Source organism: Labrus bergylta, chromosome 21 (assembly GCF_963930695.1).
Source record: "Labrus bergylta chromosome 21, fLabBer1.1, whole genome shotgun sequence".
Lineage (NCBI taxonomy): Eukaryota > Metazoa > Chordata > Actinopteri > Labriformes > Labridae > Labrus > Labrus bergylta.
Window position 1 is genome coordinate 21,127,271 of NC_089215.1, and position 106,070 is coordinate 21,233,340.

Genomic DNA, 106,070 nt, shown 5'->3' on the forward strand with positions numbered 1-106,070 from the left:
CTTCATGCTGAAGTTGCTCCATCTAACCTGGTAACTGCTTCAGAAAGTATTTAGCTCATATTTTAGACATGTACAGTATATTATTCTTTTTTTAACAGGTTAAACAAACATGATATGACTTCTTGGATGAGGGAGTGTTTGGGTTTATGTTACTTATTGCAGAGACATGCTAGCTGTTTGCCCGCCTTCCTATATTCATGCTAAGCTGACCTAACCTGACCAGCTGCTAGCTCTAGCTACATGCTGTTTTTTATTGTTTCCTTTTGTGTATAGTGGTATCTATCATTCTATCAGATGCTTAGTGACAAAGCAACCAATCAAATTCCCCCAAATGTCTAACAATTCCTTTAAATTTTAAGCCAATTAATCATGCCAAAATTGTTTTGAGTTAAGTTATGTGTTTGTGTGTGACAACATAGAAACCTCTATGTTGTCTCTGAGTTGCTGTCCCCCCAGTGTTTGCTAAATGCCGTGACAAGCTGTTCTGGCCCACATCAAAAGCATCATCCCTACCACCTGAGACCATCACCTACAGGGCAAACAGATTAACAGTGGATGCTATCAACGTCACCCTCCTTACTGATCCTGATCACCTGGAAAGACCAGATACAAATGTCAGGGTGCTTCTCTTGTACTTCAGTTTATTCTTCTTTATCACATTGTTTAACATCATTATTTCAAACTTTTTGAAACTGGACTTGAGGGGAGACAGCTTACACCCCCCACCATGAACCTGAACGCTGGTGTTGCTCAGGGCAATGTGCTGAGCCCTCTCCTATTTGGCCTCAATCATTAATAACTGTCTACTTGTACATACAACAAACACTGTGATGAAGTTCACAGATGACATAAAATACATTTTCCGATCTCTTACAATGCCGCTTTAGCTAACATTTGCCAGCTGCGCCAGGAATAAATTGGGAGCCAGGTCCAGTCCTGAGGATGTTGTGCATAGAGTTATAAGATTGGCTAGTAACTGAGAACTGGTTCTTTCTGGTTTGAGGTACAATGAAGCATTCTGGTTACATCAACAATATTTATACAGAAAGATCATCTTGGGCTAAAATTGAAGATTATGAACTTGGGCAGTTTTTTTAACATAAGAAACGTTAAAGATAAACTTCATCATCTCGTCATCTATAAACTATGCAATACAGATCAAGGCAGCAATTTTTAACAAATTTGCAAAAAAGTAGGCATTTATGATGAGAATATGTCTATACTACATTGTGGGTAATAAAACAAAACACAACTGCAACAAGCCTCTAAATCTTATTTTGTTACTTTGCCATACGTTTCAGGATTTTCCCAAATTTCGTACCCCAATGATTATTCCAACAAAGACAATGACCCTACACAACCTACCTAGCACTTCGTCAACCCAGCCCCAGGTGATATAGGACAGTATGGTATGCTTGTTCATTTATCTGCAGATTTGTGAATTCCTTTAATTTTTATCCACAATATATTTTCATACATTTGATATGTTTTTCTTTATTAATGTTTTTCATATGGGGTGACATTGTAAATTAAATGTGTCATGTCTTGCACTTTGCTAATGACGATTTCTTGACTTTCTTGAAACTAATTAATATTTTATACTAACTTGTAGAAATGTATTGGGAAATCAAGACTATTGGGGGCTGTTCTATGTGGCCAATTAGCACTCTGATATGACCAATCTTTTTGAAAAGCGAAGTTGCTACTCCTTCAAGGCATCTTCAACTCTGAACATGTTTTTTTTCTATTCTTGTTCTGGAAAAGCTTGAATACTCCCTCAGAACAGATTTCCCTTAATGCCTTTTCTCAGTTTGACATCCTTATGTCGTGCAGTTTTCTCCTCTGTGTTTTACAGCCTCCCTGATGTGCAGCGACAGGCCTGTTTATCCTTCATTAATCTCTCTGCTCTGCCTTTACCCCCCACTTAGTGCTGACGTTTATCCTATTAATGTGTTGTTTGCTGGAGAAATCCCCCAACAACATAATCCAGAGTCAGGGGTACTAATGTGTGTGTGTGTGTGTGTGTGTGTGGGGGGGGGGGGACCCAAGGGGAGTGGGTGTGTATGCATGGTTGATGCTGCACTGCATGGTCGCCATGGAGTTGGTGATAAAACCATCACAGAAAGGACGGTTAAAGACTTCAAGTAGTGTGTGTGTGTGTGTGTGTGTGTGTGTGTGTGTGTGTGTGTGTGTGTGTGTGTGTGTGTGTGTGTGTGTGTGTGTGTGTGTGTGTGTGTGTGTGTGTGTGTGTGCGTGTGTGTGTGTGTGTGTGTGTGTGTTTTAGATTATAAATATGTTGACACTACAGGCTTCAGGCTAAAATTGTAAAATTATAAAATGCTGCCCTCTGCTGTTTATTTTCTAAACTGCAGTATGACTTTTGGCATGTAGCCTTGAAGAAGCAACAGTTTTAATAAGAATCTGGCAACAGTAGAATCAGATCTTGTTCTTTAGTAAATGTGATACTGAGTTTTGCAAATAGCCATACTTAATACTAAAATTAACAGACGTTTGTTTAATAATTGACCCATTTAAAAGTGAAACCATATTTTCAGCTAAATGAACTAAATAACTTAGTTTACTTAGTCTTGGGAGGGAGCAGAGGTCTTGTTGTGATCATCCAATAAAGAGCTGATTTCAAGAAAGGTGACCAGGAGAGGTGTTCGGAACGTAGCGACCCCAGTCCTAATCGTCACTAAATATGATGAACATCCTGAACTTGTACAGAACTAAAGGTTGAGCTCATCCAGAGATGATCATTTAAACGTGCTGATTGGTTCCTGTCTTCAGACGGGCTCCCATAAACACTTCAAAAAGTCACAATGAAATCATTAAGGTTCATGATAGAAAAAAACAACAACACCCGGACATGCAAACACTCAACGTTATAATAATAAGCTATGCACCTGTATATATGCTAAATAAACATTATCAAATAACCATTATACACGGGCGGCAGTAGCTCAGTCTGTAGGGACTTGGGTTGGGAACCAGTGGGTTGCTGGTTCAAGTCCTGGTGTGGACCAAAATATGGAAGTTGATCTGGTAGCTGGAGAGGTGCCAGATCACCTCCTGAGCACTGCTGAGGTGCCCTTGAGCAAGACATCTCTCCATTAGTGCATGTCAATAGGATCCTGTTTGTGCATGTGTATGTTGCATGGTTAACAGATTGTAAAAACAGAATTTCCCCTTGCAGGGATCAATAAAGTAATCTAAAGTCACTCCTTGACTCTTTTCCCGTGGTTACAAAATAATATAGATCATTAACATAGTGCTACACTGTTGGTCTAAGTAGGGCTGATTTCATTATGCAACAAAAGTACTTTTACTTCTCAACTGGTTGTAACAAACTCCACTTACCTGAGCAGGCCTGTTCCAGTTATCACCATAAATAACTATATACCATAATAATAATAATACCATATATAACCGGTAGGTGGCGGTGTTGGACCGTCCTGCTATGACCGGATATGACTTGCGGGGATCTCTGGACTCCAAACCCAAACCGAGGGCGTTTTTCTATCTTGACTCCAGAGTTTATTTCCTGGGTGTTGCCTGCCTGGATCACAACTTTGGAGTTTCACTTAGAGTTGCTGTGTGGGTGAAACATCGGGAATTTTTTTTCTCTGAAAAGAGCAGATTTGGACTTATTGAACGACTTCGAGCTCCTCGAAATAAGTTTACATTTTACTTTTGCACACGACAAAGGGCCGGTTTTATTTTAGCCACGTTAGCCGGCTAGCTTAGCTCCCTGAGTTTGAGCTGCAGTCAGTCAGTCGGCTGAGTTGTTAGTCCGATGCAGGCCATTAAGTGTGTGGTGGTGGGGGACGGGTGAGTGAAACAACTATTTAACCTCCTAATATTCTCCATTCTCCAGTTTTACTCCTGTGGTGTAAAAAAGCTAACATAGTTTGTTTTGGTTGACCCAGTTACCAACAGTTGGCTAGCCGCTAACCAGCCTCAGATAACAGCTGTTGTTGTGCTCTTCAGCTGGGTCAGACAGATTTATCCACATGCTCCGCTTAGGTGGGACTCAATGACTCACATTATGTCATTTATTAGACATGTCGACAGATAGGCAGCTAGCTGAAGAAGTTTATGTGCTGTTCACATTGGAATTTGTTTTGTTTGTCTCTTCTGTATACTTTGAATAGAGTAGAATAGATGTTTATTTCCACCTGCACAGGTACAGGACAGTACAGGTACATTGGAATTCTTGTGTGTTTCTCCCTGAGTCAGCTTCTACAAAAAAGTTAAAATGATATATAAAATAGAATAGCATTATAAGAAAAAAAGAGTAGAAAAGTACTAAATAAAACAAATAAATAAGTTATAGTAACAGCTAAGTAAATTAAAATAAACTGTACAGAAGCTATACACTGTATTAAAACAAAGATATAATACAAACAATAACAAAGGGGAACACTGTACAATGAAATGAAAATATAAACATGTTTTCTTATTGCACTTATTATCTCTTATTGCACCTTTGAGTGTTTAAGTGTCAAATACTAAATTTACACAAAACAACTTTATATTTAATCTTCTATTGTAGGGAATATCAAAATCACAACAATGTCCCACTTGGCAACTTAAAACCAAAGAAAGCAACTTATAGTCGGGCCAGTGTGAATATACTCAAGCAAATGTTTAATATTTTTACTAGATACATTTTTATACAGAATTACCGGTACTTAGAATAAACACAATCATACCTACCAAAAACGTCATTCCTGTCCAGCCTTAAAATGACCAAAATGTTTTAACAGTTTCAACATTTTTATTGTAAAATAGTTCTTCTTTCAAGTCTTTAATGTACAAATTAGATAATAGAGTAAGCTATTGACTAAAGAAAACTAAACTGAACAATACATTTAAAAATAAATAACAAACATGTTATATTTCTGGTATGGCATTATGTTTTAAGATGTGCTTGAACAGCTTACTGTATGAGGTTTCATTTTGACATCTGGGAAGTAGTATATATTGACATTAGTACTGTGGGAGCTGTAACAGATTATATCCAGTTAAGACCATAAACTATTTTTCATGTCAACCATTGACACAGTGTCATTGTTTTTATTGTAGATTGTGGTCACACCCCTAGCACTAACTGTGTCACCGCATAAAGACAGGTCAGTCTGGTCACTGCTCGTCTCTTGAACCGAAGATAAGAACTGGCAAAGTTACATTTGTAGGAAAAGTATTTAACACCAACTATAAACTATGCAATACAGATCAAATCACAAAAGAATAACATACCTTAATTATGTTTTGTTGAGCTTTTAATTTAAAGCTTTGAGACAGCACGCACATTTCCCCTGCCTTAAACATAACGATTGTTTTATATAGTATCTGTCAATAAATAAATTGACGTGTGAGTGTTTGACAGTTTAAGAAGGACCTGGTAAATGCAGAAACCCAGTGTTGACAAAAAAAGGGAAAAATTTCAGGGAAAAAGGCTTAAAGCTTATTTCGATTTAAACAGGTCAAGTCAGGCAACGCGGGTTAAACAGAGCTTGTCGGACCCATGAACCTGTCGAGCAAGACAAGGTTCAAATAACTACAGTTTCACTTTAAAGTGTAACGTTATTGTCAAACTGTAAATCAAGCTTTTCTTATCATTTAATTTTCTCTGTCTTTCTTCCTCTCCTTTTCTCCTCCCAGGGCTGTGGGGAAAACATGCCTCCTCATCAGCTACACAACCAATGCCTTCCCTGGAGAGTACATCCCCACAGTGTAAGACACACACACACACACACACACACACACACACCGCTATCACACAAAGTTAATCAGTTTTGAGACTGCAATCTCAAAATTGAGAAATTTGCCCACATGTCTGCTGTACTTTATCTGGTTACTACATCATACATGACGCTGTTTTCTATCATAGTATGATTCATTTGAAAGCTCATCTTCACCTTGCTCCACACAGCTTTGATAACTACTCTGCCAATGTGATGGTTGACGGGAAACCAGTGAACCTGGGCCTGTGGGATACAGCCGGACAGGAGGACTACGACAGGCTCAGGCCTCTGTCCTACCCACAAACAGTATGTACACCATTCATGAAGACTGGGGACAACTGTGTGTCTCAGACCACTAAGACCAGTATCAGCCAGACAATGTTAGCAAGTACACTGTGTTCACATTGTCAGCATTGATTTGGAGTTATTCACTGGCCTGTAGACGGAGTCTTTACACTCTGCAGAGTAGAGCCCAGTATCCATAGTACCTATACACTGTCTGGAGGACGGCAAGAGGAAGTGAAAGGGAGCTTTTGTTTGCACTCTTTGTCCTCCCAACAAACTGGCCTCTGTACCAGAGACTCACAGGGAACAGAAAATCAGAGTTTGTATTAAACCTACATATTCCAGATTAGTCTAGGTTTTGTTTGTGTACACATTTCTGAACATTTGGGGTCTGTGTGGTGTGTTTTCCTTCAGCATTGTAATGTTTTTCATGAATTTAAAGTTTGATGTGATTATTCTCTTTTGTTTGCTCAATTGTGATTTGTCATTTCCCCCCTCCCCTCAGGATGTGTTCCTGATTTGCTTTTCACTTGTCAGTCCAGCCTCTTTTGAAAACGTCCGTGCCAAGGTGAGAACAACCTGCTTAACTTCTGATGTTCGTTAACATGAGTAAACTGAACTGAAAGTGTTAGAGTCAGAGTGCACTGGATAGACAAACAATTTATTCGATTTTCACAGAGAGCCAAAACTGGGACTTGATTTATGTTTAGGTAATGGAGCTCTCTGTCCCCTGATAAATCACAAACATTATTTTTAGTTGTAGTTACAATATCAGGGTCGTAGGTCAAGATAAAAATGCTAGATATTTAACGGTCAAACCGATGTAACTGAAGGGCTGATGATTGTTCATTCTTGGTAGACTTTTGTGTTTTCTTGTCCTTGAGTTCCTCAAAGGTCACATCATAATGAGTTTGGATAAGAACTCCAAAATCTAGAGAGCAATCTACTATTTTAGAAATCCATCCACATTTAACACCGTCTGCATCCTGATGCCTCTGACACCGCCCCCTTCTCTCTCTCTCTCCCCTCCCTTTTTCTCTGTCTCTCCCGCCCTCTGTTTCTCTCTCCCCTCTTTTTCTCTCTCTCCCCTCTTTTTCTCTCTCTCCCCCCCTCTCTGTTTGTCTCTCTCCCTCTCTGTCTCTCTGTTTCTCTCTCTCCCCCTTCTGTCTCTCTGTTTGTCTCTCTCCCTCTCTGTCTCTCTGTTTCTCTCTCTCTCTGTGTCTCTCTCCCCCCTTTGTTTCTCTCTCTCCCCCCCCCCTCTCTCTCTCTCTTCCCTCTCTCTGTTTCTCTCTCCCCCCTCTCTCTCTGTGTCTCTCTCTGTCTCTCTCCCCCCCCCTCTTTCTCTCTCCCCCCTCTCTCTCACTCTCTCTCTCTCTGTCTCTCCTTCCCCAGTGGTCCCCAGAGGTGCGACACCACTGCCCCAACACTCCCATCATTCTGGTGGGCACCAAGCTGGACCTGAGAGACGATAAGGATACCATCGAAAAACTAAAGGAGAAGAAACTCTCCCCTATTATCTACCCCCAGGGATTGGCCATGGCGAAGGAAATAAGTCAGTTTACAAATAAAACATGGATTGATAGTTCAAGATAATCTTATTGGATTAGGATGTTTTTACTACAAGTATTGTCTTATTTTGAGTCATTTTAGTCAGAAACAGACAAAACACTCTGGGATTTCTCGATAATGAAGGCTGTCCTCGTTGTGTACCTGTGCTTGTGTTCATTCATGAAGTGTACTGTGCCGAAGCACACCCCTTCCAGGCAGGCCAGGGCCGAGGAAGTGTACGGATAGGAGCACTCCGACTAGTCAAACAAACGAGCGAGTGTGCCCTTATAAATTAATTAAAGGCTCTATTTGGTTTGAAACCTTGAGCAGCCTTTTGTAACATCAGTATTTAGTCTTGAGTTTGGATTGCATAGTCATACTCAAGCTTATAATTCTGTTGTTGGACTCTATTTTTATGTCATGCAAACCAAAAAGGAGCTCATTTGCAGACTCTTTCTTTGTTTTCTTTTCCTGCCAGATTCAGTGAAGTATCTGGAGTGCTCAGCTTTGACACAGCGTGGCCTGAAGACAGTGTTTGATGAAGCCATCCGGGCGGTCCTGTGCCCCCCGCCCGTCAAGAAGAGGAAGAGAAAGTGCACATTATTGTAATGAAAGAACCACAGGGAGTAGAAAAACATGGCTGCGGTGAAGTCAGAAGTCGCCTCCTTTTTAAAGGGAAGATGGCTGGGTTCCTCCAATTATCTGTTCACCCCCCGTGTCCTTGCTTTTGTAGAAGCTTTGGTAGATCCGACTTCTGTCTGAAAGAACTTCAGAGATTTAAACAGCACTGATGGTCTTCTGTCTGACCTGCTTACATTTATTAAGTGCTTTCAGATGGACAGGAATGAAGTGACTTTGCGAAGGCCTTGGGGATTGTGAGGGTGGGGGTTGGGGGCGGGGTGGGGTTGATGGGATCAGGGTTTGCATAAGGAACAAGAGGGAGGTTTTAAAAAATAACACTCATCATTGTCCTCTGACATTGTGAAGAAACACTACGTGAAGATGATTTTTACCACATTAGTGTAGACTTAATAACAGAAGAGAAGGATTTCCTGCACTACACTCTCTCTCCCCTACACACTAAAGAGATTCCTGCTGCCTTGATGAAACTTAAAGTTTAGAAAAAAACTGTTTTTTTTAGGTTTTTTTCTTTTAGAAGCTCTTATGTCTCCTTTGTGTCATGGTCAGTCTTTTGTCTCAGCTGTGGTCGACTTAACTGTTTTGTTTACATGCGTCATCTGACTTGGTCTGAGGTGTTGCCAAAACTCAGTCAACTGTCATCACTTTGAAGTCACTCCATGAACACTACGCTTTTTAAATTTCTTTCATAAAATGTTGTTTTTTCATGATCCAAGACACCATCATTTAGAGATAATTTAACCCATTGATGGCTCAAAGTGATTGTAGCAGCTACTGAGAGAAGTAGAAATCACCTAACAAGCAGTTAGATTTTCAACAGGTTATCTTTAGTTTCTAACAGCTTCCTAGTTTGATCCATCATTTTTTTCTTTGTGTTAAAGTGAACACAGTCACTGTTTTTTGGACTGACTGTCAGGTATAAGAAGATGGAGGTCAGCTAGTGTTGGACTTACTCATTAATGGTCACTGTCACGGTTATATCATTGCTAAATCATCACTTGTTCATATTGCTTTCACAGATGGTGACACCACATCATCTGTTTTTATGAAGTCGAGCCAGTGTCTCAGCACTCAAAGGTTGCATCTGATTTCACGTCTTGTACAATAAAACCATGAACACTAACTTTTTCAACACATATGTTAGTTTTTTTTAATGAGCAATGATCAAAGCTGATGTAATTCTAGACTCATCTGATCGACTTTTCTATTGAAAAGTACAAAATGCACACTTGGGTTTAATTTCGAGCTTTCATTTTGTAAAATGCCGATTTTGATAAGAAAAGCAAATAAACTCATATCAAATGCTTTGTTGTATTTTATCTCTACTGTCCAAACGGTGATGTGTCCATTTCCCAACGGCATGTCTGAAAAGAGCTGATAAGTTTATCCTAATGAATGAAGAGAAAACAATAACATCATCTCGCGTAAGAAGACAAATCTAGTAAGAGTTTACATTATTAGCCACACTAGGACGCTTGAAAGGTGATGTCTGTTGATCACTTCCTCAGCTGTAAGTAGGTCCATATGTGACTCAGACACCAAACATGCTAGTACTTTGTGTTTGGTGCATGATTGTAATTCTGAGCATGCTAACACATCATAAGATCAGCTAGTTAAAAAAAAAAAAAATTAGACTTCAGCATGCTAATTTAAGTGTCAATGCAAAGCTTTCAAGCCAACACACCAACTAGAGATAACCAGTGTAACCATTAAGTGATTTCCCCGTACTGTGACAGATGATCACCTGGGGAGCGTGCCTATGTTCCCACATTTCCTCCTTTCTCCCAATTGTGTAGCCAATTACACCCAACCTATTATCCAGTAGCAATGGACTACAGATGGAATGTAGCTTTTAGCTAAATCTGGTGCGCCCATAGACATAAATGTACATAGGTAATTGACAGTGCTTAAATATGATAAGACATAATTTTGAAAATGTCCTAGAAATGTGGGAACATAGGGCTGACCCTATGGACTGACCCCATCACCTGCTAGCATGCTAGCATTCATGTGTCCAGATAAATCGTAAAATGACCACCGTGGTAAGCATCAGTTAAGTAGCATGGGAACTGACAAACTTTTCCTTATTGTTAATGTTTACACAAAAACAGAAAGTGAGAATATGGTAATATTGTCAGCTGAATCATCAGGTCTTAAAGCAGAAGCATTCTTTCTCCAGGAGAAATAAACTGAATCATAAATTTGGGCTTGATCCCGTCTTTTCATATTTTGCCTTAATCTTGATTTTTTTTTCCCCTAATCTTTTGTGTGCTTGATCAAAGTGTGCAGTGTTTTGTACTCTCGATGGTCCAAGCTGAAATACCAACACAATTCATCGTTTGCTGGCTTTTGCATTCCATTGGTCAAACACCAGCTTAGCAGACACCGCATCCTCAACTCCCATTCCTGTTGTTGTGAGAAACAAAACAAGTTACAGTGAATACGCTGAACAAAAAAACGTTCTAAATGAGAAGGACTAATTCTACTTCGGGTAGGTCTTACCGAGGGATTTGAACACGGTGGTCTTCTCTCTGTACGCAGGTTTTGTCCCATTTATAACCTCTCCGATCTCCGCCAACACTTCAGCCTGACGATTACATCAACGATCCAAATTTGTATTCACAAATTCTGCAAAAAGGATCCATAACACAAAAAATGATCACCCTGACCAACTGACCCCAGAGAGGATGATGTCACCAGACTCGGCCATCGCTCCCTCCCTGCTGTCGACGTACACCACGGCCTCCTTCATCAGCACGTCATCCAGCTCCCGCCAGTCTGGCCTGCAGGCTCCCACCGCTGCTCAGCAACAGGGAGAAAAATAGAAGAAAAAAACAACACATTATTAGTAGTATTACTAGAATTTAAAAAAATGATGTTTCTTAATAAATGTGTGAATTCTTTCTTTTCACCTGCTACATGAGCTCCTGGTTTGACCCACTGACCAAACAGCACCGGCTCTGTACATCTTGTGACTGTAACTATGGCGTCTGCTCCCCTCACCGCCTCCTCCACTGAGACACATGCCCTCACTGGACCACTGACACATTTGCAAAACCTCTCTGTCCCTTCCCTCGTGTGGCTCCACACACGCACCTGTGGAAAACATCCAGGGGAAGTATGTCAGCATGTGCAAGGACAAAACATGATAGGTGTATCAAAACAAACTGTATTCTAATGTCTGCAGTAGGGATGTAATGATTAAATCACGATACGATTCTCTGATGATTTATTTTACAAAATTAGACTATTGAGACAAATGATGACTGAAAAAGATTCCTTTAGGGGCTGTTTTTTTTCTCTCAACAAGGGGAGGTGATTGGAGCTTCTCGTTGTGATGTCGATTAAAGGCTTTATATGTGATTTTTCACACTTAACTGTAATATAAATCAAGTATATCCTCTGAAAATAACTCTGTGAGTCATGACTGTCTACAATGGGTGTAACACCCGAGTCCCACTGTCTGTGATGTTTTCAGAGTTTTCAGAGTCCTATCTTCACTTTGTTTACATCGCCAGGACAGCCGGCTGACTCCTCCCCTCACGTATAAAAGTTGTTTAATTGAGGGACTAGAGAAAAGAAGAATAACATACTGTACTCACTGCTTAACTGTGTTTCTAGATCACGCTCATTTCAGGTAAATTTACATGCAGTCTGAAGATACGAGCATAATAAAGATCACTAGCATTAGCATGCTAACACAACAATGCAGCTCGAGTTGTTTTGGTTTCATGCTGGTGCTCAAGGGCGACATCTGCTGGATCAAAAAATCACATAAAGCCTTTAAATGCTGCATCATGTTGGTTGTGCTGTCATCTTCTCACCTCTTTCATTTTCTGTCTTTGGGAAGACAAAATGCTCCCACATCTTAAAAGACGTTGGTGCGTCCTCAATTTCAAAAGGTCGCTCTACAGCCGCTGATGCTCACCAAATTATTGCGATTCATTTTTCAGAGCACCGATGTGAATCTTGACACCGCTGAATCGATTTATCACGATTTTACGATTAATCTGTACATCCCTAGTCTGTAGTGATTTAATTGAATCGGGATTAAACAACGTTGTTTGAACATAGCAAGGCTACAAAGTGATTTGTATCGCTTTAAATAGTTTTCCTGTTGGTTGAGTAGGTTATCTTTTTGGGAAGGACACTTATTTGATCAGAAGTTTTGAAGGAAATGATCAATACCGCCTCCCATGTCTGCTACAGACAGTAGCTGGTTAGCTTAGCTTGACACCTCAAGACAGAGTGGAGAAGCCATTTTGAAAGGTGACAGATCAAAGTCTACTGATGTCTTGTCGTATAACTTTACCAATGATTTCAACATAAAGTCAGTTTGTACAAGGGGCATTTTTTAAATCTTAGTAAATAAAGCAGACATGAAGTACAGTTAGGTAGAGTAGATTTAAGAGAAGCTAGATTTATAGTTTATCACTGAACAGGTTTAGTGGTAATGTCTTATCTATTTTAACAAGCAGAATCAGGCCAACTGTTGAACTCTTATTACTGTTACTGTTTAACTTCTTGAAGTGTCAGCACAACCTTTAATTTGCCAGATACATTAGAAAACCTCTGCAGCCTGCCAAAAACAGGTCTGACTCATTAAGTCCTGTCATGCTTTGCCAACAACACTACACATTCATTACAGGTGACAGTTAATCCACACAGCATTGCATTTTGTGGGCTGGGCACATCTAACTGTAAGACTTAACAGGCAGTTGTTATATTTTATTTATAAAACCTTTATTGGCAAAATGCCACCATATATCACATCTCATAGTCAACACATTCCAGTAATTGGCTGACGCTCAAGGTCCACACTGCTTTTAGCTTCACTGCTGCATTCACATGAAACACTTTACAACAGACTTTCAAACTTCACACACTTTTAGGTTTTGGGTCAGTTTACTCTGCCTTTAAATGTAAATGTATTTAATTGTGTTGTTGCCATTATTTGTATTTATTTTGTTTGTGCACGTGTTCTGTTTTGTTCTCGACATAATTGAAAATTAGGGCATGCCCTCAATGATTTTTGAGATTGAAATAAAGTTTGAATTAATGAATGCATTGTTTGTTGTAGAATTCAATCAAAGAAGTTCAAAAGTGTAATCTATTGAGCTGAACATGTGTGAATTAGGGTCAGGGAAAGGTAAGCTCCTTTGGCTCCAGTAAAGTGTTTTATATAAAGTGCATGCATGAAAATGTTGTTCAATTGTCTCTTTGAACGCTGGGAAAGAAAGCCAAAATATGAAGCTATAGTCTATAGCTTGATCTTAAGTTCATAAAGTAAGATTTTCCTATATCTCTTTTTCTTTTAACACCTTATCAGTCCTTTTCATTAAAAATGGACATCATGTTATTATTATTTATCTGACTTGTGGACATCATTAAATTGTCATGAGTGGCAGGCATCTGATATTTTTTGTCATTTTACCTCTTTAAAGGAAAATATTTCTGTGAAGACACTGTAATGACTCAGAGCTTGATTGCCGGTCCCCAATATGGCCAGAACCTCCGCTTCAGGACGCATCAACAACTGTAAGACAAAAAAAACAAACAAACAGAAGTGGGACAAAGTTAGAAGAACAGAGTAAGATTTGTTAATGAATAGTTTGAGTAGATGTTTAAAAAAAAAACAAAAAAAACTTTAGCAGAGATGGCTGAAGCTGCAGCTGTCCTCATTCTCGTGATGACCTCTCCATTCATGACCTGCAGGTTGGAAGACATGCTGTGATATAAATCTGCCATTTTTCAGTATTTTAATGTGAGTGATTAGTTTTACTCACAGCCTTTACATTCCCATACTCAGGATCCAGCAGCACCACTGTTGCTTGTGTGGAAGGTAAATTTGAATCGTCCCCCCTCTTATAGAAGCACACGAACTTTGTGCTCAGGACACCATCGTTCTCCATGTATGTAGGCATCAAACCCAGGAAGCTGCAAAAGTGACAGCGCGGCAGCAAGCAAAAGCATCGTGTGCTATTTGTTCTGTTGTATCAACTGGAATAACTCGTTCAGTTGTCAAACTTTAGATTGAGATGTAGGCCTACCCGTTATGTTTCTGCAGGGGAATAATGGTGCGCACAGGCTGGATCACCTCCGCGCTGTCCCGCCTGGAGAACTTCCCCAAAGCCTCCTCCAGCCGCGGGATCAGCTCTCTGTAAAGCAGCAGCTCCGCCACCTCATCCTCCCAAATGACAACAGGTGGAGCAGCCATGACTTCTGTTTGATTCAGATGAGTACCGTGTGGCTCCTCAAGAGGGGTGGTACGCCTTTAAATGTTTGTCTAAAGTTCATGTTGGCCGACTGGTGGTCCATGCTGCGTTCAAGAGCAGCAAAAAGGCTCTTTAAACACGTTGGTAAGGGAGCGTTCACAGGAGGGCAGGCTTTAAATCAAATGTTTCTTAGAGAAAAAGAACATAGGCCTACATGCAGAATATAAAGAAAGCATCTACCGAGCCCTGAAGTCCCAAAAAGAAAAAAACTATATATTATATTGCACGCGATAATTACACATGTAATTATCTTGTTTCCACAAGTTACTATGTTTTAAGCGCCACATAAGTAATTTAAGTAACACACATATATATATATATATATATATATACACATACAGTATTTATTGACTTTATAGGATTGGAGGGGCTCAGTATCAAGGTGGTACATCTTTTTTTTTGACCAGAATTTAGAAATGGGCTGGTATTTATTTGGCACAATACTGGAGTATTAAGTAAGTAACTTAATGGAAAATAAAATACATTTGTTATAAAGCAAAATACTATTTTGTGTTCTTCAGGTTCACATATGTATATAGATGAGCGGTGAAAAAGAACACGAGTACCTTTATGCAACTAAATCTTACATCTTGAGGCACTTATGTTTCAAGAAATAGATTTGAGAATACAGAAAATACATTTCTATAGTTAAACCTATATACCTGCAACTTCACTGTTATAAAGAAAATATGTAAGTTTCAATTTGTAAACACTTCAAATATCAGGGCTAGTTTTGAGGCTTTATACAGTTCAACTTGTGTTTGACAGTATGTGATATTCTCCAAGATGTATTTATAATGCTGATAATATAAATCAAAACAATGTTATGAATTCAAAGAACAAAACCCACAGATTAAATAAAAAGGATTTTATTATGAATCAGAACATGCCATGGCAAACTGATACACTGAAGTGGACCAACCGTCCTACAAAGTAAAAAAAAAAAAAAAAAGGTTCACTGTCTTGTCGTACATAACATAAGAGTAAAGAATATTTTTCCATCAGGAAGTAGTCTCCTTTTTTATGAGAATATATCACAGTGCAACAAAAAGTTACACAAGCAGTCTCTCGATGGCCGTCTGGACAGACTGAATCTGTGGTTTGAGCTGAGACCCCTCCTTTATGGTGACTGAGGTAGCAATGACGGGGCGCGACACCCCACAGGCTCGTCCCAGAGCCTGCTTAGAGCGAACGAACACGTACGGCACGTTCTTGTCCTCACAGAGCAGAGGCAGGTGAAGGATGATCTCCAATGGTTCAGCATCAGCAGCCATCACTATGAACTCAGAGATTCCTCTGTTCAGAGTCTTAGTGGCTGGGGGGAAAAAAAGTAGATTGAGGATCAGAACACAAAGACACAACATGCTTCTACCAATCAAAGTTAAACTGTGGCACATTGTGATCTCACATTCTGCATTTGGTTGTGTTTTTTTTCAAAAGGATCATATTAAATAAAGTGGTGCTAAACTTCATCAAACTAGTTGGAGCAGCTTCTGGCGTGCAGACTCTGTCTTCCTTTTGATTTTATATTTCTATGATTTGATTTATATTTTAAGACTTCAGTCAAACAGACAATAAAGTTAAATTTATTATCTTATTAGATAAAAACAGGCAGCACCACCTGAGATATTACAAAAAGCACCAAGAAAAAGTTTGCATTTAAGTGTGAAAAATAATTATAATATTAACTCTTTCAATGACAAATAGTTACAGCTTTTCAATAATTAGATGTATAATCTAAAGTGACTTTATTTAGAAGGATCAGGGTGTTTAAATGCACATTGAAGCCACATGAGAATACCATGTTTATTTGGCTTAACCACGCTGAGACACCACGTTTTCATGCTACACTCATGACGCATTTCAGCCTCAAGTTTTCAAATGGCTACCTTCTGTGAACCGACGATCAAGTCTACATCTCATCACAACATGATTATGTTTTTTCTCACCTTCATTGGCCCCCTTCCTCAACTGTTTGTAGTTGGAGGCTTGCTGCACCAGGTCCAGGATGGTCTTGGTCAGCGTGGCGTCGGCCAGCGGGTAGGCCTTTGGGTTCACTTGAGGTTCAGTCTGATCACAGAAAAAAACAAAAACAAGACAAATTGACACCAATTCAACAATGAGGAAATACAATGAAGTGAGAAGACACGAGGATCTAACTTGTGTGAAGTTAGTTTCCTCTGTAACCTACTTTCTATAGCTAGCTAACAGCTAGCTTGTCTGTTAGCATCTCTCTTAATTCAGAACTCAGTACTCACCATTATGAAGTGTTTTTCTCGTATTCCGGCCCTCTCGGCGAAATGCTTCACGGAGGACTATTTGCTTTTCCTTGGATATGGAAGGGAAACAATACAAAATATTGAGGTTTTGTGTAAGCTATGTTTTTGTTATGCTACGAACTCCTTAAGCACAGTTACATGCAACCAGTCCAAACGTTCACCACACGTGTGAAGTACCGCACATGCGCAATGGAAAAACAGCGAAAAAGGGAGCGAGGACAGGAAATGCTTTTTTTTTTGGATGGTTAGTGGGCGGGGCTTTTCCCCACGACTCCACTTTCCAGAAGCAGCAAAAAGGAAAATCCAGGAAAATTGCTGTTGTATGTTCATCCTCTATAAGAATATAAACATTTTTTGTATGTTTTAAATTTGTCAATAAAGACGGATTAAAAAAAAAAGGAAAATCCAGTCTATGGGAAAATAATAAAATAAAATAAAAACAGTAGAAAAGACATTTATTGTTATTCTTATTTCGTGAAAATATAACTATTGGACATGTTTACTATCTTCACTACTGTGTTATGTTGTAGATGTAGTTCATTTACAATCTTTTATTTTTTATTTATTTTTTATTTTACAGGGACATTGCATATTAATAAACATTTCTGTAAATATGCCAGAGTTAGCCAAAAGGCTAATTTTCATCTGTTGTCCCTGGCCAGATTTTATAAAAGGCTCCCTAAAAAAAAAAAAAAAATTCAAACATTGCTAAAAGCTACAAAAACAAGTATTAGTAAAAGCACGTATCCAATAACCTACTAAAGTAACTGTAACGTTACACGTGCACACAACAAGACAACATGTAACACAATATACAATAAACACGTACAAATTACAAATTACACAAGGCCACATAAAAAACATTGAGTGAGCTATACCTGAAGCTCACCTCAACAGACAACTAACACGCAGGCCACAGTCATTTAAAAAACACAGTCATTTTCAAAAGACACAAGGGGGCAGCAGCGAGCGGAACAGGTTTAGTGCTGGCAGATGTGGTTATCAAATAGCCACTGTTTCAGATTTGAACCAAATGAACGATATGTGTTGCTGTCTCTGATAACAGTTGGGATGTTGTTCCATTCACGTGAGGCTGTAACAGAAAAGGCAGACTGTCTAAAAACATACTTCCTCAGAGGAATAATGCAGTCGCCTCTTGAGACACCCCTCATGAAGTGATGGTGTGTTTGTTCGTATGCTTACAAACTCTCTGAGTGGGGGAGGGGCCAAACCATGTGTGATTTTATAAAGGAGGCATGCAGTTTTGTGTTTAATCATGTTCTCCCAGCTCAGGAGGTTGTATTTTTTGAGGATTGAACAGTGGTGGAATTGCTTTGTTTTTTTTGTCTAAAACTTTTGTTGTTTGTTTATACAAAGACTGTAGTGGTTTTAATGTGGTGTGACTTGACTGAGACTAGCTTGTCAAACAGTGGGTCATATATGAGAAAATCATTGAATGCATGTACATCTTGGCTGCTTCAGTAGACATGGAGTTTCTGATAAATCTGAAGTTGGCAAGGTTAAATTTAATTTGTTTACAGACTTTTTTTTTTTTTACATGTGCTTTGAAGTTCAGGTTGGAGTCAAGTATAATGCCAAGGTATTTGAATTATTTTATAATCTGTAGTTTTTCTCCTGACACAAGTATATCTGGATCGGATATCTGGTTTGAGTCATTTGTTTTAGTGAAGAACATACCAACAGTTTTAGACACGTTAAGTTGGAGACAGCACTGATTAAGCCATGCTGTAATTTTGACCATTGCGGTTGTTAGTTTTGAAGCAACTTCTGCTTTTGTTAAACCATGCACATACAAAACTGTATCGTCAGCATACATTTGAATGTTAACCTCAGGACATACAGATGGCAGGTCATTTACATACAGGCAGAATAAAAGTGGGCCCAGTATAGATCCCTTAATTAAGGGATTAATTGTTGCTATTCTGTGTTTTATATTTGATATGTTGGCTAAGTTTTTAAGTTTTTTTTGTACTCACTTTTTTGTACTTTTCGTTAATTAATCACATTTTAAATTTTGGGGTGTGTTGTGGAGAGATAGCAGCACATTATTTAGATGATTCTTGCATCTTTTTTGCAGAATATATTTCAGGAATAAATGTGTGTACAACAATATTTGTTTTTCATTCACGTAATGAGGTTTTATGAGGCAACAGCCCAACATTAGCCGGACAATTATTTAGAAAACTGTTACTATGAGGTAAAGGGAAGGAAAAAACTCTTAATTAAATGGAAATATAATGGGGTGAAATATTTTCTGTGAGATTATTTAGTTTTTTTCCTCCCGTACAGTTATGGATGTGGCTATTCGTCTCCACGGCAACAGAGGGCGCACGCTCAGCTCTGCGGTACTTTAGCAAAGTCGCATGGCATTCTGGGTAGGGCACTTTCAACGCCAGCCATATTGCTCTATCGTCCTGACCGCAGGAGAGAGGGGAGATGAAGGGGATACGAGGAATCAGTCAACTCTCGGTAAGAACTGCTCTAACTTATCATACATGTGTGTGTTTTGGTGGAAAAGTCAGAAACGCTGCATGTTCGTTTTGTTTTATCTTAGTCTGAATTAAAATGTAGGATAATTTCAGGTGTGATGAAGAAACAGTCAGCTGAAGCCTGTCATGACGTCACGACTAGCTCTTAAATAATAGGCATTAAAGCAGCCGGTAACGTTTCATAATGTAAACCGGTAATTATACGTTAAAACTACTCTTATAAAACCTTATTTACTGATCTGAACTGTAGTTAACAGACACGTTAACTTGGTGTATTTAACATAAAGAAAGAGCAAACAGTTAGCACCCTGCAGAGTGTATTATCGATACCACTGGATGTTGTGTGGATTGTGCTTACAGTGCATTTCTATTTAGAGGTGCACCCCTAATATTGAACTTTGTTAACAATTTCAACCTATATCTAAGAATATCTTGTAAGGTAAAAATTAAAAAGAAATAACTCATGTGGTGGGAAACCATAAATCAATCCACCCTAAAAACATTATTGAACATTTTGTCATATTTGTATTTAAAGGCCTATGTGTATTTGAAAAAGACAAATCTAATTTCATGTTTTATGCTGATTAGATACTGACATCATTTGTCGTTTTTCTTACATTAGCCATGACATTTTTTAGGTGACATGATTTTGTTTAGTTTTTGTTCATTCATAGATACCAGAACTGTTTTTTTCTTTATGAACTACTGAAATTAGGCAAATATATAGTCATAAGTAATAAAGTAATTAGCAGTATTGCTGCAGGAAAAGGTGTCCAGCTACACCTTTCATGTACAAGAAAGACTAAACAGACAGAATGCAACTATTTGAATGCGAAGATGAAAAAAATAAAGTATGTAAAGAACATTTACTGACCCCATTATTTCACAATACTCCTGATGTTTACTCTTCTAATACTGCCCCCACCTCAGTGCACCATCCAGCAACACATTAGTTGTAATGTCCCGTCTTCCCATATTCTCTGTTTTTCCAGACGAGGCTTTACGCGGCCCAGGCGGCCCGTAAGGTGGAAATTGCGGGGGCGGCAGAACCTGTTAAGTTTCAGCCGCAGGATGTACAGGTCAGTGGTTGTTGATTTGTCTTTTTTTTCCACAGAGACGTACCTATGCGGCTGCCAGATCAGGCCAGTCCCTTGCTCAGCCGCTGGCTGGCCTCAAGCTCTCTCCAGGGGCTGCCCACTCGTACCAGGACGTTCATGTATGTGTACAGGGAGTGATGAGGAGGACTGTGCTGGGGTTGGTTTGTCTAGGCAGGATGGTTTTGTGTTTGAATTCCTTCAGAAACTTATTTAAGCCTTAGCTGTTTACCTTGTCTTTATGTATTGGCATCATGTTGAATAATCATAGAGGACCCTTTAAGGTTTTAACTCAGGCTTGATGGCGGATATTTTTCAGACCAGTACTTGATTTAAAAAAAATGACACTTAAGGACATTTTGTGTCCTTCTGCCCAGGTGACCAGACTGCCCAGTGGACTGGTTATCGCCTCCCTTGAGAACTATTCCCCGGCCTCTAAGATCGGAGTATTCGTCAAGGCCGGCTGTCGTTATGAGACCCCTGACAACCAGGGTGTCACCCACCTCCTCCGGCTGGCCTCCAGCCTGGTATGACGCTACATACTTTGTGTACTTAAGTAAAGTAATGTCGAACAACTGTTAATTATTTAGTATTACCAGTAGGTACTTTTTCTGTCACAGCAGTTTGAATATAGTGTTATTGATGTACTGTTTTGAGATATGTTGCTGAGTGAAAAATTCATGGTGTCTCAGCTCGGTGTTAACATAGCTTTTGTACGTTTCTAGACAACTAAAGGAGCTTCGGCTTTCAAGATCTGCCGTGGTGTGGAGGCAGTGGGGGGCAGCCTGAGGTCAGTAACTTTAAAGAAACGTCAGGATTGATTACACGCTCTTCCTTGGTCACAGTCTTTTTATTTGGATATCTGAACATTTGTGTTTCTTTGCAGTGTGACTTCATCCAGAGAGAACATGAGCTACACAGTCGACTGCTTGAGAGATGACATGTGAGTCTTTTTGTAGAAATAAACACCAAACTGTTTGGTCCAAAGAAACGTGTTATCGACCGGGCTGCAGAAGTAGTAGTAGTTTCGCCACTTAATATTGCTTACACCCCCCCCCCCCCCATCGTTTCTCTTCAGTGACACGGTTATGGAGTATTTGATCAACGTGACCACGGCTCCAGAGTTCAGGCCATGGGAGGTGTCAGACCTCACACCCAGGCTGAAGATGGACAAGGCCCAGGCTGCACACAGTGCCCAAACAGGTATGCCTTTATTTACATTGTTGTGTCCATTAAGGGTGTAACAGTAGGTGTATTCATCCAGAACTATCTAGTTTAGACGTCACAGTTCACTGAATGCAGTCGTACGATAAATATGTCTGAGTGGAGAAAAAAAGACAGTGACACATGGCTGTATCCACAACCCAATCCAGGTGGCGCTAATGCTCATAACTATTTGCTAACTGCTAATAAACAACAAATGAAGAAGAAGCTGACACAACAAAACACACAAAGAAGAAGAGGAAAGTAGCAAGATGTCACAGCAGAGCTAGGAGACCTGCCTGCTTTAAATCAGCTGTATGGAAAAAATTTGAGTCGAAGTGCGATGATGAAACTGGAACATGCTGATGAATATTAGACGGCAGCAGCGTACAGATCAACAACAACGGACATGTTTCAGCTGCACCCTGAAGAAGGCGCAAGCCGATACGCTGGTGTTTTCTTTTTTAATTGAATTGAATTAAAGGCCTTCTATATTTTTCAACCATCCTGAGTGCCTTGACCTGGATTATTTATACCAATGTTTTTTGGTCTTTAGTCCTCCTCCCCCTTTTTTTGTTTTTTCCTTCCATGAGCACCGATGGTTTGAGGGATACCAGAAGCACTCCTGTTGTTGTTTTTTGGATATGTTTGAGCGTTGAACGCTGATGAAGCTTTGTGCTGAAACGCGTTCCGTTGTTGATCTGTACTCTGCTGCTCTAACCAGATAATACGTACTTCAAAGGACATGTAGTGGACTGACTCTGTTTTCTTTGTAGTCTTTTTGTGGTCGTACACCTTAAAATTTGATTACAGTTTGAGTGTGCTTCTTTTTTTGCTGTTTTCAAAATAACATTGAGAAACCTAGAAGTAAGCAGAAGTTTACTTTTTGTTGCTTTTTTCTGACTACAGGCAGGTCGTTTCTCTAAATAATGTCACACTTACTTTAATATTGCAGACCTGAACTTTTCATCTTTACTGTAGTATTAAGGGGGGGGGGGGGGTAATACCCAGAATCTATCTTCGAGTCCCTACAGACATAATAAAACGATTGAAGTGAAGAACACAGCACAGGTTTGAGCTCTGACATCATAATATTGCAGTTCATGATCCTTCCTCTCTCCATCTTCTTCAGGTGTGGTTGAAGCTCTTCATGCAGCTGCCTACAAGAATGCTCTCTGTAACTCCCTGTACTGTCCCGATCACATGGTCGGCAACATCCAGTCTGAACATGTAAGGGTTTCTTCTGTGTTTTTTCTTTAAGATTTCTGTTGCTCATGCCCCATTTTAAAGCCTTCTTTTCACTTGTTTATTTTCCTCCAGCTGCACCAGTTTGTTCAGAACAATTTCACAAGCGCAAGAATGGCTCTTGTTGGACTCGGTAAGGGCCTCTTTACCTTTTAGGAACAAACTGATTCTGTTTTAACTTGATGTGTTTATACATAATAGAAATGGAAACTCCTGTAATCCTGGAAAAGTTTTTGATGGTCGTCTTTCCTTCAGGTGTCGACCACACGGTGCTGAAGCAAGTTGGAGAACAGTTCCTCAACATCCGCAGCGGGGCAGGCACCATGGGGGCCAAGGCTCAGTATCGTGGAGGTGAGCTGAGCTGGAGTAGCAAACACTCTGCATGTTTTCTGTGAACAGCTTGCTATTTTTCATGTGCTTAAATACTTCCTACCCAATCAAATAAAACGCCTTGTATTCCCCTCTGTCTCCTCTCCTGCCGCCTCCCTGTAGGTGAGATCCGCCTGTTGAACACCAGCAGCCTGGTGCACTCAGCTGTGGTGAGTCAGTCAGCAGCAGCAGGCAGCAGTGAAGCTCTGGCCTTCAGTGTCCTGCAGCATTTACTGGGAGCTGGTCCGCATGTCAAGAGGGGCTCCTGCGTCTCAAGCAAACTGGTTCAGGGTGTTTCCAAGGCAACTGCTGACCCCTTTGATGTGAGTGATTCTCAAGTTTTAGTTTTAACTTTTAAAAAAAGAGTTCATATGCCAGGGCTAAAAGGCTTTATATGGGATTTTTTGATCCAGCAGATGTCGCCCTTGAGCACCAGCATGAAACCAAAACAACTTGCGCTGCATTGTTGTGTTAGCATGCTAATGCTAGCGATCTTTATTATGCTCGTATCTTCACACTGCATGTAAATTTACCTGAAATGAGCGTGATCTAGAAACACAGTTAAGCAGTGAGTACAGTATGTTATTCTTCTTTTCTCTAGTCCCTCAATTAAACAACTTTTATACGTGAGGGGAGGAGTCATCCGGCTGTCTGGGCGATGTAAACAAACTGAAGATAGGACTCTGAAAACATCACAGACAGTGGGACTCGGGTGTTACACCCATTGTAGACAGTCATGACTCACAGAGTTATTTTCAGAGGATATACTTGATTTCTATTACATTTAAGTGTGAAAAATCGCATATAAAGCCTTTAAACTGCAAAGATAAACATTTCTATTGTCTTTTTTTTTTGTCTTTCACAGGTGAGTGCTTTCAATGCGAGCTACTCTGACTCTGGTCTATTTGGGATCTACACCATTTCCCAGACTGCAGCAGCTGGTGATGTGAGTTTCCAACAACTGTGATGAGTCTTTTTTATTTATCACTGTTCAACAAGAGTGAAGCAGAAAGTAAAACTGAAGATGGTTACATATTTTTGATGCAGTCTCCGTCCTCTCGTGTCTCTGCAGGTGATCAAAGCAGCTCTCGCTCAGGTCAAAGCTGTTGCTGATGGAGCAGTCACAGCTGCCGACCTCACCCGGGCCAAGTAAGACTAGCATCTGTTTAATCTGAACTATGAACTATGCATTGAGGAGTACATTTTATTATAAGTCTTTACTAGGTTAACATGAAACAACATCAAAGTTTGTTGAATTGTAAAGAAAAAACATTTTGTCTTAGCAGCTCCTACAGTTGAAAGGAAATTTGTATATTTAAATGTAGTGAAATGTAACTAAAACGGAATAAGCCGTGAAACCAGTTGTGTGACATTTTAGGAAATAACATTAGAATAGGTAGATACATGTCTGTCAGAAGCAGATTAGTGTAGCTTCGCATTAAGATAGCAAACGAAGGGAAATGGCTAGCCTTGCCGTGTGCAAAGAATAAGTACTAGTCTCACAGAAGCACTATTTAAAACAGTTTTCTGTTGATGTTTGATTATTTAATGTTTTAAGTCAAATGGATGCTTAATGTAGACTGTTTGTTACCTTGAACATAACCAGGCTAGCTGTTTCCTGCTCTATCCACTGTCCTAGCTACAATGGGAGCATGTAAAGCACAAAAATAAAAAAGAGTAAAATTATTTATTTCAATTGGAAAAGTTTACGAAAAGCACCTTTTCTTATTCCTACCAATTTACACGTAGAATTGTATAAGTGTGTAAGGCTGGTGTTGTGTATACAGTTATTTGCCCTCTCAAAATCTGAATCCAGGTTCTCCTTTTTTTTCTTTTTATAATCATACATTCACAGACATTTGTGTATATTGTTCAATTGTGGTTAGACAATAGAGTGATTCCTCTTTTCACATTTTTGTAAATATATACAGAAAAAAATAAAATCTGAATCCAGTTTCTTAATAAAGCAGTTACTGCAGTGGCCACTTGGTGCCATCATTTGCTTTCTCTGTGATGGAGCCCAACCTTTACCATATCTGGTTAATTCTCTTTCTATAATAATTCCCATGACATAATCCAAAGAAACAAAAACAATTAAATGTTCTGACAATTTGTATTTTCCCTCTCATACTAAAAGTTATTTAGAAAGTAGATCAAGTTAAATCTTTTCTCATTAGTTTGCATGATTATGGCTCATGATGCACTTCTCTGCAGGGCTCAGCTGAAGGGACACTTCCTGATGTCTCTGGAGACTTCGGAGGGTCTGCTGGAGGCGATGGGTAGTCAGGCTCTGTCTGAGGGATCGTACTGCTCCCAGGAGGAAATCTCCAAACAAATCGACAATGTTTCCCTGACTGATGTCGCAGACGTAAGACATTTGTTTCTTGTCAATGCTGTGTTACAGTCATATTGGTATCCATGCATTTACTTCAGGTCGATTTGCCTCATTTTTTGTTAAAATGTCATTTCAAATTATTAATAGTTCTCTTGACTTTTTTATTTTCATTCCTAGGCTGCCAAGAAATTTGTGTCCGGCAAGAAGACTATGGCATCCAGTGGAAACCTCGTAAAAACTCCCTTTGTGGATGAGATCTAAGACCCTCCTTGTGACCTCATACTGTACTCTCTGATGGCAAAGCAGAATTTGTTTCCCTGACAGAAAAAAAAAAAAAGCATCACTTTTTTGAAACGCTGTGGCTCTGAGATATATAATGTCATAGCACCGCTGGGTGTTTCTAGGTGTTGTAACAGTGTATTTTCAGGTTATGCTGAAATGTTGTGCTCCTCATCTGTCCACATTAACTGTATAGCTGATGTAAAATACTGAATAAATTCTATCTACCTTACAGAGGGACTTATGTTATGTTCTGTGTATTGTATTCTATAAGTATGTGTAGCAAAACAATTCATACTCGAGAGCTGTTTTCACACGTGCACTTGTGAACATTTCAGACAATCTGCCCCTGAAATCCTCCGTAGTTGCTCTGACATTTCTCTCCCAGCGGGATGAGGAGACAGAGGGGAGGTCTCAGGAGGCATGACATGCAAAACGGACCCGCTAAGATTGCTGATGAGCAACAGTGACATTGTTGCCTTTATATTGATGACACATGTCACGGCCAGCTCACAAACCCGTGACAAAAACTGGAGGAGACAAGAAGCACGATTCAACAAACAAGTTTATAGGTAGCACAGCACGTTAACCAAAAAGGTACGGAGCCTCGAGACATCCTCTCTCCGCAATCTCCTCCTTATGTCTGTAGGGACTCCATGTCTCCCTGTCTCCTCCACGTCTCCCCGTCTTCTTCTCCACGTCTCCTTCTCCATGTCTCCCCGTCTCCTCCACGTCTCCCCGTCTTCTTCTCCACGTCTCCTTCTCCATGTCTCCCCGTCTCCTCCCCGTCTCCTTCTCCACATCTCCCCGTCTCCTTCTCCATGTCTCCTTCTCCACGTCTCCACGTCTCCTTCTCCACGTCTCCTTCTCCATGTCTCCCCGTCTCCTTCACGTCTCCTTCTCCACATCTCCCCGTCTCCTTCTCCATGTCGCCATGTTTCCTTCTCCATATCTCCTTCTCCATGTCTCCCCGTCTCCTTCTCCACATCTCCCTGTCTCCTTCTCCACGTCTCCCCGTCTCCCTGTCTCCACGTCTCCTTCTCCACGTCTCCTTCTCCATGTCTCCCTGTCTCCTTCTCCACATCTCCTTCCGTCTCCTTCTCCATGTCTCCTTCACATCTCCCCGTCTCCTTCTCCATGTCTCCTTCTTAACGTCTCCCCGTCTCCTTCTCCATGTCTCCCCGTCTCCTTCTCCATGTCTCCTTCCCCGCGTCTCCCCGTCTCCTTCCCCGCGTCTCCCCGTCTCCTTCTCCACATCTCCTCGTTTTCCCTCGTTTGGGCTAAACCCAGTGCTTTCCTGAGTAACCTCCCGGGCCGCCAGCATCAGCCAAGGCAAGCCCTCTTTCCACTCACTCCCCATCAGCAGAAAGCCCTCAGCAACAATTTAAGCATCTGATGAAAGCGCTCCAGCACCCCCTGACTCTGTGCACGATAAGCTGAGGACTGCGGGCGCCTAACCTGAAGCTGCTTTAAAATCTGTGCAAACATGTGAGAGGAAAAGTTGGAGCCTTGAACCCTCTGAAAAACCTTTGGAATGCCGAACACAGAAACAAACTGGAAAAGAGCCTTCACAACAGACCTGGTAGTTATTGACCGCAAAGGATAAGCTGCCGGGTATCTGGTCGCCTGACACATAACTGGCCAGAGGGCAGAGGCCGACGCTCGGGCCCAGGTCACAGCGCTGGGAGGGGACCCGTCTGACCAGCGGCTCGTCCTCAGCAGGATGACGATGCTGTTTAGTCAGTACCGGGGCCAGACCTTCCAGTGGCTGCTGGCCAACGACGTCGGCCAATCTGCTGGCTGGCCACGAGAAGGAGCGTGAGGGGGGGGCGGCAGCAGCTCCCTCACCTGCCACAAGGACTCCCTGCTGGAGTACGCCCGTCTCTTTCCTGCTGTGGTGGCGGCCATAGCGGTGAAGAGGAGGACGGGCACGGATACAGAAGGTCAGCAGGGAGAGGGATAGGGTAGAGAGAGGGAGTGAGAGAAAGACAGAGAGCGACATGAGATACAGAGCCAGTTTGGTCTGGTTTGGCTTATGTCATTCTTCAAAACCGGAAGAGTTGAGAAATACTTTTGCAGCAGAGAAAACCTGCTGCGATCCTGGATCCTGCTTAAGAAAACAACAAAAAATACAACACAACAGGAACCAAGAAGACTCATCTAAACTTCAACCAGGAGCTGTGTTCACTTTAAATCCTCCCATGTGGCTTAAAATAACCAGCAAATGTGTCTTTTTGGTCTGCTGCTAAATGCCTCTGTAACAACAGAGGATCTGGACTGAATCAAAGAATCTTATTCTATTCTTTTGGTCTGCTTGCTGCTTCTGAAAAAGTAACATCTGTATCTGATTATATGTCGGTTCAAATCTGCCATTAATGCCATTATTTTGTGTTTATATTATTATTATTTTGAGAAACCGTTTCCTTGCTGTTTTGTGTTCAAAATAGTACCTGCAGTCCCATCACACTGCCACTAGGTGTCGCTGTCTGATCAATCTTCAGGGGGGATTATGGGACGTCCCACTCCGGGATAGTAGCCTAAGAGATAGAAAATCAAAAAGGCAGTTAATACAGAGAAAACAACACACAAAGTGGCCTACTGAATAAGATCATAACCGTAGCCTAGTTTGTTGTACACTAACTAACTAACTAACTAACTAACACAGAACAGACATGGCTCTCTGCTCAGTGGTTTGGGAAAAAGCCGACCCAGCATTTTCAGTGACAGGCTAAATGAATGTGCATAATACACAGCCGAGAAGCGTTTACATCGTAACATTTATCCAGTTAGGCTAAAGCTGTTGTGGTGTTTTGAAAAACTCGACATACACTTTGACTACTGCGGTGAAGCCAGCCGCTCCTCGAGTTTACCTGGTGAAGTGAGCCGCCCCGAAATTTGAAGTGCTCACGTATTCTGATCTTTATGGTAAATGCTCCAGAGCGAGCAGGAGGAACAGACAGAGAGAGCGAGTCCGTTATTAATCTCCTTTTTCAAAATAAAGTGATAAATACAGAAGTCTTACCATAAAACTGACTATGAGATACACGTGTATGAAACGGGAGCAAACAAAATACTGTTCAGGGAAAAGCTTCAGAGGTCGGTGAAATTAGTTTGAGAATAATACTGCGAGTCTGCGGTAACTTCCGTTTTTCAAAATAAGGTGTTTTCCTGGGGGAAAAAACATGTTCTTACATATATATATATATATATATATATATATATATATATATAGTCATTATAGTTCTTTCACTATAATGAGTCTTTTTTTCTGACTTTGATGTCTTGTAAAAAAACATTCTTCCATAAGTAGACAATGATTCTGATATGGTTGGACTTAGTACTTCTTAGACTACATGCACAAGTAATATGAAGTACATTTACTGTGTACTTTTTGAGAAATCCACTGTCAATCAGTCCCCGATCCCACAGACCACGCCCTCTGGCACCTGAAACAAAAGAAAGACGACACAGGGGACCAGGAACCAGCAGGGTCGTCACACATGTCATTAAACAGATATAAACAGTATAAATTAAAGGGCAGAGAAGAACATACCGGGGAGCAGAAAACATAATGAAGCAGTTTCATTATATGCATGAGGATCACTTACACAGGTTGTGTGCTGGTTGCAAGATCTACACGTGATACTGAATATTACCTGCTGCGTTCAAACACAATTTTACAAGTTGGCTGGCAGGAAAAATCCACACATGCTGCGCTCATTAAAAAAACTAATCTGGGAATCTTTCCACAATTAAATACGAAACTAAAAATTAAATGAGAGTATTGAGACAACATGGATGAGTCCAAGATCTGTTCGGAGTCATGAAAAGTTAAAACAGTTGGAGCTCTTAGGCAGCTGAAATTAACTGATGATGATCAAACTTGTCAAAACAGTCAAAATGTGGATGTGAGATCTTTATTTTAAATTGTCTAATGCTTTTTTTAGTTTCATCCCTTTAATTTATAAGTGTTAAGTTCTGTCTTAAATAGTTCTGTCTTGAGACGCGTTCCAGCAACACTTTCACACGATTACACGGCACACCTTGACCTTTCATAATTTGTGATGATGTAAAAAGCGTACAAGCAGCGTCCGCCGCCGGTCACGCAATTTCTCGCGAGAGTTGCCCACTACAGCCATGGAGACGTGAACTGGCTGAATTTTTAGTTTCCATTGCTGAGAGGAAATCATCCGTCTTGCAGGAAACACTCACATTACGTGCAGGAGGGTTGTTGAAGAATTGAAGAGACAGCTTTCTGCTTGTGTGAGGAGATTGAAAGGTTCAGAAAAAGCGCTTTAATGTGAGCATGTGATGCGTTTATCTGAGTGTGCGCTTCCACAGGAAAAGACCCAGCTCCATGCAGACTCAGGAAACAAGTCGACTGCATGCATGAATCCGTCTGCATCGCTCGGGATTTGATTAGCAATTAAAGAAAACCAATAAAACAAGGTAGAAGTTGCACCTGCTTCCTGTTAATGTGACTGGGGGATGCATCCAGAGCGAAGTTACCCATGATCCCGGGCTGCGACCGTCTCCTCCTGGGCTGGAGAGGAGCCAGCAGGTCGCCCCACGTCCGCCGGCTGTTTGTTGGACTTATATCAGGGGATCGTTCCTAATTTTTTACTAACAGAGTGCAAAGTATCACCTTCCAGGGAGAAAAAATGGACACGATGTGCGGACAGAATGTGGAGCCCATCGCCATCACGAAAAGGTCCCAAACGGAACCCAGGCTGGGATGACGATGGAACAGGAGATTTGCGGCTTTAAGGTTACTGAGGTGCTAGATGTCCCGCCTCCCTCCAGGTGAGACAGAGGCACACACACACTCTGTGCTCATCCTGCGCCCAGAGACATGGATAAACTCACGGTGATCTCAGGATGCCTCTTCCTCACTGCAGACATCTTTGCCATCGCCAGCATCGTCAACCCGGACTGGATCAGCACCGGAGACTCAGCTGGTAGGATGTTTATTATCGCTTCTAAAGAAATGGAAACTAAGGTTAGGCTCCGTTTTTAGGTGAAACAGGTCGGATATGCTTTGCAGACAGCAGTAAAAACCAATGGGTGTCAGAGGTCAGTAAAGATGGGATATTGTGAAAGAGTGACTAGACTGAGATTTCAGCTGATTTCAAAGAACTTAAAGGTAACAGTTACACACAAACCATACTAACTTTCCAATGGAGTGTATCCCCTGTGTGTGACTTTTTAACCCCTTAATGAAGCAACAGTACACAAGTTTATAACCCAAGTTTCCTCCGTGGGTGAGTCAGCTTCTTAATGTTAGCCATTCAGCTCAAATTAACATAAATAACTCACAAAGTTTAAACAGATTTTGTCACATAACATGTTTGATTTCAGTTTTTTGTGTTAGGATCTAGTTTTCTGTTTGGTTGAAAGAGGAATGGATCATCTGGGAATGGGGGGACACTTTGTTGAAGCACCAATCAGGGTTTTAATCCTTTCATCAAAATGTGACCATAGTTACCAAAACTACCATCAGTCAAATCTGGTAATACCAGGCCATCTTTTCCCCAGATGAAATATGTTTATTTTTTCTCTTGTGGTACGCAGAATAAGCAAAGCCCTCTTATAACATCACTATTCATAATGGTAAGGCTTTGGATTACAGCAGAACCAGAACCAGCATCTTTTGTAGTCGAGGAATTCTTCTTCCCTGTCAAATCTGAGTTCCTACATTACCCACAATGCATCTTACAAACGTTCAGAGTTTAAAGGTGTTCCATGTAAGAAGCAGCTAATATAGCCATGAACTGCTCCTCGCCATAATCAACGATGACAAGTGGACCTTCTTCTCTGCACCTACCTGTACCTTTTTTTTTTTTTTTCATTTTCAAACTTTTACTCCCAACTCAGACTCAAGTGACATCACTTGAGGCAGTTTATCAGATGTCAAATGGCTCCAACCTGAGGCAACAAAATGCGCTATACAACAACCTGAGGATCATTTCACCAGTTTGATTGTTTCATATTCAGTCGTAGATATGATAATAACGATGGTATAAGACAAGAGATTTCAAATCGTGTTTTTAAGGCATTTCAGATAAATGAGTTATTCACCACCAGGTACAAATGACAGTTGTTAGGTCTGAAATGATGTTCCTGATGTTTTCTCATATGCTTACCTTGTTTGGGTATAAAAATAATGATTTTATCAGCAGTATGATTATTTAACAGTTCAGCCAATAATTACTAGCACTGTATTGAAGCATTGAGCCAATCCTACTGTCTTCTATTAACAGTCAGGCCCCGTTGTTATTGCAAAAGATTCATATTCAGATGCAAAGTCCAAAAGCTAAACATAGACTGCAACTGATGCAACCTGCAAACAAACCTCTTCAGTGTATGCACAGCTGCATAAAGCACATAACCAGCATGCACGCTTTTTGTTACGGGGTCTCGCTTGTTGTAAGAAAAAAAAAAGACTCAGCTACAAGTTTAGTAAGTAACGAGCAGTTCTCTTGACTCGTGATTAAAGTATTTCACACTCTGAATCTGTTTTCACAAATGAACTAAAGTACGTGGTGTTGTGAAATTAATGTGCTTACTTTACTAAAAGCCCATTTTTCCTGTTTAATTATCCAAACAGTAATCACCTGAAGGCAGGAAGTGTTGATGGGAATGAAGATGTGTGACTTTTAATTAGGCCTCCTGGGAGAGTAATGTTTTCTGCCTGGAGGATTAAAACCTCCTCAGGCTCACTCATGATGACGTATTTTATTTTGGCTGTGAGTGCTCAGCGTGTATGTAGTGGTCAAAGGCAGAGAGAGAGAAGCATTGTGGGAAAATGAGTGGTTCATACTTTTCTGTCAAAGTTAGCCTCTACATTAAGTTAACTCTCTAGATGTATTTAAACAGAAGTGGAATAAAGACTTCTCTCTCTCTCTGTGAAGCTGCGTGACATTATGTGAAAATGTTTGTTTGCTTACTGAAGTGTTTTGTGGAGAGATTTGAAGCAGCAGGAGCATCTAGGTTTATGAAGTGTTCACAAAGTAAAAGTTCCCACACACACACACAGTCGCACACACATTTCTCACTAATGTGCACACAAAGTGCAGCGGCAAACATCTTATATCACAGCTGGCAGGCTCACTCAGAGGTAAACAAATGAAACCATTGCCATGTGGTTGCTCGGGTGGGAATCCCCACTCTCTAGTTTTATTTCACCGTTTTTTAAGGATTAAGAATAGTAAGAATGTTGTAAGAACTGCACCTTAACATTCATTTTTTGGGGCGTTTCATGCCTTTGTTGTAGAGCAGAGAGGAGTGGATAGAGGAGGGAATGACATGCGGCAGTGGGTTGGAGTCTGCTTTGAGGACTATAGTCTCTGTGCATGGGGCGTGGGACATAACCGCTAGGCCATCCTGTGCCTAGCATTCAATTCTTTTGGTCATTCTTGTCCCTTAAATCAGTGGTTCCCAAAGGGGGGGTCGCGAGATGCCTTCCAAAAACAAATACAAACTGGAAATGACACATTTTACCCATTATTGTGAAATCACATACAAAAATGTTGTTCACTTAGTTTAAGGCTGCTGTATTTGTTAATAGTTGTTCTAATGTCAGTGTTTGGATCGGCCCAGTAGTGCGTGCTGCTGTGTACAGTGTTAAGCTTTAACCACTTCCAGGGACAGAGGGGGTCCCCGGTCTCTCGTTATTTTAGGGGTCGCGGGATGAAAAGTTTGAGAACCCCTGCCTTAAATCAGTGAGCCACGACCTGTTCTGAGGCCAACAAGCAGCATTATTGTATGAATTTGAAACCACCCCTTGTACAAGATCCCATATTGTGCTCAGCAGACTCACAACGACAAATTTCGACTTTGGACTTAGTCAAAAACTGAAACATATTTTCTCCACCTTCTGTTTGAACTGGACCAGTCCTTTGAGCTTCTCGTTTACCTCCATTCCATTTTCAACAAATAATCCTCGCTTGAGAATAAAGAAATGAACAGCTCCTCTCTTTTTCCAATCATGGAACCCATCAGCCATCGGCAAATCATGACATATGCCTTTGGGAGCGACGGTCAGTGTTTCCAGCGTAGCATATTCTTTGTTGCTTTTCTTTCATAATATCATTCTCAAGTTGCTTCTGCTCTTTTTCATTTTTTTTTTTTTTGCTTTTGTTTTTCAGTTGTTGCTCTATTAATCATATTGAACAAAACACCAAAGCACTCTCTGTAATAATTGGATGAAGCACTCTGGTTGGACATAAGAGTCCAGTATGAAGGGAAATGGATGCACTGCTTACATTGCCCCCCCCCCCCCCCCCCCCCCCGTGGTCTGAGAGGATGTGTTTAGAGGGAACAGGATGTCCGGTGTGTAGGGGGGTGAATGGTCAGCCTGCAGGAGGCTGTGGTTCAGGCCTGATGTTCCCACCAGTCCCCTCCTGGTTTCATTGACCAGAAACCACACCCATGATCAGGAACTGGAGCCGTTTCAAGCCAACGATGAATATTTAAAGGCCTGATTGTATTTTGATGCTTTGACAGATAACGTAGTAGCATTAACAGGAATAGTGTGGGAAGTGTTTTTCAGAATGGTCTGTTGTTGGTTTATTTTGTCCCCTTTTTACATGCTTTACTCATTATACAGTTATATGTGAATCAACAGGCTAAAGAACAAGGTGTTTATTCAAAAGACACTTGTGCATTTTTACTCTCTAATTACAAACATTTCCGGCGCCTCCCTGTGTTTTTCCTGCACTCTGCACTTAATTTTGGCCCATCATGACAATTATGTTAATTCTTCTGTTGCCTGGTTTTTAAATTGTCCTGAATAAATCCATAAAAATGTGTAAAAAGCTCCTATGTCTGCTCGTCGGGGCTCTAACTGCGTGCTGAAGATAATAAGTAAGAAAAAAAAGGAGGGAGACTAAAGAATAAATTAAAGTGTGGGAGGATTTAATTATGCATTTATTTGCTGTGTGTTGTGAGGAGTCTTCTGTGTAGTCAGACTGGATGCAGAGTTTGGCTGACGCAGATTGCTGATTTGTGTGTGTGTGTGTGTGTGTGTGTGTGTGTGGTATGAAAAAGCCCACCTACAGTCAGCTGTATCACCCACCAGGGGTTTGTGCTACAGGAGGAGGACAGATGATTTGCCGCCGGATGTAAGGTCATTGATTTCTTGTTTGTTTTTTTTGTATTGGTTTTTAGTCCTACACTTTGTCTCTCTTTCTGTCTCCGTTGGGCGGTTCATGTAAGAAGCCTGAACCTGTTTGACGTCATACATGAATCTCAGGGGGGGGGGGATGTGGGGAAACAAAAGGACTCCTGGGAGGTCATAATATCTCCCAGTAAGAGTGAATGATGTCATATGTTGCTGGCATAAAAGTTAGTTTGTTGTTTAGTAAAGTCACATAACGGCTGCGCTAATGCCAGCTATAAGCTGACTTTCATATAACCGGCCCAATTTTCAATAGACTGAGATGCGTTATTATCTTCAGGAACGTCCTTTGATTTTGCACTGGCTAACTCATGCCACCAAAGTCCTGCCCGGAAACTGGGTTTCATGATTGATGACCAGCTAACACTTAAGCTCCGATTGGCCCGGTCACGTTGATTCTTCCTGTACAACATCAGGAAGATCAGACCTTACCTGTCAGAACACGCCACACAGCTCCTGGTACAGGCTCTTGTGATATCACACATCAATTGCACTCTACTGGCAGGTCTTCCTACATGCACTATCAAACCTCTGCAAATGATACAAAATGCAGCAGCACAACTGGTCTTCAACCTTCCTAAAAGAGCACATGTCACTCCGCTGTTCATCTCCTTACACTGGCTCCCAGTTACTGCTCGCATCAAATTTAAAACTCTGCTGCTCGCTTACAAAACAGCGACAAAAACGGCTCCTCCTTACTTTAACTCTCTCATCCAGGTCTACACTCCCTCCTGCCCACTATGCTCTGCCAAAGAAAAGGCGTCTGATCCAACCTTCACAACAGGGTCCTAAGACGCTGACTAGACTCTTCTCCTCTGTCGCCCCCCGGTGGTGGAATGAACTTCCAAACTCCATTTGATCTGCAGAGTCCCTCTGCACCTTTAAGAAAAAGCTAAAGACCCAGCTCTTTCATGAAAACATACACACTTAATGATATGATTGATGATGATGATGTTGATGATGACAAATGGTTTTGTTTGATAATGGCAATTCTAGGATGGTTTTGATGCTGATTAGAAAAACCTCAAGAACAGCTGCTGATATTGTGCTTTGCCTGTCAGCACCTGCGTCCGATCGGACTTAAAGCTTTTCGTTAGCATTTTTTGACGTTGTTTCCTCTTTTCTAGATCCTTGTGTTGTACTTACTCTCTGATGTACGTCAGACTCACTTGGATAAAAGTGTCTGCTAAATGAATTATAGAATTGTTGAATTGTAGAATATGACCCATTAGTCAGAAACCTCTCCCATTGATACATTTTGCAATAGGCGTTACAAGCGGATTCCTTAGGATCCCACAGCCAATCAAAGCAGAGAAACCTGTGATGTTGTGTCAGCTAGTTCCATACAGATTTGACATAAACATGTAGAATCTGTTCTTTAAGATCTAGATTTTAAGTAAGGGAAGGGGTTTGGATTTCAGCATATCAGCTGGATTTGTAGTATGAAAGAAAAACAGCCATATGGAGAGCAGAAGCAGCAGAACGCTGTCTGCAGGAGTGGCATACCGGTTCCCATGGAGTTTGAGGAAGAATCATTGTCTTTTAAAAGAGATAATCTGCATTGCAAGTGCAGCTTCCAATCTGTTAAAAATCCAACTTTCTTCTCCTCATGAGGACAGACCTGACAAAGATTGAATTTTACAAATCTGCATCATGATGTGATTTCAATCAGGAGAGACTTAATTGAGAATGAACAATTATTAATTTAACAATTATGTGCAACAATTTAGATTTGAATGTGCAAAGTCTTTGGGATTAGACTCCATCGTGACGACTTCATGTACCCGGAAGGGTAATGAGGCCGACAGCAGGCTAGGATTCCTTTGGAGTCTAGTCTAGTCTAGTGGAGTCTAGTCACTGGTGGTGGTGAAGAGGAATGGAGGCTGTGAAGAGCCTGAATCTGGACTCTGCTGAGCTGGAATGGAGGTGACTGAGGCGGTGGTGGGTTGCAGCGGTTGCCCTGAAATGACAGAATGACTGTGGAGAGAGAGAGCTGTTTTAGCATTTTGCCGCAGCAGAATGATTGTGAGAGAGGTTGTGCTGAATCTGGTTGGTTAATTACTTAAAGAATAAACGCCCATTATCGGCTGATCACCAGAGCAGACTACCTGTGAAAGAATATAACCAGTCTTCCTGTCTGAACTTACGCTGAGCTCCATATTTGGCAAAACTTCAGATCAGTTAATTGCAAGTAATTTGATTTCTTTTCCGGGTTTATGCCTCTGTTTTAGTGAACTCCCTGTGTAACTTTGTATTTCCAGATGAACTAAAACACACACACAGATTACACCTGAGGGGATATAATAATAATACTTCACTTTGCTTTTGATCTGAACACATGGTTCCCTCTGAAGATGCTAACTGGGCTGTAAACAAATGAATGAAAAAGGAAGTTTTGTCTTGTAGGCTTTTTGGGCGAGCAGCTGGTTACACCTAAATGACTGAGAAGTTGTCTATCATTCCAAGAGGCATACATCATTAACAGGTGATGAGGGATCAGTACAAGAATTGAGTTCCAGCAACCAATTTTTTGTAGCTTCCTGTTCAACATATTACAGAGACATTTGGTACGCCATGATTTGGTAGCCAAGACTTTGCATTTGTAAATAACAACAAATCTTACAGTTGAGTTTTCTAATGGATTCTTGTTAGACATTGGACTCTGATCTCACCGCATTACTCATCACTATCACACAGAAATCTTTTTTTATTTTTTTTTACGTTTTATCCCTCTCTGTCTTCACCCAGGCTCTCTGACTGTTGGATTGGTCCGACAGTGCCAGACCATCCACGGCAGAGACCGGATCTGCATCCCCCCGCAGCTGCCCCCGAGTGGATCACCACCCTCTTCTTCATCATCCTGGCATCATCTCCCTCACTGTCACCTGTGGCCTGCTGCTGATGTCGCGCTGGCGCCGCGAGGCTGCCCGATACGCCCGATGGATCGCATTCACAGGGAGTAGGTTCTCACAATATTATTAAATCCTCTTTTTTTTTTTTTGTGGATAAAAATCTCTGAATGTACCCTAATGCAAAGATTGTAGAGTCTTGGACTATTTTAAGCCAATTAGGAATCAGAAAAAAACTTTAAGGGCGAGTCAAAAGAAGTCTTTTGAACACCAAATGTTGCTTTGAAAGAATTGAATAAGTAACATATCTTTGTGTCTTATATTTCAGTGACAACATTGCTTTAATATCACTCTAACCCTCTTTAGCTGTAAAGCAGAAACTTAACCCAGTTTCAGGCTAAATCCATTATCCATTAGTGTACATACCTAGTATTATTCTATTATTGTATTTTTACTTTATTTAACTGATGTACATATGTTTGATTTTTAACTTCTTGTTATTTTTAATAATTATATTCCTGTTTCTTGAGCTGTTTCCCACCTGTTTCCCCCGTGGGGGATCAATAAAGTTTATCTTTGTCTTTATCTTTATCTTTGTCTTTATAGTTCATAAAGAGAGAAGCTACTTGAAAGTCCCCGGTATAAATGGAGCTGACCTCAACTTTAGAATCAAGCATTTCATTTTGGGAAAGCTTTTAGTCTTGTAATAAAGAACAGGAGAAGGGACTGCTCAGAGGCTGCCATAATTGATATGTGAAGGTTTCTATTTTTACAGCAAAGGGACAGAGTTTGTTTAAAAAGAGACGGTTAGAGCAGCAGCTGTGCTTCACTCAGCCCTATATACCAAAAAATATGAAAAAGACAGGAAATTACTGGATATATCTGACCATGATCAGATCATGATTTCTCTCTATTTTCTCTACTTTTTTGAACTGCTTAGCTATTACTTGTAGCTTAGAGAAAAAAAATGAACTGTTTTGTTGTTACTTTTTACTAACCTTGCTGTTTTTTCATCCTTAACTTTTATTGAACCTTTCCGTTCTGTTTAATCGTAGCTTTAAGCTAACATTACTATTCTGATTGTTTATCTGCCACTCTTACTGAACGTCACTGTTCTATTTATCTGTAATGAACAAACGTTACACTTCATACTATCCATAACTCTTTGCTAACATTTCTGGTATAAGTGTTTATCCCTTATTACTTTTAGCTAATGTTACTATTTGAACGGCTTGACTGTTACTTTAAGCTAACAAAACAAATTGGACTGTTTCTCCAACATATTTTAACCGTTTAGCTTTTACTTTAAACTGACACAAGTTTATTGGCTGTTTTTTAAAGGCTTTATATGCAATTTTTCACACTTAAATAAAATCCTATCTTCAGTTTGTTGACATCGCCGGGACAGCCGGCTGACTCCTCCCCTCACAAGTTGTTTAATTGAGGGACTAGAGAAAAGAAGAATAACATACTGTACTCACTGCTTAACTGTGTTTCTAGATCACGCTCATTTCAGGTAAATTTACATGCAGTGTGAAGATACGAGCATAATAAAGATCGCTAGCATTAGCATGCTAACACAACAATGCAGCGCGAGTTGTTTTGGTTTCATGCTGGTGCTCAAGGGCGACATCTGCTGGATCAAAAAATCACATATAAAGCCTTTAACGTTTAATAAAGTATTTTTACTGTTTTTTAAAGTATTTTAACTTCAACCATTGAGCCATTGCTTTTAGGAAACTGCTTTAAACTATGGTCTGTTCGTTTTAGCCTGCTGTTTAATTTACCTGCTGACCTGCTAACTGCTAACACACATTTGTCTGACAATCTTTCCTCGTGCTGAGTTACTGGTCTAGTAATGTTGATGTTGATTCTTCTTACCTTTTTGTTTTCCTCTGTCACAGTGGTCCTGTTTTGTATGGCTGCATTGATTTTCCCAATTGGCTTCTACATCAACGAGGTCGGAGGACAGCCGTATAAACTTCCTAACAACACAGTGGTGGGCTCCTCATATGTACTCTTCGTTCTTTCCATATTCTTCACGATAGTGGGACTACTGTTTGCTGGAAAGGTGTGCTTGCCTGGCTGACACATCCCTCCTCTTTCTGCATCTTAGAAACATCATCGGAGGCTAATGTTTTTTTTTTTTGTTTTTTTTTTAAACGAAAGGACGTTTCTGTGGAAAACTCAAGAAATCACAAAGTGAAGCATCTGTGTTCGTGTTGTGCCTCTCTCCATCTGGATCAGGTTGCTTCAGTTTTAGCTGAAGCAACATTTTTTTGTCTGATGTGCAGAGACTGAGCTGGTGCAAAGAGCTCTGCAACGTCCTTCAGTTTTGTCCATCCTGATGGACAAGTATGAAGTGGTGAACAGACGGGAGAATATTGAAAACCATGATAGAAATGGATTAAAACACCGGGATTTCAAGAGAGGCCTACGGTATTATCCATCACCTTAAAATGTAATGACAGATAACAGATAAGCCTGTCTTCTTTAATCCCGTCTGAGATGCCTGTTACTGAGATAAGACTGATGTCAGGCTGCTGGCTGCACCAAATATTGGCCAGTATTCTCCAATATGATGGAGATTCTTCCCTGAAACATCAACATGGACACTGTAATATATCACATGAAGTTTCACCTTTTTGACACATTCTATTTATTTGTTTAAATGTTCAGTTTTTGTTCTTTTGTAAAGGTATTTTTTATTAAAGGGCCTTTTAGTAATCGCAGAGTTTCCCTGCTATTGAAATGTGTGGTCAATCACTTTGCCTTAAACAGCTCATGACCTTAAAATAACTCTACATCATTGAGTTTCATGGAATCAAACTTGACATCCTGGATGTTACTCTGGTATGTTATGGATAAATGACATTGCAAAAAAAAAAATTGTATGGTGTTGGTTTAGCAAGCTTGTCAATCAAACTGTTCTTCTGACAGTGAGTCAATTCAAACTGGGGTCGCATCCGTTCAGACTCAGAGGGGTGTACTAAGAAGAGGGAGTGTTGGGTAGACATTAGACAAGGTATTATAGGTCTTATAGGTATTTTTATTTCACAAAAGGGGGCTTTAAATTATCCTGATGACTAATTAGCCACAGTAACTCCTCTAATAATAACTTTATTTAATACTTTTCACATTGGGTTCAAAGAACAAAACCAGAATGGAAACACTAAAAAATTCAGATTAAAATATCACTTCATGAAAAAAGTAGCAATAAAAAACAACCAAATCAGTTTGATAAGAAACATTATTATTAAACGTGTTGAACCACAATGTTACTTAATAATACCACAAGATGAAATGATGATGCAGATACAGTACAGTGGCACAGACTGTGCATCATGTTGCAGATTTTTGCAACAAGAACCAACCTTCATTCAGTTAGTGATGTAAAATCTGAACCCCCCCCCCCCCGAATTCTCCTCATTGTTTCCTGTTTGCAGGCAATACAAACACTTAAAATTTCACTAAGCAGATCATCCATGCTCTGAATAATAATGATATGTCTGAATTCTGTGTCCTAATTACAGTCTGTTTTACATCACTGGTATTACTGATCGAAAGCAGTCTGTAGGTGATTGTAAAAAGTCTTACTTAATGAAGTTCTATTTGGTTTGGCTGGTTTGATGTAGGCCTATTCTTCTTTATGGGGCGGTGTTTGATAACTGACTTCCTTGGCTTCACTGTTGAAGTCATCTTAATGTGCAGCCTCTGCAAAGGAAGGACATTAAAGACACTAAATCAAGTGATCATTTCAACAATCCAATGAATTAATTCATGCATCGCCCTGCCTTTCTTTTTTGCAGCAAAGTGGTTGCTAATATATTTCAGTATACGCTGTCATTGGTGTTGATTCTAACAACAATACAGGAGAGCCTTGGTTAAAATATCAGATGATAAATACTGTACTTATCTTATTTGTTAACATACCTTTGTGACACCTTCTGACGAAGACAGCTCAAGTATGTCTAACTGACTTCCTGATCCCCCCCCCTTTAGACCCTCTGTTACAGCTTTGTTATTATCAGTGATGTAGTGAATGTATTGTTCACCTTCTGAAAGTTTTTTCTGTACTAAACACTGTATCATGAAATGACTGAAACTAGTTTGTTTTATACATTTTGGGAGCTGATGCTGACTTTGTTTCTGTGTACATGAAGTGACCGCAAGCCTTTGTCTTTTTCTAATAGCACTGTAATGTTGTTGAATGAGCATGGATGATCTCATGTCATTAAAAATAACTTTTTAGAAGGTTGATTCGCTTGTCTGTTGCATATTAATTTAATTTAACTCTATCATCTGTGACGTTGGTGTGGGCTGGTGCACACAAGGGGTCGAGAACGAGCAGGGAGACGTGATTGGTTCATAAAAATCGCAGACATTGGTCGAAGTTTTTTCAGGCTCACAACTGCTACAGATGACGGATTTTCTTTGTTCCTTTTTCAGAGCACATGAATTATTAATTTTGTCAGGACCTAAAGACAATTTCAAGCAAAATGTTTAAAAGTGTATCTGGAGAAAATTACCAACCCTACCTTTAAGACTATATTCAGATTTTAAGTGAGAGAAAAAAAATAAGATACAGACGAGTTAGCAGTAGTGAAGATGCATCATCACAACACATAAAATAGCAGTTTGTTTGATATTAGAAAACCAACATGAATCCTTCTGTATTTTTGTTTGAAACTTCAGGAGACTGAAAGCTTTTCTGAGTTTAAATTCCTGAAATTTTTCCACAAACTATTTAAAAAAAGGACACAACTCAAGGCTAGAAATAAAGTTTTTTTTTTCATGAAGCACATACTGGAGATATATGAACTTCATCTATTGACCAACATAAATACTGAGTTTCCTGCAGATGCTTTTTCCTATAGCGTGTATCTGCAGTGAGCAGAGCTTGTTTACTGCAGCATCACACACTCACTTCTTATCTACTGTGTGCACAGGATGTTTAGATTGCCATGGGAATGCCTTTGAGGAGTCTTTCACTCTGGTTGACAGTTGCCTGAATCTAGTATTGTGTAGATGGTTACCTCCCACCCAGAAGTCGAGTATTCAAACCGCCTTTTGACCTTCAAAACAAATCTCCCTGTCAAAGAGCTGCTACTTTAAACTGTGCAAATACTTTTCTGTCAGTGTGTCAACTTTGTGCTTTCTTTTTTTTGGGGAAATGTTGCGATATTCAAACAATAAAAAAAGGAGACATCAAAGTAATGAATAGCTTCTTTCTCTCCACTGTGGAAAACTGCCAGATAAAGTTGGACTCCAGAGGAAAACTGATTTAACAAAGGACCCATGTTGACATGCTTAAAAAAAAAAAAATTGAATAATATTTACTAACCAACTTCTATTAGACATCTATAGAATCCCATTTCTGCCAGTTAAAAAAATCTCCTAATTATGACTATTATCTCCTAATTATGACTTTATTATCTCCTAATTTCAACTTTTTATCTCATAATTATGACTTTATTATCTCTCTTTTTATTTTTTTAACTGTCGGAAATGGGCTTCCAGAGACATCAGATCGTATTTGTGGCAAAAAACAACAACAACAACAACAACAACAACAAGAGTAGAATACATTTGTTACACAAAAATAAGCGTTGAGAATAAGACAGACAGCAACAAAGATAAGAGAATTAAAAGAACCTTCTCAGGCCCATTAACACATCATGTTGCATTCACACATCAGGACGATCAGGACTGCTGAAAATGTAAGCATGACAAATATTTTGGCACAGATTCAATACGACAAACTTTACAGGTTATAATTTAAGATGCACAGAGTCAAAATTAGGAGCAACTCCAATTCCCACCACAAGAGGGCGTACTTGGTCAAACCTAACTGTTCAAGTGTTATCATCCGCTTCATTTAAAATAAATCACTAATTCAGTCCAAATGTTAAGAGACATCTTTAGTACAACCTTAGAGATTTGTAATTTTTTCTTCATGTTCACCATTTCCTAAGGCAGAACACCACACAGTTCAGTACTTCAGTCCTCCTCATGTTGGATCCTTGCTGTTGGCTCGCGTCAGGCCACGGTTGGACTGCTGTGCTGCAGCTTGGCCATCCGTGCAGCCGAGAGCAGCAGCACGCCGGCGAGCAGCTCCAGGCTGTAGGAGAGCCAGGCCAGACCTAGAGACCAGCCGAAGGAGGTGTGAATGTGGGCCAGACCTTCCGGACCCACCTGCCTCTCTGTCTCTTCCAGGGCCTGGTGTGAGTAGAAGATGTAGAGACTCACTCCACACAGGGTCAGAAGACCTGAAGGGAATCATTGTAAAGACAAAAATATTACAGGTTGTGTACTGTTTCAAGGTAATCTGTTAATGGGAAGGCCGATTAGACCATTTATGTTGTCCCTTAGACTGTGTAAAGAATGGACAGAACACAATAGTCAAATACATTTTTCTCATGCTCAAGTCATCTTTTTCCTCAGAAGTATCTTTGGAATAACTCATTTGGGTCTATAAAAAGGTATAAAATGCCATAGTTGACTGCTCCATTGAGGAATGCAGCTCCTGCAGTGCTATGTGGATTTGCAGAGGGGAGGAGAATCGGCGAGAGGGTCCTGAAATGGGTCCTGCATTCCAAATTCAAAACTCTGGAGTAAGCTGTCTCCCACCTGCCCCCTCCTCCCTTGAGTCGATGTGCAAGTAGGTATGCCATGATTCTGAAGCTTCAGTGTTTAGCCAGTTCTGCATCGGTCTTGAAACTTTTCTGCCTTCTAACCTATTTCCACTTTTCCAAAAGCATCTCCAATATTTATCATTTCGATTTACTAAATTTCAGGATGTGGAGCTTATTAGAAAGAGATGAGGCTTTTTAGGTCAGGTAGATTTAGTTATATCTGAACCAACACCTGTGGGTTTGCTGTGATAACTGGTCTCATATCCTGCAAACCGAGGGGTGTCCAAAACGGCTTTGTTGATGTGCCGCCTACCTTCTCTGGTCAAAACAAATACAGACCATTCCAGGACCGGAATACAAACTTAGAAGGAGGACATACTGGCTGCTGCACTGTTGTCAGAGAAACCAGCACTACAACATAGCATGATGATAAGGTCATTTTATGATTTAATTCAGTAAATATCTTACATACTGGTCCTTTAATTCTGAAAGATATGAACAAGGAAAGTGTATATGTTGCCACGCTTCTCAAATGAAATGACATACACAGAGGAATTTAACAATTACATGACATTTTAAAGTTAGCTGTTGAAGTAGATGTGATTCTTGAAGACAGACATTTTAATAAGTGATATTTGAACATGTTTCTGCACACCCTGCTGTCAGCCACCCCCGCACAAGTTTGGCCACCTTAGGGACACAAAATCTGACAAAACCCTGTTTATTAAGAATAAAACATTCAGGACTTTAAGGATTTTTCAAAGCAATTACAAAGTAGAAATTAGTATCAGTCAGAGCTCCACAGAAAGCTCATCAACTGAACCAAACAATAACATCAAGCTGTTAGATTCTCAAAGTCTCATATTGAGAGACAGCAATGACATTTGCTGTCTTCTTACACAACAATCCCATCATCAGAGACTAGGCAAAGGCACACACAAACAGACACACTCCCCGCAAGTTCTCACACAGTGTTGCTATTGGAAACCCTTTTAATTCTGGCGGCTTGCTACTGGTTTGAAGGGGATGCAAGTGGAGCGCGGAGGCAACCCAGGGCGGGACTAATAATCGCTTTATTGCAATTACACCCCGAGGTGCTACGAGCTCAGAGAGAGAGAGAGAGATGAGGTAGCTGCATGTGATGCTAATGAAGCGAAGAGAAGCAGAGATGCACAAAGAGAAACACAGACTAACAGCTGCAACTACTACTAATATTACTACTACTACAATGGGTACTGGATTTCAATTTTGCTAATTAAATAAAGAACCTGTTTATTTAAAAAATATATACTTTTTTTTTTACATACTTTATTAATCCCAGAGGGACATTTCTAGATTAAGAGATTTACTTCTCACACACAAAGGCCCAAATAACACACATGCATGCCTTGCTCAATGACACCTCGGCAGTACTCGGGAAGTGACCTGGAACCTCTTCAGCAACCCAGCCAACTTCTATACTTTGGTCACCAACGGAACTTGAACCGGTGACCCTTTAGTTCCCAACCCAAGTCCCTACAGCTATACTGCTGCCACCCCAAATGCAGTTTTTTTTGGAGCGAAAAAAATATCAAAAACTCCCAGCAGCTTCTTGAATGTGTTGCCACTATCAGGTCATAAGAAAGGTATCTTGATAATTTGGTGGTTTAAATCAAAACTCAAGAAAAAATGGATTGGCTTGATACACTGTGATGACTTTTTCTCTCTAGCTTCACCATATTTAATATCAAAATTGTTAATTTTTCTACTTTTGAGTATGATGTCAAAGTATTGTCTAAGTGTATAACTATTGCATAAGATGACAATGAAATTTGGGGGCTGACATTAATGTTCCCCCTAGGAGTCTTTGAGTGTTTCCATTGTTACAGTTTACAGGTCAAACATTTAATTTGTCCATTTGTTCAGAATGATTAAATATATGTTAAACAAATGACATTCCCATGAACCTTGTTTGACGTACTAAACTGTTCAGTAAGTTAACATAGTAGCGAGATGAAAAAGTTAAACATCAGAATGTTAGCATGCAGAAGTTAGCATTTAGCTCAAATCTTCTATTTTTTTAAACCCTTCATAGACCTAAACGTATTTTTAATTATATTTTTTGGCTGTAAAAGGTTTTGAACCCCGTTCATGTCATGCTGTAACTTCATTGGTCAAAACAGATGCTCATGAGCTGCAATGCAAACAGCAAACATAACAGAGACGACTTCTAAGGTAGACAATAACGTCATCAGAAAACGTACTTCCGCTTCCTTTGTTAATCGGTTTTAAACACAGAAGCACTTTTTAAAAGTTCTCATTTCCGATGAAACCAAATCAAACTGTTATTGAAGTAAGCAGGAAGTAATGGAAAGACTCTGCAGGGAGCGCAGAAACACATTCACTCAGACTCTTTTAATGATTGCTCTGGAGAAGTTTCAACATTACAACAAGAAATAAAGCAATTAAGAAAGAATTCTAATGATCAGTTCCAATTAAGCACACACACACACACACGCGCACGCACACACAGCATAAACAGACACCTTGGGTTGTAATGATGTTTTTTTCTCGTCCTCTCACTTCTCTTATGAAGGTACAATTTCCTGTTTGTGTGTGTTTGGGTTTGTTAAAACAATAAACGCTGACTCAACATGCCCTTAGAAAATACCCACTAAACACTAATTAAAAATGCCTGCTCTGGGATCTAATAAAAAAGAGGAAGTTAAACCAAAATTGGCGGACCGACTGGATATAATCATGGAGAAAGTCTCCATGGTTATTGAAAGGGGGGTTTGAAGCCCGTCAATGGCAGACACCATGTAGAAAATACTGACTCAGCATAACTTTCGGTCAACCTAACACCAGCTGGAGCTGAAGTGAGTTTTCAGCCTCTTGACAAACAGCTAGACCAAGCCTTATTATGAATAACTCTTACCCTTAATGAAGTCAAAATCTCCCCCTGTACAGCTGTTTACTGATAAAAGACATGAGCTAATCAGACCAAAATAGTGTTTTTGAACAAAGCTGGAAACGTCTTTCTGCTAATTCAATTTAATTTCGAGTGTGTGTGTGACTTCTGGGGCTTCATCCAAATCTGCATTGCCTTCATTTTTCAACACCAAAGCCGCTTTGTGACAACAACAGACACCAAAAAGAGGGAAGGATGTCTGTGTTGGAGGCTGGGAAGGGCGAGATATTTTAAAAGCCAGGCAGTAAACAAGACAGTTCACAAGACAACTGTCCAATCTAATTTAAGTCTTCAGTCCACTTTACATGTTTCCATGTGATGCTTATTAAGTAAGTGTTTATCCATCACAAGGTCTTCTTTATGGAGGTTATAGTGCCCTGCCATGAGAGCACCCAAAGGATCCAGCAGAAGAGCTCGGCCAGATGTTAAAGCACTATAAACACAAACACTTGTATTTCGCAAATACCAACACAAACACAAGAGCTTTAACAGTAATCTAACTCTCTCAGTAAACTGAGTTGGCATGATTGATTTGATATGTCTGTAACTAGCAGCTTTAGCATTCAGTTTTGATTTACTACTCTTGAGGCTCCGACTCAAAACCCCATGACTAGAAGAAGAAACGACTCGGGTGTGTGACGGACAAGTTTAACTTGAAGCACCGATAACTCTATTAACTTATCTGTTCTTTTTAAATCAGATAAACAGCTTAATGTGTTACATGCACAGTCTGTAACTACATTCCAGATTAAGTCAAGTTTAAGTTTCAGTGGAGGAAAAGGTGAGAGGAAAAGCATTATGACACAAACATATCACGCCTTTGTTTTTAAGATAAATGCACAAAAAAAAGGACTTATCCCAAACTAATTATATGTAAAAATGGACAAATGCATTGATAGATTTTGTCTTGACAAGGGGCAAAGCTTTTACAAAAGTTCCAAAAGGCTTCAATGCTTTGTATTATTTTATATTTCAAGCTCCTGATTTTGCCCTTTACTAGAAAATCTCTCTGATCATGTTTTAGCCTTTTCTGAGTATCTCTAAAAAGTTTGGGAAAAGAGGAGAAAAATAACGGTAACACTTTATAATAACCATCATCTATAAAGGGTAAATAATGGTAAATAGATAGTTAATTAACCATTAGTTAATAGTTATTTACTGTTAACAAACAATTAAATGATAGTTAATAATGTTAGCTAATGATTTGTAATGCTATAATTTGTTGTGTTAACTGTTTATTGATGCACACATTATAACATTTCATACACTTTAGAAAGTGTTTGTTAATGATGACCAAATGATTTATAAACCTTTAAGAGATGTTTTATAAAACATCTATAAACATTACAGAGACACATGGACCAGATATTTGTTCATGGTTTGTAAATATCTTATAAAGTGTCTATTAGCATTATTTGGATGGTTATGGTTTGGATAAAGTTGGAACTGAAGATTATAATCCCTCATTAATACTTTGTAAAGCATCTATAAATATGTTTTAGATAGATAATTAATATTTTATCAATGATTAATAATTGGTTTATAAACCATCTACAATCATTATCCACGCCATTTTTGTGCGCCCCATTAAATGTTTCATAGATGACCTATAGAAGATTAATTGTTTGCACACCAATAACAGTATTGAAAACACTATATTTTACAAACCTTTAAGTTAATGTTGACTAGAAGGAAGACTCAGGGGGAATCGCACCTCGGACCTGCTAAGAGATCACATGATTGTGATAGAGTGGAACGAATGGCTGGGTAACAAACACGATAACGTTTCTTTAGGATGTCTGCTTGATGATATTGCTAAGTGTAGCCCAGGTTTAACTATGACACTTTAATTTTAAAAACATTCCTTTATTTTAAATATTTTTTTAAATAACATATATGTAGTGGAGGTGTAACTCAAGATATAAAGTTATTGAAAGATAGTTAGAAATTATTTTATGCCTAAAGAAGATGATTGAAACAACAAATACTATCATATCTAGCTGTCTGATCAAGTCACTACTAATTAAAAAGGGTTACATTTCTGTTGTTGTCTTCGAGTGATTTGATTAGTTTGTAAATGAGCCAATCGGTGAACTCTATAAGTCAGTGAGCCGACCAATCGGCTATCAGCTAGCCTTCGCTCAGGCTACGCCTTAGTTCCCGCGTTCGCTCTTTTACCGCTGTAACATGATCATGAGCAGCTGCATTTACCCACTTGGTGAGAGGAGAAATAATATTTAATGAAATCGAACTAATTCTAAATGTATATTGCCCATACTGAGGAGAGCTGTGCCTGAATCCACCGTCATCGCTGAGCTAAGGCAGTGAATTCCACTTCAGTGGTGAGTTGTTTATGTAGCCTGTTTGGCTAGCGCTGAAGTCGTTAGTATTTATGCTAATTATCGCTAATGGGTATGGCCATGTTAAAGTGCTAACTGTTCAAAGCTAATGTGAGATTGTGGTATTTAAATGCTAATATGGTCATCAGCCTCAATAAAGCTAGCATGATACAGTCTATTGCCTGTGGAAAAGATAATGATTTTGTCTTTTGGTTTTAAAAGGGAAATGTTACGTTTCCATACTGTTACTGACTATGGTGTTTTGTTAACTGAATGATGACATATCTGTTCAATTTAATTGTGTTTTATGTGTTTATAGTGATTAAAGGGGCCTATTTTCAGTGCATTCTCTCCACTGTTACCAGCGCAGGGAGGGATATTTAAGCACGTAAATGTCCTAATGCCTCAGAGTTACATTACTTGCTTATCGTGTGGTATGACAAACACTGGCACGTAGTCATAAGGGACAAAAAGGGTTTTCTTTTCGTTCGCACTTTATCGTTTTAGTTTGTTATTTTTCACATCTGTCATACCTGTTTATCTATGTATGTATGAACCATATTTTGTGTATTTAATATACAGGTTCAAACTTTCATTCTGGTGTGGAAATTCTCTTTATTGATATTCAAATTCTCTGGCTCTTAACAATCTAGTTTCTTTTGATATTGGTCTACATTCACATTGATGACAACATATAAGATCAAATTCTAATACTGTTTAGACCATTACTGAACCGTAAGAAGGGCTACAGAAGTAAATAGATACAAATCAAATATAGCTGCAAGCGACAATTGTAGGGGTCGAATCATTGAAAGCATCTGGCCCCATACGGTTTGTGTCTCTCTGGCCCCATACATTAAAATAAAGTTGGAATTTTTGAGTTGTTGTGTTAATTGTTTTTGAAATCCCATGACTTTCTGTTTATAAATGTGTTTTACTTGATGTTTTATAAACCACTTAATATTTCATTCATTATAAATATTACAAGCATTTGTTGCGATTTTAAAATAGTCATTCACATTTTGTTTATGAATGGTTTATAAACCATGTAAAAAGCAATCGTTAACGTTTTATAAACATCAATTCCAACTTTATAATAGTCATTCACATTTTGTTTATGAATGGTTTATAAACCATGTAAAAAGCAATTGTTAACGTTTTATAAACATCAATTCCAACTTTATAATAACCATCCAAATAATGTGAATAGATGCTCTACACATTATTTATTAACCATTTACAAAGTATTATAAACATCAGTTCCAACTTTACAATAACCATCCAGATAATAATTGTAGATGGTTTATAAACCAATTATTAATCATTGATAAAATATTAATTATCTATCTAAAACATATTATATAGATAGATTATAGATTATAATCTTCAGTTCCAACTTTATAATAACCATCCAAATAATGCTAATAGACACTTTATAAGATATTTACAAACCATGAACAAATATCTGGTCCATGTGTCTCTGTAATGTTTATAGATGTTTTATAAAACATCTCTTAAAGGTTTATAAATCATTTGGTCATCATTAACAAACACTTTCTAAAGTGTATGAAATGTTATAATGTGTGCATCAGTAAACAGTTAACATAACAAATTATAGCATTACAAATCATTAGCTAACATTATTAACTATCATTTAATTGTTTGTTAACAGTAAATAACTATTAACTAATGGTTAATTATCTATTTACCCTTTATAGATGATGGTTATTATAAAGTGTTACCAAAATAACTTATAACTAAAAAAATAAATGTCTCAGACTATTTATGACGTGATGTATCGGTTTATGAACTGGATCATATGTAAACTGTTTGGAAGTGGTGAACTAAGATGTAGCCAATTTATTTACTTAGTTTTGTTTGTGATAAGACGCCCTATGGGGCTAACAACAAACCACACTCTGACCCAATAAAAGACTTTAAGCACCTTAACAAAGTCAAACCAATGGATTTATTAACAGACAAACTAAACGATAAAACAAAGATCAACTCAAAGCTAGTGTAATGTAAACACAACCACGCAGAGAGGCACAGCAGTCCTAACTCCAAATGCCTCTCTCTACTGAAGCCATCCACAGGAAGTGGAGAAGGAACAAAACAGCATAGGGAACATACACCCGTCACATTTGTATCAGTGTATTGCGCGTTGTGATGAAGGGGCTGTGTTGGTATTGGTTGTATCCATGTACTGTAAATGGTAATGGACGAAGCCTGAGTGACGTCAACCATCTGTTACGGCAGGGAGGAGGCGGTTGCCATGATGGAAATCCTGTGTGTCGTTATTTGGGGAAATGTCTCATGTTAATGGTACTGATGTGATGTTGGCTAAATGACATCCTGGAACAGTTGAGTGATTTTTCAGCTAACATGTGTGAGTAATTCCATGTGAGATGGTTTGTGTTAATGACCAGATATGAAAATGAAATACATTCGTTCATTCATTAATTCAGTCGGAGGAGAAAGGGTGGGGGTGGGGGGGTGGGGACTTTTCAGGAGAGCTCCCAAGTTAACTGGTGATGCTACAAGTGGGACCAGAGGCCTGTTTCAGTAAGCAGGCTTTTTGAAAACACTGAGTCAGTTTAACCCTGAAATGATGGAAACTCTGGGTTTTCCGTTTCAGACAGAGATGTCACTCAAACTTGAGAAAGAGGGGTAACTCCAGCCCGTTCAAGAGTGAGAAGTTACTATAGCTCTGAGTCAGTTACCTGGTGCTGCAGGACGGGAGAACACGTATGTGGTGCGCCGAGTCGTAGAGGTAGTGCTCAAACAAAGTGGCTCGACTAAATATCACATCCTGGTTTATTTTAACAGTCAAACATATCGATCAATGTGAATCTCTGCGTTGATGTAAGTCTGTTTCTTCAGTGGGCTGTTAATCAATTTGTTTGGCACCATACCCAGTGGTAGGGGATTCAGGCATTTAAAGAATATCTGTTTAGAAACAGCCAACAGTTCTTGTTTTGCTTCAGTGGCTTCATAAACAGGCATCAATATTTATTACAGTCTGTTTGACAACAAGCTGTAAGCTCCTTTAATCAGCTTTAAAGTTCACATATTATCCTCCTCTTCAACAAGTCTCAACAATAAGTCTCAGAGCTCCCCAAAACATGTCTGTGAAGTTTCTTGTTCTAAATTCACTCTGATCCTGTATTTGATCATGTCTATAAACCCCTCTATTTCAGCCCTGTTTTAGAACAGGCTGTTTCTGTGTCTGTAGCTTTAAATATGTAAATGAGCTGTGTCTGACCACGCCCCCTCTCTGGAAGGGCTTGGGTGGCGCTTTCTCGCACGATGCCCATTTGTTTCCGGTGAGAAGGCAGACTCAGAGGGCAGAACAAACACCTAGCTGTGGGAGTGTCACCCACCTGGGGGAGGGGTTACTGCCCTTTGTGATGTCACAAAATGAAAATCGTCTAAAAGCCTGTTTGAGGACACATTTTCTGAAAAGTGGAGCAGGTAAAAGTCGGAGAGGACTTTTCACATAGTAGTTTGTCGACGGGCTAAAGACACATTAGTTTTCCAAAAACATGGTACATTGTATTTTGCACAATATGTGACACTAATGTTGTGATATATTTTGAGAGGCATACTTTTATTGTATCACAGTCAGTCCTTGGACTCTTTCTGTAAATTGGTCATATTTTCCATCTGGAATTGTAATCTCTTTGTGCTTTAAGTTCCTGCATCTTTCAGAAGGCCTTATTGTAAACGGCCTTACTCAAATACTGTCAACGTAGGGATGTTATAAAACAGAATGAATAAAGGTTTTAAAAAAAGCAAATCTGGGGTTCAGTTGTTTCCAAAGCAATTTGAATCTAATATTGTGCCTCCCCTCTGACTAATAAAAGCTCTCATAAGCCATCTGACAGAGAACAGGATGACGCTCATCACACACAGACCCACACACCTGTTCGGTCATGCATACATCACCAATATGGCTCCGTTTAACAGCCCATCATTCTTGGTCGGTCACAGGAGGTCAATAACTATTATTAACATTTTTAGTCCTGCGTATGAAATGTTCCTGTCTGCTCAAATATACCACTGCCTTTCTTTACTGCCACTGTCCTGCTGTAAAACTTTTATTTTCAATCAAAGCCACCATCAGCTATCTAGTGTTTTTTACTACTTAGTTTATATGATCAGATAATGACCTTAGTATGAATGGAGAGCATGGCAGTTTATCAACACCGCACTGACTGGTTCCAAATTCAAATCTGTTAATCTCTCTGGATACTCGAATGAGATCTTTTTCAGTTTCTACCCCCCAAAAAAGACAACAACAAAAACCACTAATCAAAAGATTTTAAAATAATGAAGACTAAGAAAATTGCATTGACATTTAAAAAGGAGTATTTTTCAATGCACAGCTAACAATGAGGTGTCCTGTTCCTTTAAAAGCAATTTGAATGAAAAGATTTCAGCAGCAAACTGCTCAATAGTTATAGTTATATATAACGATATCTTTATCTCGTAATAACAAGAAACCAGGCAAAAAAGAAATTCCCCACATGAATGAAATACGCTTCTGTACCTGCACTTGCTGTGACAGTTACAATCTTATCTTCTCCATTGTTCCAATGTATGAGTTTGTGAAATGGCACTGTCCATAATGTGCAGAAGTGAACCTCTCAGATGTTAGCAATAATTGCTACACCTGCTGATCAGAACACGAGTGCCACTGGTCATTGTGGTTTCCTTTAATGGATCATGATAAGTTGCTAATCATAGCGGGTGTATGGAACGTTCTCTAAGTGTTTTCAATTTGTATAACCTCAAAGGGAATGACGCCATCTATGTGCTCACAATAAGGGGGGAAATAGCCTGGCGCCTATACCTGCAGGTGGATGATGTGACAGCCCTTTAATTGAGAAGAAAGTGAACTTGAACTCACTGCAGATGAAGAAGTAGGAGGCTGTGCCAGCGAGGAGCATGGGGCTCCGTGCCAGGGAGCTGACTAGGCCACAGATGCCTCCAAACAGCAGCAGGACCAGGCTGAGGGGGAGGAGCACCACTATGGCTCTGTGCATGTCTGCTAACACACAGACACAGGAAAACAGAGGCAGCATCTGTGGCGTTATGGCTGACAATAAAACTTGATTAGCAGTGTGTGTGTGTGTGTGTGTGGGGTGATGAACACTTACACAGCATGTGCAGCTCAGTCTCAGAGTACCTGGAGTTGTCAGCTGTGAAGGAGTCAATAGAGTCTGCCTGCGTCATCCCACCTGGATGTTAAAATAAAACGTGGACAGAAACACTCTTAATATTACACGGACTTTTTTCCCTGCATCACTGAACAGCTGGATTTGCGGTTTAAATCTATAAAACATAGTAGGAGAAAGGGATGGAAATGTAGTTTACCTTCATTGATGCTCCACAGACCCGAATGTGAGCTCATGTCCTCTAAGTCGCTCGTGTTCACATGATTCATCTCTATAATGTACCAATACTCGGTTCCGAGGGAAGTAGCCAACAAGACGAAACTAAGCAAGCCGCAGATTCCGGCTGAGACCACCAGACATCCAAAGGTTACCTTCATCCTGCATAGGTGTGTGGGTTTAATCCACGCGTAACGGTGACGGATTTAACTCGTGCGTAACGCGGAGGTCTCTAGTGTTGATCCAGTATTTTTACACGATTACGCTCGATAGAAGATGCAGAAAAAACATCTCCACATTTACAATAACGCTGCAGTACTCCAAACGCTTTGCATCAGGAGCAGTGACTCAAACGTGGAGACGAGAGATGGAGTTATCCTTCAGTGAAAGCTGCGCCTGATGTGAAGCGCCAATGCTTCACTCTGGGAGGGACTTGGATTTACGCGGGAGACGCACGCGTTTACGCACGACAGAGGGAAGACAGAGATGTAAGCTGCGTTTGAGCTACATAGAACAGGAATGATAATTATATAAACATCACACACATTGTCCATCGGGTTGATTTATAAGCAGCAAAGTAATAGACATTTGGCTCATATTTCAAAGTCAATGATCTCACGTTCTTTACGAGGATTTGGCATAGATCGGGGTCATATTTGCACCTGTATCTTTTACCTTTTCGTTTTATTTATAGTATATATATATAATATACAGAAAATGTACTGGGTAACTGTCAGTGTGACTGGAAGGTTATCAGAACTCCATGCACCCTCCTCCCTGTTATTCTTCTTCTGTGGTTAATCCTTTTTTGTCATCTTCTCAGCTGTTTTACAGTATATGTTTGTTTCAATCTTTTTTTTGCTATCTGTTAATGTATTCATTGGATTCTAAAGTTCTTTAAATAGTCATTGGAGCTAGCTTTACTAACCAGTGGTCAAATACATCACAATACAACATAGAGCAGAAAGCCACAAACACAATACTACCATAATGACACTCAAATATTAAAGGAGGTAAGCAAACAGATCAAGTTTAATGAATAAGAAGACATCACATAGAAACAGGAAATATAAGATGACAGCATCACAAAGAAGACACATGAAGGACACAAAAAATGTTCAGTCGCTTTCCAGCAACAATCGATCTCTCCCCACAGCCCCCCCTCTCATTCATCAGTGTTTGCTCCCGTCACTCTTCCCCCATGGCCGTCTTGATGATATCCGCCCTTCTCAGCTTGGTGGCCTCCTCAAACTTGGTAAGAGACTCGTTACAGGATTTGTTCTGCGAGTGGAGGAAATTAAATCTTGATGAGAAATAAGGCTCAAGAGTTTTTGTAGACGTTTGTCTTGGGTGTGTAATTAATTTTCTTTTAGAGGCATGCCAGAGAAGAAAAGCTCACAGAAGTCAGTCGACAGTTACTTTGTTATACTCTAATTGTACAAATCAGCTGATAAAATTATAAATCTCGCAAGTCAGTAATTAATCACATTTAATGAAGGAGTTTATGAACGTACAATCATGTACTTGTGCCTCTCCTTCTGTAGTTTGAAGAATTCCTCCACACTCAGTTCCTCTACTTTCTTCTTCAGACTGATGAAGTGGCACGACGATGAATGAGATTTGTGCTCCTTTCTGGTGTCAGAACAAAGACAGTGATTAGGGGAACATGAATATTTTACTTCACAGACTGTGTGAGAATGCACAAACACAGACTGTGAAATAAGTTTACCATTTGTGTATCATTCATTGGAGCACTGTGGCCATTAGGTCATTTCATAGTATATTACATTGTATGATCAAAAATATAGCAAGTCTGTTATATTTTCAACAAGGTTAGAACGCAGTAATTCAAGCAGTGTCATTTCAGTGACGACACATGTAAATCAAATCTTTACAGTATTAAAAGGGTAGAAAATCATCAAATATTAAACAGAGGTAAAAAGTGAATTCTTGTACAAACAAAATAAAAGACATACAATCAGAAAAGTGCTTTACTAAATGAATGTTGGAGGTCAAGAGCTCCTGGTCATTAAGTACAAAACAGTGCTGTAACAAAGATCTGCCCTCAATACTCCTTTAAACTTTTAAATCAAATCTGCAACAAGTGGAAACCCCCGGTGTTGAAAAATAAAGCCAATACAGAAGTGCAACATCCTGCAGTTCGTCGAGTGTCCACTTGAGGCTGGCTGCAGAAGCACCAGAAGATACACACACACACCCAGTTTAAAAAAATGTTTCACTAGAGCCAGAGCGATTAATCAGCCAGCCAATAATATCGGCCGATGTTTGCATATTAGGTGACTGTTGGTATTGGATAATTTTATCCAAATGTTTGCCAATCTAACTAGATTTATTCACCGGTCAAAAAATCCTTTCATTTGAGTGTTGTTGTATTACACTAGCAGTTTTCTTTCACCAGCGGAGTGTACTATATGGATTATAACAAGCAAGGGGTCAACGCAGTAAATGTGTTTATCTATCTATCTATCTCTACAGACATTAAGAAACTAATTGGCTGATCAGTATCAGATTATTATCGGCCCCAAGGGCTGTCTGTTAGGTTTGGCAGCCAAAATTAACATGTTTACTGCCTGGTTCAAGAAATGAAATAGGTCTTCTGATTAGGGGTGGCTGTGTCTCAGCTAGTAGAGTCGACGAGGAAGGTCAAGGGTTCGATCCCCAACTCCTGCAACAACATGGTCTCACTACATAGCAACCTCTACCATCAGTGTGTGAATGTGTAGACATGACATGCGGTGTAAAAGCTGCTTTGAGTAGTCTGAAGACTAGACACACATTTGTTTTGATTTGATGAAGTCTAAGCGTTGCCCACAATAAGGTGTGTACCTCACCTGATTGACAGGTGGGCGCAATGTAACGGTTTGTAAAGAGGCTTAAAACCTGCCTCATTTCCTGCTCTTAGCCTGTTGCCAGGTTGACTGAAAGTTAAGCTGAGACTGCATTTCCAGCATGGAGACAGTCATCGTTAGGACTCCAAAGCCCCCCTGCAGTAACAGATGGGCGACGTCACATCGGTGTCCCGGTGAGTGATTTTACAAGCACCAGAGGAACAATGTGTGAACACGCAGCAGATGATTCATGACTCTTGGCAAGTATGTTGTGAGCCTTTTGTCCAATTACTTTGCTGCATAATATTACATCTGTTTCCTTTCCAAACAATTTCTCAAGGGAATTTAACCAATAGGAAAAATGAAGATGTGAAATCTACTCTGCTTGTATTTGCATTTCTGTCCCACAGGTTGAGTGATGTGGTTCTCTTACTCTGGTTCATCCTCTGGCTCCCAGCCCTCCAGCTCTTTGAGGCAGAAGAAACACATGGCGATGTCTGGGCTGTTCTCTGAAGGAGTGTGGATGAAGCCAGCTTTGGCCATCTGGAGAAACAGATAGATGACAGTAAAAACATACACATTAAAAGTACTCTCTTTCCTTAAATACATTTTGCTACCTGTATTTATGATCAAAATGATAACTTTGAATTACGGTAACCAAAAATTAATTAACAGCTTTATTATTCCATAAATACTTATTAAATACTTTAGATTAGTATTTAGATTAAATACTTTAACACTTCAATGCAAAAAGTCCAAACCCTGATATAGATCAGTTTCAACAGGACAAGATAAGTTTATGGTAAATTCAGGAATAATGATTATCAATTATTGTTATATCAGGTCAATAATATAATCATTTTCAGGAAGAAACCTTTTAATCACCCCATCTGACATTTCTGGACCATGTTCTTTACAGTGAGAGTTATAAGATGTTCAGAACTAAATATGTCAGATGGTGGTGTTCGACTTTTATGAAGAGATTGTCTTGAGTTCTGAAATGTAGGTCTCTTTCTGTAAGGGACTTTTAACACAAAACGACCTACCAGAATATGTCACATTGGGCCTTATGACCCTTTAGAAACGTTTGTTTTAACATTATACACTAATTGTGGATAAAATACTTCAAAACATAGGACAATTGTAGATAAAGAAATTTAGTAAACCAGTTGCCAGTGCAATTATATAATAATATTTAGTTTATATATTTGATCTAAACTAGCAATACCTGGGTTACATTTATGTTCCTGAGTTTCCAGGTATTAAGATAACCTTTAACGTAATTCTCTCACAACCATCCATAACATTAGCTAAACCAGTGGTGTCCAAACTATTTTTCTTGCGGGCCAAAATTGTCATGTTAGAATCGCTCGCGGGCCACAGGTTTTGTTTTTTTAAAATATAGTTTTAAAAATAGTAAGGCTTTGTAGATCAGAATCAAAAGGCTCGCTAAAGAAACCATTTAATAAAAGGAAATCAAATACTTTGATTTCTTCATTCTACTTTATTTGTTTTTTTCTCAGAATCAAGCCTGTAACATGGTTCATGTTTTTGGAAAAGCTTTCTGCATTTAGCTCAGGTCATTAAATGGTTAAACAACAGTCCGCTTGTTTTTTTTTCTAAGTTTACAAAAAAAAATGTGGAACATAGTAAAACCTGTAGATTTAAAAAAACAACAAGAACATACATGTTACTGAACATTTTCTATTTTAGGACTATTGTTCAGCCCTTGTTAACATGAAAAAGAAAAAGAAAATAATGTGCCAATCTTAATTAAGGCCTCGGGCCAAAATCTTCTGATTCTTCATTTTAAGTCACGGGCCGCAAAAAATCCCCTCAAGGGCCGAAAATGGCCCTCGGGCCGCACTTTGGACACTCCTGAGCTAAACCATGACATTAAAAACATAATTATAATTATATATAAAACAAATGATTACCTATGAAATGTTACTTTCACATTTAATGATTCAATGTAGAAGCTTTCAAAGCGACACTAGACTTTACTTATTATGAAATAACAAACAGCTGACTGATTTGACTGTCGGTGTTTTTTCAGCTCGTGAACGCTAACAGGTGAGACCTCGCTAACCGTTTGAAACGTTCACTCACGTTCTCCGGTGTGCAGCTACAGTCTTCGTCGAAAGGCCATCCCGCGAACGTTTTCAGTCTGTTCTCGTAGAAATACATTTTAAAATCCTCCTCGTTTAATTGTTCCATCGTGTTAAGTGTTAAAGTGTGTTGAATGTGAAGAGATCTACTGAACTAACAAGCTGGCTGTTTTCAAATGTTGGACTGTGTTCGCTTGGACTAATTTGATTGGCCATCAAAGATCACGTGCCTCATGTATTTCTTCTTCTACGAAGATTGATAGCTCGAAGACAGAACGCTAGCGCCAACCATTGTCCTACTGGTCAGAAAAGAACTGATGTTAAAACCTGTAAAAAGAAAACACTTTTAAAAAAAACATTATTTCTTTATTTCGAACGATTAAAAATAGATGAAAATGAATAAACAAATGGACAAAAAAAATCTGTATAAAAATAGATAAAATAAAAAGCCAATTTCAATATAATACACATTTGACTCGTTCGAAAAGGGATAGGAAGAAGCCTAGGCTTGTCAAGTCCTAACCCCATTCTTCACCATTAACAAATGCAAAATCCAATAAAATAAACTAAACGGACAATACAAAAAAATACTCCAATCGAGCTATTAAGAAAAACAGAACAAAACCAAAACAAAAAAGAACAAAATGAACAGGCGCCATCAACATCTGTGACATTTACATTCTCCTTCCTCATTTCTGTAAGATATATCTTTTGTACATTATATTCATACTTTGTTTAATCGTTTCGTCAAGACCATTCCACAAAACCACCCCACAAATGGAAATACACATACTTTTTAAAATTGGTCCGAGCATAATGCTGTTTCAAGTTTAGTTTCCCTCTAAAGTTATAACCTCTGTGTCTTTGAACAGTTTTTGTATGTTTACAGGTAGTACGTTAAAACCAAATATGAGAAAACTTTATTTTTAGATAAATGTTTATGCAGGAAGGTAGAAGATATGACTGTCTTCTAATGTCTTTGATGTCTTTTTGGGGGGTGGTAATAGATATTCTGGACCACCCTCCTGCATAGTAGGTGGCGGCAGTGCGCATTAAAAGCTAGTTGCCATCCGCCAATTAAAAAAAGAAGAAGAAGAAGTATAGGCGGTCATTGGTCCAAAATGCGACGCGCGGAACTTGGTGAGGGCGTACCTACTCCTCTGTCAACAACCGGTACATGAATACTTTTGCCAGCCAGTACTTGCCTCAAACTTTAACTTTTGTCACACTCTTCTGAGCTCAGAGTGTAAACTCTATGGACGGGCGCTGTGCTGTCGAGACTTGGGCAGAGTTTGACTGTTCAGGGACTTCATGCACACCGAAGCTGAAGTTTGTTTCAGGGAAAGATGTGTTCCTGTGGACTGGCGGTGATGAAGTCTATATCTTTAGTACTCAGAGGAGCAAACTTACGGTCAGTAACTCTTACAAGTTCAAGCTGTATTTAGTTTTCTATCCATTTTTTCATTGTTAAATGTGTTTACTTTGTATTTGTTTTGCAGGCTATCCTACAGTTCCCTGGTCCTGTGAGTGACCTGGTTGGGAGTCCTGACACTCAGCTTCTCTATGTAGCCTCTCACAGTGGAGTTTATTGTGTATGTTTACAATCTCTACTATCCAGGTATGAACCTTTCCTTTAAACTTTTCACAATAGTCGGTTTATTTAGGTCACAAAAAAAAAATATGTGACCATTTCTTGAGTTCTTTTTTGAATCCTGTCGTTGCCCCTGACTGTGTGGCTTTTCACCTCTGCAGCGCTGATTCAGCCTCCCGCCCAGCTGAGAGTCAAATCTCCTCTGAGTTTCTCGTTGTTCCTGAAGGAGGAGTCTTATCACTGCTTCTCGTAGGCACCGTCCTCGTTACTGTTACTAAGAAAGACAAGTCCTGGGTGTTCACTCTGTATAATTCTACAAAACAATCAGGATCCAGAAGCTGTGAGATGCTCAGTTCATTCAGTCTACCAACAGTCTCTGATGTTTTACACAATGACTCTGAGAGAAGAAAGAGGCCTGTACTGATGTGTGTTCATTCCAGTGATGCGACACAACTCTATTCCTCCTCCACTTCTTCACCAGAGACTCATTTACCTGACAGCCACTTCTTCCTCGACCCCGTCCTCTTCAAACTTCTTTTTGGGATCGATGCTGCTCTCGCCAAGTCACCGGTTATTCTCTGTGGCCTACCGGATGGGGTCCTGTGTTTCCTCCCGCTGCGTCCCCCAGGATCACGGCTCCGAGTCCTGCACAGCCTCGAGCAACCGGTCGTGTTTATTGGAGGATTTTCTGCAGCGGGGAGTTCGGGACGTGCACAGTGTTTGGTGGCAGTGGGTGAACAAGGGAGAGTGGTGCTGATGGAAGTGAACAAAGGGGGACCAGAAGGAGGGGGGAACACGGCTGGTTTCACAGAGGGGTGTGTGTGTGGGCCTGTGATGTGTGGCTGTGTGGATAAAGACTCTCTTTACTATAGCACTGGGTCAGACCTGCTGGTTCTGGATCTGTCAAGGGGATCATGTGGGGGAGAAAGCACCGACGGGTGTGAGGAGACATCCAGTAAAGCAGTGGCCGCCCTCCAGAGCCCCACCAGTTTAAATGTGTGTAGAGTCGTCTCATTGGCTGAGCCTGAACGCAACACTGCAGGTAAGCAGAATCAGGCCAAACATGTATATTAAATTCACAAATTCATTCATTTTATCTTCACTTATATCTCAAGGAATACTCCTTAAGGATCATTTCAATAATGTCACTAGTACTGTAAGCTTTGTTTTGGTTTTATGGAATGAACTTCCAAACTCCATTTGATCTGCAGAGTCCCTCTGCACCTTTAAGAAAAAGCTAAAGACCCAGCTCTTTCATGAATACCTACTAACTTAATGATGGTGGTCTCCATATTATTGATGATGATGATGGTAATGACGATGGTTTTTGTTGGATAACGACGACTTATAAGATGGTTTCTATACTGATTAGAGCTCTCAAGAACTGCCCTCAATGTTGTGCTTTGTCTCTGGTCACTTCCTGTCAGCACCTGTGTGTCCAATCAGACTCAAAGCTGATCGTTTGCTCTTACTGACATTGTTCCCTTTTTTCTAGATCCTTGCTTGTGTTGTACTTACTCTCTGATGTACGTCGCTTTGGATAAAAGCGTCTGCTCAGTGAATTGTAGAATTGTAGAATTTTATCATCTTGGCCTGAGTGATTGAGTCGCCTCAACCGAGAGCATTTTATTAGCTTGTATGACTTTAAAACCAGGGTAAAAGATACTTTGTCTTACTGCTGATCACTGCTAATAAATCGTCTGATGTTAAAGGACTCCCCCGTAAGAACATTTCTGTATCTTATTGGGAATATTAATGAAAGTTAAATCAAATTAAGTAACAATGAAAGAAAGAGAAAACTCTGATACAAAGACATAGATAATAAAAAGTAACAAAAAGAGAGGCGCAAGATTAAAACAGATAATCTAAGAGCTGAATTATTTGTTACCATTATGGTTATAAATTGACTCGTCGGGACAACCATGTTGATTTTTTTTTAATGTGTGGTTTAGTGTTTCAAGTGTGCAAAAACCAAAAGAAGTTTTTTGATGTTTGGTGAGTGTACCCAGAATTGGAGCGCTCACCAATCAGTGGTAAGAGTATGTTAAATAAAGAAGTGATATGTTAAGTAATCAGGAAGAGATTAAACACTGACACAGACCAGTTATAGAGGGTTAGCAGCTCTTTATAATAGTGTAAGAAAATAGACATGGTATGGATCAGTTAGGTGTAATAACGTTGAGTTAAACGGTATATTTTTTTGGGAAACTTTACAGTATTCAGTGAGCGTCTCTTAGCTAACCTGTCTCGTGTTTACCAGGTGAAGTTCAGCTGCATGCTCTGTCTGTCAGAGGTCAGCTCCAGAGGATCACTTTACCTGTGAGGGGAAAGGAGGCAACATCCTCCAATGTGCCCTCCTCCACACAGGCGAGCCGTAGCATCAAGGACCTCCTCTCTGCTATCGGGGATGTTTGTGAAAGGTGCGTATCTAATTCCTCTCTGATTGTTATCATATCACAAATCTGTATATCTGATTAAATGAGAGACACAAAAAGCCCCTACAAAGGTGAAGTGCAGGATAATGTATATTCGGGCGTCAGTTCCACCTCTTATGACGCGTGTGAATGCATTGACTGTACACATACATTTTTTTGATATTCATCACAATTCAAGCTGTAATTGTGCTTGTTCATATCTTTTTTTTTTATCTTCATCAACATCTTTAGAAATGAATACACAGACATACATACACATCAAAACAATGAAATAAGATAGAGACAAAATAAATATAAAATAAAATAGAAGACAAACAGACAAAAACAAACCAAAAAAGATAAGGGGAGGGATATAGCCTCTATGTTCAATGCAAATTGAGGTTTCACATTTCCACATTGGATTAATTTAAATATTTCATGGGTATTGTCACACATATATGCACATACATTTCATTTTCAAACCTGCATATAATTACACATTTATATTAATATTGACTTGTATGCTCCTTGTTCATATCAAAGTGAGAATTAAAACATTATTTATTTTTCAGCTGATATTTATCTGTGCTTATTTAAACATTCCTCTTTTTTCTCCTTCAGAGCATCAGCGCTGAAAACTGCCATCAAATCCAAAAACCATCTCCTTATTCACCTGAATCAGGTCCTTAACATCAGCTTCCTGCTGTCAGACAGCGAAAATAGTGTTGAGCATCATCCCGACCAGGAGAAAGCGATCAGATGTCACGCGGTCACCAGTTGGAGCAGACTGCTTCAAAAAGACTCCCTCAACCTGACGTGTGTCCTGGAGAACTCCAGCCCTTATGTTTTGGAGCAGGGCTGGACACTGAGTATCACCGTGTCCCCTCTCTCTTATTCTCCCCGTGAAGGAGGTGACAGCTCCTCTGCAAACTTCTCGTTCCCTCTGCAGAATCTCCATCCGGGGGAAACATTAAAAGTATCGCTGCCTCTCGCGGCAGCAGGAGACGCAGACTTCCCGGTGACGGTGAGCTGCTCACTCGTCCTCTTGCTGTCGGGTCTGCTGGGAGACGAGGCCGCAAAGTTTCCTGGGCTGAGCAGCTGCATCAGCTTTCCCCTGAACTCGCTGACAGTGGACTGGCTGCACGCCCTGCAGGTGGACAGTCCCATAACCAGCCATGCAAAAGCCACATGTCAGCTGAACACCACTTCTGATACCATCAGAGCTTTTATAAACTCACACAGGAACAGGAGCAGCACAACTTCAAAGACTGAACCAGAGAAGTATTCTGCATTTGTCAGGGTGTCTTCAGAGTTACTGAGGGAAACGCTGATGATAAGAAACTCAGATCAAAACGTGAGCCTCTCTCTACTAAACTGGCTGCTGTCTGAACATCATGAAGGAGTGAAGACGGGACAACAAGGAGACAAAGCTACAGTCAGCGGCTCAGTGATCCACGCTCGAGCTCCAAACAATCACTCTGTCAAACTGACTGCAAAGGAGGTAAAGAATGATCCATTATATCGTCTACATTTACATGGTTGCATTAGCTGCAGTGTCTCTTAAAATGAAGTAAAGTCATTTGAAACAGAAAATACAGTTTAAGAGTAATGTACTGCTGACAGCTTTTCAGGCAGGTTTTCAGTAGCTCGCCTACAGGTTGACTGCCTGTGTTAAAAAAAACAGTAGATGCACCTCTTCCCTCTATTCATATATTTGGCGCATAAAAACAAGTGTAAATATTTACTTGGACATTGATGTGAACTTTCACCAACATAGCTTACTATTACTAAAAACCCACCTTTTTAACAAAGCCTTCTGCTTGTGCTTTTAGTTTCGTTAGTTGCTTAGCTTATGAATTTTTTTTTTTTTTTTTTTCTGCAGCACTTTGAGATTTTTTTTGCAAAAATGTAAAGTGCGTTACAAATTAAATTTGTTATTGTTATTATTATTATTATTATTGTTATTATTATTACTATGTGGCACAATAAGAAGTGTAAACTATTCATGTTTTTGATTTGAATTTAAGATTATTGATGAGCATTGGCTTATTGCAATTTCACTAACAGTATCTTAATTCTGCTGAGGTGTGCTGTGTAAATAAATGCAAGCGACTTGATGCAAGTAGCTCTGGGCCACTTTCATTTTTTCAAAGTAGCTCTCAGATGAAGAAAGGTTGGAGACCCCTGTGCTAGGCAATGTGTGACGACGTAGATATTAAATCCATCAGTCTAATGTTTATCGACATATCGAAGTATTTATTTTGTTTTCCGGCAAAATATCTTACAATTCACTAAACACATGACAGCCATTTGTTTATGTTCATGTTTAATACCAAAATAAATAGTAAGCAGTGACTTAAGATATTTTGTTAAACCTCCTTTAAGGAACTTTCAGTTTGTGTGGATGATGGCGCCCCCTGTGGACAAAGCTGTATCAGTCAGTCAGTCATTAAGAAACTTTGTTCTGTAAAATGTTTTTAAAAAGGCTGTTTTCTTCAGCATGTTGTTAATTCTCAAACTCAGCTGCCCAAGCCCTTCCAAAGAGCCACACTCTTCCAAACATTGACTGAAGTGTTTTTGTTGCCTCAACATAACGAAATACAAAAACCTGGGACTCTAGTGTGTTGTCCCTCCATCCAAACCAATCGAAACACAGTGTATTAATAAACACATGTTATTGCTCTGAGACTGGGTCGACCTCCTACTTACAGAATAAAAGACACACGGTTTCTCTCTCCAGGTAATTGTTGGGGATGAGAGCATGAGGAAGGAGGAGTCCCTGACCACAGTGGAGGTTCAGATTGAGAGCTCCTCTCTGGCAGCAGTGTGTGGGCTGCACCATGCTGTGCTGCACCGACTACAGGTAAACAAAGAGGGAAATGGCTGCAATTTCAGTCTTTTCATTTCATTTCATATTTGATTTATTTGCTCATTTCAGTGTATGGTTTCAACACAATAATACACAACAAGAAATATTTTCTCAGAATACTGAAACACTGTTCATGAGCAAACAGGAGCAGGAAGAAGAAAACTTATAATACCGGCCCCTTTCCTAATAACACAAGATACTGTTTAAGGCTATATTTATGTGAATACTACAGGACAATAGCAGTGATACCATCAAATATTTTATTTGAAGCATTAATAAATTAGATCTTATTAAAGAGACTAAATGGATAAGACTTGGACTGCTTCAAGAAAGGAAACACTATTTTGAACCACTCACACTCACTACAGTCTGTTGTGTTGTCCCTGATTTTAGAAACAACCTTTACACTTTATTTTAAACATGCCTTCAGATTCCCCGTCGTCTCTGCTTTCTCACACAGACTCTGCTTCAGAGAGCTCCTGAAAGAGCTGCGTCCACGAAGAGCGTCCAGAGTTTGGCTTTAAGACCAGCACTGCAACGGGCCGAGGTAACACCAACATTTACTTCACTATAACCATGAGGTCTGTTAGATATCAACCCTAAACATCTATCAGTCAGTTTTCCCTTTTCTTCATGATAACATGCAGAGATGTTAACATCCAATCTCCTTCCTGGTACCAATCCCAACAGCAGACCAAGTTCCCCTCTGTTATCAGTGCTGCTATATAAGTTACTGTTTCTTTATTTATAAAGCTCCATACTACTGATCCTGTATGGATGTTACATGTTTGCTCTTGTTTGTAGCCCATGTTCAGTACATGTTAGAAAACTTCAACTGAAAAAAAGCCAACATTAGCTTCATGGCTAGAAGCCCCTCCGTACTTCCTGTCAGCAGAAGAGCATGTGAAACATCTAAAATGAACTTTCAGTTTGTGTTGATTTTGGGTGCCCCCTGTGGACAAAGAGGTGAGGTACACATGTTACGGTAGTTCATTTTATTCAACAGAAAAGTCATCAGTATTCAAAGGTTTTATTCTTTGACAGTCTTTGTGTTTATTTCATTTCAGGTATTAAAAAAAATCAGTTGTGAAATTTTTTTTTAAATACAATTTTTGAGATAATTTTTGGGGCTTTTATGCCTTTATTCAGAGGAGAGGACGGTGGATGGAATAGAGTAGAAACTGGGATTAGAGAGTGGGGAATGATATGCTGCAAAGTCCTGAGGGTCATAGTCTAACCGGGACCACCAGGTTTGACGGCTTTAGCCTCTGTACACCGAGCGTGCAGGCTATACAGCTCCAGAAAAAATGGTCTCGTTTGCTTTTGTAGCTCATATTTGTATTTTAAAATAAACACAAGGTCCTTGTGCCCTATACAGCAACATACAACAACATACAGCATCTTCCTGAGGGAAATGAACTTTTATCTTTTGGGCATTTTAGAAACCTGATTTTAAGCCTCCCAACCTCTGTTTGTAACTGTTTTACATAAGTGTGTTCATTCATTGCAGTTTTGTACTCGCTTAATTATCTTAATACATTTTAGACTTTTGTAGACTGAGTTTATCAGTCTTGTATTTATCTGTCCCCTGTTTTTCTTTTTGATTTTATGTCTTGTTTTCTAAATATTTCTATATTGACTCGATGTCATTGTAAATGAGGGTTGCCCCTCAATGATCTTTCGAGTATAAATAAAGGTTGAATGAATGAATATTGAATGAATGAGCGCTCAGTGAAAACACCCATCTTCCCATTTATGCCCCACTTATAAGCTACATAATTTAACTCACAATCCTTTTATACCACTGCAACCAAAACAGCATTGCCACCTACATTGGCACACCACATCTGCATGTTCATAGAGGCATTTGTTATACTGGTGTAGGTGTGAGAATAACTTAAGAAGCATAACTTTGCAATAATAAAAAAAAATTCTGTCCTCTTCCTCCTCCTTCTCATGCCAGCGCCTGCTTCAGCAGATCCAGCAAAGCCGGATCTCGGGAGCCTTCAGCGTGGGCGTGTCTGCGGGGCAGATGACCCGATCCCTCCTCAGAGTTTACAGAGAACTCAGAGAAAATCCTCTCCTCATCATTTAAACCTCTTTTTTTTCAGTCCAGTCTACATGGCTGCCCCTGCCTCGCTCTGTGTGTTATGTAACCTGTCTATGAAGGTTGAGACACAGTGTCATTAACAGTGATTGATTTTCTTAATGCACTGCACCGTAGACACTGCTGACACTTATTGCTTGACGGAAAGAAGCCCTAGCTGTACAGCTTTGATGGAAGAGCTGAAATTAGCTTCAAGTAGCATGATATATCATTAAATCCAGAGCTAGTTTCTCAGCGTCAACATGTTGCTCTCATGTGAATTCTTATTTTCCAGAATTATTTTTCCATTGTGCATGCTCTACATCTCTAAAAATATCAATCAGCCACATAATTTTTTTTTCTAGCTTCCCTGAACCTTTCTGTACAAACCAATGCGCTCAGGTGGCTTAAGAATACGAGCAATTACAGCCTGTATGGGAGAGCTCAGGGTTACAGCTGGGTTAAGGTCTTACAGTTCATAGTCTGCTGAAGTGTCTGACGTGTACAGTGACAGAGGACCTGATGTTCTGAGCAATAGCTGCTATAAAAGACTCAGGTGAACACATTTCTAAATGGGAGGTAGATAAGAGGGGTTTCATTGTAAATGATAAACACACAAAAGGAAAACATTTGAATGAAATATGGCCATGTTGTTGTCCTTTCTCTACACATGCTGCAGGTTTAACTGTGCTGGCTCTTTTCAGACAGCTTAGTTTATTAAAAAAAAATAAACCTGCAGAAGAACATGGAGATCTCATGATTAGAACAGTGTTAATGCTGGCACTTCCTGCTATCACCTAATACCCTCCCGGCTCACATCAGGGTGTGAGTTTGAGCAAATCATCATCAGGTTCTGACGACTCTCAGAAGACATCTCAGCTTCCTGTTAAGATGGTTCATCCTGTTTCCTGGCCTCTTCTCTGTTAGAGAAAAGTTTTAAAGAAGAATAAAAATTAAAGAAAGATGAAACTTGACTCCAACATTTAAAGCAACAGGCTCCAGAAACACGACTTCTGGAGGCTCCACAGAGTCCTGCTGTGGAGACCTGCAGCTTCTCCTACAGAGGGATGAAGAAGGAGGAGGAGACGCTGCAGATTCTACCTCTTCAAGGACTCAAACAAAGGAAGGAGGCAAAAAGAAGACTTGTTTTTGAAAGTAATCGTTCTTTAACGAGCCAACTCCAAATCTCGACACCCGCTTTCACATTTTCAAATCTGTTTTTATTGTCTAGTTTTATTTTTACTTGCCAGTGAATATTTATAAATTAGAGCGATTTATGGCCTTCCGCTTTGAAAACATGTTGAACTGTTGCCCTACATATTAAAGAAAATAAATGTAACTACACATCCCTCTTTACAGACTGTATATAGTTATAGAGTAATAAGGTACATATTGTTCAAAAAAAAAGAAAATATCGAGGATGTTAAGGAGGAAAAGGGTCTCAAGATTATCTAGATGTTTGCTGCAGACTTTCACTGTGGACCCTTTATAGCTTCTGTAACTGCATGGCTAATTGTCTGTAAATTGTTCTCAACCATCCTCTAAATAAAAAAAATTAGAGTAATTTATAAATTCTTTTTCACTTCTGTTATAATGTGGGCGATTACTCTATCTAATTTGAATACTTCAATACTTTCATGTCACCATATACTCCCTCTGTTACTGAGGTATAATTGTAGGTTTGTACATATACTGTAAATGACAGCTTTAGTAAGCTTTAATCTAACCAGCTAAATGTTTATTTCACCAAACTATAGAGTATTGCGTTGGCTATATCATGTAATCCAATGCTTCCCAACCTTGTTTCCTTGGAGCCCGCTAAGACCCCCCAAGGACTCAAGGAAAAAAAAGTACACCATTACTGTCAACAATGACTTTTATAAAAACTATCCAGTAAGTTTTGTGATTTTAATTTATATGTGCAAATTTGACTTTTGACTTTTAATACAGAACCAAGTGTAAGCTTACAGCAAGACAAACTTAAAATTAGTTCCTCCTCGTGGGTCTATGATGACACAGGCAGGGGCGTGTCCAGACTGGGGTGTCCTCAAGTGTGATTCCAAAACTATCCAATGAATGTCTTCATTTTAATGTAATCCATCAGACCTGAACGGTGTGAAACGAACCGTTAGGATAAAAATAAGACATTTGATGTTATTAAAAACAAAACATAAAGAGCCACATTAGTATTTCTGGTTCCTTTATATCCGTAACAGAAAGACAAAATGTAGAAAAACACAACAGAGGGACGGATGAAAACATTTGTAACCGCTAACTCTTGGTTAGAGTATTCTACAGTTTCTACTGGTGTTTGTAAACTCACTCTTAATGAGTACTGATTCCGTCTCAGGTGACACCCAGGTAAGTGTAATCTCTGGTCAGGATGAGTTTCAAGTGAAATGATACACCTGTATCACCTCTATTGTTGACGACATAATACTTAAACGACTGCCATGAAAGATGTAGACATGTCAGTCTGAGGCTCTGTTAAATATCCTAATGTCTTTATCAGATATTTTCTGAGGTTACGCTTCAGACAGTTATGAAATTGAGAAGGAAATTCCGATTGAAAGAAAATGAAGGAAACACACCGATGTTCACTTATGCAAATGTTGAAGTTTTGAGGTCAAGCATTGAATCCAAACATTGTTCACTTCATGGAGAATTGTCTTTGATGATTCTGCATCGGTTCCTCTCATCACACTCACTTTGCACAAGTCTATGATTTTTTTTGTTACAACTTTAAGTAGGGACTAAAAAAGTTGCTTCCATAAAATTCAAAACAACAGAGAGTTCAGCTTATGATAAAGTCACGGTGCTGGCCCCTGATTGGTGTTTTTTTTTTTATAAGGGGTCATGTTTTGGATTCTGAACTATATTGACTTCTGTTTAATATTCCCACAGGGCCGAGCTGCCCGGGCTGACAGCGTCCCCCTTCAGTGTGCCTCCCTGGTCCCCTCGCAGATATTTGCCATTCTTGCCCCGGATGGCGAGGCGGCGGTGCTCCAGCAGCTCCAGAGAGAAGTCCTCAGGGGCCTCACCGTCTGAACACACCAGCCCAGAACTATTCACATACCAGAACCGGCCGTCCACACCTGCAGAGGTTTAAAGGGTAAATACAACAATTTAGGCTGAGTGGTTATCTTAACTAGAAATACCAGATATTTGTTATGCTGTCATTATTATTTCTGAAACATGGTTTTGGCTGCTAAGAGGCATCAAAAGGGGTAGAAGGGATTCAGTCAGTCTTGGTTGAGTGGTCACAGGCTGACCTTTAATGTGGTAGGCCCCGTTGCTGAACTGCAGGGTGAAAATGTCATAGACTGATCTGCTGGCATCCAGAGTGTTGGAGTTCTTGTGATGGCAAATGAAGCCGTTCTCTCCTCTCAGGATCAACATGGGTCTGTTGATCAGTTTCAGAGTGAGCTGTTCATCCTCACCTGATGAATGGTGACACATCATGAAGACAAACGAGAAGGGACACGAGGTGAGTTGGATTTGACTGAGGATGAACTTCAGAAAGAGAAAAGGAGAATAAATTCTATAAATGTCTCTTACCGATGGAGTCACTGACGGCGAGCAGCTGGCCGTTCTTCTTAGTGCAGATGTATTTTCCATTGTTAGCTTTTACAGCCACCTTGTGGCCAAGCCACTCCACTGCAAACATATTATTTGCTGACCTGCAGTTTGGCAACACAAAGGAAAGAAAAAAAACTCTTCTTGCCTTTACATGCTTTGAAATAGTGTGATAGTACATGTGCAAGACATGGAAGGTAAAAGGTGACTGCTCAGGGGGGCTGAAGGCTTTTTAAAATCAGATGTGTGATTCATTAAGGAGGCTGAGATACTCCAACCAGGGTTTTTTTCTTATTATTTTGCACTCTTATGCATGAAACTCCCCCTGTAGTTTTTATTTGCCGTCTTAAATCCCTTCTTTTACACATAACCTGACTAAATGGCACTGTGTTGCTATATTTAAAAAAATATAAATATCTTCCACTGAGCCAGGAAATGTGCTTCATTTTTTTTTATGAAGCATTGCACTCTAACTTTTAAACTAAAAATCTAAAGGGTATGAATTAGTGAAAGGTTGAATTTGAATAAAGCGGAACAATAATGTTGATGTGATGTGATGTAATGATAACAACATGTTATGACCCCTGTATAAAACAACGTATGTGGAAATGATTAATTCAGACGCTGATGTATTAATAGTCACTCTTCATAAGTACTATGAGAACATTAACTCACATTTCAGTGGCAGAACTCTGTATGCCCCCGTGGGCCACTAAAGCCCAGTAGTTCCCCTGGCTGGTGCGGAACGTGCACTTCCTGGTTTCTTGATCAATCTCCATCTGAAACGTCTCCATGTCTGTCTCATCGTCCTGGTTTGCTGCAAGGCTCACTCCTGGGAAGGGCAAAGACAGTATGTCCTGTTAATGCTGATGACAAATTCCATTCATTTTTTTTTAATTAAAGTTTTATATGTTTTCATTGCAGTGGAGTATAAAACACCAAGTATGTTTGATGACTGCTGAACGCATCAAGTTAAGACTCAAACACAGATACACACAGGGTGAGATTATGGAATTGAGTAGTGAATTTATGCTAGCATCAAAATGTTTGCTCACAAAATACAACCGAGCTCATGAGAAAGATCTAACTCAAGTGATGAAACCACTTGAAATAAACAAAATACTCAACAGAACCTCCTTTTCTTCTCTCAAACTGACATAATGGTTGGGAAAGTGAGCATTTTACTAATCTTGATGTGTTGTTGTGTTTGGCTTGGCCCAGTATGAAAGAGTTCATGATCACGCCTGATTCGGGCATGTTACATTATTTCAAGAAGATTCAGACTTAAACTGTTACGTCATCATGACTCACGACAAGCTGAAACTCTCCTGAGGGGAAACACATTTCCTCTGATATTGATTCTGTATGCAATAGTTCAGAGAACTAAATATAATTATAAAAGAACTTTGATACAGATACAGGCTGAAGCTAAACAACGTCTCTTATAATGAAGCTTTTACATTGAGACAGCCAAACAAAAATATCCCGTTTGATTGACAGGCACTTATGAAAGCACTTTAAAACCAAGTTTAAAAAACTATGAAAAGTATACTAATAGTATACAGTGTCTGTGTCAAACACATAATAAACCTTGAACCCTCACTCCTTTAATAAAATGATGTTAGCATTCTGCTTCTGTAAGTCTCAACATAAACTTAAATGTTGACACTGACAAAAGCAATCGTTGGTATCACCAGTAGACAGATTGCAGAGAGCTTAATCCCACATTACATCCATCTCAGAATATGCCGGATACATTTTCCTAATCCTTTAATAACCCAAACCTGTGCACCTCACCCCCTCCTTTTTTTTTTTGTTAGTTCCCCCCCGACCTCCCTCCATCCCTCCCCTGTCCCTTCCTTTCGGCCCTCCTCACAGTGGGGGTTCTGATATAATCAGCTTTCAAGTGCTGCCCGTCCGATCCCCTCAATAAAAGAATAAAAGACAAACAGGAAGAGAGCCGAGGATTTAATGGTACACTCTTAGCAGGATGTTCAGATTATTACCAACCACACTGAACTGTCAAGTTGATGAAGCTATTAATGATGGAACATATGGAGAACATGCTAAAAATGTAAATGTAAATTAATTAAGTAGCAAAATAGTTTTAAACATCTGAAATGACCCAAAGTATATACACGAGTACACTTATAAGACCAAAATGTTTTTGACAACTGTTCTTTTAAGAAGCATTCCAATTCATGTTTGATTATCATTTATTGTGATGATGCTTTGCATTTTACATTTCCGTTGGTAAAAGTGAAATAAAACCACATTAAGTCAGGTTTCTTCACTAGCCCTCTGCTCAGGTACCTTGAACACTGGAACCCTAACCCACCAACAATTTCAATCCAGCGTGTTACAAGAATTCTTTTGCACATTTTGCTTTAATTCAATATCAAACCGTGGAGAGTGAAAGAGGGTGATACGGGACAGAGATGTCATGGTTCCTGAGCTGCCGCGGCACTTTAATCACATCTTATTCACTCCTGATAAACTAGCTACCATGAGGTCTTACTACTGGTTAAATCATCATTGATCTCGAGTGTATTTCAAGCATACATTTCTGCCCCTCTACTCTGCAACTCCGCCTGGGGGCCCATCACTCTCATTCCCTCTCATTCCGACTCAATGTCATGCTTTGTCTACCTATTCCATGTGTCCATTTCACACTAATTCAACCCAGAAATGATCCAGTGACAGGGCTCAGCTGGGACCTCACAGCCACCATCTGATGAGATGAGAGGAGGCAGAGGAAAGAGAGGGAAGGATGAATAGAAGGAAACAGAGAGGAGGGAGGAGGAGGAGAGAGAGAGAGAGAGAGAGAGAGAGAATATATTTACTGAAAACCAAACCAGCAATGTGAGGATATCAGTAGCTACATTGATGATCATCCCTGACACAGCAGTTGATCAAGCATACAAAATAAGATGATGTCATCTGCATGAAGACACACACTGAAACACACACACACATTGTGCGTAGTGTTATCAGCATCCAGTTTGGATCAGACCCTAGATCTAGCTCCACTTTCTGTTGTCCTACCTGCAGCCTGCAAGTAGAGCAGGCCTGACTAATCCATCAGCGATAGATGGCTCTGACATCTATTATTAATGGTAAGCTGATGCCCCAATCCCCCTGTTCCTTATTTTCCTCTTTCCTACTCTTCATCCTTCAACACTGCTTTTTTTGTAGCGGTGCAATCTTTTTTTTTTTTTTTTTTTTTGTTCCTCAGCTTTGGCCGTGTTTTTAAATGCATGCAATATGTGTGTAAGTGTGTAAGTGTGTATTTGTGTGCACAGGTTTACATACTGTATGTTAATGGAAGGTGTGTGTCTTTTAGACAATCATCACTTTTTCACTCTCTTGGGGCATCAGCTTACCACTCACACACACACACACACACACACACACACACACACACACACACACACACACACACACACACACACTGCTTTCAATAAAGACCAACTAAGAACAGTTGGAGGAAACTGAATCGGATTTCTGTCCACAAAAGCTCTCTCAAAAAAACTGTTTTTATCCACATTCAGGTTTTAGCTTGTACAACAGCCACCCCTCTTTTATAACCTATTTACAGCGTTCGGACTCATTTTCAAAATATATGTATGCAGACAAATGTGCTAATTTATATAAAAAGACAGGTGATATTATGACGACGATGAAGAGCCACACACTTGTAATGTCCTAAAGCCCTCAGCTGTATATCCTCCCCTTCTTTGCTGTCTGTTTCCCATTCTTCTTTAATTATCATGAATCATCATGTCGCACCCAGAGACTAGCTCTAAAGACTTTTGAGATAAAAGTATGTAAAGATGTACATTTTTTTCCTTTAACAAGTCTTTAAGTTCATGAGTCAGATTTTCCTCTTGTATAGATTTTAATGTTTGTTGCCAACTGCCATCCATTCTTTCTTTACTCACCGTTTTGTCCAGGTATTCTCATTGCCTGCACTTAAATCAATAAATTGCCAGATAATTTGGAAATTAAAGACAACATTTTGCATGACCAATTAGAAGCTTGTTTTGAAGAAAATTGCTCATTGCTAAGCTGGCAAAAATTTGTGACGAATTGGTTTGAGTTATTCCAAACTGAAATGCCATAGCAGCCCAAAAAAAAGTCAAGTTAAAAAATATCAATTTGCACCATAATCTGATCATTCTGCAGTGACGTGTGCAGCTACAAACATCAGCACTGACTGATTTTTGGGGTTAGCAAGTTAGATTAACGAGTCAGAGCGAGAGGGGCAGAAGCTTTGGCCCCAGGTGAGATCCAGCTTGGGTTTCTGAAAGCAGACTCCCCCCCTTCGCCTTCCAGGAACAGGGGCCAACTTCATCAATAATTCAAAACACCAGCACCACTTGCCACAGCAGGATGGTGTGGTTTTGTGTGTGGGCGAATGTATCGGAGACAGATAAAGCTCTTTGTGCAGAAAGTGTTAGAGGAAAGAAGAAGAGGAACAGATACAGAAAAAGGTGAGCATCTTAGAGTTGTTCCATCTTTGCGGCAGAATATGAAGCTTCATCTTTTTTTTCCCTTTCAACCAATTGGTTTATGGAGGTTGATTAGTTTCTGCCCAAAGCTCCCACTGCTAACCAGGAACAATGAGCAAGGAGGGGTTCAGTTACAGCACCCAAGGCTGGAGTAACTGAACCCTGCAGACAAGAATCTGCAGCCTGTGGATGGATGTCATGGCCAAGTATGCTGACAAGCACCGTTGGTGTTATGCTTATATCCCAAATCCAGTTTCAAATCAGACCAGCAAACCTTCAGCAACCCAACACTCAGCAAGTCCTTTGACTTGTAGAGCACTTTTAGTAAGATGAAACATGATCATCACAACTAGATTTCTATTTGAGTACTAATCAGAGGAATCTTACATTTTCTTTTTGGGAGAAGAACCAAAATGGATCCACCAACATAGTAGTCTGGTTTTATATATTCAGCTTCCATGTCAAAAGGCTTGAGAGTAAATACACAAAAACAGCAACAACAAAGCATAACTGTAACCACTTATAGCTTTCAAACAGCTGTTTAAGTTTGTACAATGGTAAAAATGTGTTTGCACCACCAGCAACAATCCCCACCCCCCCCAGGGGGAACGTTTGGATTGGATCTTAGGTCTTACTTTTGCTACATTTCAACATAGGATGTTCACCTTTTCAGGAACACAATGACTTCTGTGGCATCATGCATTTTAAGCACAAGTCTACAACTCGTACACAATCTGTTGTTTGACCCACAGATTGTTTGATAAAGGGGGGACCAAAGGGGGACTTGGACAAAGGGAAGGGGGGGGGGGGGGGGGGGGATCAATGCTGGTCTAAAACAAATGACGTGTTCATCTCAGTTCTCCCAGAGGAGGCTGATAATAGTCTCCCGTATCAGCCTCATCCATCTCGTTTTCCTGGAAAGATTCTAGTATTCCATATGATATCGATGCATGTTAATGAGCAGACTACATTACCCATAATTACCATGCGTCCCTTATCAGTTGTCAATCACTAGAGAGTGGCCTGTTACCTTAACCTTGCATTCTCAGCATATCCAAGAGTTAGTGTACTTCCTGTGAATTGATGGCTCAGTTTCCCGGGGGTGTAACAGTGCACAGTGTGTACTGTATATGGGTTAGTAGTAGTAACTGTAGTAGTGGTAGTGTTTGTTGCTACTCTGCTTCATTATGTCAGAGTGTTTCAGCTAATGGCTCATGTGACCACCCTGAGTGGCACGTAAGGTCAGCCTTTCTTCATTTAATCAGACATTAGAACCACAGATAAACTTCAGCTCATTCAAAACTCTGAATAGATTTGAAAGTCCTCCTCCTTGTATACAAAGCCCTCAAGGACACTCCTTCATCGTCCTCTACTGGCCGACTGAAGGTTCCCAGCAGCAGCCAGAAGAAAATCGGAGATGCAGCTTTTGCTAATTACGCACCAAATATATGAAACACATTACCATTAGATATCAGGGAGGCTGGCTCACTAAATATTTTTTTAAAGTAAGCGTGAAACGTTCTTCTTCACCGTAACATTTTGAACAGGCATCTATATGGTTATGTTTCACTGCTATTTTATACTATTTTATGCCTTTTTAATGCAAATTTAGATTAGTCTGAGTTATTTTCAGAGGATATACTTGATTCCTATTATATTTAAGTGTGAAAAATCACATATAAAGCTTATTACGCCATTTTTTCAATTAATTTCATTTCGTGTTATTTTATTATGTGATTCTCTTTTTATGTCTTGTTCTGCTGTAAAGCACTTTGAGCTGCAATACTTGTATGAAAGGTGCTATACAAATACAGTTTATTATTATTATTATTATTAGGGATTCTATGGACTTTTGAGAACCATGACATTTTCAAGAGTTAACATATGCATGCATAGCTGCAGATTTGTGACAGTATGGATGTTTTGCCTACCTTGTCTTATCGAGACATATCGTCCATTGGCCGCCATCAAAACCACCTGTGGATGGCTCTCCTCTAAGTCAAACAGTTCATCTTTGCTCGGCTTGGAGCAGCGTCCAGACCTCAGGGTGCCAGTTGGGCCCATGGGGGACAAATACTTCCCCTCGCAGTCTTTGAAGGCGAGCTTCCCACACTTCAGTTCCAGCGTGTACGCCGTGGCCCTCCCACTCTGCGTCAAGAGCTTCCCATCGTTACCGAGGAAGCGGCTGTCGCAGGTCTTCAAGCCATACTTCCCGTCCAGGTACACGAGAGTCAGGAGCGCCGCCACACCCCAGGGAATGTTTACATCCACAGCAACCTCCCCGTCCTCCAAGGAAAGGTGGGCGTAGCGCCGGCGAGCCACCGACAACAGGTTGGCCTGGGGATGTAACGCCAGGTGTACCGCCCAGAGCTCTGCATTCGTTATCACCTGGGCGAAACAGGACAGGTAGTCCCTAGAGCCCCCAAAGAAGCGCAGATGCTGCTCAGACTGCAGGGCCCAGCGACCGTCCGATTGCGCCACGATGAGGAAGCGACAGTCAGAGTTGTGCCCGTCCGCTTCACAGGTAACTTTGCCGTCCTTGTCGGAGGCCAAGTAGCGTCCCAGGTGGCTCCGCAAGTAGACCACCTGTGTGTCCTGAGAGTCCTGCTCTAGAGTCCATATTTGCTTCTTCTTCAGACTGGCGGCTGATGCATTCACCTGAAAGAAAAGAAAAGGCAATGTTGCAACCAACACCATGGAGGCTTAGATGTTTGGTCTATGTACAACATCCCAAGCTGTTTCAGGTCTATTGGAACTCTACAGGAGTAAAACACTGTGGCGCTCTACACCTGGTATTTACATCTTTCATGAGGGATCACATCACAAATGGATCATCCATAAGTAATAATCCATTGTGTACAGTTTTAAAAGAAGTCTTAAAGAACATTATCTACGGAGAAACTTTAGTCAGTACAGATAGGACTACTGGGTCATGTTATGTCTTAGATGCTGTAAATCAGACGGAGCCTTTGTGTTTGTCTGTTTCTTTTGTTCATTTATGTCAATTGTCTATTATTTTGAGTTATTGAAGAAATGTTGTGGAATGTTTGTGTAGTGTGAAAAGAATAATGTATAATATGAATTTGTTAAATGTATTGTCACAATATAAACTGTGGGCCCCAGGAAGAATAGCTTCTCGCTATGCTGAAGCTAATGGGGATCCAAATAAAACAAACAAACAAACAATAAGCGGACGAACGTACCCAGGATGCATTGAGATCCCATCACTCAGTCAATGTTTTTTTATAGCTCATGAAGGTAACTGAGGCTACATGAGAACAATCTTAAGATCTGATCATAAGCGGTCACTCAAGATGCATTAGGTGACGCATGCTAGTGACAGTTGTGAACAACCATATCTAGAGTTGCTCAGTCACTCAGGAGGATGCATGCTAATAACAGATGTAAACACGGTCTGTGAATCCAACAATCACACGCTCTGCACAGCTCTGGATGCTTTACCTTAAAGCTGAAGTTCTCAGCAGTCAGGTAGCGTCCCTCGTGGTTGATGAGACCAAACTGTAACTTCAAGGGACGGTTCCCGTTAGCCGGCATGTTCACCTGTGGATTCATTACATGTGTAAGATGTCGGGCGAGTCATGGAGACAGTGGAAGGGAGCAGAAGTAAGAGGTAGGCAAAAAAAAGGGGAATTACATTTTTTTTAAGAGGTAAGGAATAATGAAGGATATGAAGTCATGGAGAATGATGAAATGTCTTACAGACAGGAAATCAATTCATTGAGGTGCAGTATATAAAGCACTCTTAAAAACCACAAATTCCGTCCCTTGCCTTCATGGCTTCATTACACGTTCCTCCAGCTACAGGCTCCTAATTTACTTACTGTGGTTTGTGGGCTTCCCCCTCTGCAAGTTTCTGCGGCTCTAATTCCAGATTTTAAGAGGCTTCTTTCACCAAGCGTCCTGCTGTAATGCTTTCTGTCTCCCCTTCTTCTTCACTGATGATCGGGGTCTCTCTCTGACTCCCCCTCAGCCTCCCATCTACCTCAAGCTCTCCTCACCCTAATCAGGCCAGAGGCAGCAAAGACTCGGGGTCCCGCCTTGATCTCTCTTTAGTCTGCTTCCACCTCTCTTTCTCCGCAGACCAATTTTCGCTCTGCTTTCTCCTCTCCCTGCTGCTCTCTCTCTTCCAGGCTCACTCCAGGTTTTTTCTTGACTTTTTATTCACCCTGAAGGCTCAATCACCTGGTCCCCCCCCCCACCCCCCGACTAAGCCTCCCTGGGGTTTTGTTTTTCTGCCCCTCTTTTGGATCACATCCAGTTCTCTTGACCTCCCTTCTTCAAACCTTGAAGTCCAGGTTTCCTCAGTTGTCAGACAAAAGTTTGATCAGTGGAGGAGAACATCCTCCTGCAGTCCTGCAAATTTGATGGTAGCGCACTGATGGACTCCTTCACTCTTTCCCCTAAACATAAGCTGCCATCAGCACCGAACTCGGCAACAAAGAGCAGCTGTTTGCTTCTGTAATCTTAAGCCTCTCTCCCTGCCATCCTCTCCTCCTCTCTCTCTGCCTTTCTCTAACCTGCCATGTGTATAATCCTACCTTTCTCTGTCTCTGCGCTTTATTCTGAGCCCTGCACTTCTGTGACACATAGGGACAGGTAAGTAGAAACAATGCACACACACACACACAGCACCAGGTAACCAGAGCACCCCCCCTGTGCCTTTGGGGTAGTTGCCTGAGTGCAGCTCCACTTACTTGCCCATGCAGGGGGGTTTAGTTACACATCTTCTCTGATTGCAAGCTTCTCTGGGTCAGTTCTAAAAGTGTCCGAGAGGCCGAGAGGAGACGGACTTTACGTCTACATTTTAGGAGACAAGCAAAGGAAATGGAGATGAGAGATGACGTAAAGGCAATGATAATAAGCTTATCAACATATGAGTTTTATGAATGAACATGTGTGCAGCAAATTATCCTGCACGTGTGTGTGTGTGTGTGTGTGTGTGTGTGTGTGTGTGTGTGACTAATCAACCTTGCCAATCAGCCTATTATGAGTCTTCTTTGCAGAGTAAACAGACGTGTCTCTTCCTGAATCCATCTAATCCTCAACCCAATCATCCCATCCTGGCTAATCTATCTGCTCTGCCCCTCCCCAATCCCCTAACACACACACACACACACACACACACACACACACACACACACACACTCCCCTTCTTTTTGTTAATGACTATAAACATACACATAGGCTCACTGACCCACAGTAACACTCATATCATCACCACACACACACACACACACACACACACACACACACACAAACACACACAGAGGTCACAGGAGGGTCCCAGGGTTCATAGTAAACACCACCCACCCAAAGATTTACTCCCTCTGACCCAGACTTGAACTGCTGCGCTTTTACGCAAAATGTGATAAACAATGCGTGTCACACACACACACACACACACACACACACACACACACACACACACACACACACACACACACACACACACACACACACACACTCTCACAAACACAGATACTGAAGCAAAGAAGGGCTGCAGTTCGTTGAGTGTGAACACTGAACAGGCTGACATCCCGTGTTTGTGAGATCCTGATTTGAGATCAGCTTCTAAGGTGTTTGTATTAAAGATAAGACAAACTACAGACAGCAGATATGTTTGTATTTGTTTAATGATAATGTGTAACTTTAAAAAGAAAAGAATAAAAGACAGAAATAAGCCACTGGCTTTGCAAAGTGAACCATCCCAGTGTCTTTTTAACAAAATGATTTGTTTTATCCTAATATTTAAATAGAGAAACTGTAAACAGTATGATACATCTATATCTGTGGCTGTGCTGTCGAAATTATGTTTTTTTAATACCAGATTTTGAAGTCAGAAAGATAAAACACATCTTTTTGATACTGAGCAAAATGTCGTCAAAAGTCTTAAATAAAAGTCTTCAATAAAATGTGACTCAAATGCTTATCAGCTGTACATTACATAGCCTATTTAGTAATGACATTTATTTTCAAAATAAAACTCCTGGAAAAGTGTTTTTTTTTAATCTGGTACATTTAAACTAGTTGATATCCAATGATATATGCAGCATATAAATACACCCTGTAAAAAGCAGCCATTTAATGGGTGGGAGCTGATATACAGTCAAGTGTACAGTTTTTTTCACCAAATAGATCTGACTTTCTTTATGTTAGCTGTTCATCAATGTGTCTGCTTCTGTCCAAAGATTCTGGGATATTTTCCTTGTCACTTTCACCAAGTGATGGCTCTTTGTGGATTGTTGTTGGGTATCATTGGGTAAGAGAAGGCACAATAATCGACCATTGGGTGGTCACATTTCTTATTTTTTCGTTCCAGATCTGCTTTGTCAGTATGTAAATATCTATAAAGTACCATGGGATAAATCAATGTCATTTGGCGCTATAGAAATAAGAAATTATTCATTCATTAATAACACAACAATCATCTCAAGATTAGATTTATTTTAAGGTTGTCTCTCAATTCAGTTACTGTAAACCTGCCAGTTGAAGCTCCTGAGAGTACTTTTTACTGTTTTTGTCTGTTTTTTCTGTGAAACAGACTGAAATGAATACTGACGCCTCTTTATGACTTACAATATGCAAACGCGACAGTCAGCAAGAAGAATTAATATTTCTATTGAGTTCTTTTTAATGCTTGTAAATCCTGCTGCCTGGTAGACGTCATACTAGGCGATTAACAGCCAAGTGGTAACCTCCAGTGTTAAAAAGTGAAGCCAATTCGGAAGTGAAAAAAAAAAATTACAGTTTCTCAAGTATCCACTTGAGGCTGGCTCCAAAAGCCCTAGAAGTCCCATACGCACCCATGTTCAAATGTCCATTCTGACAGCAGAAATAAGAACGATTACAGCCTACTACCAAAAAAAATAATTCTGATCTGACTAGCTCGTCTTCATCGTACTGTCCAGGGGGTGAATGCTTTTTAATGCTCATATTCATTTTATTATAAGAAGGCTGAGAGGAATGCATCAGGTCGCCTCTGGCTTGGTTAGTTCACATACCTCATACCTCTGCCAATGAAAGGCGTCTGATCCAACCTTCACAACAGGGTCCTAAGACGCTGACTAGACTCTTCTCCTCTGTTGCCCCCCGGTGGTGGAATAAACTTCCAAACTTCATTCGATCTGCAGAGTCCCTCTGCACCTTTAAGAAAAAGCTAAAGACCCAGCTCTTTCATGAATACCTACTAACTTAATGATGATGGTCTCCATATTATTGATGATGATGATGATGATGGTAATGACGATGGTTTTTGTTTGATAACGACGACTTATAAGATGATTTCTATCCTGATTAGAGCTCTCAAGAACTGCCCTCAATGTTGTGCTTTGCCTCTGGTCACTTCCTGTCAGCACCTGTGTGTCCAATCAGACTCAAAGCTGATCGTTTGCTCTTACTGACATTGTTCCCTTTTTTCTAGATCCTTGCTTGTGTTGTACTTACTCTCTGATGTACGTCACTTTGGATAAAAGCGTCTGCTAAGTGAATTGTAGGGAAGGGTATAGTCACAATTGACTTGTGACTATACCCTTCCCAAGTCATTCCACCAATCTCTGATTTCTGTCTCTCTCCAATAACCCGTCCCTCTAATAAAGGCATAAAAAAAGAGTAATGCATAATTAGGGGCGTAGTTGAAGATGATTGTCAGGGGGCGAAAGGCCCACGTCAGATCAACGATCTTTGTCAGTTGCTAGGCGGACTGAAAGGAAGTGTGAGACAGCATTTCTAATTTCATTTCAAACCTTAATTTAAGCCTCAAAAATCATGGAAAAATGTGGTTTCCCTCATTTGCAACGATGTTGAGATACAAATTAGACTTAGACTTAGACTTTCTTTATTGTCATTCAAACTTGTACTTTACAGTGCAGATAAGAACGAAATTTCGTTGCATTTGGCTCGTTGTAGTGCAGGATAAAAACAGCAGCATGTATTTACATATAAAAAATAAATACAAAATACAAAACAAATACAAAACAAACAAAAAGGGCACAAATACAACAGCAAAGGTCAGGATGATTCTCAGTAGAAACAATCAAACACTGTGGTAAAGTGGTTTGAGATCACTGTCTTCATTTGTCCAAGAGAAACAAAAGTGTCAATCTTGAGAGAGTGTTGTAAATCAGTGCTTCTCAAAGTGTGGGCCGCGGCCCCCTGGTGGGCCTCGTAGGTACTGCAGGTGGGCCTCGAAAAGCCCTCCACCAATTTTAAAAATAAAAGAAGTATCACAATATTGATGATTTACCATGAGTCAACCCTTTAAGTGATTAGTAAGGCCTGTAATGACTATTCATGGACATATTGTTCAGTCAACTTTCGTGTCTATCTTGCCATAATATCATGTTGTCATGTCCAATAATTTACCCTAACTGAAAGTTACAGATGTAGTCAAAACTTTTATTTTATAATGGGCCCGGAGTAATTTTGCATTTCAAAGTGGGCCGCGGCAGTTTTAAGTTTGGGAAAGGCTGTTGTAAATTATTCCACATTTTTGGAGCAAAAAAAGCTAAAAGCGGATTTACCAAGTTCACAGTAAACCCGCGGGACTTGAAGCAATAGTCCGTCAGTAGAGGGAGGATCCGATGGTCCAGTTTAACAGAGATGTTATATAAAATGGTGTACTGTACGTGGCTTTCATCATTAGGATTAAAAAGTCCACTTCAGAAACCAACGGGTGACGTCACTGAGACTATGTCTATGATTAATACAGACTGTTTAAACATGACACAACATTTTAATTTCAACTTTTTTTACTGCACTGATTCATAATGAATTATAAACTTGACGATTTAAAGACAGCAGGATGACATTTCCTTAAAAAAAAAACTACTTACAGAGAGGCCATTTTAGCACAGAGATAAGAGGAAGTGCTTTGTCCAGGGGGGGGGGGGGGAGGCTCATACCTGCTTTAAAATGGCCAGAAGGACGGAAACATAAAAAAAAACCCTCCCCTGTTAGTCTGCTCATGAACGCTCTTAATGATGTGTATGAATCACTTCACTTTAAACACTCACTCTGCTCGGACAAGCCATCTGATCTCCTGTTGGTAAGAGGAGCTGCAGCTTTGTGCATTTTTTTTGTGTGTGTAATTGGTTCTGAGAACTTAACCCCCCTTATCTGTTAAATAACACAAATGAATTGGAAATCAGATCCTCCCGTTCGCATCACTGAAATGTTCATCATGGAAACATTCACTTTCCTTTTCTTTTCTTTACTTACAACACACACCGAACACACACACACACACACACACACACACACACACACACACACACACACACACACACACACACACACACACACACACACACAGGCACATTCACACTGTGAATATGAGAAAAAAGGAGATGTTGCAGGAGGAGGCAGACAGTGCCAACAAATCAAAAAAAGTCATATTCTGTTATTGTTATCAGCACTATTATTTTCATTACTATCACTATTATCACTATTACTGTACTTCCTCCTCGTATGTATCCTATCCCACGCATCATTAGCTCTCTCTCTGTGGCCCCCGGGGGCTTCATCGTCTGCTGATGTGCCACCGTCGAGACGCTGACGCCTGTCGATAGCCGACCAGATGTTTTTTTTTCTTTTTTCTTCTTCACCTCTTATTCTGGGACAGAGGCTGTGCCAGGTTCACCGTGGCAACCGTGAGGATGGTGCTTTAGAAGCCATTATAGTGGTCCTCTGATGACACTCAAATAGCTATCATTACACCTCCTCCAAGGAGACACAGAGGGAGGAGGAGGAGGTAAAGGATGATTCCGGAAGACGAGGCAAGGAAAAGATAGAAGGAGAGGAAACAAGGTAGGAAAGGAGGAGCAGATGAGAGAAGTGGATGGAGGTGCAAGAGAGAAAAAGGAAGGTAAAGAGGGGATAAGGATGCAAGGAAAAGGACAGACTGTCTAGGACAGGAAAGCAAGTTTTTTTTTAAATGAGGCGCGTGAAGGAGGGATGAGAAGAGTAGGAGTGACGGAGGGAGAGGATGGGGAATTCAAAATGACCGTTTCTGAGTTAACCGCCTCCAGCCTTTTTCTACCCTATTAAGTTCTATTCTGCCATTACTCGGGACTGCGGGGTGCTGCCTCATACCCCACAGTGTCCCCCCTACTAATACACAGACAACCCCTCCTTTACACACACACGCACACACACACACTTTTTCCCTTCCACCATTTCCTCCTCCAGTCATCCTCTTCCCTCTATTTTTCCTCTTACTCCCTCCCCCCTCCTCATTTTCCTCTTCCTCTCTCTCATCTTCACTTTAATTCCAGAGGTTGTGAACTGAATGGTAGCGAGATCAGCAGGATCAATCTTTGAGTCCACTGCTTGTCCCTGTTGTTGCTGTTGCCAAAACATTGCTGTGAAGGGTTCATGTCTTTGTCTGTTTCCTGCATTTGTTTCCCTGACACCATCTGGATCTGTTTCACTGAAAATCAACTTGTGTCAGGACCTGTGTATGCACTGGAAGTATTCATATCAAGGCAACCTGTTAGCTAATCGAAACATGGCGACGTGGCTGTGTTATGATTGAAAAGGACTTTTGATGTTGGCAATAAATGGGAAAAGAGGAAAAAGGTTTCTTTCCAGTACTTTTAGACTGCGTTGACATTTTGGATGCAAAAGTGTCCTGCATCAGAACCAATATGTTTTTGCATTCAAAAGTACATATAGGCCTATTTTCAAGGATTATAATTGGCTGACACTGCTCAGCTCTAACATTTCACCTCTCAAACTGGAAACTGGAATGAAAGAGACACATCTGCTCTTAGACGATCTTTTCCTGCATTCACCTTTTTTTTCTACATGAATGGCGGACAAGAGCCGGTGAAAATAAGTCTTAAGATACTGACACCCAAAAGAGCCTCACAGTGCAAACCCAGCTGGGCTGAAAATTCATTCCCAATCCTTTATGTATTGCAACCATCTGCTGCTTAATGAATGCTGGGAGGCCATAGTGAGAATGAGCTAGTGGCACCACTTTTTAACAGTTTTTCTCCCTCAATTTATCAAAAATCATCCAAACAAAACAACATTGACATGCTGATTAGATTTTTAAAAAAAAACATTGCTTGGTGCTGTTTTAGTTTAAAGAGGAGTCAACAAGTGAGCAGCGGAGTTGGGGATCAATTGGTTGCTTTCAGTGGGCACAAATTGATGCATCACGATTGCTATCTGGCTGAAATGAAAATATATTTAATGCAAATAAAACAAACTTAGGATTCACATACTTTCCGGTCTTACTAATATGCAAGTTGCAGGAAGTTTATAGATGTAAAAAAAAATCTCCTCTTTTTCCATCAGTATCAGACTTACTGTACGTATTCCTCTTCGCTTCACATCCCACTTTTTTCTCTCACTGGCTCTTTCTGTTCAATGCTTCTTATTCTTTATCTCTCTTCGTTCTGTTTCAAACACAAGGCAGAATAATGGAAAGGTGCTCAGGGCTCTGCTGTCCAGTGACCTCCCAAACCACCCAAATAACGCTATGTCACCAATGGCATGTTGCAGGAGCTCTTCAGATATAAAAAAGAAGACTTATAAACTTCTATTAACAAGTGTTGCCCAAACAGTTGCATCCTCACACACACCCCTGCCATACTCGGTTTTGTAATCCCCACAGCAACCACAGAGGGGCGGTGTCCGCCTTCTCTGCCTCCTCTATGAGAGCCTTGCCTATATATTTTTTTGGAGGTTCAAAAAAAAAAAAAAAAGCGAGAGAAGATTGATGCTTGGTTTGTCAGTGTTGGTGCCTGTGTGACTGCATAGCGTGGGAGGGAAGGACTTTGGTGCTATTTAAAATGGCTGCTTTTAATGTGTCCCGTGTTTTTTTTTTTTGCCGGAGGACCACGCAGAGCTGTGAAAGGCGTCAACAACAAGTGTGGCGTTATCAACTGTAAAACATCAGTGCAATTAAAACCAGAGGGTGGGAGGGGTCTGTTTTCCCCTTGTTTCAATCATTTCCAGTCTCTGTACCTGAGTCTGGTTTCTCTTCCATGTAAAGCTGACTGAACATGGCACAGGCTACCAGGAGCCGATTTGACCCACAATTTTAGAACTTAAATGTGTGAATGTGGGTTACACCTCACTGCTAAGCATGCACTTCTCATGTGCTTTTAATCTCATTGGTTTTCTCGCATGTTGATTTGATTACTATCAGGGCTGCTCTAATCGCCCCATGTGCTTCTCTTATAGTACTCCATATTACGCTTCCTTTTTGTTTAAAATGTGTCTGAAACGAGGCTTTGAAACAAGTCAGGATTAACTGATGTATCGTGTTTCTAAAAACAAACCGCCTCTGAATCATTCATTAATTCACATTTGGCTATTACAGTGCGGGATTGTGTTTTATGGGTAGCGGAGCTCCTTCCTGTGTGGTAGGAAAGAGTTAATAACAACAGGCTAAACGTGATGAGTTGAGGGGGACTGCTGTGAGAAAAACAGCAGCCAATCCGCGTCAAGATTAACACCTTGCGTCGCCGTGATTGGCTCAGCTCCTGGTTCGTTGTCATTTTGAACTCAGATCCCACGTGGGGGCGAGGACTCTGAGACGAGCTCTTATTGGCTGAAGCAATTACCTCAAAACCCCGCCCATCGAATGTCTCACGATGTGATTGGCCAGGCTGGCGCTAGTAGCCCCTCCCTCCTTCCCTTCCCAGCCTTGTTTTCCGTCCGAGAGGAAAGGAAATATCCCCACCGTCGTTCGCTTCACATCCACCGGCAGACGAGCCAACACAGATCTGACATTTTTGCACCGATCTTCTTAAAAATAATAAAAAAAAGAAACACGATTACAAGAGATATGATATTTTACACAGCGTCGAGGAGCTTCACGTTGTTTCGTTTTATCGCCAATTTCCCCGAGACGTTTTCTTTCTCTGTCTCTGTTTCTCTGCCTCTGCTGCTCCTTCGTTTCTCTTCACGGAGCAGAGAGCCACTTCGCTATCCTGATTTACTGGGAGACACACACACAGGCTACACATTATTGTCCATGTTCATGTGTGCAGCTTTGCAATGACAGGTTCATTAACCTGTAATGAATTAATGACATCACTAAAGATTAACAGGAGTTAGAATCATATGTTGTGAAAGTAGGTTATGGCTCTATCTATCTATCTATCTATCTGTCTATGTCTAACTGTCTGTCTATCTCTCTCTCTCTCTCTCCCTCTCTATCTATCTCTCTATCTCTCTATCTATCTATCTCTATTTCTCTATGTAATTGCAAGTTATTTAATGCAACACAGTTTGATCTACCTTTTCAAATGCCATCAGCAGCATACTTTTTCACAAATGTACAATTTTGAACAAAAGTAGTAACCAGAAGTAACACTACATACAAACATCGTATGATATTGCGGTTAGGGCAAATCAATCATTAAATCAAGCATCCTAAATCAAGATTAGGCCTCCTTAATGCTATTTGGTTTCAACACGTGAAATTAAGGTTGGTAAACAAATTCCAAATTTACTGTAATTCTGCATTAATAAAAAGTTGATACAAGGGACACCAGATTATTTGTTTTTTTTTTAAACTAAATGTAAAAAACGAACTAAAGAACTCCTGCCTTGGTAATGTGATATCATCAAACACCTTAAAGGATGAGCAAATACAAATCAATCATTTGATTTGTATTTGTAGGTAGGATTTCTGGCTATAAGAAAAGTTACTGCCTGTGAATGGCTAGTGCTAGCATTTTAAAGGGGCAGGGTAGGGAAGAAAACTACTTGGCATCCATAATAATAACAATAACCTTTTATTTATAGAGCACTTTTCAAAAACAATCCTCCATCTGAGTACTTTCACCTCCATTTATTTAACCATTGACACAATTTGATGAATGCTGCAAAGAAAAATCTTGCTATTGTAGGCTTTTTTTTGTTGTGTGCAGTTTTTCCCCCCTCAATAATAACCCTACAGTAGAGAGTCTGTTTTAAGATGAACATGTTACAGTATAGGTGCATTTGGGTATATTTAAAAAAAAAAAACAGAAAAAAGAAAAAACAGAGCAAAACACAGGCAGTGTATAAAAGTAAGGCACCCAGGCCAACAGAAAGCTCAGAAAAAAATACCAAATGGAGGTTATCAGTGCCAAAAACAAGCAGTTTTGTTCGCTGCTAACAGTTTTAAAAGCTTTGACATTGGCAAGCTGTCAAAAACCTAATGTAGCTGTGTGTGGGGGTTGTTGAATTGCTTTTGAAAAGTTCTTGGTTCAAATGATTAGAATTTCTGGCTTTATTACAAAGTAGAGCCGGCTTTGAAAGTTACAAAATACTTGAAATTTTATAATTCAGAAAACATATTTTGGAAAGTCATCATTAGCATTTATTTCTCTGGGAAAGAGAAGCCAGGAGTGGGGGCAGGACTTCTTGTCTTCTGTTTCCTCTGTGATGAAACCAATAAACTTCATTTTAAATAATTCGAGGGGTGCAGAATAAACAACATAACCTGTGCAATGTGTTTTTTAGCTACAACAATGACACCATTGTTTTACTAAATTGTACCTAATAGGGCGACAATTTAAAACAATTAATGATGCTGAGGGCACTTTTGCATTTAGGACGCTGAGATTTGAAAAAACTGAACGCTGAGTATGGTTTGTATGAAAAAAGCACTGCCAACACATACATGAGTGGACACTGTCCCTTAATGTGAAAGAACCAAAAACAATCAAATATGTATTTTAAGGCATAGGGAGATAAAGCATCACTAATTGGCTTTTTTTTGTGTGTTTTTTTTTTTTTACAATCATCAGGGTTGTTTTTTTTAAATCACTTTTTCCCCCTGCAATCCTTAACTTGAGTAGTTCTGTATTCAAATGCATAGGCCTGGATTGCTTTGGTCAATGAAGGGCAACTTTTCCCTTTTATAATTGGGTCCTTCCTTGCATGGACACTTCCGGAGCTTTACAGTCCAGCTAACGCGACTCTTTTGGGATTTTCTTCCTCCAGAACGTCCCTTCGCCTTTTCCTCCCTCCTCCCGGTTGAATAATGCTGCTATAAAACTCAGCTTGGATTCAATCTCCTGTCCATTCAGTTCACCTCAGAATCCAGATCAGTCAGCTTTTTTCTCTCGCCTCATCCTCTGCCGGAGCCGTGCTGCGGATTTAGCTTGCTTCTGATCCGGCAGCAGCGGGCACGGCGGCCCTCGCTGTGCGGCGGGCTGCAGGAGGGGAGCCGGGGGCCAGCGGGGAAGGGGGATACCCCCCCTGTGCGCTTTGGGCAATTGTTGTCGTGGCAATGGTGGCCGTAGTGGTTGGTTGCCAGGGAGATGGCGGTTGCTTGTCTGACCCGGGCCCCCTCGTGCTGTCACCAGCATTATTGATGCACGCCGCTGCTTGGCATTGTGGGAGTGCAGGAGGGAGGGCGAAGAGGACAACGGTTAATGAGTTCAGGAGAAACAGGGACTCTCCTTGCTCTCTCTCTCTTTCTCTCTCTTTGTGTGTCTCTCTCTCTTCCTCAATTCTCTCTCACCCTCTCTACTTTATTTCTCTCTCCTTCCCCCCCCCCCCTCTCTCTCTCTAATTTTCTCTCTCAGCTGTCTCTCTCTCTCTCTCAGTTTCCTTATCACCTCTCCCTCCGAGTCCCCTCCCCCTCTCTGCTCCCTGCCTCCCTCTCTGTCTCCCCTTCATTTCTCATGGGTGTCTGTCTTGTGCGAGTGTGCATTAAGAATGTGGGTCTCTCATGATCCATCACGGCAAGATGCACTTTTCTTCCTTTACACACACACACACACGCACGCACGCACGCACGCGCCGCGCACGCGCACACACACACACACACACACACACACACCCCTAAACGGCGCTCACAAAAACATGTTCTCCCACACCTTTACTCGAACAACGTAACTGACTCTTTTGCAACCACCCCCCATTTCTCTCTCTCTCTCTCTCTCTCTCTCTCTCTCTCTCTCTCTCTCTCTCTCTATCTCTCACACACACACACACACACGCACACACACACACACACACACAGATGCTGCCCTGCTGTTATACGCCTGAAGCTAGGAGAGCTAGCAAGATTAATAATGACCCCTGACTCCCCACAGACAGACCCAAATATACACAGTTTGGAGAGAGAGTGTGAAAGAGCGAAAGGTAAAGAGAATGAAGGGGAGAAACAGGTGACTAAAAATACACAGTTTAGAAACAAAGAGAGAGAAAATGTATACTGTGTATGAGTGATGGATGTGGGAGAAGTAAGAAGTGAGAGGCCAAACGTGCAGTATTGGGGGAGAGATTTGGTGATGCTAGATGAGAGAGGGGACAACAACATTGTGTCAGCTGTTTTTTTTAGTTTTTCTTTTTGCTGGTTTAACTGAGCTTTTTGATCGGGGAAAGGTTCTATTCATGGTTTTAATTTTGTTTTATACATTTAAAAAAAGGAGCCAGATACTCTGCACACACTGCAGAGTAGATATATTATTAAAATATTATTTGAATTTTTGTTTGCCAGAGGAACAATGTACCACACATTGTGTTCTCGTATGATCTCATGGGAAGCAGATTTTAATAAAACAGAGTCTGATTATAACTTGCTGTAGTCCAGCTCTGTGGTTTAAAAACAAAACACAAACTGAAGACAAAGTCTAGATGAGAAAATGTTTTAGGCAGAAGTCCCAACAAAAGTTGTCTGTTCTGCAGCGAGGCCTTTTAGTAAGTATGTTATACAGCGTTGGGCTAGCTACCTTTAAATGTAGCAAGTTTAGCTACCAGTTATAGTGTACATCAAATTAACCTTTACTACTCCAAAGATACCAACCATGAGAAATGTAGCAAGCTAAGCTACAGCAAAATGGAAGAGGTAGCCTAGCTTACTACATCAAAGTATTATTTTTTTCACATTGAACCAGTTTTTTAAAAAGTTATTTGATTCAGAAAACAAGGAAGCTACCACTAAGCTACAGAGTCATGCAGTCAAACTACTAAGGGCGCGGTCTCACTAGTCATCCATATCGTGCCGTACTCAAGCACGATTGTCCCCATGACGGAATGACGCGATTACCTCTTGTACATAACGTCTTAATACAACATATGCACGCTTTATGTTATTATGAAGCATGCTCAGTATTCTAATTAAAAAATAGAATAGATGCACGGCCGAGTCCGCGGGTTAGTCCGCAGCCGCACATAGGAGAACAACACAGAGAACATGACAGCTACTTTGTGTCTTATATTGAGTCATGTTAGTCAGATACAGACATGAACCTCTGGATTTCTTCATAATGAAGTTGTGTTCCCGTGTGCTTGTGCTCGTGCATGAAGTGTACCGTGCTGAAGCACACCTCTCCGAAGTGTGCCAAAGCCAAGGAAGTGTACCGTGCCTGAGCTTTAGGGTTGAAGCGTGCTTGGGCACGGTACGGATGGCCAGTGTGACCGCGCCCTAACACTGCAATTGGTAAGTCCATTAGTGCCCAACACTGATGTTAGCTTTCTGTCAGTTGCATGCTCACTAACGTTAGCATCATGGGCTGGAACTGCTAACCAATAGTTAGAAACAGATGTTTCATCTCCTTTGAGACTTTTCCGATCACATCAACCCTGGAGGACGCACTATGCATCAACACACACACACACGCACACACACACACACACACACACACACACACACACACACACACACACACACACACACACACACACATACACATGTACAGACACTCAGTGTCAGTGACACATGCAAGAGAGGGGGCGTGGCTTCAAACAATGGAAGTCTGGGCCTGGTCGAAGTTGGCTCTATGAAGTCTATCTGCCTTTGACATGAGTCAGACTTTAGCCTACTTTAGTAAGCATTTTAAACTAACAGTCATGCTAATCTTTCTTGGTGTTGTCAGAGGCTCATTTTCATCACATATAAACAATAATAAACCTCATATTTGCTCGATGCTAAGGTAGCCAGATGAGATTGACAGCAAGACACGCTTCTTTGACAGTTTATTACCACCTTTAGCTTTCTTACTGCAGAGCGCTCTCACAGCTTTTCGCTGTCTCTCTTAGACACTCACACACACACACACACACACACACACACACACACACACACACACACACACACACACACACACACACACACACACACACACACACACATACACACACACACACACACACACACACACACACACACACACACTCACACACACACACACACACACACACACAAAAGCGCAGGCATGGATTAATGTGTTTGGCTCAACTATTTCATTTATTACTGTCAGAGGCTTTTTGTGATGAGGGCATTTTTCAGGTTGCTAACCATTATTCCCTCTGGGCCTCAGGCTCATCAAAGGACTGCGTGTGTGTGTGTGTGTGAGAGATTTACACAGTATTATGGTTTTGGTTATGTTCTAACCAAGCAGTCAGACTTTTTCTTTCAACTCTTTAGGGAATTCATGTTGCCATTTCTGACTGTACTTAGTGCTCCCTCCCATTTGTCAACGCGAGCCTAAGCAGCTCGAAGCATGTTTGTTTGGCCGTGAGAGGTTTTTTTTTTTTGCACCTCCATCATTACTTGAAATATTGCTGAGTGTGCTATATCCATCAACACCGAAAGTATCTGAAAGAGGGCAGAGAGGGGGAGAGAAAGTGAGGGAGTAGAGAAGAAGAAACGAGAGTACTGTACGCTTTCCCGTCACTCATCTCTGTCCTGATGTTCTCTCTCTTCTTTCCCCCCAGTGTATTAAAATGTGTTTACACAGTACTCAGATCAACTATAACACAAATTACATGCAAGTAGTGATATAAACTCAAACCAGATGGCATTGCTTCTGCTCTGAATAGTGGTAAGTGTTTGGTTCCGTTTTCATGGGCTTGACTCAAGACTATATTAATTCATCAGTTTATTCTTAGATTTGATTGTTTGCAGGGGAACATTTGTTTTCTGGCCAGTGGGCTTATGTGTGACTGTAACACAATAATTAATTGAAATCTGAGCAGGGGGTCAACTATGAGAGAGGCAGGAAGCCACCATCATTAGAAACTCTAACCTGTTAAATCATCCTGTTAAATGGCCTGAACTAAAAATATGTACTCACAGGTGAAAATTAACCCAAAATGCACTCAGGATGTAGTTTGATCGAGTTTGATCCAGACCTCTGAGACATATTCAGACTTAGTTAAGCATGATGTCTCTAATAAGGTGTTTACGACATGTATGAACTAATGAGCAAGTAGCCTTCAAACTTGACTGACAATACTGAATCATGTAGGATTTCCTCTTTTTTTTTTCTGTTTTAGGGCATTTTTAATTTGTACAATCCAAAAAAAAACTTGCACATGCCTGAGTGGGTGCAAGATCTAGAAAACGATTAGGAATAAACAAATTTCCCTCACCAAGGAGCTCCTGTTTAAAGGATTTATTAATGAGGCTTGAAACTATAGGGTGAATATGGGTAGAGTGGGACAGTTAAGATAAATCATGTTTATCTTTACATGTAAATACTTCCATAACTAAAAATCAACGCTGAGCTAATCATAAGGAAGTATGTGATTAAAAAATAAAGTTTATGTGCGTATGACATTCCTTCCTGGGGCGTGGCACACCATATTCAACAAGCTAGCAGTGAACCAGCAATGGAAAGTGCAATGACGTAACATTTTGAGATGGATGATGTTAAGGTCTTAAAAGTAAAACAAACGAATGGATAACTTTTTATTTTTGGGGGCAATTTGCTTGTTGTCGCTATCTTAAATCTAAAATGTATCTAAAATATATATATTTCAGGCCAGTATTGGTTGTTTGTAGTAGTTTTTTTTTCTTTAAAAATCGGGGGGGGGATTGTCTTTCTGTTAATTTCATGTTAACCACATATGAAGAGTACTGTAAATACAAAATGATGTCTGACTTTAAAAAAGAAATCTCATTTATTGCATTTGCTGGCTGTACCATGACTGTAGAATGAAAAGACAAACATGGCCGTGTTAGGGTCTTTTTGTGACCCAAACCACTTTCCAGGCTTTTCTTTCTTTATTCGACAAATCAACTCGTTGAATAAATTAATTAATTCAAATCAAAACTCAAAACTCACCTCTTTTCCCTGGCATTTAAAACAAGTTGAAACAGACCCCATATATTTAGCTTATGTATGTATCTGTATGTATGCATGTGCATGTAGGTATGAGGGTAGTTTAGTTTATGTGATATGTATGTATGCTGCATGTATATATATGTTTGTGTGTGTGTATTATGTGTATATATATGTATGTATGTATGTGCATATGTATAGATTTTTTTTTAATTTCTTGCTTTTACGCATTGCCTGAAAAGCACTTTGGTCAGATGAAGCTGTTTTTAAATGTGCTATACAAATAAACTTGATTTTATTTTATTTTGGGGGTCAAAGCCGAGACCAGCCCGTTAGTGTTCTCTCAGTTAAAATTTCCCAAGCTTTACGTTACCTAGATCCAATCCCAGTCCCACTCCAAATTTACTATTCTCAGCAATTTGTCCTTGCTAATTCACGTTTTCAATGACGATAAAGATTTGATTTATTTGGCATGTAATTGACCCTATTCTTTGCTTCAAAAATTATATGCAGGTTTCATTGAAAAAACATTTATTTTGTGTTTGTATTTTATTATTTTGTGTTTGTATTTTCTTAAAATGTTCAATAAATTGACTAATAAAAAATAATAAAAAATACATTTGTGTCGTGTTATCATGATTAAACCATTCTGATGGTTCTACTTCTATCAAACTGATTGACATAATTATGTGGGTTGATAAAATAAGTCAACACTTGTGTGTTAGTCTTTAAAGTAAGCTGTTGTACATTTAAATGGGGGAAAGATTTTCAGTAAAGACGTTTGTTTATTGATAATTAAAGAGTCCCTTTCAGAATGTGCTTCATTTTCATAATCATGAGTCCAAACTACAAAACAGCATTAACAAAAGCTGCAGGATTCTTTCAAGTGTTTACTTAATGGATGAAAAGGCCAAAGTTAGAGTGGTTTCAAGTCAGAGCTTGTCCACAGAGATAGAAAAAAATACTGCAAGGAAAACTTCTAGAAAAACAGTAAATATACTCTGTTAGAATGGCTCAAGGATTTTAATCAACCTCTCAACCCTCCTGTGCCACAGTGTCGACCAACACAGTGCAGCGGGAGCATCAACAAGCAGGTATTTAATGCTGTTATTCACAACATCCTGTTTCCAAGGCCAACACACAAAGATGCATTTAGTGTGCAGACCACAAAAACCCCAAGGAGGATGGTCTAATGAGCGCTCTTTACGCTTCTCTTGTAGGTGTCATGGGAGTCTATTGGGTCTAATGCTTTCTTTGTACGGCATCATAACAGCCAAAGGATACGAGGCCAATGATGGTCTCAAATTTGAACACGATAACGGCTGCATGCACGCTGCTGTAGAAACTGAAGAGAGCTTCTATGAACTCCAGCGAGTCAAACAACTTCAATCAGGTCAGTGCAGATGTCTTTGTCATAGTTCAGAGAACATATTGAATTAGTCAAATCTTTAAAAACCAGAACACATTACATCCAAACCCCTCCAATAAAGAACTGGGAGCAGGTGCAGGAGGAAATGATACAAACTGAATATACAGAAGCCTGTCAGGAGTACAGCCTCTTAGCTATTCAGACGTTTTTCAGCTGTAGTCGGACAAATCCTGAAGAACCATTTACTCGGATTGAAAACCAAAAAAGGAACTTGTATAATTAAAACCAAAGATTTCTCATCCTCGATTAAATCTTCCAATCAAAGCATTTCATTCTACTTTGGTTTCGAAAAGTGTAATTAATTTTTTTAGTTTATCTTCATGACTATCTAAATTGGGTTTCCATTAGTTTAACGGGCCTTTAAATGTTCTTAATCATTACACTTTATGTATAACTTCTTAAAAGTGGAATTTAAAATATAGGCAAAAAATGTCAACTCAGGTAATTTAATGTACAGAAAAATCCTTGAAGCAAAACACACTGCTCATCTGTAATTAAGGCCCTGACGCACTAAGCAGACTTTCTTGGTCAAAAAGTTTCCACAAAGACAACCACAGACGGCCAGTCACCACGTCTGGTCTGAGCAATGTGTGAGAGGACATATCGCTCCATGCCAGGCGGCGGTAGTTCGTTGTTATGATACGAGAAGACCATTTTCACACCTCTGTCGCTCACCACTCGTATTAGAGGTAGCCTACTAATGGAGAATAATGTCTGATAAAAAGTTGAAAATGGCGCTGGCGTTGTCAGCCCTCGATCTTTTAGTGGAAAAAGAAAAGAAGAGGCGGAGGTGACAAATAGAAACCGCACTGATGGGTGAAAGCATGGAGACTACAGCGGCATGCTCAAGGGGCTTTACTGAACCTGTGAGAGCTGGAGAGAAATGAAACCTTCCAACAGCCAATCAGAGAGATTCCACTAAAACTAGGGCGACGACCGTTCACAAGTGGTCCAACTGGGCCGACGGTCTCCTTGGTGTTTACATTTAAGTGTATCCCATTCATGTTAAATAGTACACAGGAGGATGTAATGGGCTTTTACTTTGGGTTAAAATAGACTGAAACTAAAGTGTCATGTATTTTTTATGTATACTCGACAATTTAAAAGCTGTTTTTGTTATATTTGTGTTAATTGCTAACTTATACCTACAAAGATCTTAATCGTCAAAAGATCCACATTGGTCTTCTCCACATAATCACATTTACATATTCATGACCACCGTTTGTCTGTTTCTCACCAACGATATGGAACATTAGCCGTTTTCACATATGCACTCCAGATAATATCTAGATATTTACAGGAGGACCGCTCCAGAGATGAATAATAATAATAATAATAATAATACACTGTTTTTTTTATAGCGCTTTTTTAAGAACTCAAAGATGCTTTGACAAAATATAAAACCATAAAACAAAAAACAAAACGACGAGGACAGTACAATGAAGAAGTAATGTAGGGGGGGGAGGGGGGGGAATTAGTGGTTGTAGGCAATGATGAAGAGGTGAGTTTTGAGGGATTTCTTGAAGGAGGTGAGTGTGGGGGAGTCTCTGATTCTCCCGAACTAACCGTTCACATATGCTCCTCACAGCGGGGGACTTTCCCTGTCAGAGGGGAGGGGGGGGTGGGGGATTTCCCGACGTAAGACGTGATGTAAATAAACAATGCAGAAGTATATTATGCACAATATCTGCCTTTATATCAATGCTAAGTGTAATCCAATGGAATGACAACATCCACAAAAGAGAGGAGAACAAAATACTGACGAGCAGGAAACATAATGCAGACGTTTAATGACATGCATGGAGATCGTAGTGGTCAGACACTTTAGCCGGTCACTGTATATAAACGTCACTCGGGTCCCATTGGCTGGAATTGAAATCTCCGGAGTATATTCGGCTGCTTTCAGACATCAGCTCACTTGGATATTCTGTGGATAAAATACTAGGGGTCTGGCCGGATAAACTCCTGGTAAAGTCCACGCGAAACATGCGTCTCTTTGCGTTCACACATAGTCTAAAGAACCTCCGGGTAAGCCAAATCTCCGGAGTTTTTCAGGAGATTTCCGTATGTGTGAGAAGGGTTATTGACTGACTTCGTGTCAGATAAACTCGATGAGAGGCCAAACAGTTCACCCTGTTCAATTTGGAGTCAATCAGATGTAGTTCAATGAAGGCATGTTGGTACATGTAGACGAAGTATTCAATTAATAATAAGATGCTTTTGTAAATTATTGGCATGATTTTAAACTCTCTTTTAAAAAAAAAAAAAAACATTTACCAAAACAAAGTCAGTACAGCCGAAGTCTTATTGATTTTTTTTTGCTTTTTACTTGAAAGCTCAAGATAAACAGGAAATTGGGGAATGACATGACAGGGTTATTAGAAATAAACCAGCACTGCAGCCTTTGACTCAGCCTTAGTACACACAGCACACACCTGAGCTCCAAGTACATCCTCATCCATGGTACCCAGGAAGCCATAATGGTGTTTTCACAAAACTGGTCTGAATCCCAAAGCTGGGTTCTGCCAGATTTGTGTAAGCTGTTGATGAAAATAATGACAGAATAAGGTTAGGTATACTTAATGATTCTGCAAAATTAGTTTTAGCCCAAATTTTACAATTTTACTTCTGCCCTGAAAGTTGACTCTAAACAAGTCAGGACACATTTCACATTAAATACCAAAGAGTAAGGTCTTTTACCTGCTTTTTGTATAGTGGGATAACACTTGTTATGAATTGGCGCTAATGAAGATTGATTGGAAAGGAAAGGAAAGGAAAGTGAGGAAAAGAAAGGAAAGGACAGGACAGAAAAGAGAGGACAGGAAAGGAAAGGAATGGAAAGGAAAGGAAAGGAAAGAGAAGAAATTACAGGAAAGGAAAGGAAAGGAAAGAAAAGAGAGGAAAGGAAAGGAAAGAGAGGAAAGGAAAGGAAAGGAAAGGAAGGATTAATTTGAATCTGTCTTCCCATGTGTCTCAAGTGTCCACTTGTGATCAGAACTCCATTTTTTTTTTGCTGTGGCCAAAAACAAATGTTATCATCCCTCCCAAAGAATGTGGAAAGCCTATGTTTGCTCCATCTATGTTTTTTTATTCCTTTTCCAGAAAAACGAAGGCAAACTGTTTATTTTAAACTGTCCAATCACGTGATCATTCAAGAACTTTACTGAATCATTTAAAATGTTAAAATTGCAACAAACAGGCTTTAAGGTTCTCAGTTCTTTATCCTTTTATATTCAGAAGTGTTTTGGTGTTGTGCTTGGGACAGGGAATAATATTAAAGGTTCAATACCCAGGCCTTATCACAGTATAGAAGAATAACCAGTGTTTATGGCTATAGCTTTAGCTTAGCATGCAATAATACAGATTTTACACTCATTATTGTCAGTACTAAAAAAATACTGCTAAGAGAAGGACACTCTTCAGCGACCAGGCACTGGGAAGCGCCTTAACATTATTCTATTGTCTTTTTTATCCTACTACAATTTTAAATATTCTTCTCCTATGTATTAATTTTAATATCTTATTGCTTTTATGTGTCGTATTTTATTTTTTCATTTTTATATATATTTTTTAATTCTTATTGGTGTGCATTAGTCTCTCAATGATTTTATCAATGATTTTATCAACTACTTTTTCGTCAATAACTTTTCTGCACTCTGGTAAAGCACTTTGAACTGCAATTTAATTTGTCTGAAAGGTGCTATATAAATAAAGTTTGATTGATAACGTTTGATATACCATAGAGAAAGACCAACACATTTTTGTCTAGTAAAACATCATCAAGGCAAGTTAATCATTACATGACTAAGGAGAGAGACCATATATGTGCTCTTGATAAACTGGTGATGATTGGCGACTGAGGAAGGGAGAGGGTAGTGTGAATGTGGGGCTTTCACAGTCACATCATCAGATACTATTTTCATCAAAACAGCCGACCCACTTGCATGTAAGTGTGATTGTTAATCTTTTCTTTTTTTTTTTACCAATATTGAATGTTTTATCATTCTAATAAAATTTTATTTTTCTAATTCTGGTCATGGTTTTGTGGAGGATTTTATGGCATGATAAGATATCAGAAACTTCGAAAGGTTTATTCTGAGTAGAATTCTGAATTTACAACTTGATTTCCCCCAAATTTAGATGACCATAAAAAGCATGAATGTATGTTTTGTTAGAGAAAATTTGTGATTTATTCTTAATAAGTGTAAATAATTTGTACGAAACTGAAGAAATTGTGACCTTGTGTGTTATCGTAGTTTAAGTTTTCACTTATTTGCAACAACTTCTGGATGGCAAATTGACATTTTATTGCATGTGATTGACCCTGAGATGCTTCAATATTTGGACATTCAATAATTTTCTGAACCTTCTTGTTTTATCTCTCTTCTTTATTTGGTCGCAGCACATTTATCTTGAAACAACAATGTGGGCAAATGTGGCAGGAAGTGTATTTTGGTCCCTTCTGGTGCTGTTTCCTGTGACAGGTACATCTCACATCACATCATTACTGTCTGGACATCACCTCATGATTACAGGAGTGTTAATCAAGCTAAAATAACGTTTAACCCATGTACTTTTTATTTCAGTTCCAGAATCATCCCCTGGGTGTGTGACCTACCAGCACAGAAAAGTCTGCAGCTTAAAGGGCTCATCCGTATACTTTCCCTGCACATATCCAAAAAATGCTCGAGTCACCTCGATATCAGGATGGTCCAAAAAATTTAATCCTGAAGGGAAAACTAAACCCTTGGAACAGATTTCAGCGTATTCCTCTCGATTGCAGTACAATGAAAGCGGAAACAATGATTGCACGCTGAAACTTAAGGACCTCAAAACTAGTGACACGGCGATTTATTATTTTATATACGGTATAAGAAACGTTACAGGACTATGTAGGGACGACCCAGGAGTGAGGCTCCAGGTTTTCGACTCCGCTGTGAGCATCCATATGGTTGCGGCTGTCAGCTGGAAGACCGGTTGGACAGTGATGGAAGGTCAGAAGATGATTCTGACCTGCAACCCCCAATGTAATGCCCACCGGAACTCCAACCCGGGCTACATCTGGTACAAGAACAAGAAGCGATTAAAAGACAGCGGAGCAAACGTGGACCTCTTATCTTTTGAATCGATCCGTAATGAGGATTCAGGCAGTTACGTCTGCGCCATGATAGGCCAAGAAGATCTTCCCTCAACTGCGGTCAACATCAGTGTCCGCAGGAAACAAAGCGACCCTGTGTTGTCAACTAGGACGCCAACAAAAGACAGTGTGCCAATTCTGACGCATACAACGGAGAACACAGAGCAAACCTTCAACATTTCTCAACAACCCCAAAACAGGGGCTTGTTTAAGATCTCTATGATTCTGTTAAGCAGTGTGTGTGTGGGATTAATAACTGGACTAACAGTGACTGTTCTGGTCTATAAGGTTAAGCAGAAGAAGAAAATGAGACGATGTGCTGATTCCGCCAACAAGCCTCCCGCTCCTAACAATGACGTCTACATGGCTCTGCATATTGGCTCCACGTCTGCTGAGTACGACACACTGAATGCAGCTGAAACTGTTTATGAGAACTTATACCAGCCTGGGGAAATCAATAAGATGGAGGAGAGGTTTCAAAATATCCCACTGCAGTCTCCCCCATAAAGATATTAATATTGTAATCCCTGTAAATATGATTAGGCCCGATTGAGAAGATTTTGAGATAAGTAATGAAAATGTGGGGCGCTGGTGGCGCAGTGGTTGGGGCGGGCACCCCATGTGTGGAGCCTGTGGTCCACTGTGCGGGCGGCCCGGGTTCGAATCCTGTGGCTCCTTTCCCGCATGTCATTCCACACTCTCTCTCCCTGATTTCCGACTCTATCCACTGTCCCATCTCTACATTGAGGGCACAAAAAGCCCCAAAATAAATCTTAAAAAAAAAAGAAATGAAAATGTGAGAAGAGCTATTTCATTAAATATGATTTTTATTGTTTAAATATTGTTATTGATTTCCATTTTATAATCTATATATATATATATATATATATATATATATATATATATGTATAGCTAATATTACATTTATATATCCGCGTGTGCTTCATAAAGAGTGTGAGTAACTCCTCATCAATCCCTCAGGTGGCTAAAATAAGCATGTTTAAACATTGTACATTTACTAATTCCAATTTTCAAAATGTTAAATGTTAAATGTTTTTTTTAGATTGATAGAAATATTGCAGCTGAAGCGGGTTTGATTTACAGTAGATTCAAATTGTCCAGCTGTTTCCAAATGTTTAGTTTTCTTAATGGCGGTTAATATGAACTGTTCTTTATGCGTTACATTAGCGCCCACTGGACTTTAAAAATGTATCTTCCTCACATGCACTCTGTGAGTAGTTAAACACACTAAGATTGTTTTTCTCATAGTCCACTGCACAGCTCCTACATTGCACCTTTTGTACATTTTGTGTTTTTTATTTTTTATATCTTACATTTTTAAATTCTATTTTATATATTGTAATAGCTTCTTATAGTGTACTATTTAAGTTGTTGCTAGTTCTGCTTTATTTCCTTGTTAACTGTTTAGCACCAATACACCAAGTCAAATTCCTTCTATGTGTAAATGTACTTGGCAATAAACCCTGATTCTGATTCTGATTCTGATATGCGAGAAATTCATTAGCCTGAACATACAGATGTGTTTTTTTGGTCCTCCAGTCTTTGGGGCGACCCACTATGGGGAGCTGGACCCCAGGTTGGGTACCAGTGATTTACACAGACTCTGTTACTACGTCTAACTCTGCTCCACTTCACCTCTTCACAGATTTTTTTACAGACGGTGAGGCATAACAGTCCTGTCTTGTACTGGCTGTTTAAAACACACACACCCACACACACACACACACACTAACACACACACATACATTTTTCTGTGTTTCTCTCTCTCTCGCTCTCTCTCTCTCTGTGTGTGTGTGTGTGTGTGTATGTGTGAGAGTGGAGTGTGTTGTGTGTCCCCGCATCTGCCATCATCTGCTGTGTATGCGTACTCAGTCGCGGCAGCTAATGACATAAGTAAGCAGACATGTTCAACAACGTATTGGTGCATGTAAACATTGTACGTTGCAGCAGCCTCCCCCCCTCCCCCCCTCCTCCCCCCTCCCCCCCCCCTCCTCCCCCCTCCCTTACTCCTTCTGTTCCTCTATGCTTTTATCTCTCCTCTTATCTCCTGCCCTCTAAATCTGCTCATCCAGCTACCTGCCTCGTCTGTCTCTACTCGCCTCTTTTTTTCCCCCTTTTCCTTACTGTGTCTCTTCCAGCACCGCTTTCCATCCGTCTTCTCTCTCTTTAGTAAAATTCCCCCTCTCTTTTTTTTCTTCTCCTTCACGCAAACAACTCCTCTGGCTTTATATATATATATATATATCTGCTGTTCCATCTGTCTGATGGTCTGCCTG

At 40.0% G+C, this 106,070-nt stretch overlaps 10 protein-coding genes across 24 annotated transcripts; 4 read left to right on the forward strand and 6 right to left on the reverse strand.

The window, feature by feature from the left end:
• The first annotated feature begins 3,515 nt into the window (after nt 1-3,515).
• LOC109994720 (Rac family small GTPase 1) lies at nt 3,516-9,526 on the forward strand. The gene is made up of 6 exons (XM_020648174.3): nt 3,516-3,831; nt 5,668-5,739; nt 5,939-6,056; nt 6,541-6,603; nt 7,428-7,587; nt 8,062-9,526. Exons 1-6 carry the CDS (start codon nt 3,797-3,799, stop codon nt 8,190-8,192), a joined length of 579 nt encoding a protein of 192 aa, XP_020503830.1. The 5' UTR covers nt 3,516-3,796; the 3' UTR covers nt 8,193-9,526.
• On the reverse strand, nt 9,520-14,519 carry crym (crystallin, mu). Its single transcript, XM_020648173.3, has 8 exons — nt 14,273-14,519; nt 14,009-14,159; nt 13,869-13,931; nt 13,657-13,758; nt 11,135-11,318; nt 10,900-11,021; nt 10,725-10,809; nt 9,520-10,628 (listed from the first exon to the last, which is right to left on the reverse strand). The coding sequence occupies exons 1-8, from the start codon at nt 14,437-14,439 to the stop codon at nt 10,555-10,557; spliced, it is 948 nt and encodes a 315-aa protein (XP_020503829.1). The 5' UTR covers nt 14,440-14,519; the 3' UTR covers nt 9,520-10,554.
• Nucleotides 14,520-15,350: 831 nt separating this feature from the next.
• Nucleotides 15,351-16,956, reverse strand: snu13b (SNU13 homolog, small nuclear ribonucleoprotein b (U4/U6.U5)). The gene is made up of 3 exons (XM_020648175.3): nt 16,756-16,956; nt 16,447-16,567; nt 15,351-15,812 (listed from the first exon to the last, which is right to left on the reverse strand). Exons 1-3 carry the CDS (start codon nt 16,756-16,758, stop codon nt 15,550-15,552), a joined length of 387 nt encoding a protein of 128 aa, XP_020503831.1. The 5' UTR covers nt 16,759-16,956; the 3' UTR covers nt 15,351-15,549.
• Nucleotides 16,957-19,125: 2,169 nt separating this feature from the next.
• uqcrc2b (ubiquinol-cytochrome c reductase core protein 2b) lies at nt 19,126-26,043 on the forward strand. 2 transcript variants are annotated; one of them, XM_020648126.3, is made up of 14 exons: nt 19,126-19,266; nt 20,279-20,365; nt 20,758-20,907; nt 21,106-21,170; nt 21,267-21,323; nt 21,459-21,583; nt 22,716-22,813; nt 22,904-22,961; nt 23,084-23,179; nt 23,321-23,520; nt 24,063-24,143; nt 24,270-24,346; nt 25,412-25,565; nt 25,710-26,043. In XM_020648126.3, exons 1-14 carry the CDS (start codon nt 19,234-19,236, stop codon nt 25,791-25,793), a joined length of 1,365 nt encoding a protein of 454 aa, XP_020503782.1. In that variant the 5' UTR covers nt 19,126-19,233; the 3' UTR covers nt 25,794-26,043. The 2 variants fall into 2 exon arrangements, with proteins under 2 accessions (XP_020503782.1, XP_020503781.1); XM_020648125.3 differs by lacking the exon at nt 20,279-20,365 and adding an exon at nt 20,401-20,502 and having other exon boundaries at nt 19,208-19,266.
• LOC109994723 (octapeptide-repeat protein T2-like) lies at nt 25,783-29,955 on the reverse strand. Of its 13 annotated transcripts, none has more exons than XM_065949464.1 (4): nt 29,200-29,955; nt 28,262-28,348; nt 27,883-27,918; nt 25,783-27,703 (listed from the first exon to the last, which is right to left on the reverse strand). In XM_065949464.1, exon 4 carries the CDS (start codon nt 27,169-27,171, stop codon nt 26,449-26,451), a length of 723 nt encoding a protein of 240 aa, XP_065805536.1. In that variant the 5' UTR covers nt 27,172-27,703; nt 27,883-27,918; nt 28,262-28,348; nt 29,200-29,955; the 3' UTR covers nt 25,783-26,448. The 13 variants fall into 13 exon arrangements, with proteins under 13 accessions (XP_065805536.1, XP_065805538.1, XP_065805541.1 ...); XM_065949466.1 differs by having other exon boundaries at nt 27,883-27,921; XM_065949469.1 differs by having other exon boundaries at nt 25,783-27,287; nt 27,391-27,921.
• A 626-nt stretch (nt 29,956-30,581) lies between these two features.
• LOC109994722 (uncharacterized protein C16orf52 homolog A-like) lies at nt 30,582-42,098 on the forward strand. The gene is given in 5 exon segments (XM_020648176.3): nt 30,582-30,769; nt 37,738-37,812; nt 37,815-37,847; nt 37,850-37,948; nt 39,743-42,098. Coding segments are annotated over 5 exon segments (498 nt in total). The 5' UTR covers nt 30,582-30,663; the 3' UTR covers nt 39,928-42,098.
• Nucleotides 42,099-42,890: 792 nt separating this feature from the next.
• tmem235b (transmembrane protein 235b) lies at nt 42,891-55,603 on the reverse strand. Of its 2 annotated transcripts, none has more exons than XM_065949470.1 (4): nt 55,142-55,603; nt 54,925-55,005; nt 54,675-54,815; nt 42,891-44,107 (listed from the first exon to the last, which is right to left on the reverse strand). In XM_065949470.1, the coding sequence occupies exons 1-4, from the start codon at nt 55,317-55,319 to the stop codon at nt 43,878-43,880; spliced, it is 630 nt and encodes a 209-aa protein (XP_065805542.1). In that variant the 5' UTR covers nt 55,320-55,603; the 3' UTR covers nt 42,891-43,877. The 2 variants fall into 2 exon arrangements, with proteins under 2 accessions (XP_065805542.1, XP_020503816.1); XM_020648160.3 differs by having other exon boundaries at nt 54,675-54,812; nt 55,142-55,601.
• A 569-nt stretch (nt 55,604-56,172) lies between these two features.
• Nucleotides 56,173-60,318, reverse strand: birc5a (baculoviral IAP repeat containing 5a). The gene is made up of 4 exons (XM_020648171.3): nt 60,117-60,318; nt 58,441-58,550; nt 56,673-56,790; nt 56,173-56,439 (listed from the first exon to the last, which is right to left on the reverse strand). The coding sequence occupies exons 1-4, from the start codon at nt 60,222-60,224 to the stop codon at nt 56,347-56,349; spliced, it is 429 nt and encodes a 142-aa protein (XP_020503827.1). The 5' UTR covers nt 60,225-60,318; the 3' UTR covers nt 56,173-56,346.
• A 944-nt stretch (nt 60,319-61,262) lies between these two features.
• faap100 (FA core complex associated protein 100) lies at nt 61,263-70,639 on the forward strand. Its single transcript, XM_020648162.3, has 8 exons — nt 61,263-61,526; nt 61,615-61,733; nt 61,868-62,748; nt 63,967-64,126; nt 64,742-65,621; nt 66,861-66,983; nt 67,450-67,536; nt 68,953-70,639. The coding sequence occupies exons 1-8, from the start codon at nt 61,371-61,373 to the stop codon at nt 69,082-69,084; spliced, it is 2,538 nt and encodes an 845-aa protein (XP_020503818.2). The 5' UTR covers nt 61,263-61,370; the 3' UTR covers nt 69,085-70,639.
• A 384-nt stretch (nt 70,640-71,023) lies between these two features.
• On the reverse strand, nt 71,024-81,781 carry fscn2b (fascin actin-bundling protein 2b, retinal). Its single transcript, XM_065949794.1, has 7 exons — nt 81,005-81,781; nt 80,625-80,723; nt 79,094-79,820; nt 73,327-73,483; nt 72,634-72,755; nt 72,348-72,515; nt 71,024-72,170 (listed from the first exon to the last, which is right to left on the reverse strand). Exons 2-7 carry the CDS (start codon nt 80,715-80,717, stop codon nt 71,965-71,967), a joined length of 1,473 nt encoding a protein of 490 aa, XP_065805866.1. The 5' UTR covers nt 80,718-80,723; nt 81,005-81,781; the 3' UTR covers nt 71,024-71,964.
• Nucleotides 81,782-106,070: the final 24,289 nt, after the last annotated feature.

Bases quoted from the DNA above. Each gene is read 5' to 3' on its own strand.
- LOC109994720 (XM_020648174.3), top strand. From the start codon at position 3,797: ATGCAGGCCATTAAGTGTGTGGTGGTGGGGGACGG. The intron at 5,740-5,938 runs GTAAGACACACA...TGCTCCACACAG, and splicing joins GGAGAGTACATCCCCACAGT to CTTTGATAACTACTCTGCCA. The intron at 6,604-7,427 runs GTGAGAACAACC...CTCCTTCCCCAG, and splicing joins TTGAAAACGTCCGTGCCAAG to TGGTCCCCAGAGGTGCGACA.
- crym (XM_020648173.3), bottom strand. From the start codon at position 14,439: ATGGCTGCTCCACCTGTTGTCATTTGGGAGGATGAGGTGGCGGAGCTG. The intron at 13,759-13,868 runs GTTTTTTTTGTT...TTTGTCTTACAG, and splicing joins CTTCAGCCATCTCTGCTAAA to TTGTTGATGCGTCCTGAAGC. The intron at 11,319-13,656 runs GTAAAATGACAA...TGTTTTCCACAG, and splicing joins AAATATTTTCCTTTAAAGAG to GTGCGTGTGTGGAGCCACAC.
- snu13b (XM_020648175.3), bottom strand. The intron at 15,813-16,446 runs GTGAGAAAAAAC...TTTTCCCCCCAG, and splicing joins GAGGAAGGGGGCCAATGAAG to CCACTAAGACTCTGAACAGA.
- uqcrc2b (XM_020648125.3), top strand. From the start codon at position 19,234: ATGAAGGGGATACGAGGAATCAGTCAACTCTCG. The intron at 21,584-22,715 runs GTATGCCTTTAT...CATCTTCTTCAG, and splicing joins TGCACACAGTGCCCAAACAG to GTGTGGTTGAAGCTCTTCAT. The intron at 24,144-24,269 runs GTGAGTTTCCAA...GTGTCTCTGCAG, and splicing joins AGACTGCAGCAGCTGGTGAT to GTGATCAAAGCAGCTCTCGC.
- LOC109994723 (XM_065949462.1), bottom strand. From the start codon at position 27,171: ATGGGGAGTGAGTGGAAAGAGGGCTTGCCTTGGCTGATGCTGGCGGCC.
- tmem235b (XM_065949470.1), bottom strand. From the start codon at position 55,319: ATGAAGGTAACCTTTGGATGTCTGGTGGTCTCAGCCGGAATCTGCGGC. The intron at 55,006-55,141 runs GTAAACTACATT...TTTAACATCCAG, and splicing joins TCTGTGGAGCATCAATGAAG to GTGGGATGACGCAGGCAGAC. The intron at 44,108-54,674 runs GTGAGTTCAAGT...GATTCCCTTCAG, and splicing joins CTCCTACTTCTTCATCTGCA to GTCTTCTGACCCTGTGTGGA.
- birc5a (XM_020648171.3), bottom strand. From the start codon at position 60,224: ATGGAACAATTAAACGAGGAGGATTTTAAAATGTATTTCTACGAGAAC. The intron at 56,791-58,440 runs GTAAGAGAACCA...TTCTGACACCAG, and splicing joins GAGCCAGAGGATGAACCAGA to AAAGGAGCACAAATCTCATT. The intron at 56,440-56,672 runs GTACGTTCATAA...CTCCACTCGCAG, and splicing joins AGAGGCACAAGTACATGATT to AACAAATCCTGTAACGAGTC.
- faap100 (XM_020648162.3), top strand. From the start codon at position 61,371: ATGGACGGGCGCTGTGCTGTCGAGACTTGGGCAGAGTTTGACTGTTCA. The intron at 61,734-61,867 runs GTATGAACCTTT...TCACCTCTGCAG, and splicing joins TTACAATCTCTACTATCCAG to CGCTGATTCAGCCTCCCGCC. The intron at 65,622-66,860 runs GTAAAGAATGAT...TTCTCTCTCCAG, and splicing joins TCAAACTGACTGCAAAGGAG to GTAATTGTTGGGGATGAGAG.
- fscn2b (XM_065949794.1), bottom strand. From the start codon at position 80,717: ATGCCGGCTAACGGGAACCGTCCCTTGAAGTTACAGTTTGGTCTCATC. The intron at 79,821-80,624 runs GTAAAGCATCCA...CTTTTCTTTCAG, and splicing joins CTGAGAACTTCAGCTTTAAG to GTGAATGCATCAGCCGCCAG. The intron at 73,484-79,093 runs GTAGGCAAAACA...TGCCCTTCCCAG, and splicing joins ATATGTCTCGATAAGACAAG to GAGTGAGCCTTGCAGCAAAC.